At 43.2% G+C, this 144,179-nt stretch overlaps 6 protein-coding genes and 1 pseudogene across 7 annotated transcripts; all 7 read left to right on the forward strand.

Moving 5' to 3' along the window:
- The first annotated feature begins 6 nt into the window (after positions 1-6).
- On the forward strand, positions 7-25,706 carry LOC112240303 (zinc finger protein 135-like). The gene is made up of 4 exons (XM_024408615.2): positions 7-1,203; positions 2,727-3,160; positions 10,660-10,717; positions 24,963-25,706. The coding sequence occupies exons 1-4, from the start codon at positions 915-917 to the stop codon at positions 25,574-25,576; spliced, it is 1,395 nt and encodes a 464-aa protein (XP_024264383.2). The 5' UTR covers positions 7-914; the 3' UTR covers positions 25,577-25,706.
- Positions 25,707-34,968: 9,262 nt separating this feature from the next.
- LOC121845810 (gastrula zinc finger protein XlCGF17.1-like) lies at positions 34,969-42,350 on the forward strand. 2 transcript variants are annotated; one of them, XM_042317800.1, is made up of 2 exons: positions 34,969-35,487; positions 41,296-42,350. In XM_042317800.1, exons 1-2 carry the CDS (start codon positions 35,253-35,255, stop codon positions 42,078-42,080), a joined length of 1,020 nt encoding a protein of 339 aa, XP_042173734.1. In that variant the 5' UTR covers positions 34,969-35,252; the 3' UTR covers positions 42,081-42,350. The 2 variants fall into 2 exon arrangements, with proteins under 2 accessions (XP_042173734.1, XP_042173732.1); XM_042317798.1 differs by having other exon boundaries at positions 34,970-35,487; positions 41,293-42,350.
- Positions 42,351-49,137: 6,787 nt separating this feature from the next.
- On the forward strand, positions 49,138-59,826 carry LOC121845811 (annotated as a pseudogene).
- Positions 59,827-74,026: 14,200 nt separating this feature from the next.
- LOC121845809 (zinc finger protein 239-like) lies at positions 74,027-78,149 on the forward strand. The gene is made up of 2 exons (XM_042317797.1): positions 74,027-74,876; positions 77,096-78,149. Exons 1-2 carry the CDS (start codon positions 74,507-74,509, stop codon positions 77,842-77,844), a joined length of 1,119 nt encoding a protein of 372 aa, XP_042173731.1. The 5' UTR covers positions 74,027-74,506; the 3' UTR covers positions 77,845-78,149.
- A 5,501-nt stretch (positions 78,150-83,650) lies between these two features.
- Positions 83,651-88,306, forward strand: LOC112248007 (zinc finger protein OZF-like). The gene is made up of 2 exons (XM_024416828.2): positions 83,651-84,102; positions 86,953-88,306. Exons 1-2 carry the CDS (start codon positions 83,796-83,798, stop codon positions 88,197-88,199), a joined length of 1,554 nt encoding a protein of 517 aa, XP_024272596.2. The 5' UTR covers positions 83,651-83,795; the 3' UTR covers positions 88,200-88,306.
- Positions 88,307-99,897: 11,591 nt separating this feature from the next.
- LOC121845808 (zinc finger protein 501-like) lies at positions 99,898-105,801 on the forward strand. The gene is made up of 2 exons (XM_042317796.1): positions 99,898-100,541; positions 104,725-105,801. Exons 1-2 carry the CDS (start codon positions 100,157-100,159, stop codon positions 105,498-105,500), a joined length of 1,161 nt encoding a protein of 386 aa, XP_042173730.1. The 5' UTR covers positions 99,898-100,156; the 3' UTR covers positions 105,501-105,801.
- A 12,025-nt stretch (positions 105,802-117,826) lies between these two features.
- On the forward strand, positions 117,827-124,548 carry LOC121845807 (zinc finger and SCAN domain-containing protein 2-like). Its single transcript, XM_042317795.1, has 2 exons — positions 117,827-118,528; positions 123,132-124,548. The coding sequence occupies exons 1-2, from the start codon at positions 118,264-118,266 to the stop codon at positions 124,079-124,081; spliced, it is 1,215 nt and encodes a 404-aa protein (XP_042173729.1). The 5' UTR covers positions 117,827-118,263; the 3' UTR covers positions 124,082-124,548.
- The last annotated feature ends 19,631 nt before the right edge of the window (positions 124,549-144,179 follow it).

The raw sequence follows: 144,179 nt of genomic DNA on the forward strand, positions 1-144,179 counted from the left end.
TGATTGTCACTAATTTTCCTCTTCCACTCATTATGACTCACCAGTTGTTCAATCAGATTCTATATGGAGGAATGGTCTAATGTTCCTTCCAATGTGTTCTCCAATATCATAAAACACTTTGGCTCAGTGCCGTTATTCTTGCAAGGTGAGTTACTGAAGGTATTGAAAACAGGGGTGCCAATAATTTGGACTCCTATCTTTTTTTAGATCAAAAATAACAATTGTTGAAAAAAATATCTTAATCTGAGCAATTGTAGTAGTATAAAATAAAATAAATTCCCCATTATTATGAGCATACAACATAATTTTAGACCCCACTGAAAATCTAATATCCGTGTTATCAATAATTGTGGACCTGACTGTACATCTATGTATTGTTACACCATGTAGGACCTGTGTAGACCTAGTTTCTTACTGTGATATCTATTTGTTTGACTAAATATGTTTGTTGGACTATACTCCAGACGTGTAGTAGATTGGTTTGTTTTAAATTCTCACGTATAGAAACAACGCATGCTTCTGTATGTACGTTGCCATAAAATATTATTATTTAATGAAATAGATGAAGAATATGCTTTTTGTCTGGAATGAACGTTTTCCTAACTGCGCTAAGCTCTCTCGTCAGCAGTGCGTTTTCAAGCAATGCTACAAGAGTGACGTACAATCTAGTGGACGGGACGCTTCTCTAATAACAATAACAGCTAGCTAGCCAGCCAACCACCTACCTCGGTAGCTTTTTATCCAACATAGCGAAACATTGGAGCGCTTTAGACATTGTCGGTGTATATTAGTCATTGTGTTTTAAACACACGTCTGTCGCATCTACTATTTCCATATTTACGTTCTTGTTAGTCAGGTAACTTAGCTGGCTGGTTAAATTAGCAGTTGCACTAGGCTAGCTAACATCCCAGACCATGAGTTCACTAAGCTATTCCCCCCCTGCTAAAGAAGACGGGGTCGTGAAAGAGGAGAACGAAGAAGAGGCTGTCACGGTTAAACAAGAAGTCGAGGATGAGGCTGTTAGAGTGAAAGAAGAAGACGTTTCAATGAAAGAAGAGAAAGAGGATACTGCTGTTTCAGTGAAGGAGGAGATTACTGTCACATTGGAGGAAGAGGAAGACGTTTTTGGAGTGAAGGAGGAGGGGGAGATCACTGTCACATTGGAGGAGGAAGAAGAGCAGAATGGATATCTGATTAACAGCAGTGAGTAGTGTCTTTAAACAAAGGGGCACAAACTATGCAGTTGTTGAACTAATGTGTGCTTTTAAAATGTAATTCTACTGCAGTTCTACACTTAATTATGTTATGTACTGTAGGTGTTGTGCCTGGGCCTTGGGCACTACCCTCTGTAGCGTGTACCCTCCATTTAATTGTGTGAAGGCAGGATGCAAGGCTGTGTTCCAAACAAAACAACTACAAGTGTGCTTGCTTTAGTCCCTCAATGGCACAACTAGGAGAACTTTAAAAAAAAAAGTACCTTATAGTTGAATACTCTTCTTTGAGTCATAAAAGTGCATTGAAATGACTTAGGAACTGTGCACACTTCAGAGAGGTGTGTGGCCACTTGGAGACACCAGTTAGACCTCTCACTCAAACGCTGTCATTTCTTTGTTTTGTCTTGTACCTATCCCATATTCAGATTTTGTTATCAACAAAGGCAGCGAAAAGTACAGTAGATGTAAAATGCACAGTGAAAATTCCAGTCAGGTGAATTGTTGTCCTCATCTTTAGTCTAATAATTTCCCCCATAATCTCCAAACTGTTCCCTTTTAATTGCTACCATGTTTATGCATTCCATATTTCTTATGAAAGAAACTTTTCAGTTTAGCCTTGTCCATATAGGCCAATTCCCAGGAGTGTAAGGGGTTAAGCGTGACGTGGTTAAGCGTGACGTGGGTAAGGGGTTAAATGTGAGGTGGGTAAGGGGTTAAATGTGAGGTGGGTAAGGGGTTAAATGTGAGGTGGGTAAGGGGTTAAATGTGAGGTGGGTAAGGGGTTAAATGTGAGGTGGGTAAGGGGTTAAATGTGAGGTGGGTAAGGGGTTAAATGTGAGGTGGGTAAGGGGTTAAATGTGAGGTGGGTAAGGGGTTAAATGTGAGGTGGGTAAGGGGTTAAATGTGAGGTGGGTAAGGGTTTAAATGTGAGGTGGGTAAGGGGTTAAATGTGAGGTGGGTAAGGGTTTAGCGTGACGTGGGTAAGGGGTTAGGCATGAAGTGGAGAGGAGTGCCAGGAAACAGCCGTGATCCACAGGGTTGAGGACCTTGTTGCATTTGTAAAATTGTTATTATTATATTATTTCTAAAATTGCAACATTGTTGCAGAGGCCTGAGAGGCAGATCCTGTAGCAAGGTTTATATAAATCCCCTTTGTTGCAAACTAAATGTTAGACTATAGAAGCATGTGGTAATAATGTCTAGATGTTTTTGACAGTGAATATTGAGTTGTTATGTATTGTCTGGCTGAGCTGTGGGACGGTGGTTGTGCTGTCCATTACCCGCGTAGTATTGTGAATAACACCCCTTTTTAGACATGTGGAACCGCCTCTGCCATTACGTGTCGATTAACATGAGCAACCAACGGCTATCAACCAATCTGCACCCAGGATCCAAATTTACCGTTTTATAAAGAGGGATCTAGTCTGGATTAAACCTCATAGACAGTTGTATAATGTGAAGATTTTATTCGGGTCTCTCTGTTTAACCAAATACTCTGTTTGTCTTTGACAGGAGAGAGACCAGACTCTCACTTTGACAGCGGGAAGAGTCGTTCAGGGGAATCAGAGATGGCAAAACAATTAAGACCACACCACTGTTCCCAGTGCGGGAAAAGATTCACCCGGTTAGGGAACCTGAAAGAACATGAGAGGACACACACGGCAGAGAAGCCTTGTAACTGCTCTCAGTGTGGAAAGGATTTTACCCAGTCAGGGAACAAGAAAGACCATGAAAAAAAGAACACATTCAGCAGAGAAGCCTTTCCAATGCTCCCAGTGTGGAATGAGATTTACCGGATTAAAAACCTTAAACTTCATCAAAGAACACACAGAAGAGAGAAGCCTTTCCAATGCTCTCAGTGTGGAAAGAGATTTACCGAGTTAGGGTGCCTGAAAAACATGAGAGGATACACACAAGAGAAAAGCCCTACCCATGCTCTCAGTGTGGCAAGAGTTTTACCCAGGTTGGGAGCATGAAACGACATGAGAGAGCACACACAGGAGAGAAGCCTTACCACTGAGAATGTGTTTTTGTTCATGCCACATTGTACAGAATGTAATCAAAAATACAATTTGTTAATTTTTTATATTTTAAAACAAATTGAATATGTTGGTTTAAAAGCTACAATGTGTAACTTTATGGGTGACCAAATTCACATAGAAATATGAGTTATGGATCTTACATTCTCGTCAAAAGCAAGTCGAAAAAGCGGTATATCTGTTCTGTGTGCGCTATTTCTTTGCTTCCTGTTCTGAAGTTTTTAGTTTCTTTTTACTTTCGGGTTTTGTTTCAAACATCTGAAAATACAATATTTTTGGTTATGGAAGATATATTTAACAGCGGTGGTACAGATGGTACAATGATTCTCTACACCAGGGGTACTCAACTACTATTTCAGAAGGTCCAGTGGCCAAAGGGTCCGGATGGATATCGTCCTTTATCGGGCGCTGTGGTACAGCGAAGTAACAAACATATTAGTCTACGACTTAGGAAACGTGTTGTTAAATAAAATGTTACATTAAATACATTAAATGAGACTAAGAACCATGAATGAATTGCACACTTCTTTCTATTGCTAATAAGCGAGTACCTTGGTTCACTTCTTTCGAACATCACTGAAGAACGAAAGTGGTTGCATATGCAAAAAAAAAGTCCACTATGAGTTATTAGACATGGGCCGTTGAATTACGCTTGAAGCCATCAGCTTCTGGGTGAAATCTACGTGGTTGGGAACATCTTTGTCTCCCTGCGTTTGCACGAGACGATTGGGGAAGTGGACAATTGCTAATAAGCGAGTACCTTGGTTCTAACCCTCGGTACTGCTAATAGTCCTGTACCTTGGTTCTAACCCTAGGTATTGCTAATAAGCCAGTACCTTGGTTCGAACCCTAGGTATTGCTAATAAGCGAGTACCTTGGTTCTAACCCTAGGTACTGCTAATAAGCGAGTACCTTGGTTCTAACCCTAGGTATTGCTAATAAGCGAGTACCTTGGTTCTAACCCTAGGTATTGCTAATAGTCCTGTACCTTGGTTCTAACCCTAGGTATTGCTAATAAGCCAGTACCTTGGTTCGAACCCTAGGTATTGCTAATAGTCCTGTACCTTGGTTCTAACCCTAGGTATTGCTAATAATCCTGTACCTTGGTTCTAACCCTGGGTACTGCTAATAGTCCTGTACCTTGGTTCTAACCCTAGGTATTGCTAATAAGCCAGGTACCTACATATTCAATCAATCCCTATACCAGTCTGCTGTTCCCACATGCTTCAAGAGGGCCACCATTGTTCCTGTTCCCAAGAAAGCTAAGGTAACTGAGCTAAACGACTACCGCCCCGTAGCACTCACATCCGTCATCATGAAGTGCTTTGAGAGACTAGTCAAGGACCATATCACCTCCACCCTACCTGACACCCTAGACCCACTCCAATTTGCTTACCGCCCAAATAGGTCCACAGACGATGCAATCTCAACCACACTGCACACTGCCCTAACCCATCTGGACAAGAGGAATACCTATGTGAGAATGCTGTTCATCGACTACAGCTCGGCATTCAACACCATAGTACCCTCCAAGCTCGTCATCAAGCTCGAGACCCTGGGTCTCGACCCCGCCCTGTGCAACTGGGTACTGGACTTCCTGACGGGCCGCCCCCAGGTGGTGAGGGTAGGCAACAACATCTCCTCCCCGCTGATCCTCAACACTGGGGCCCCACAAGGGTGCGTTCTGAGCCCTCTCCTGTACTCCCTGTTCACCCACGACTGCGTGGCCACGCACGCCTCCAACTCAATCATCAAGTTTGCGGACGACACAACAGCGGTAGGCTTGATTACCAACAACGACGAGACGGCCTACAGGGAGGAGGTGAGGGCCCTCGGAGTGTGGTGTCAGGAAAATAACCTCACACTCAACGTCAACAAAACTAAGGAGATGATTGTGGACTTCAGGAAACAGCAGAGGGAACACCCCCATCCACATCGATGGAACAGTAGTGGAGAGGGTAGCAAGTTTTAAGTTCCTCGGCATACACATCACAGACAAACTGAATTGGTCCACTCACACAGACAGCATCGTGAGGAAGGCGCAGCAGCGCCTCTTCAACCTCAGGAGGCTGAAGAAATTTGGCTTGTCACCAAAAGCACTCACAAACTTCTACAGATGCACAATCGAGAGCATCCTGGCGGGCTGTATCACCGCCTGGTATGGCAACTGCACCGCCCTCAACCGTAAGGCTCTCCAGAGGTAGTGAGGTCTGCACAACGCATCACCGGGGGCAAACTACCTGCCCTCCAGGACACCTACACCACCCGATGCTACAGGAAGGCCATAAAGATCATCAAGGACATCAACCACCCGAGCCACTGCCTGTTCACCCCGCTGTCATCCAGAAGGCGAGGTCAGTACAGGTGCATCAAAGCTGGGACCGAGAGACTGAAAAACAGCTTCTATCTCAAGGCCATCAGACTGTTAAACAGCCACCACTAACATTGAGTGGCTACTGCCAACACACTGTCAATGACACTGACTCTACTCCAGCCACTTTAATAATGGGAATTGATGGGAAATGATGTAAATATATCACTAGCCACTTTAAACAATGCTACCTTATATAATGTTACTTACCCTACATTATTCACCTCATATGCATACGTAGATACTGTACTCTATATCATCGACTGCATCCTTATGTAATACATGTATCACTAGCCACTTTAACTATGCCACTTGGTTTACATACTCATCTCATATGTATATACTGTACTCGATATCATCTACTGTATCTTGCCTATGCTGCTCTGTACCATCACTCATTCATATATCCTTATGTACATATTCTTTATCCCCTTACACTGTGTATAAGACAGTTTTTTTGGAATTGTTAGTTAGATTACTTGTTCATTATTACTGCATTGTCGGAACTAGAAGCACAAGCATTTCGCTACACTCGCATTAACATCTGCTAACCATGTGTATGTGACAAATCAAATTTGATTTGATTTGACCTTGGTTCTAACCCTAGGTACTGCTAATAGTCCTGTACCTTGGTTCTAACCCTAGGTATTGCTAATAAGCCAGTACCTTGGTTCGAACCCTAGGTATTGCTAATAGTCCTGTCCCTTGGTTCTAACCCTAGGTATTGCTAATAAGCCAGTACCTTGGTTCTAACCCTAGGTACTGCTAATAAGCGAGTACCTTGGTTCTAACCCTAGGTATTGCTAATAAGCGAGTACCTTGGTTCGAACCCTAGGTATTGCTAATAGTCCTGTACCTTGGTTCTAACCCTGGGTACTGCTAATAGTCCTGTACCTTGGTTCTAACCCTAGGTATTGCTAATAAGCCAGTACCTTGGTTCGAACCCTAGGTATTGCTAATAGTCCTGTACCTTGGTTCTAACCCTAGGTATTGCTAATAATCCTGTACCTTGGTTCTAACCCTGGGTATTGCTAATAGTCCTGTACCTTGGTTCTAACCCTGGGTACTGCTAATAAGCCATCTTATTTCTGACAACTTTAGAACTTCTATCAAACCAAAATATGACCAGTTTATGACCTCCCAATAATAATAATGTAATAGGAGGTCCCTTTTCCTGTAACTGTGGTCTGTCTGGAGCATACTTTATCCCCAGTCTGAGGTCCCTTTTCCTGTAACTGTGGTCTGTCTGGAGCATACTTTATCACCAGTCTGAGGTCCCTTTTCCTGTAACTGTGGTCTATCTGAGATACTTTATCACCAGTCTGAGGTCCCTTTTCCTGTAACTGTGGTCTGTCTGGAGCATACTTTATCCCCAGTCTGAGGTCCCTTTTCCTGTAACTGTGGTCTGTCTGGAGCATACTTTATCACCAGTCTGAGGTCCCTTTTCCTGTAACTGTGGTCTGTCTGGAGCATACTTTATCACCAGTCTGAGGTCCCTTTTCCTGTAACTGTGGTCTGTCTGGAGCATACTTTATCACCAGTCTGAGGTCCCTCTTCCTGTAACTGTGGTCTGTCTGGAGCATACTTTAGTCTGAGGTCACTTTTCCTGTAACTGTGGTCTGTCTGGAGCATACTTTATCACCAGTCTGAGGTCCCTCTTCCTGTAACTGTGGTCTGTCTGGAGCATACTTTATCACCAGTCTGAGGTCCCTTTTCCTGTAACTGTGGTCTGTCTGGAGCATACTTTAGTCTGAGGTCCCTTTTCCTGTAACTGTGGTCTGTCTGGAGCATACTTTATCACCAGTCTGAGGTCCCTCTTCCTGTAACTGTGGTCTGTCTGGAGCATACTTTATCACCAGTCTGAGGTCCCATTTCCTGTAACTGTGGTCTGTCTGGAGCATACTTTATCATCAGTCTGAGGTCCCTTTTCCTGTAACTGTGGTCTGTCTGGAGCATACTTTAGTCTGAGGTCCCTCTTCCGGTAACTGTGGTCTGTCTGGAGCATACTTTAGTCCGAGGTCCCATTTCCTGTAATTGTGGTCTGTCTGGAGCATACTTTATCACCAGCCTGAGGTCCCTTTCATGTCACATCACTGGAGTCCAGAGCAGAAACAACTAGGGATATATCATGTCACATCACTGGAGTCCAGAGCAGAAACAACTAGGGATATATCAAATCAAATGTATTTATATAGCCCTTCGTACATCAGCTGATATCTCAAAGTGCTGTACAGAAACCCAGCCTAAAACCCCAAACAGCAAGCAATGCAGGTGTAGAAGACATATATCATGTCACATCACTGGAGTTCAGAGCAGAAACAACTTTTCTTCCTCACAAATATCTTAATAAATTCACCAGCATATGTTACATCTTCATCCCCATAATATTGAAGTCAGTGCGATGTTACAACTGTTTATCTTTAGACACATAGACCTAGTTTGGGTGGCTACTGGCTATCTGAAATATGACAATGATCCATACACTTCTCAGGTAGCCTCTTGTCCTAGCAATCATGAGTCAGTAGAAAAACTGTATTTAGTACTGAACTTTATGCTATATTGGATGATGAACGTAGGCCTACTCAGTTTTTGTCAGACAAAAAAAAGCGAAAGGAAATTTAACAAGTTCCTTCTTGTCACTAATCTGGATAATGGCGCCTTTGCGTCCCAGTGCGATTTGGATATTGACCGATAACGATTTGGATATTGACCGATAATTCAAGACGATTTGGATATTGACCGATAACGATTTGGATATTGCGCAACCGATAATCAAGACGCGCGGCGCAACCTTCCGTTTCTGAAGCATAGATGAGGATTTAATGAAGACTTGCAAGCAATGGATTCAGAACAACGACTAAACAATGTATACAGAAAGCAATTGAGGGTGAAATTATGCTACCATCAAAAAGGGCACTTTAGAGACAGGAATGGAAAAAAAGGGCATGTGCTCTACACAGGTAGAGCCCTATCTGTGCATGTGCCAAAGAAAATGCAAAATTTTAAGATTTGTTTTAAATAACGAATGCAATGAGAGCTGACGTCTGGTTTGAGTCAATTGGGAAGATGTTAGGTGAAAATACATATTTTTTGGGTCAAAATAAAGACTTATAAAACAAGATAATGTCGTGACCAGAATATACCCAGAATAAGATGTCAAAAGGACTTTGTTTGCCCGCTGGGATAGCAACTAACTGCTACACACAGTCTGCATTGTTGTCACCATATCAGCTAACGTCAAGTCAACATAGCTACTAGAACTAACGTGTTAGTAAACCCACTACAGTCATGCAGTACAGTTAGCAAGCAGTTTAGCAGTTACACCAGCTGAAATGAATGTATAAAACCACTTCGAATAGTTCCAGTGTTGGATAGCCAGCTAGGTAAGCATCACTCTCTGTCTGGCCGGGCAGGAAATGTATTGCTTCGTTCCCTATGGGAAACCAAAAACACATGTTCCCACAACTTCCAAGGAACCGAATGTGCTTGTTGGGTTCATTCTGTAAGTCGTAAATATAATTTTGACAGCAACAGTAACCTCTTATCTCATCAATGGAAAAGCATTGGAACTAAACCTGTATTTGGCACCTTGATTTGTAAATGTCCCCGTAAATAATGCCTCTTTAATAATGTTGACATATCTTGCATTACTCACCTCATACTGTATTTTATACCATCTATTGCATCTTGCCCATGCCGCTCTGTCATTGCTCATCCATATATTTATGGGCGGCAGGTAGCCTAGTGGTTAGAGCGTTGGACTAGTAACCGAAAGGTTGCAAGATCGAATACTCGAGCTGACAAGGTAAAAATGTGTCATTCTGCCCCTGAACAAAGCAGTGAACCTTAACTTGCCAAGTTAAATAAAGGTAAAATAAGTTTATATATTCTTATTCCATTCCTTTACTTAGATTTGGGTGTATTGGGTAGTTGTTGTGGAATTGTTAGATATTACTTGTTAGATGTTGCTGCACTGTCGGAACTAGAAGCACAAGCATTTTCGCTGCACTCGCAATAAATATCTGCTAAACATGTGAATGTGACCAATAAAATTAGATTAGAATTTCTTTGGCTTTTATTTTTTTAATTTAAAAAAATCTAGGAACCTTTAGCCACTACAGTACTAGTCATCAAAACTGTTGACACTAAAAACAGTCACTACCTCACGAATGTTCCATCAGTATTATTCCACCATGTCAGAGAATACAGGAGCTGATTGAAAAAAGGATCATGTAACATATGTTTATCTGAGTAAAAATTAATAATACGTTGTGTAGTAGATGTTCTGACTTCCCACTCATATTTTTTTTTTTAAACTAATCAATCAACACATGGTTTCCTTCGTAATTCTTTACGGAATATTATTCTTTAATGAATTAAATGAAGAAAAAAATAAACATTTTCCTCTACTGCTTCACCAACTCCAATCAACAGATGGCGATATGCGTATTTCATGCGCTGTTGCTAGTGTGACGTATATTCTAGTGGACGAGGCGCTTCTTCAACGAGAACAACACGGCTAGTGATTCAACCAGCTAACGAGAACAACACGGCTAGTGATTCAACCAGCTAACTGTTAGGTATCTTGCTAGCCAACATACAACCGGAACATTTACGTTTTTTTAGACCGTTTCGGGGAGTTAAAAATATGTCGTATCCACTAGTTACCCCTTAATTTTCATGTCTCCATTTTTATTAGTCAACTAGCTCTCTGGTTAAGTTAGCAGTAGCCTAGTCGCTAATGATATTTAGCTAACGCTAACAACCCTGACCATGAGCTCACTAACATACTCCCCCCCTGTTGAAGAAGAAGATGTCTGCCGGACAGAGAAAGAGAAGGAAGATGAGGCTGTTGAGGTTGAGGCTGTTACAGTGAAAGAAGAAGATGTTTTTGTGAAAGAGGAGGAGGATGTTACTGTGAAAGAAGAGGAGGAAGATAAAAATGACGATGCTGTGTTGGGCGTGAAAGAGGAAGAGGAGGAGATGACTATCACAGTGAAAGAAGAGGAAGACGTTTTGAGGTGAAGGAGGGGAGATTACTGTCACATTGGAGGAGGAGGAAGAGGAGGAGGTTGGAGATCTGATTAACACCCGTGAGTACTATCTAACAGTGACACAAACTCTGCAGTTGTTGAACTAAAGTGTGGTTTTAAAAGGGCATTCTGACGTTCTAGACTTAAATATGTTGTTCAGTACTGTAGGGATTGTTAAACTACACTGTGAGATGCGTGTAAGGTCCAGAGTAGGGCCATCACCAAAACGTTTATTAACACTGGATCAAATGCATCCAATGACATTGACTGAAATTAGGACTGTCCCTGACCAAATCAAATTTTATTTGTCACATACACATGGTTAGCAGATGTTAATGCGAGTGTAGCGAAATGCTTGTGCTTCTAGTTCCGACAATGCAGTAATAACGAACAAGTAATCTAACTAACAATTCAACAAAAAACTACTGTCTTATACACAGTGTAAGGGGATAAAGAATATGTACATAAGGATATATGAATGAGTGATGGTACAGAGCAGCATAGGCAAGATACAGTAGATGATATCGAGTACAGTATACATATGAGATGAGTATGTAAACCAAGTGGCATAGTTAAAGTGGCTAGTGATACATGTATTACATAAGGATGCAGTCGATGATATAGAGTACAGTATCTACGTATGCATATGAGATGAATAATGTAGGGTAAGTAACATTATATAAGATAGCATTGTTTAAAGTGGCTAGTGATATATTTACATCATTTCCCATCAATTCCCATTATTAAAGTGGCTGGAGTAGAGTCAGTGTCATTGACAGTGTGTTGGCAGTAGCCACTCAATGTTAGTGGTGGCTGTTTAACAGTCTGATGGCCTTGAGATAGAAGCTGTTTTTCAGTCTCTCGGTCCCAGCTTTGATGCACCTGTACTGACCTCGCCTTCTGGATGACAGCGGGGTGAACAGGCAGTGGCTCGGGTGGTTGATGTCCTTGATGATCTTTATGGCCTTCCTGTAGCATCGGGTGGTGTAGGTGTACTGGAGGGCAGGTAGTTTGCCCCGGTGATGCGTTGTGCAGACCTCACTACCCTCTGGAGAGCCTTACAGTTGAGGGCGGTGCAGTTGCCATACCAGGCGGTGATACAGCCCGCCAGGATGCTCTCGATTGTGCATCTGTAGAAGTTTGTGAGTGCTTTTGGTGACAAGCCGAATTTCTTCAGCCTCCTGAGGTTGAAGAGGCGCTGCTGCGCCTTCCTCACGATGCTGTCTGTGTGAGTGGACCAATTCAGTTTGTCTGTGATGTGTATGCCGAGGAACTTAAAACTTGCTACCCTCTCCACTACTGTTCCATCGATGTGGATGGGGGTGTTCCCTCTGCTGTTTCCTGAAGTCCACAATCATCTCCTTAGTTTTGTTGACGTTGAGTGTGAGGTTATTTTCCTGACACCACACTCCGAGGGCCCTCACCTCCTCCCTGTAGGCCGTCTAGTCGTTGTTGGTAATCAAGCCTACCACTGTTGTGTCGTCCGCAAACTTGATGATTGAGTTGGAGGCGTGCGTGGCCACGCAGTCGTGGGTGAACAGGGAGTACAGGAGAGGGCTCAGAACGCACCCTTGTGGGGCCCCAGTGTTGAGGATCAGCGGGGAGGAGATGTTGTTGCCTACCCTCACCACCTGGGGGCGGCCCGTCAGGAAGTCCAGTACCCAGTTGCACAGGGCGGGGTCGAGACCCAGGGTCTCGAGCTTGATGACGAGCTTGGAGGGTACTATGGTGTTGAATGCCGAACTGTAGTCGATGAACAGCATTCTCACATAGGTATTCCTCTTGTCCAGATGGGTTAGGGCAGTGTGCAGTGTGGTTGAGATTGCATCGTCTGTGGACCTATTTGGGCGGTAAGCAAATTGGAGTGGGTCTAGGGTGTCAGGTAGGGTGGAGGTGATGTGGTCCTTGACTAGTCTCTCAAAGCACTTCATGATGACGGATGTGAGTGCTACGGGGCGGTAGTCGTTTAGCTCAGTTACTTTAGACCAACAACAACATATTGGTCGCCTGAAAGTCCAATTGATTGGTCGAAATTTGTAAATGTGTATTTTTCCATATGTAGACAGACACACCCTATGTATGTGAGCTTGTCCGAAGCTTTAAACGTACGGTTTGATGAATTAAGACAAATGCCTCAAGAAGCCACCTGAGAACTAGATAACCTGACCCAACTTTTCTCCTCCCTCTTTCCGCTGGCTTTCACAGATTCTGCCATTACTCTCCTAAAGTTGCCGGTAATACACGAGGAGTTGGCAACCTTTCTCATGGAATGAGAAACGGCCATTTATCTTACCATTTCTACCGATCTGCGTGCCAATTATGTTTTTTTTTCATATGCACAGTTTCGTGGAACAGTTTCATTTAATTTATAATAACGTGTTCATGTCTCTAAATCATTGGCATGTGGTTAATCAAAATTCTATCCAAATATAAATGAAAATAATCAACCTAAAAGTAATTAAAATAGCCAACAAATAAAAACATTGCAGCCTGCAGGTAGAACAAATCCTGATTTTAAACAAATTAAAAAATCCTATAAATCACATTGGCTACACATGGCCTGTCTGCAACGAACTTGAAACATTGTTTAAACTATTAACTTGGGTCTGTCTGGAAGTTTGCTCTAGCACGCTTGCAACATTGTATAAAAGATTCTGAGATTCTGATTCTGAGCCCCTCAGAGTTTCCAGTGCCAGTGAGCTCAGGACAGGCACGGCTGTAAAGCTATTTGCATAAGGGATAAGAAGCAGTGCTTGACTTGGACAGGAGCTCATCGGAGCTGAGTACCGGCACCTCAAATGTTCTACTGCTTGATCTCCTGTTCCTCTCATAGAATATTAGCTCTAAAGTATTCTGGAGCTCCTGCACCTACATATAAACAGTACCGGCACCCAAAATGAGTACCAGGAACCTATTTCAGTCCAAGTCAAACACTGATGAGAAGTAATCAGGTCTATTTTATGACGTTTCTGCTGGATCAGAGCATTACATTTTTCCCTTTTCACGCTATGTGGTTATCGAAAGGGAAAGAGCTTGAAAGATTTTTTTCAAATATATTTTTTATTTATTTTATTTTATTTTACCTTTATTTAACCAGGTAGGCAAGTTGAGAACAAGTTCTCATTTACAATTGCGACCTGGCCAAGATAAAGCAAAGCAGTTCGACAGATACAACGACACAGAGTTACACATGGAGTAAAACAAACATACAGTCAATAATACAGTATAAACAAGTCTATATACAATGTGAGCAAATGAGGTGAGAAGGGAGGTAAAGGCAAAAAAGGCCATGGTGGCAAAGTAAATACAATATAGCAAGTAAAACACTGGAATGGTAGTTTTGCAATGGAAGAATGTGCAAAGTAGAAATAAAAATAATGGGGTGCAAAGGAGCAAAATAAATAAATAAATTAAAATTAAATACAGTTGGGAAAGAGGTAGTTGTTTGGGCTAAATTATAGGTGGGCTATGTACAGGTGCAGTAATCTGTGAGCTGCTCTGACAGTTGGTGCTTAAAGCTAGTGAGGGAGATAAGTGTTTCCAGTTTCAGAGATTTTTGTAGTTCGTTCCAGTCATTGGCAGCAGAGAACTGGAAGGAGAGGCGGCCAAAGAAAGAATTGGTTTTGGGGGTGACTAGAGAGATATACCTGCTGGAGCGTGTGCTACAGGTGGGAGATGCTATGGTGACCAGCGAGCTGAGATAAGGGGGACTTTACCTAGCAGGGTCTTGTAGATGACATGGAGCCAGTGGGTTTGGCGACGAGTATGAAGCGAGGGCCAGCCAACGAGAGCGTACAGGTCGCAATGGTGGGTAGTATATGGGGCTTTGGTGACAAAACGGATTGCACTGTGATAGACTGCATCCAATTTGTTGAGTAGGGTATTGGAGGCTATTTTGTAAATGACATCGCCAAAGTCGAGGATTGGTAGGATGGTCAGTTTTACAAGGGTATGTTTGGCAGCATGAGTGAAGGATGCTTTGTTGCGAAATAGGAAGCCAATTCTAGATTTAACTTTGGATTGGAGATGTTTGATATGGGTCTGGAAGGAGAGTTTACAGTCTAACCAGACACCTAAGTATTTGTAGTTGTCCACGTATTCTAAGTCAGAGCCGTCCAGAGTAGTGATGTTGGACAGGCGGTTAGGTGCAGGTAGCGATCGGTTGAAGAGCATGCATTTAGTTTTACTTGTATTTAAGAGCAATTGGAGGCCACGGAAGGAGAGTTGTATGGCATTGAAGCTTGCCTGGAGGGTTGTTAACACAGTGTCCAAAGAAGGGCCGGAAGTATACAGAATGGTGTCGTCTGCGTAGAGGTGGATCAGAGACTCACCAGCAGCAAGAGCGACCTCATTGATGTATACAGAGAAGAGAGTCGGTCCAAGAATTGAACCCTGTGGCACCCCCATAGAGACTGCCAGAGGTCCGGACAGCAGACCCTCCGATTTGACACACTGAACTCTATCAGAGAAGTAGTTGGTGAACCAGGCGAGGCAATCATTTGAGAAACCAAGGCTGTCGAGTCTGCCGATGAGGATGTGGTGATTGACAGAGTCGAAAGCCTTGGCCAGATCAATGAATACGGCTGCACAGTAATGTTTCTTATCGATGGCGGTTAAGATATCGTTTAGGACCTTGAGCGTGGCTGAGGTGCACCCATGACCAGCTCTGAAACCAGATTGCATAGCAGAGAAGGTATGGTGAGATTCGAAATGGTCAGTAATCTGTTTGTTGACTTGGCTTTCGAAGACCTTAGAAAGGCACGGTAGGATAGATATAGGTCTGTAGCAGTTTGGGTCAAGAGTGTCCCCCCCTTTGAAGAGGGGGATGACCGCAGCTGCTTTCCAATCTTTGGGAATCTCAGACGACACGAAAGAGAGGTTGAACAGGCTAGTAATAGGAGTGGCAACAATTTCGGCAGATAATTTTAGAAAGAAAGGGTCCAGATTGTCTAGCCCGGCTGATTTGTAGGGGTCCAGATTTTGCAGCTCTTTCAGAACATCAGCTGAATGGATTTGGGAGAAGGAGAAATGGGGAAGGCTTGGGCGAGTTGCTGTTGGGGGTGCAGTGCTGTTGACCGGGGTAGGAGTAGCCAGGTGGAAAGCATGGCCAGCCGTAGAAAAATGCTTATTGAAATTCTCAATTATGGTGGATTTATCAGTGGTGACAGTGTTTCCTATCTTCAGTGCAGTGGGCAGCTGGGAGGAGGTGTTCTTATTCTCCATGGACTTTACAGTGTCCCAGAACTTTTTGAGTTAGTGTTGCAGGAAGCAAATTTCTGCTTGAAAAAGCTAGCCTTGGCTTTTCTAACTGCCTGTGTATAATGGTTTCTAGCTTCCCTGAACAGCTGCATATCACGGGGCTGTTCGATGCTAATGCAGAACACCATAGGATGTTTTTGTGTTGGTTAAGGGCAGTCAGGTCTGGGGAGAACCAAGGGCTATATCTGTTCCTGGTTCTAAATTTCTTGAATGGGGCATGTTAAGATGGTTAGGAGGCATTTAAAAATAATATCCAGGCATCCTCTACTGACGGGATGAGATCAATATCCTTCCAGGATACCCCGGCCAGGTCGATTAGAAAGGCCTGCTCGCAGAAGTGTTTCAGGGAGCGTTTTACAGTGATGAGTGGAGGTCGTTTGACCGCTGACCCATTACAGATGCAGGCAATGAGGCAGTGATCGCTGAGATCTTGGTTGAAGACAGCAGAGGTGTATTTAGAGGGAAGTTGGTTAGGATGATATCTATGAGGGTGCCCGTGTTTAAGGCTTTGGGGAGGTACCTGGTAGGTTCATTGATAATTTGTGTGAGATTGAGGGCATCAAGTTTAGATTGTAGGATGGCTGGGGTGTTAAGCATGTTCCAGTTTAGGTCGCCTAGCAGCACGAACTCTGAAGATAGATGGGGGCAATCAGTTCACATATGGTGTCCAGAGCACAGCTGGGGGCAGGGTGGTCAGCAGGCGGCAACGGTGAGAGACTTGTTTTTAGAGAGGTGGATTTTTAAAAGTAGAAGTTCAAATTGTTTGGGTACAGACCTGGATAGTAGGACAGAACTCTGCAGGCTATCTTTGCAGTAGATTGCAACACCGCCCCCTTTGGCAGTTCTATCTTGTCTGAAAATGTTGTAGTTTGGAATTAAAATTTCAGAATTTTTGGTGGTCTTCCTAAGCCAGGATTCAGACACAGCTAGAACATCCGGGTTGGCAGAGTGTGCTAAAGCAGTGAATAAAACAAACTTAGGGAGGCTTCTAATGTTAACATGCATGAAACCAAGGCTATTACGGTTACAGAAGTCGTCAAAAGAGAGCGCCTGGGGAATAGGAGTGGAGCTAGGCACTGCAGGGCCTGGATTCACCTCTACATCGCCAGAGGAACATAGGAGGAGTAGAATAAGGGTATGGCTAAAAGCTATGAGAATTGGTCGTCTAGAACGTCTGGAACAGAGAGTAAAAGGAGGTTTCTGGGGGCGATAAAATAGCATCAAGGTATAATGTACAGACAAAGGTATGGTAGTATGTGAATACAGTGGAGGTAAACCTAGGTATTGAGTGATGAAGAGAGAGATATTGTCTCTAGAAACATCATTGAAACCAGGAGATGTCATTGCATGTGTGGGTGGTGGAACTAATAGGTTGGATAAGGTATAGTGAGCAGGACTAGAGGCTCTACAGTGAAATAAGCCAATAAACACTAACCAGAACAGCAATGGACAAGACATATGGACATTAAGGAGAGGCATGCTTAGTCGAGTGATCAAAAGGGTCCAGTGAGTGGAGAGGTTGGTTGGGGGTCACGGCGATTTAGACAGCTAGCCAGGCCATCGGTAGCAAGCTAGCATAGGATGGAGGTCTGTTGTTAGCCACGTCTTGCGTTCCGTCAGTAGATTAGTGGGGTTCCGTGTGGTAGAGGGGATTAATCCAAATCACACAACAACAACAAAAATAAAAACAATAGATATAGTTATAGAGGCCCAAGAAGAAAACATAATAAAAATAAATAAATTGTCCGATTGAGGAACTGAGGAACTATTGTAACTCTCAATGGATGTAAAAACAGACTTTGTTTGAGGTGAAGAAAACGTTACTTTGAGAAGCTCCACAGGTCATTCGTGGTGGTGAGTTGAGACAATCAGAAATATTATCAGATCCCCAAATGGACACATTTATACGTCTACATTTCCGCGCAAGCCAGGTAGTAGAGGTCGACTGATTAATCCGCATGGCCGATTTCAAGTTTTCATAACAATCGGTAATCAGCCTTTTTAGATGCCGATTATATTGCAATCCACGAGGAAACTGCGTGGCAGGCTGAACACCTGTTACGCGAGTGCAGCGTCAAAAGGACCTTATGGCTGCAAGGAGCCAAGGTAAGTTGCTAGCTAGCATTAAACTTATAACAAAACAATCAATCTTCACATAATCACTAGTTAACTACACATGGTTGATGATATTACTAGGTTAACTAGCTTGTCCTGCGTTACATATAATCAATGCGGTGCCTGTTAATTTGTCATCGAATCACAGCCTACTTCAACGCCAAACGGGTGATGATTTCACAAAAGCACATTCGCGAAAAAAGCACAATCATTTCACAAATGTACCTAATCATAAACATCAATGCCTTTCTTAAAATTTATACACAGAAGTATATATTTTTTTAAACCTGCATAGTTAGTTAAAATAAATTCATGTTAGCAGGCTATATTAACCAGGGAAATTGTGTCACTTCTCTTGCGTTCAATGCAAGCAGAGTCCGGGTATATGCAACAGTTTGGGTTTTCTGGCTCGTTGCGAACTGTGTGAAGAACGTAATTAGTTTGCCAGAATCTTATATAATTATTGCATATTATTGAAGGTTGTGCAATATTTAGGCGTAGGGTTGCCACCCGTTCTATAAAATACGGAACGGTTCCTTATTTCACTGAATGAATAAACGTTTAGTTTTCAAAATTATAGTTTCCTGATTTGACCATATGACCAAAGGCTCGTATTTCTACGTTGTTGTTTTTTATAATTAAGTCTATGATTTGATACAGCAGTCTAACTGAGCAGTGGTAGGCCGCAGCAGGCTCGTAAGCATTCATTCAAACATCACTTTACTGCTTTTTGCCAGCAGCTCTTAGCAATGCTGAGATGCACAGCGCTGTTTATGACTTCAAGCCTATCGACTCCCGAGGCTGGCAATACTAAAGTGCCTATAAGAACATACAAATGGTATAGAGAGAGAAGTCGACAGGTCATAATTCCTATAATAACTACATCTTAAAACTTCTTAACTGGGAATATTGAAGAACTGGGAATGTTGAACCACCCAGCTTTCATATGTTCTCATGTTCTGAGTGTAACGGATGTGAAGCGGCTAGCTCAGTTAGCGGTGCGCGCTAAATAGCGTTTCAATCGGTGACGTCACTTGCTCTGAGACCTTGAAGTAGTGGTTCCCCTTGCTCTGCAAGGGCCGCGGCTTTTGTGGAGCGATGGGTAACGATGCTTCGTGGGTGACTGTTGTTGATGTGTGCAGAGGGTCCCTTGTTCGCGCCCGGGTATGGGCGAGGGGACGGTCTAAAGTTATACTGTTGCATGAGCAAGGAACTTAACTTAACGTTAGCTTTTTTACATAGCACATATTGCACTTGAACTTTCTTCTCCAACAAATCAAATCAAATCAAATTTTATTTGTCACATACACATGATTAGCAGATGTTAATGCGAGTGTAGCGAAATGCTTGTGCTTCTAGTTCCGACAATGCAGTAATAACCAACAAGTAATCTAACGAACAATTCCAAAACTACTGTCTTATACACAGTGTAAGGGGATAAAGAATATGTACATAAGGATATATGAATGAGTGATGTTACAGAGCAGCATAGGCAAGATACAGTAGATGGTATCGAGTACAGTATATACATATGAGATGAGTATGTAAACAAAGTGGCATAGTTAAAGTGGCTAGTGATACATGTATTACATAAGGATGCAGTCGATGATATAGAGTACAGTGTATATACGTATGCATATGAGATGAATAATGTAGGGTAAGTAACATTATATAAGGTAGCATTGTTTAAAGTGGCTAGTGATATATTTACATCATTTCCCATCAATTCCCATTATTAAAGTGGCTGGAGTTGAGTCAGTGTCAGTGTGTTGGCAGCAGCCACTCAATGTTAGTGGTGGCTGTTTAACAGTCTGATGGCCTTGAGATAGAAGCTGTTTTTCAGTCTCTCGGTCCCACTTTTGATGCACCTGTACTGACCTCGCCTTCTGGATGATAGCGGGGTGAACAGGCAGTGGCTCGGGTGGTTGATGTCCTTGATGATCTTTATGGCCTTCCTGTAACATCGGGTGGTGTAGGTGTCCTGGAGGGCAGGTAGATTGCCCCCGGTGATGCGTTGTGCAGACCTCACTACCCTCTGGAGCCTTACGGTTGAGGGCGGATCAGTTGCCGTACCAGGCGGTGATACAGCCTGCCAGGATGCTCTCAATTGTGCATCTGTAGAAGTTTGTGAGTGCTTTTGGTGACAAGCTGAATTTCTTCAGCCTCCTGAGATTGAAGAGGCGCTGCTGCGCCTTCCTCACGATGCTGTCTGTGTGAGTGGACCAATTCAGTTTGTCTGTGATGTATATGCCGAGGAACTTAAAACTTGCTACCCTCTCCACTACTGTTCCATCGATGTGGATGGGGGGTGTTCCCTCTGCTGTTTCCTGAAGTCCACAATCATCTCCTTAGTTTTGTTGACGTTGAGTGTGAGGTTATTTTCCTGACACCACACTCCGGGGGGCCCTCACCTCCTCCCTGTAGGCCGTCTCGTCGTTGTTGGTAATCAAGCCTACCACTGTTGTGTTGTCCGCAAACTTGATGATTGAGTTGGAGGCGTGCGTGGCCACGCAGTCGTGGGTGAACAGGGAGTACAGGAGAGGCCTCAGAACGCACCCTTGTGGGGCCCCAGTGTTGAGGATCAGCGGGGAGGAGATGTTGTTGCCTACCCTCACCACCTGGGGGCGGCCCGTCAGGAAGTCCAGTACCCAGTTGCACAGGGCTTATTAACACTTATTTTCCACCATAATTTGCAAATAAATTCATTAAAAATCCTACAATGTGATTTTCTGGATTTTTTTCTCATTTTGTTTGTCATAGTTGAAGTGTACCTATGATGAAAATTACAGGCCTCTCTCATATTTTTAAGCCGGAGAACTTGCACAATTGGTGGCTGACTAAATACTTTTTTGCCCCACTGTATATGGGGTTGAAAAATCATAATCAGTCGACCTCTACCAGGTAGCCTATTATTATGCATGACTCAACATTGACAGGAACGCTCAAAACAAAAGTCAGTGACTAAATTGCCAAAACTCATAAATGAAATGAAATAAACCAAAATGTATCCACTCTGCAACAATGTATCCACTCTGACAAAGGTAACGGGAAGACTGGAATTATAATATTGGTTACTGTAACCAAGTGACACATTTTGTAGATTAGAAATGATAGGAATTAACAGTAGATGTTCCACTGGTCGTACTTGTAATGGGGAATTGATAGACACTAAAACTCAAACTATTCACAGAATGAATTATGAAACAATGTGCACAAATTGGCAGGAGAAGTGCGTTCTAAGTGCATTGTGCGTCTGGGATGCGTGGTCAATACGTCTGTATTGACCATGCAGCGTACGGTTGCCTCAGCAGAATCGGGGGAATTGATAGACACTCAGCAAAACTCAAACTATTCACAGAACTCGGGGCATTCATACGTCTGTATTGACCAAACAACTCAGGGCATTCAAATTGGCAGGAGCCTCAGAGCGTTCTCTGTATTGATGAGAAGTGCATTGTGCGTCTGGGCATGCAGCCTGGAACTCAGGGCATTCATACGTCTGTATTGACCATGCAGCAGGGCATTTTACGTCGGTGATACCGGCCTCAGCAGAACTCAGGGCATTCATACGTCTGTGTTGACCATGCAGCCTCAGCAGAACTCAGGGCATTCATACGTCTGTATTGACCATGCAGCCTCAGCAGAACTCAGGGCATTCATACTCCTTCGCTTCGCGGAGCAGTGCTGAGCTTTTGTGAAGGAAGTGAGTTTGTGTTTATACAGGATGTGCCGCCCCCACCTACCGTCAACCAATCATGTCAATGCAGAGCTATACAGAGCCATGGCGATGCTATTGCGTCACACCCTCCATATGGAGCCACCAACCACATTTTCGGATCAAGCATAACATTTGCTTTTAGTCTAGGCCTCCGCAATGGATTAGTTCATTGAGATGGGCGCAAATATATACATGTGTGTTACTGCTTGACTAAAACCATCTCGGTCAACAAACAGCCTAACGACCAAACACTTGACCAGTCAAATAATTGGGGTCAGCCCTAACTGAAACACTGTAGTCCTCATGATCTATTATTATAGAGCTCTGCTCAGCCTATAAACATGACATTATCTATTATTATAGAGCTCTGCTCAGCCTATAAACATGACATTATCTATTGTTATAGAGCTCTGCTCAGCCTGTAAACATGACATTATCTAGTAATTATAGAGCTCTGCTCAGCCTATAGACATGACATTATCTATTATTATAGAGCTCTGCTCAGCCTGTATACCTGACATGATCTATTATTATAGAGCTCTGCTCAGCCTATAGACATGACATTATCTATTATTATAGAGCTCTGCTCAGCCTGTATACCTGACATTCCATGAGAGCCAGATTACAGCGGTCTGCTCAACCTCTGCAGATCCTCTCAAGCTCTGTCAGGTTAGATGGGGAGCGTCGCTGCACAGCTATTTTCAGGTCTCTCCAGAGATGTTCAATCGGGTTCAAGTCCGGGCTCCGGCTGGGCCACTCAAGGACATCCAGAGACTTGTCCCGAAGCCACTTCTGCGTTGTCTTGGCTGTGTGCTTTAGGGTCGTTGTCCTGTTGGAAGGTGAAAGAGTCTGAGGTCCTTATCAAGGATCTCTCTCTGTAATTTTCTCTGCTCATCTTTCCCTCGATCCTGACTAGTCTCCCAGTCCCTGCCGCTGCACAACATCCCCACAGCCTGATGGCGCCACCACTGTGCTTCACACTAGGGATTGTTGTGGACATTCTTATATAGGACACTAGAAGTCAATCTTAAATGAATCACTCTTTATTGTCAGCCAGCTGGAGAGGTCACAGTCAAACGTAGATACGTAAATACCCGGTCTGAAGTGAGCTGTGAACGGGCCTTCCTTACGTAGAGCCTTATATACTGATATCTAAACCTACATAAACATGATTCACTGAATCGGTTCACACGTGTGACTGGCTCCGTCTCTATCTTAACTTAAAGAACATATTCTGGGTGTTCTGACAGATGCCCCTCCCCCTCCTCTCTTGACCAGACCCAGACAGAAACCAAGGATTGTTTATGACACCATATTCTGGGTGTTCTGACAGATGTTCTGACAGGAACCATTGTTTATGACACCATATTCTGGGTGTTCCCCTCCCCTCATCTCTTGACCAGACCCAGACAGGAACCAAGGATTGTTTATGACACCATATTCTGGGTGTTCTGAAAGATAAGTTTATGACACCATATTCTGGGTGTTCTGACAGATGCCCCTCCCCTCATCTCTTGACCAGACAGGAACCAAGGATTGTTTTATTGTTTATGACACCATATTCTGGGTGTTCTGACAGATTCCCCCTCATCTCTTGACCAGACCCAGACAGGAACCAAGGATTGTTTATCACTTGTGTGATCTCTTGACCAGACCCAGACAGGAACCAAGGATTGTTTATGACATAAGATGCACAGAGTAAATTTAATCCGTTTTACATTCCATTCTTTTATCACTTGTGTGATAACAATAATTACATGTTAAAGTAAAGCACAAATCGCCTTACAGCATGTTAATAACACCATTAACAAAACAAAACACCACACACTGCAGCCCACTGGGCAATCTGGGATCCCCAATTCCCAAGCAGGGATTCAAACCAAGTTGCTAAGCGTCCAATCTGGTTTTGGATAATAATTTTTTAGCAACAGTGGCAATGAATTCTGCAAGATCAGTCACATTAGAAGAGTGATCTGGGACAAAAGTACAACATTCATCACCAATGATTGCATATGTGCCCCCTTGACCTGCCAAAATATAGTCAATGACCTCTCTGTTTTGAAGAGCTAACTTATGCAATTCTTTCATTTCCCCATTTAATTCTTCCTGGGCATTTCGAGTAACATTGCCAATTTTCTCTCTGTGTGTCTAGAGATGTATCAAATCTGATTTAACGCACATGCGACTCCATACCCAGGGGGAAAAAAACACCCTTAAAAAGAACCTGGAGGCCGGTGTGAGTGATGCCAGCCAGAGATCTCTTATCTCTCCTCATTCCAGGAGTTCTGTAGTCTTTAAACGTAGCCTTCAGATCCCTCTCATTATTCTGAACGGTTCTCATAGCTGGTCACCACAAACCCTACAGTACACGTCTCTCCCCAGTTCCATGGAATGCTATAGTAAGCCATTTTTCCACACAACCAATAGGTTCCATTTGGAGCTCCTCTGAAAGAACACTATTCTGATGATAATTTCCTATTGGATTTTGACCTCCTAGGTACCCTCTCTTAGGTCGGAGGTCACCATAAAGCAGGTCTTAGTGATTGGTACATCAACCCATGGATGTCCTGAAGTGACTCAAATGTATAGTCTATTCAAACCCCTGAGTCAGCCTTGATTTAATGTTTTGACCCGGGGAAGGAGGAAACGAGATGTGCTGCCATATGGGTCAGAAGCCTGGACTAATGGATATACAACTAAAAAAACTTCAGAAGTGGGTCGCGTCTCCGGCAACTTAACCGATAGAATGAATGACCATCGGCTTGACTAGCAGCCATAGATTTGTGTCGGGATTATATCTCATGGAAGGATTAAGCAGACCCCCCCCGAGGCAGCCTTGATTTAATGTTTTAACCCAGGGAAGGATGAAACAAGGAACTGTTAAGGCCAGAGTATTTAGGTCTGCCCTCCCCTCAGGAGGGTGGCACAGTGTTACAACCTTGGAGAAGAGTCATTTCAGTCTATCTGCAGTCTTCCTGTGCACATCTTTGTTTAATAAAACGATACAGAATTTGTTCAGCTAATCTCTTGTATCCATCATAGCCTGAAGGAAGGGAGGGGCAGTTCCCCCCCCTTACTGCTCCGTAACCGATGATGATGATGCATTTTATTGAAGGGATCTAGTCTAGATTAAACCTTGTAGAAAGACAGTCGTATCATGTAGAGGTTTCATTTAGATCTCTCTGTTTAACCAAATACTCTGTTTGTCTTCAGCAGGTGAAAGACCAGACTCTCACAACAGGAAGAGTCCTTCAGACCCAGAGACAACCAAACCCTCAAAACCACATCATTGCTCCCAGTGTGGAAAGAGTTTTACCTGGTTAGGGAATCTGAAATCACATAAGCGCACACACACAGGAGATAAGCCTTTCAACTGCTCCCAGTGTGGAAAAAGTTTTACCCAGTTAGGGAACTTGAAATCACATGAGATGACACACACAGGAGAGAAACCTTTCCACTGCTCCCAGTGTGGAAAGGGGTTTAGACACGCAGGGAACCTGAAAGTGCATGAAAGACGACACACTGGAGAGAAGCCATATAAATGCTCACAGTGTGAAATAAAATGTTCCTCATCCGGGGACCTGAGAAAACATGAGAGAACACACTCTATAAAGAGGCCTTTCCAATGCTCTCAGTGTGGAAAGAGTTTTACCCAGTTAGGGAATCTACAAAAGCATGAGAGAACGCACACAGGGAAGAAGCCCTACCATTGCTCAGACTGTGGAAAGAGATTTACCCAGATTGGGGACCTGAAATCACATGAACTGACACACACAGGAGATAAGCCTTTCCAATGCTCCCAGTGTGGAAAAAGTTTCCCCGGTTAGGGAACTTGAAAATGCATGAGAGAATACACACAGGAGAGAAGCCTTTCCATTGCTTCCTGTGTGGAAATAGTTTTACAGAGTTAGGGACACTGAAAAAGCATGAGAGGACACACACAGGTGAGAAGCCTTTCCAATGTTCCCAATGTGGAAAGAGTTTTACTCAGTTAGCGAACATGAAAAGGCATGAAGGAACACACACTGTAGAGAAGCCATATCAATGTTCCCAGTGTGAAAATACATTTTCCTCATCAGGGGACCTGAAAACACATGAGATGACACACTTAGTAGAGAGGCCTTTCCAATGTTCTCAGTGTGGAAAGAGTTTTACCCTGTTAGGGAATCTACAAACGCATGAAAGAACACACACAGGAGCGAAGCACTACTGCTGCTCAGACTGTGGAAAGAGTTTTACCTGGTTAGGGAATCTGAAGTCACATGAGCGCACACACACAGGAGATAAACCTTTCCACTGCTCCCAGTGTGGAAAAGGTTTTACCCAGTTAGGGAACCTGAAGACACATGAAATGACACACACAGGAGAGAAGCCTTTCCACTGCTCCCAGTGTGGAAAGGGGTTTAGACATGCAGGGAACCTGAAAGTGCATGAAAGAATACACACTGGAGAGAAGCCATATCAATGCTCCCAGTGTGAAATGAGATTTTTCTCATCAGGGGACCTGAGAAAACATGAGAGAACACACTCGGTAGATAGGCCTTTCCAATGCTCCCATTGTGGAAAGAGTTTTACCCAGTTAAGGAATCTACAATCACATGAGAGAATGCACACAGGGGAGAAGCCCCACCACTGCTCAGACTGTGGGAAAAGATTTACCCAGATAGGGGACCTGAAATCACATGAACTGACACACACAGGAGATAAGCCTTTCCAATGCTCCCTGTGTGGAAAAAGTTTTCCCCGGTTAGGGAACTTGAAAATGCATGAGAGAATACACACAGGAGAGAAGCCTTTCCACTGCTTCCTGTGCGGGAAGAGTTTTACAGAGTTAGGGACACTGAAAAAGCATGAGAGGACACACACAGGAGAGAAGCCTTTCCAATGCTCCCAATGTGAAAAGCGTTTTACCCAGTTAGCGAACATGAAAAGGCATGAAGGAACACACACTGGAGAGAAGCCATATCAATGCCCCCAGTGTGAAAATACATATTCCTCATTAGGGGACCTGAAAGCACATGAGAGAACACACTTAGTAGAAAGGCCTTCCCAATGCTCTCAGTGTGGAAAAAGTTTTCCCCGGTTAGGGAACTTGAAAATGCATGAAAGAATGCACACAGGAGAGAAGCCTTTCCAATGCTCCCATTGTGGAATTTTTTTTGCCCGGTCAGGGACATTGAAAATGCATGAGAGATTACACACAGGAGAGAAGCCTTTCCAATGCTCCCTGTGTGGAAAGAGTTTTACAGAGTTAGGGACACTGAAAAAGCATGAGAGGACACACACAGGAGATAAGCCTTTCCAATGCTCCCAATGTGGAAAGAGTTTTACCCAGTTAGCGAACATGAAAAGGCATGAAGGGACACACACAGGATAGAAGCCTCTCCAATGTTCTCATTGTGGAAAGACATTTTCCCGGTCAGAGGACCTGAAATCACATGAGAGAATAGCGAGGCTGTGGTTCTGACTTTTTCTGATATTGTTCTGATATTTTTGACTAATAAATTGTGCTTTGGTTTATGCAACATCAAATCATATTGTATGTATGAAAGCTTCCTCTAAAATAGGCCTACCTTTTGTTTTTGTTTATTCTTCTCAAGTCATGATCACATCTAAAATCAGAATATATATTTTTGTATGTGCATTTTGATTGATTGAATACAAGTCTAGTGTTGGATATTGGTCTTTCAAAATAGATGAATAGAATGTGCATTTCTTGATTCTAACCTTGAAACCTCTCGAATTTGATATGGTTTGGATATTACTAAAGAAATTTGATTGGATATATTTTTGGGATGTTGCTAATTGAATTTGGTTGGATACGTAATTTGGATATTGCAAAATGTAAATGATTAAATTACAGTGCCTTTGAAAAGTATTCAGACCATTTGACATTTTGTTAAGTTACAGCCTTCAGAAGTCAACACACAATACCTCATAATGACAAAGCAAAAACAGGTTTTTGGAATTTGTAGTAATTTTATTAAAAATAAAAAAAACAAATACCTTTTTTACATAAGTATTCAGACCATTTGCTATGAGACTTGAAATTGAGCTCAGATGCATCCTGTTTCCATTGATCATTCTTGAGATGTTTCTAGAACATGATTGGAGTCCACCTGTGGTAGATTCTATTGATTGGACATGATTTGGAAAGGCACACACCAGTCTCTGTAAGGTCCCACAGTTGACAATGCATGTCAGAGTAAAAACAAAGCCATGGGGTCGAGGGAATTGTCCGTAGAGAGCTGAGACAGTATTGTGTCGAGGCACAGATCTGGGGAAAGGTACCAAAAACATATCTACATCATTGAAGGTCCCCAAGAACACAGTGGCCTCCATCATTCTTCAATGGAAGAAGTTTGTAACCACCAAGACTCTTCCTAGAGCTGGCTGCCCGGCCAAGTTGAGAAATCGGGGGAGAAGGGCCTTGGTCAGGGAGGTGACCAAGAACCTGATGGTCACGCTGACAGAGCTCTATAGTTCCTCTGTGGAGATGCGAGAAACTTCTAGAAGGACAACCATCTCTGCAGCACTCCACCAATCAGACTATTATGGTAGAGTGGCCAGACGTAAGCCACTCCTCCGTAAAAGGCACATTAAATCCCTCGTGGAGATTGCCTAAAGACTCTCAGACCATGAGAAACAAGTTTCTCTGGTCTGATGAAACCAAGATTGAACTCTTTGGCCTGTATGCAAAGCATCACATTTGGAGGAAACCTGGCACCATGCTTACGGTGAAGTATGGTGTTGGCAGCATCATGCTGTAGGGATGATTTTCAGCAGAAGGGAGTGGTAGAGATAGTCTGAATGATCGGCTATGAAAAGGCAACTGACATTTACTCCTGAGGTGCTGACCTGTTGCACCCTCGACAACCACTATTATTTGACCCTGCTGGTCATCTATGAACATTTGAACATCTTGGCCATGTTCTGTTATAATCTCCACCCGGCACAGCCAGAAGAGGACTGGCACCCCTCAGCCTGGTTCCTCTCTAGGTTTCTTCCTAGGTCTTGACAAGCTTGTAGCGTCCTACCCAAGCTTGTAGCGTCCTACCCAAGCTTGTAGCGTCCTACCCAAGCTTGTAGCGTCCTACCCAAGCTTGTAGCGTCCTACCCAAGCTTGTAGCGTCCTACCCAAGCTTGTAGCGTCCTACCCAAGCTTGCAGCGTCCTACCCAAGCTTGCAGCGTCCTACACAAGAAGACTCGAGGCTGTAAACACTGCTTCAACAAAAGTACTGAGTAAAGGGTCTGAATACTTATGGAAATGGGATATTTCAGTTTTTTTATTTTATAAATTAGCAAAAAAAATAATCTAAATATTTTTTGCTTTGTCATTATGGGATATTGTGTGTAGATTGTTGAGGGGAATTTTTTTTTTAAATAAATGTTAGAATAGGGCTGTAAATGTAACAAAACTTGGAAAAGGTATTGGTGTCTGAATACTCTCCGAAGGCGCTGTAGATTACTAGAAGGTGCATTTCTTAGTACTAGGTGTCTGAATACTCTCAGAAGGCGCTGTAGATTAGTAGAAGGTGCATTTCTTAGGTCTAGGTGTCTGAATACTCTCCGAAGGCGCTGTAGATTAGTAGAATGTGCATTTCTTAGGTCTAGGTGTCTGAATACTCTCCGAAGGCGCTGTAGATTAGTAGAAGGTGCATTTCTTAGGTCTAGGTGTCTGAATACTCTCAGAAGGCGCTGTAGATTAGTAGAAGGTGCATTTCTTAGGTCTAGGTGTCTGAATACTCTCCGATGGCGCTGTAGATTAGTAGAAGGTGCATTTCTTAGGTCTAGGTGTCTGAATACTCTCCGATGGCGCTGTAGATTAGTAGAATGTGCATTTCTTAGGTCTAGGTGTCTGAATACTCTCCGAAGGCGCTGTAGATTAGTAGAATGTGCATTTCTTAGGTCTAGGTGTCTGAATACTCTCCGAAGGCGCTGTAGATTAGTAGAATGTGCATTTCTTAGGTCTAGGTGTCTGAATACTCTCCGAAGGCGCTGTAGATTAGTAGAAGGTGCATTTCTTAGGTCTAGGTGTCTGAATACTCTCCGAAGGCGCTGTAGATTAGTAGAAGGTGCATTTCTTAGGTCTAGGTGTCTGAATACTCTCAGAAGGCGCTGTAGATTAGTAGAAGGTGCATTTCTTAGGTCTAGGTGTCTGAATACTCTCCGATGGCGCTGTAGATTAGTAGAATGTGCATTTCTTAGGTCTAGGTGTCTGAATACTCTCCGAAGGCGCTGTAGATTAGTAGAATGTGCATTTCTTAGGTCTAGGTCTGAATACTCTCCGAAGGCGCTGTAGATTAGTAGAAGGTGCATTTCTTAGGTCTAGGTGTCTGAATACTCTCAGAAGGCGCTGTAGATTAGTAGAAGGTGCATTTCTTAATTCTAACCTTGAAACCTCTTGAATTGTATCATTGAGTTAATTTGAGTACTAGTCTTCCAAGTTAAAGGACAAACGTAATGACGTTGTTCGGGATAACAGTGATAAGATGTTGACATGAAAAACATTGACCACCATGTGAATGTTGACATCAGTATTATTCCACCATGTCAGAGGACTAAAATAATGTTCATTAATGCAACATATTATCTGAAAATGAAATGAATTTTTGTGACAGTGTTAGCCATTATTTGTTTTAACTGTGTTCGTGGATGTTCATTATATACATCTATGTACTGTTACTGGACTCCATAAAAACACCATACAGCTACGACTGGAAGTCACTGTTTCATAGCAGGGGCCTCATTTATATTTTAATAAAAATCTTAGATTTATACATGAACTTAGTCGTAAGATTATTATTATTTTTTTTAACCTTTATTTTACTAGGAAAGTCGGTTAAGAACAAATTCTTATTTTCAATGATGGCCTAGGAACAGTGGGTTAACTGCCTGTTCAGGGGCAGAACGACAGATTTGTACCTTCTCAGCTCGGGGATTCGAACTTGCAACCTTTCGGTTACTAGTCCAACGCTCTAACCACTAGGGTACCCTGCTGCCCCTATCATTTCCCGATGCTGTGCGTATGTTCGATTCATAAAAGATACTGAGCATAAGAAAACCTTGCTTATGCAGGTTCTAAGAAGCCCATTTGTAACTTAACACACCTGTGATCTATAAATCTCAAATTAACTTAGAATTGGTGGCACCTGAACGTGCCTTACAAATCAGCGATTTCCCTGTATAGAATGCTAGTACAAATTGTGGTTTAGTCAGGAATAGCCCAAAAAGGACCAAAAGAGAAAAGCAAACTTTTTGTAAGACGAGATCACAGCGATGGTAGAAGATATTGAAGACAGGAAACACGTATTATTAGGTGGACTCAGGGGCGCCGCCAGGGATTTTGGGCCCCATGAAAAGATATCACATTGGACCCCCACCACCACAGGCCACGCCAACCCTGCGCAATAGCTGTAACCACACACCTCCAGAACCCAATCGACCCAAAGCTTTAAATATCTCTACCTGATGGTGGCGCTAGAAGAGGTCAAGTGGTCACCAAATCAATAGGTTTCTTCCACTTGGGGACTTGATTGTGCACGGAAACGGTGAAGTCTGTGCATGAAACCCCCCACGACTGGATCACAGTAAGTAACAGAACAGAACAGTAACAGAACATTTATTGGTACACGATAGCGATAAACAATGGATCATCATGCGCAAAAAAGTCATTCCGGTCTCTGAAAACTCGGTTTTCAATGTCTTCCAATAACGCAAGAACAGAAATGGTTACTTTTTTTTCTAATTTAACACATTATTTATTGAACATGGCGTCTGGCAATGAATTCTTCTCACCTTTAATTGATAATTCCTCACAAATTGTTCATAAAGCTAATGCAACGTTCACCACAGGCTTGGATGCATATGCGTCCCAAACTGCAATACCCCTACATAACCAGCAGGAAAATCATGTACGTTTAAGTCTAGACTTTGCGCAGAGATAAGATAATTTTCACGTCAAAGTAAAGTTTTATAAACAACTACTTATACGTGGTTTTCTGCGTAAGTCAGACTTAAGATCCAAATTGACCGTAAGTCCGTTTTATAAATGAGGCCCCAGGATTGGAGAACTTATGCAGGAGGTTAGGATAATTAATGTTGCAGGTTTACGAGCATTAGGTTAAAGGTTAGGAAAAGGTTTAGGGATAGCGAAAATGCTCTCTTACGGAAAAGTCACTTCAGTATGGAAGTCGTGTTTTTAAGGGAGCATTGTTACAGACCTGGCTGCTTGTGATATTTCCGTATGGAAGTCGTGTTTTTGGGAACATTGTTACAGATCTGATCTGGCTGCTTGTGATATTTCCGTATGGAAGTCGTGTTTTTAAGGGAACATTGTTACAGACCTGGCTGCTTGTGATATTTCCGTATGGAAGTCGTGTTTTTAAGGGAACATTGTTACAGATCTGGCTGCTTGGATACATTGTTACAGACCTGGCTGCTTGTGATATTTCCGTATGGAAGTCGTGTTTTTAAGGGAACATTGTTACAGATCTGGCTGCTTGTGATATTTCCGTATGGAAGTCGTGTTTTTAAGGGAACATTGTTACAGATCTGGCTGCTTGTGATATTTCCGTATGGAAGTCGTGTTTTTAAGGGAACATTGTTACAGATCTGGCTGCTTGTGATATTTCCGTATGGAAGTCGTGTTTTTAAGGGAACATTGTTACAGATCTGGCTGCTTGTGATATTTCCGTATGGAAGTCGTGTTTTTAAGGGAACATTTTACAGATCTGGCTGCTTGTGATATTTCCGTATGGAAGTCGTGTTTTTGTGTTACAGATCTGGCTGCTTGTGATATTTCCGTAGTCGTGTTTTTGGAATCTGGCTCGTGATATTTTTAAGTCGTGGGAACATTGTTACAGATCTGGCTGCTTGTGATATTTCCGTATGGAAGTCGTGTTTTTAAGGGAACATTGTTACAGATCTGGCTGCTTGTGATATTTGTTTTCTCATTTTATTAAACAGATCATTTTTATTCAATTTAGAACAAGGCTGTAGCGTAACAAAATGTGGAAAAGTTAAAGGGTCTGAATGCATTCTGAATGCCCTGTCTAAGTAATAACACCATGACTAATTGGACTCGGGTCACTTTTATTAAAATTAAACAACACTACCTCATGAATATTCCTATCAGCATTATTAAAAACATTCACTACATCATGAATATTCCTTGCAGTATTATTAAAAATATTTACGACCTCATGAATATTCCTATCAGTATTATTCCACTATGTCAGCGAAAACCTGTGCGAATTTGTAAAAAAGATTTGATTAATCCAATACATTATTGTCTGAATAGTATGTGGAACACCACTAGTGGACGCTCATTATATATACATCTACATGATGTATTGTTACACCATGTAGGAGCAGTATAGACCTAGTCTGTTCATTATATGCATCATGTATTGTTACACCATGTAGGAGCAGTATAGACCTAGTCTGTTCATTATATACATCTACATGATGTATTGTTACACATTGTATATTTTCTACATTGTAGAACAATAGTGAAGAAATCAAAACTAGGAAATAACACATATGGAAACATGTAGTAACCAAAAAAAAAACAAATCAAAATATATTTTATATTTGAGATTCTTCCAAGTAGCCACCCTTTGCCTTGATTACAGCTTTGCACACTCTTCGCATTCTCTCAACCAGCTTCATGAGGTAGTCACCTGGAATGCATTTCAATTAACAGGTGTGCCTTGGTAAAAGTTAATTTGTGGAATTTCTTTCTGTCTTAATGCATTTGAGCAAATCAGCTGTGTTGTGACAAGGTTGGTGTGGTATACAGAAGATAGCCCTATTTGGTAAAATACCAAGTCCATATTATGGCAAGAACAGCTCAAATAAGCAAAGAGAAACGACAGTCCATCATTACTTTAAGACATGAAGGTCAGTCAATCCGGAAAATGTCAAGAACATTGAAAGTTTCTTCAGGTGCAGTCGCAAAAGCCATCAAGCGCTATGATGAAACTGGCTTTCATGAGGACAGCCACAGAAAAGGACCCAGAGCTACCTCTGCTGCAGAGTATAAATTCATTAGAGTTACCAGCCTCAGAAATTGCAACAGAAATAAATGCTTCACAGAGTTCAAGTAACAGACACATCTCAACATTAACTGTTCAGAGGAGACTGCGTGAATCAGGCCTGCATGGTCATATTGCTGCAAGGAAACCACTACTAAAGGACACCAATAAGAAGAAGAGACTTGCTTGGGTGAAGAAACACAAGCAATTGGTATTGGAACAGTGGAAATCTGTACTTTGGTCTGTTGAGTCCAAATTTGAGACAGCCATGTCTTTGTGAGATGCATAGTAGGTGAACGGATGATCTCCGCATGTGTGGTTCCCACCGTGAAGCATGGAGATGGTGTGATGGTGTGGTCGTGCTTTGCAGGTGACACTGTCAGTGATTTATTTAGAATTCAAGGCACAGTTAACCAGCATTGCTACCTCAGCAGTCTGCAGCAATATGCCATCCCATCTGGTTTGAGCTTAGTGGGACTATCATTTGTTTTTCAACAGGACAATGACGCCAAACACACCTTCAGGCTGTGTAAGGGCTATTTGACCAAGAAGGAGAGTGTTGGAATGCTGCAACAGATTACCTGGCCTCCACAATCCCCCGACCTCAACCCAATTGAGATGGTTTGGGATGAGTTGGACTGTAGAGTGAAAGAAGAGCAGCCAACAAGTGCTCAGCATATGTGGGAACTCCTTCAAGACTCTTGGAAAAGCATTCCTCATGAAGCTGGTTGAGAGAATGTGAAGAGTGTGCAAAGCTATAATCAAGGCAAAGGGTGGCTACTTTTAAGAATCTCAAATATAAAATATATTTTGATTTGTTTCACACTTTTTTGGTTAATACATGTTTCCATATGTGTTATTTCATAGCTTTGATATCTTCACTATTATTCTACAATGTAGAAAATAGTAAAAAATAAAGAAAACCCCTTGAATGAGTAGGTGTGTCTGACCTGTACTGTCTAGGTAGGTGTGTCTGACCTGTAATGATTACACCATGTAGGAGAAGATGCGTATTTTGATTAGTGGAAAAAATGCAGAATTGGGCTGCATGTGTAAACGCAAATGAAATAAATGAAAAATAAACGTATTTCCTGAAAATGAAATAAATATTTACGTAAACTGTGTTACCTACTCCAGTCAGCAGATGGCGATATGAGTTTTTACAAGTGATGCTGCCGGAGTGTGACGTGACGTATAATGTAGTGGACGGGACACCTCTTCGACAACGACAGCTAATCAGTCACTTAGATAGCTTGCTATCCAACAAAGACGAAAATATTTGAGCTATTTAGACGTTTTCGGTGTATATTAATCACTGTGCTTTAAACACACGTCTGTCGTATCTACTAGTTACCCATCCCAGCTTCATATTTACGTTGTCGGGTTGCTAACTGGTTAAATTAGCTTTAGGCTAGTAGCTTATGCTAACTATCTAAGTTGGCTTTCTTAATAACATTCCGGACCATGAACTCACTAAACTACTCTCTCCCTGCAAAAGAAGAGGACGTCTGCTGGACCGAGAAACAGGGTATGTGGCTTAATATTGTCGTGAAAGAAGAGGAGGAAGAGAAGGATGTCACGGTGAAAGGCGATGAAGAAGCTTCCAGAGTGAAAGCTGAGGATCAGGAAGAGATTACTGTCACAACGAAAGAGGAGGACGAGGAAGAAGAGTATGAGACTGGAGATCTGATTAACACAAGTGAGTAACGTTATACCATCTTAAAAACAGGAGCACAAACTGCCAATTGTTGAACTGATGTGGTTTTTCGAAGTGGCAATCCGTGATTCAAACAACAACAAAATGGCCGCCATGACACTCGTTTTGGTGAACAGCTAAAGGTTGGGTGCTGGAGACACCGATATGTAACAACTGTCAAATTCCATGAAATAGCTATGAATACAAGGACTGACCATCCAAATGATAAAAATAATAGTTTAAGCAGGTTCTAAAACTATACAGTGTTTGTTTACAACTTTTTTTAAGCAAGCTATCAGCCTAACTGACGTGTGAATTACAACACACCCTTCCGTTTTCTTACATGGCATATCTACTAAGGCGACTCAGTGCATCCAATGGCAATGTCCACGATAGGTATCGGGCCCCACAGTGGAGGTGTCATAATACCCATAAAACCTAGCTGTCAAGCAGGGAAATGCTTCTATTAGTTTTTCCGCCATACATTTTTCCCATAGGGAATATTAGAAATGCTTAAAATAAGGGCCATCTATTGTGTAGCCTTACCCTGGCGTGACGTTTTGATGACATTAAACTGTCATCTCGGACAAGGTGACTTTTATTCAATATATTCATCTTTATTTTACTCTCAAATTCGAAAATGCTAATCGACATTATGCAACTATTATGCGACTAGAAATCCCTGCAAGATCCTGCACGTCCACTTACGATAAAAACATCTATTGGTCACATACACATGGTTAGCAGATGTTATTGGTCACATACACATGGTTAGCAGATGTTATTGGTCACATACACATGGTTAGCAGATGTTATTGGTCACATACACATGGTTAGCAGATGTTATTGGTCACATACACATGGTTAGCAGATGTTATTGGTCACATACACATGGTTAGCAGATGTTATTGGTCACATACACATGGTTAGCAGATGTTATTGGTCACATACACATGGTTAGCAGATGTTATTGGTCACATACACATGGTTAGCAGATGTTACTGGTCACATACACATGGTTAGCAGATGTTACTGGTCACATACACATGGTTAGCAGATGTTACTGGTCACATACACATGGTTAGCAGATGTTACTGGTCACATGGTTAGCACTGGTCACATGGTTAGCAGATGTTACTGGTCACATGGTTAGCAGATGTTACTGGTCACATGGTTAGCAGATGTTACTGGTCACATGGTTAGCAGATGTTACTGGTCACATGGTTAGCAGATGTTACTGGTCACATACACATGGTTAGCAGATGTTACTGGTCACATGGTTAGCAGATGTTATTGCAAGTGTAGCAAAATGCTTGTGCTTCTAGTTCTGACAGTGTAGCAATATCTAACAAGTAATCTAACAATTCCACAACAAATGCCTAATACACACACATCTAAGTAAAGGAATATTGGACTAAGAATATATAAATATATGGATGAGCGATGTCAGAGCTAAGATGCAATAGACAGTATAGAATACAGTATATACATATGAGATGAGTAATGCAAGATATGTAAACATTATTAAAGTGGCATTATTAAAGTGACAAGTGTTCCATATATTACAGTGGCCAATGATTTCAAGTCTGTAGATAGGCAGCAGCCTCTCTGTGCTAGTGATGGCCGTTTAACAGTCTGATGGCCTTGAGATAGAAGCTGTTTTTCAGTCTCTCGGTCCCAGCTTTGATGCACCTGTACTGACCTCGCCTTCTGGATGGTAGCGAGGACAACAGGCGGTGGCTCAGGTGGTTGTTGTGCTTGATCTTTTTTGCCTTCCTGTGACATCGGGTGGTTGTTGTGCTTGTGATCTTTATGGCCTTCCTGTGACATTGGTGGTTGTTGTTCTTGGTGATCTTTATGGCCTTCCTGTGACATCGGGTGGTTGTTGTGCTTGGTGATCTTTATGGCCTTCCTGTGACATCCTTGATGATCTTTATGGCCTTCCTGTGACATCGGGTGGTTGTTGTCCTTGATGATCTTTATGGCCTTCCTGTGACATCGGGTGGTTGTTGTCCTTGATGATCTTTATGGCCTTCCTGTGACATCGGGTGGTTGTTGTCCTTGATGATCTTTATGGCCTTCCTGTGACATCGGGTGCTGTAGGTGTCCTGGAGGGCAGGTAGTTTGACACAAACACTGCATCAAAAACACTTTTTTTTTTTTTTTTGCTGCAGTAGTTTTACAGTGTAACACTTTCAAAACTGCAATCTTTTTTTTGTAAGGGTCGTCTCTAGCTGACATCACCAATTTTGACATTTAGGTAGTTTATTCATTACATTTTTTTTTTTTCTATTTAACCAGGCAAGTCAGTTAGAACACATTCTTATTTACAATGTCCATGCCTTTAAAGACATTTCAGCTCGGGGTTTGAACTCGCAACCTTCCGGTTATTCATTACTAAATTTAGCTAAATCTATTAGCTAATCCAGAGATTTTTTACTTTTGCCTCGATTTGTCAGTCGCTTCCAGTTTAGAGTGACAATTGTAGTAGTGATGCACCGATATGACTTATTTTATTATTATTATTTTTACATTTTACCCCTTTTCTCCCAATTTCGTGGTATCCAATTGTTAGTAATTACTATCTTGTCTTATCGCTACAACTTCCGTCCGGGGGGGGAGAGACGAAGGTCGAAAGCCATGCGTCCTCCCAAACACAACCCGACCAAGCCGCACTGCCAGCCGCACCAATGTGTCGGAGGAAACACCGTGCACCTGGCGACCTTGGTTAGCGTGCACTGCGACCAGCCCGCCACAGGAATCGCTGGTGCTCGATGAGACAAGGATATCCCTACCGGCCTAACCTGGACGACGCTAGGCCAATTGTGCATCGCCCCACGGACCTCCCGGCCGCGGCCGGCTGCGATATCCTGGGCGCGAACTCAGTCTCTGGTGGCATAGCTAGCGATGCGATGCAGTGCCCTAGGCCACCCGGGAGGCCTCGATATTACATTTTTGACCGATATTCAATATTTTCCTTGCCCAAAAATACGAAAACCGATATTTAAAATTTTAGCGAACTTTTAATCATTCTAGTACAGTTAAATAGTTAACACACATGGACACAGCAGTCTAAGGCACTGCATCTCAGTGCTAGAGGAGTCACTACAGTCCCTGGTTCGAATCCAGGCTGTATCGCATCGGGCATTGATTGGGAGTCCCATAAGGCGGCACACAATTGGCTCAGCGTCGTCAGGGTTTGGTAGGCCGCCACTGTAAATGAAATGTGTTCTTAACTGACTTTCCTAGTTAAATAAAGGTTCAATTAATTAATTACAAAAATATATACACTGCTCAAAAAAATAAAGGGAGTTACATTGTGTTGTTTAAGTGTTCCAAGTCAATCACACTTCTGTGAAATCAAACTGTCAACTTAGGAAGCAACACTGATTGACAATACATTTCACATGCTGTTGTGCAAATGGAATAGACAAGTGGAAATTATAGGCAATTAGCAAGACACCCCCAATAAAGGAGTGGTTCTGCAGGTGATAACCACAGACCACTTCTCAGTTCCTATGCTTCCTGGCTGATGTTTTGGTCACTTTTGAATGCTGGCGGTGCTTTCACTCTAGTGGTAGCATGAGACGGAGTCTACAACCCACACAAGTGGCACAGGTAGTGCAGCTCATCCAGGATGGGACATCAATGCGAGCTGTGGCAAGAAGGTTTGCTGTGTCTGTCAGCGTAGTGTCCAGAGCATGGAGGCGCTACCAGGAGACAGGCCAGTACATCAGGAGATGTGGAGGAGGCTGTAGGAGGGCAACAACCCAGCAGCAGGACCGCTACCTCCGCCTTTGTGCAAGGAGGTAGCGGTCCTGCCAGAGCCCTGCAAAATGACCTCCAGCAAGCCACAAATGTGCGTGTGTCTGCCAAACGGTCAGAAACAGACTCCATGAGGGTGGTATGAGGGCCCGACGTCCACATGTGAGGGTTGTGCTTACAGCCCAACACCGTGCAGGATGTTTGGCATTTGCCAGAGAACACCAAGATTGGCAAATTCGCCACTGGTGCCCTGTGCTCTTCACAGATGAAAGCAGGTTCACACTGAGCACACGTGACAGTCTGGAGACGCCGTGGAGAACGTTCTGCTGCCTGCAACATCCTCCAGCATGACCGGTTTGGCGGTTGGTCAGTCATGGTGTGGGGTGGCATTTCTTTGGGGGGCCGCACAGCCCTCCATGTGCTCGCCAGAGGTAGCCTGACTGCCATTAGGTACCGAGATGAGATCCTCAGACCCCTTGTGAGACCATATGCTGGTGCGGTTGGCCCTGGGTTCCTCCTAATGCAAGACAATGCTAGACCTCATGTGGCTGGAGTGTGTCAGCAGTTCCTGCAAGAGGAAGGCATTGATGCTATGGACTGGCCTGCCCGTTCCCCAGACCTGAATCCAATTGAGCACATCTGGGACATCATGTCTCGCTCCATCCACCAACGCCACGTTGCACCACAGACTGTCCAGGAGTTGGCGGATGCTTTAGTCCAGGTCTGGGAGGAGATCCCTCAGGAGACCATCCGCCACCTCATCAGGAGCATGCCCAGGCGTTGTAGGGAGGTCATACAGGCACGTGGAGGCCACACACACTACTGAGCCTCATTTTGACTTGTTTTAAGGACATTACATCAAAGTTAGATCAGCCTGTAGTGTGGTTTTCCACGTTAATTTTGAGTGTGACTCCAAATCCAGACCTCCATGGGTTGATAAATTAGATTTCCATTGATAATTTTTGTGATTTTTGTTGTCAGCACATTCAACTATGTAAAGAAAAAGTATTTAATAAGAATATTTAATTCATTCAGATCTAGGATGTGTTATTTTAGTGTTCCCTTTATTTTTTTGAGCAGTGTATATATCTGACATGGAAAATATATATATCTGACATGGAAAATATATATATCTGACATGGAATATATAATAATATATATATATATATATATATATATATATATATATATATATACCCAAACAAACAAAAGGATGTGTTATTTTAGTGTTTCCTTTTATTTGTTTGAGCAGTGTATATTCATTCAACAGGTGTTTCGTGTTTGTAAATTCATCAGTTATCCTGCGCTCTGGTACAGTCAGACGAGAGTGCTCTGAAATTGGAGTAGATAGCCATAGTGAATTTGCAAACCCAAGAGATATATGCTAACTGGATAACAGTCGTTCTTAGCTAGCTAACCAAATGACACCTGCATCTCTAGCTGTGTAGCCACCAAAAAGCAATACGATGGGGAAAAGTCAGTCACTCACCCACTCCTCCAATGACATCACATCCTCCTGTCAGCTAGCTAGTGTTAAGCTCCATGTTTTTTAGCTTGCTACCTAAATAGAAACGCTAGCCTATTAGCCACATTATGACTGCCTCGTTATCATTGCCCTTGCTAGTCTGATTGTATTGACATTCCCAGCCTTAGTTACATTCGTCTGTTTTTGTCCAAAATCTTGAGTCATTGAAACTGATACAGTGCATCCTGAATGGAGGCAGTAAACAATGTACCAGGCCAGCTGTAATTTACAACCTGAGAGCAATATTTTTTTGGACTACTAAGAAATGTATTGGTGAATTATATTATTCATGCATTGAACTGTATCCATCTATTCTGCCAACAATGCCTTAGTGTTCGTCATGGGATGTTGAGTCAAATATAACCTATTTTTAAAAACCTCTTATAAAGTTGGTTTCGTAGCATAAACTGGGAATTTTATAATTTTGACTGATTTCTGATTGTCTTGTTTGTTTCATATCTGCAAGTTAGTTAAAATGCTTTCAGTTCCACTTTAAATAAACACTTTGTCTTTGACAGCAGAGAGACCAGACTCAGCAGAGGAACCGGAGACTTCCGAACCAGCAAGACGACATCACTGTTCCTACTGTGGAAAGAGCTTTAACCAGTTAGGGGACCTAAAGAAACATGAGAGGATACATACAGGAGAGAAGCCTCACAAATGCTCCCAGTGTGGACAGTGTTTTACCTGGTTACAGAATCTAAAACAACATCAAATAATACACACAGGTGAGAAGCCTTACCAATGCTCTCAGTGTGAAAAGGCTTTTACCCGGTTAGCACATCTGAAAGAACATAAAATAGTACACACGGGAGAAAAACCTTTCCACTGCTCTCAGTGTGAAAAGCGATTTACCAAGTTAGGGATCCTAAAACAGCATGAGAAGACGCACACAGAAGAAAAGCCCTACCATTGCTCCCAGTGTGGAAAAAGATTTTCCTTAGCAAAGTACCTGAAAGAGCATGAAAAAATACATACAGGAGAAAAACCTGGAGAGAAGCTTTTCCTCTGCTCCCTGTGCGGAAAGAGTTTTACCCAGTCAACCCACCTGAAATCCCACACAAGAACGCACACGGGGGAGAAGCCTTATCAATGCTCCGTTTGTGGAAAGAGTTTTTCTCAATCAAGTTGTCTCAAAAAACACAAGAGAATACACACCGGAGAGAAGCCTTACCACTGCTCCCTGTGCGGAAAGAATTTTACCCGGTTAGATTACCTGAAATCACATAACAGAACACACACAGTTGTGAAGCCTTTACACACAGTAGAGATGCCTTTAAACACAGGAGAGAAGTCATCATTGTAAATAAGATTTTTTTTTCTTAATTAACTTGCCTGGTAAAAAAAAAATTTTTTTTCAACATTAAAAAAAATATGAATATGAAGTGTATGTAGTTCAGTGATGTTCAGAATGAACCGTTTATATACTGTTTATGCCATTTGATGAAAGTGTAGTTTGTATTTTTTTAAATCTCAAGACATTGACTATGAAAAACATTGGTTTGATTGTAGACTACCAATATGTCAGTTTGAATGTGTATGCTCTCTGTGATTACATGGTCATTTTTCAACTCCGGCTCTGTGTGTTGTGTGTCATTAATCGAGCACTCTCAAGTGCCATTTACCATTTGCTCTATTGTTTACATTTGCTTTCAATATGTGTCTTACAGGCTTTAAGGGAATAATATGGTCCTGTAAAGATAACAGACCAAGAAAACAATTAGTGCCACAAACGAAGGCAGGTTGTCACTAAATGTTTGTCATTGCGGTTCTACAGTGGAAATGTACCTCTAGTTCCAACTTCTGAACAGCAACGTATGTCTCCTTTTATAAATATGGAGGAATTGAGTGAGCACATCTCATGTTCCCCCGGTCTCTGGCACAGCCTATAGGCTCTGGGACACGTGGGCCGTCCAACAACAACCCCCGACATGAGAGCAAATTCGCAGCACTTTTTGGTGGCAGTCAGAGTAGCTTTGCTAATCAAGCGATGAACTCAGATCAAATATATATATATATATTTTCTTACTCCCTGTTTCACCATCAACCCTTCCAGCATTGCAGACAGAAGTAAACCACTGTAGCAACAGGTCATAAACAGGAAGTAATAAGCTCACACTTGGAGTATGTTTGTAGATGGTTACAAATGAACTAAACCCAGCCCTTATCAGAAACTTAGTCAAATGACTTATTATTGGCTTATTATTGACTCAAATGGTTTTGTACAACATCACAGATAAGCCCAGCATTATCTTTCAACTGACCAAAGTCATGGTTCTTGTTTCTTCTTCTTCTTGCTAGCTTTAGCTCAAAGCTCGGTGGCTTTTAAAGGCTAGCTAGCTTTAGCTCAAAGCTCGGTGGCTTTTAAAGGCTAGCTAGCTTTAGCTCAAAGCTCGGTGGCTTTTAAAGGCTAGCTAGCTTTAGCTCAAAGCTCGGTGGCTTTTAAAGGCTAGCTAGCTTTAGCTCAAAGCTCGGTGGCTTTTAAAGGCTAGCTAGCTTTAGCTCAAAGCTCGGTGGCTTTTAAAGGCTAGCTAGCTTTAGCTCAAAGCTCGGTGGCTGTTAAAGGCTAGCTAGCTTTAGCTCAAAGCTCGGTGGCTTTTAAAGGCTAGCTAGCCTTAGCTCAAAGCTCATTGGCTTTTAAAGGCTAGCTAGCTTTAGCTCAAAGCTCAGTGGCTTTTAAAGGCTAGCTAGCTTTAGCTCAAAGCTCGGTGGCTTTTAAAGGCTAGCTAGCTTTAGCTCAAAGCTCAGTGGCTTTTAAAGGCTAGCTAGCTTTAGCTCAAAGCTCGGTGGCTTTTAAAGGCTAGCTAGCTTTAGCTCAAAGCTCTGAAGTGGCTTTTAAAGGCTAGCTAGCTTTAGCTCAAAGTTCGGTGGCTTTTAATGAATAAGATCCTTGCTGCTTATTACAAAGGCTACTTGTTGGTGACTTATTTTGGCCCTTAGCTCAAAGCCTTTTGGTGAAGGCTAGCTCAAAGCTGGCTAAGGCGGCCTTGGTCAGGCAACACTAGCTTAGCTCAAAGCGGTGGTTTCAAACTACTAGCTGGAGCGGTGGTCAAGGCAACACTAGCTCAAACGGTGGTCAGGCAACACTAGCTGGAATCTGGTGGTCAGGCAACACTAGCTGGAGCGGTGGTTAGGCAAGGCTAGCTGGAGCTGGTCAGGTAACAAGCTGGAGCGGTGGTCAGGTAACACTAGCTGGAGCTCGGTGGTCAGGTAACAGGCTAGCTGTTCTTTTCCAACTTTGGGATTTGCTTTTTGCCATCTATATCACTTGAATACCTTGCTTCTATATCGATCTGCATTGCTTGCTGTTTGGGGTTTTAGGCTGGGTTTCTGTTATTTTGCAGCACTTTCAACATCTGGGCTGCATGTAAAAGGGCTTTATTTACAAATACATTTGATTGTATTGGAACCTGTTAGAACCTCCCAAAGATTACAATGCTTTAATTGTTACCTCTTACTATTCTAGGAATCTGCATTGGGTAACAATGTTTCTGTTACCTCTTACCATCCTGGAATCTGTGTGGCTTTTACAATGCTTTCTGTTACCAAAACATTTACCATCCTGGAATCTGTGTGGATTACAATGCTTTCTGTTACCTCTTACCTTCCTGGAATCTGTGTGGGTTAACAATGCTTTCACATTTACGTTTGTTACTATTCTGGAATCTGTGAGGGTAACAATGCTTTCTGTTACCTCTTACTATTCTGGAATCTGTTTAAGGTAACAAATGCTTTCTGTTACCTCTTATTCCTGGAATCTGTGTGGATAACAATGGACATTTCCAAGGTAAAACAACGTTCTGAGAAGTTAAGGATTCAGGTCAAAACAGAACTTCCTCTTGCAGTTGTGAATTGGGAAGATTCTCATGCACCATGAGCCATTGTCAGATATTCTCGAGGCAAAAACATGGTTGTACACTGTATTTATTAAGAACTGGTCAAAGGGATTGTCTAATTTTTAATTGTCTAACACAATAACAAAGACAGGTGAAACAGATCAGGGTGTGACAGTCGCACAGTTTGTCTTAGTAATAAACGTGACCTCCAGGTCGAGGGATCTGATTTGTTTTCAACCTCACAGGAAGACAATTTTATCATGTGAAGATTTAAATCCGGACCATAGTGAAATGTTTTGCCACAGAAAACAAAAACGAGCTGTATTGGGGACATTTAAGATGAATGCAGTTTATATTCAGTTAAGAGTAATTAAACACTGTTGAGCTTATTTCTATGTTTTCCCCTGTCTGTAATACACACGATTTCCACTGATCTTAATTGTGACACTTTATTTGTGTATGGGTGGATGGTCACTTGACTTGATACTGAATGTTCTGGAATGTTCTTTTATCTGTTGATAGGGTCTGACGCCAGACTGAAGGTTCCAGGACTGAGGACACTGATTTGTTGATGTAATTTATTTATTTAACCTTTAGTCATAAATCACCAAGGTATATTTTATAGATGGCTCTGTAGTTACAAAAACTACACACATCAATACTTTTTTTATTTCTTTAGCATTTACAGACCAAGGCCTCTTTTTATAGGTCAGCCCTGTGGTTACAACAACAATCTATACATATCAGTACACTAAAAGCCAACCAGAGAACCCAAACACCCAATCATAGAACACAGACCCATTATCCAGGGGTCTCCCAACCTTTCTGCCCTAGAGCAGGGGTCTCCAACCTTTCTGCCCTAGAGCAGGGGTCTCCCAACCTTTCTGCCCTAGAGCAGGGGTCTCCCAACCTTTCTGCCCTAGAGCAGGGGTCTCCCAACCTTTCTGCCCTAGAGCAGGGGTCTCCAACCTTTCTGCCCTAGAGCAGGGGTCTCCCAACCTTTCTGCCCTAGAGCAGGGGTCTCCCAACCTTTCTGCCCTAGAGCAGGGGTCTCCCAACCTTTCTGCCCTAGAGCAGGGGTCTCCAACCTTTCTGACCTAGAGCGGGGGTCTCCCAACCTTTCTGCCCTAGAGCGGGGGTCTCCCAACCTTTCTGCCCTTTTCTAGCATTACGTCATGAGTTAGATGTTTTTAAGTCTTTCAAATAGGCACATTCTTCTGTTCTCCTCTACCTTGCAACTCTTCCCTGGGTCCTTAGTGTAGAAGAGATATTGTTTTCTATCAGTATACCTGGTAAAATAATGGTTGATAAACTTAGTGAATCTTCCAGTAAGACAGTATGCAGGTTTCCATTGACCAGGTTTATTCAACAAAAGCATTGTCGAAAAATATTTAAAAAATCAAGAAGTTGGCCGTCATGGAGCTCCGGGTGCTGCAGTAGGTACGAGGCTCCTCCTTCAACTCCTCATCTAAAACACAAGACAAACGTGATGTTGGAACCTTAGTGGTCAGTGGTTTAACAGTAAGGGGGTTAAGGTGACAGTAGGGGGTAATGGTATGGTGTAGGGAAACTAATGTCCTCCTCCCATACCAGACTCCTCTTCTCTGGCACAGAACACTCATACACACGAACATGGAAATAGGGGGAGCGTTCCTGCGTGTGTGTGTGTGTGTGTGTGTGTGTGTGTGTGTGTTAGGAGCAGGAGCAGCAGGAGCTTCATGTTGATGAAAGAGTCCACCGGCACTCGGCTGGCTTGGTACCTGCTGGCTTGGTACCTGAACAGGAACAAGGAAATGACTTCACACAGGGGGAAAGAGGTGGCAGCAGCAGTGGTGCTCTGTATGTCCCGGGTTTCTCTGGTGTAGACCGGGTCACTGGAAAAGCACTTTGTGACAACGACAGATGTAAATAATAATAATAATAAAAAAGGCCATATCATTTTATTGATTGGTTGGTTGGTTGGTTGGTTGGTTGTAGAAGTGATGTCCTCTTACCCATCAGGTAGGAAGTAGCAGTGTCAACACTGCCAAGTGGCGGGATGTCCTCCATCTAGTCCACAGTCCTCTCCACCACAAAAATCTCCACTCCTACCGTCAACTCCACCCCAAACACCTCCACCACCATCACTGCCACTGTCTTTTCCACCCCAAACACCTCCACTCCCACCGTCCTTTCCACTCCCACTGTCCTCTCCACCCCAAACACCTCCACCACCTCCACTCCCACCGTCCCCTCTACTCTCACCATCCTCTCCACTCCCACTGTCCTCTCCACCTCCAACCACCACCACCACCTCCACTCCCACCGTCCTACTCCCACCGTCCCCTCCACTCTCACCGTCCCTCTCCACCTCCAACCACCTCCACCTCCCTCCATCCTCTCCACTCCCACTGTCCTCTCCACCTCCAACCACCTCCACTCCCTCCATCCTCTCCACTCCCACTGTCCTCTCCACCAACCACTCCAACCACCTCCACTCCCTCCATCCTCTCCACTCCCACTGTCCTCTCCACCTCCAACCACTCCCACCGTCCTCTTCAACCTCCAACCACCTCCACTCCCACCGTCCTCTCCACCTCCTCTCACCGTCGGCACCCCAGCTCCCTCTGACCATAGATAGACCACACATGAACCACTCAACATGGTCAATACACGGACACCTTGTCCCCAGGCTCCTGAGCACAGCGCATATAACCATGGGATATCAACCACTCAAAGTTGACCTTGGGATTGACCTTGACTGGGATTGACCACATAATTCTAAGTTGACCTTACTGGGAGTGACCACATAATTCTATGGGACCTACTGAATGATAATAGAGACAGTCAGACTTTTCTATCACACATTTTTTACTGTGTTTTTTAAATTTAAATATGACACTCAGAAAACAGTGTTATTGAAATATAACATCAGGAGACATTCCAGACCAGCAATTAATCTCAGATGTAAAAAAAAAAAAAAAAAGGGTCCGCTTCAAGGGTCCATTGAAAAACTGTTGTCATAAAGTGGGTCAATTTAGAAGTGGAGCGCCTGGGCCAATCCCAAATCATCCCCCTAAAACCTATACATCCTAAACACTTATGGAGATCTGAGATGATCCACTTTGACCCCCCACAGGTTACAGTTACACCATATTGCTTATACGGATCAAGTCTCCCTCAGATGTCCACAAGGGCACAGGTTTTAGGGGATGATTTTGGGATTGGTACAGGCTCTCTACTTTTAAGATGACCCCCCCACCTCTACACAAACTGTTTTTATTTTTGTCAAGACCCTTTTTAAAATGGCCCCTCCTATGCACTTGTGGAGAGGAGGGTCTCAGCTGAAGTCTAAGAATACTGATGTGTTTCTGTCCAGTTGTACCTCAAACAGGCCTGCAGGAGCACACGGACCATCTGTGAGTGGAACTGTGAAGACTGTCGAGGTGGGAGAGTCAACTGTCAACTCGTAATTGTTTATTCCACTTTGCTTTGGCAATGTTAACATCAGTAACCTCTACATAATGTACCATCAAATACATATAGAATTATATTCCTGACTCTGACGTTGCTCATCCTAATATTTCTATATTTCTTAATTTCATTCTTTTACTTTTTAGATGTGCATGTGTTATGTATTGTTAGATATTACTGCACTGTTGAGCTAGGAACATAAGCATTTCGCTACACCAGAAAAAACATTGATAAATGTGTGATAAATAATAATAAAATAGGATTTAATTTGTTGATGCTGGAGTGTCTTGGTCAGTTTAGCACAGAAAATGCCACCCTCGTCAACCTGTCACCTAATCATGCCTAATAACCTTATTGGCTGTAAGAGAAAACATAACATCTGGTTGTTTTTAAATTACTAATTTTGAAATTGTTTGCCAGAATAAACAATGTTATGAATATTTGTCGAAACTGCGTTACGCACTCCAGTCAACAGATGGCGATGTGAGTCTTTCATGTGGTGCTTCTTGCGTGACGTCTAATCTAGTGGACGGGACTGGACGCTTCTTCAACGACCAACAAGGCTACTTATTCAACCATTTCGGTAGCTTGCTAGTCAACATAAAATCGAATCATTGAAGCTCTTTAGACCATTCTTGTGTATATTAATCAGTGTTTAAAAGACAATTATGTGTACGTATTAACGTAAAATTAATTTGCTTGTAAAATTTACCAATTTGTCAAAAAAAGGTATACCAGCACTAGGCTAGTCGCAAATGCTAACTAGCTAGCTAACATCCCCGACCATGAGTTCACTAAGCTACTCCCCCTCTGCTAAAGAACAGAAGGTCTGCTGGATGGAGAAAGAAGCTCTGGGTCTTAACATTGTTGTAAAAGAAGAGGAGGATATTACAGTGAAAGAAGAGGATATTACAGTAAAAGAAGATGAGGATATTACAGTGAAAGAAGAGGAGGATATTACAGTGAAAGAAGAGGAGGATATTACAGTGAAAGAAGAGGAGGATATTACAGTAAAAGAAGAGGAGGATATTACAGTGAAAGAAGAGGAGGATATTACAGTAAAAGAAGAGGAGGATATTACAGTGAAAGAAGAGGAGGATATTACAGTAAAAGAAGAGGAGGATATTACAGTGAAAGAAGAGGAAGAAGCTTTTAGAGTGAAAAGGGAAGAAGAAATCACATTGAAAGAAGAAAATGATGTTACAGTGAAAGACGAGAAAGAAGCTTTTAGAGTGAAAAGGGAAGAAGAAATCACATTGAAAGAAGAAAATGATGTTACAGTGAAAGACGAGAAAGAACCTTTTGGAGTGAAAGAGGAAGAGGGGATAGAGGCTGTCGCAGTGAAAGAGGTGGTGGTAGACGCTTTCAGAATTAAAAAGGAGGAAGAGGAGGCTATCACATTGAAAGAAGAGAAAGAACCCTTTGGAGTAAAAGAGGAAGAGGAGGCTATCACATTAAATGAAAAGGAGGATGTTATAATGGAAGAAGAGGAAGAACCTGTTGGAGTGGAAGAGAAGGTTATCTCAAAAGAGGAAGACGTTTTGGGAGTAAAAGAAGACGGGGATGAGGAGGACGAGTCTGAAGATCCGAATAACACAAGTGAGTACCGTCTTAAAATAGGGGCACAAGCTATGCAGTTGTTGAACTAATGTGTGGTTTTAAAGGGGCATTCTACTGATGTTCTACACATGAATATGTTGTTCAGTACTGTAGGAATTGTTGAAGGAGCTCTCTGTGATTGTTCCATACATTTGGGGATTTTTAAAGTAATGACAAAAATGCCTTGCTCGAACTTAGACCCCTTTATTCATTATTTAATTTATTAATAAGATTGGGTCTCTGGCATACCATAGCGAATGCGTTGGATTACTTACGACCAAATCTGTATCCGTGTATCAATGAATATCCATAGTCAGTATGCAGTGTTTCTTTAATAAAAGGTCGTCCCTTACATCACCGAGCGGTGCCCAGGAAATAATGACATCCAATTGTTAGACGCGACCACCTCCCGTGGTCTACGTTTGGGCAAATAAAGGAGGTCGGTATAATTTGTGGAACGTTCCAACAGGAATCTGTAACAAAAACAGGAATCCGTAACAAAGTTGTATAGAGGCAGAATAAGATACCGGGTAGAGAGTGGGTTATTTCATTTCGTTTTTTCACTCACCACGTTTATCCACTCTGGTAGCCTACGGACAAACATTAAGAATAAGTTACGTGGTGAGTTGATGCCTATTCAGCAGTTAGTTAGCTAGGTGATTTGATCATGCTACTTTGTATGCGTTGTTTGTTGGCATCCTTGTGCATGACGTTTTTGGAACAGATTCCTGTTGGAACGTTCCACAAATTATACCCACTCTAATAAAGCCATATCCATTGATTCTTGGAGACTATAATTTATTAATGCCCAATACATTTAGTTCAACTGTCGTACCCGGTCTGAGGGGTATATTACGTAGCGAGATAGAGTTAGCGAGCTAACTTTGGTCAATTTTGAATTTAACTCATTGAATTGTTTTGCCCTCTGATTGTTAGTGTCTATGGGTTATTGTGTGTAGATTGATGAGGACGATAAATAATTTAATACATTTTAGAATGAGGCTGTAACGTAACAAAATGTGGAAAAATGGAAGGGGTCTGAATACTTTCCGAATGCAGTCTGGAAATAAGACAGTATTTAGTTATATTTTCTGGGGTTTAGAGACAAAAGCACTGGTTGTCCCTTCTGTGTGGCATAGTTTATAAACAAGCACACTGGTTGTCCCTGCTGTTGACATAGTTTCTAGCAGGGCACACTGGTTGTCCCTTCTGTTTGGCATAGTTTCTAGCAGGGCACACTGGTTGTCCCTTCTGTTTGGCATAGTTTCTAGCAGGGCACACTGGTTGTCCCTTCTGTTTGGCATAGTTTCTAGCAGGGCACACTGGTTGTCCCTTCTGTTTGGCATAGTTTCTAGCAGGGCACACTGGTTGCCCCTTCTGTTTGGCATAGTTTCTAGCAGGGCACACTGGTTGCCCCTTCTGTTTGGCATAGTTTCTAGCAGGGCACACTGGTTGTCCCTTCTGTTTGGCATAGTTTCTAGCAGGGCACACTGGTTGTCCCTTCTGTTTGGCATAGTTTCTAGCAGGGCACACTGGTTGTCCCTTCTGTTTGGCATAGTTTCTAGCAGGGCACACTGGTTGTCCCTTCTGTTTGGCATAGTTTCTAGCAGGGCACACTGGTTGTCCCTTCTGTTTGGCATAGTTTCTAGCAGGGCACACTGGTTGTCCCTTCTGTTTGGCATAGTTTCTAGCAGGGCACACTGGTTGTTTGTTCTAAACAGAAATGTTTGCTATGCAGGCTGGCTAACGTGCTTCTCCCTTGCTAGCTTGTTAACACAATCACATCAAACTCTGAAGCTGGAATGACAGCAAACCAGATGCAATTTTGTTGAACTTTTTTTCTATGATGATGATGCTTGGTTTCGAGTGGCTCAGAAAAGGTTGCTCTCATCCGGTGATGTTTATTCTCTAAGGCAGGGTGTAGATCGCATTTCAAAATTGCAATATTGTTGGAGAGGCAGATAGTTTATACAAATGTTGCAAACCAAATGTTAGACTAAAAGCATGGGGTGAAAATGTCTAGATCATTTTTTTCCAGTGGAGATTAGTTTATGAATTGCCTGCCTGGGCTGTGGGACAGTGGAGATTAGTTTATGAATTGCCTGCCTGGGCTGTGGGACAGTGGAGATTAGTTTATGAATTGCCTGCCTGGGCTGTGGGACAGTGGAGATTCGTTTATGAATTGCCTGCCTGGGCTGTGGGACAGTGGAGATTCGTTTATGAATTGCCTGCCTGGGCTGTGGGACAGTGGAGATTCGTTTATGAATTGCCTGCCTGGGCTGTGGGACAGTGGAGATTTGTTTATGAATTGCCTGCCTGGGCTGTGGGACAGTGGAGATTAGTTTATGAATTGCCTGCCTGGGCTGTGGGACAGTGGAGATTAGTTTATGAATTGCCTGCCTGGGCTGTGGGACAGTGGAGATTAGTTTATGAATTGCCTGCCTGGGCTGTGGGACAGTGGAGATTAGTTTATGAATTGCCTGCCTGGGCTGTGGGACAGTGGATGCATAGAATGGAAAGATATCATAATGAACAGACTAGGTCTATACTGCTCCTACATGGTGCAACAATACCTCATGTAGATGTATATAATGAACAGACCAGGTCTATACTGCTCCTACATGGTGTAACAATACATCATGTAGATGTATATAATGAACAGACTAGGTCTATACTGCTCCTACATGTAACAATACATCATGTAGATGTATATAATGAACAGACTAGGTCTATACTGCTCCTACATGGTGTAACAATACATCATGTAGATGTATATAATGAACAGACTAGGTCTATACTGCTCCTACATGGTGTAACAATACATCATGTAGATGAATATGGATTGATGAGGAATTGAAAAACTGTATGGTTGAAAGAGATGGGGCATGTCCAGAGATACAACCTCTCTCATCATCACTTAGTGGCTGGGCTTACCTCCGCTGCACCCGCACCCGACCATACCCCTGTCTGCGCATTAAGGCCTGAATATATTCTACCATGCCCAGACATCTGCTCCTTTTATTCTCTGTCCCCAACGCTCTAGGCGACCAGTTTTGATAGCCTTTAGCCGCACCCTCATTCTACTCCTCCTCTGTTCCGCGGGTGATGTGGAGGTAAACCCAGGCCCTGCATGGCACCCTCATTTGTTGACTTCTGTGATCGAAAAAGCCTTGGTTTCATGCATGTCAACATCAGAAGCCTCCTCCCTAAGTTTGTTTAACTCACTGCTTTAGCACACTCTGCTAACCCTGATGTCCTTGCTGTGTCTGAATCCTGGCTCAGGAAGGCCACCAAAAATTCTGAGATTTCCATACCCAACTATAACATTTTCTGTCAAGATAGAACTGCCAAAGGGGGAGGAGTTGCAGTTTACTGCAGAGATAGCCTGCAAAGTAATGTCATACTCTCTCCCGAAATAAGTCTCTCACTGTTGCCGCCTGCTACCGACCCCCCTCAGCTCCCAGCTGTGCCCTGGACACCATTTGTGAATTGATCGCCCCCCATCTAGCTTCAGAGTTTGTTCTGTTAGGTGACCTAAACTGGGATATGCTTAACACCCCGGCAGTCCTACAATCTAAGCTAGATGCCCTCAATCTCACACAAATCATCAAGGAACCCACCAGGTACAACCCTAAATCTGTAAACAAGGGCACCCTCATAGACGTCATCCGGACCAACTGGCCCTCCAAATACACCTCCGCTGTCTTCAACCAGGATCTCAGCGATCACTGCCTCATTGCCTGTGTCTGCTACGGAGCTGCAGTCAAACGACCACCCCTCATCACTGTCAAACGCTCCCTAAAACACTTCTGTGAGCAGGCCTTTCTAATTGACCTGGCCCGGGTATCCTGGAAGGACATTGACCTCATCCCGTCAGTTGAGGATGCCTGGTCATTCTTTAAAAGTAACTTCCTCACCATTTTAGATAAGCATGCTCTGTTCAAAAAATGCAGAACTAAGAACAGATATAGCCCTTGGTTCACTCCAGACCTGACTGCCCTCGACCAGCACAAAAATATCCTGTGGCGGACTGCAATAGCATCGAATAGTCCCCGCGATATGCAACTGTTCAGGGAAGTCAGGAACCAATACACCCAGTCAGTCAGGAAAGCTAAGGCCAGCTTCTTCAGACAGAAGTTTGCATCCTGTAGCTCCAACTCCAAAAAGTTCTGGGACACTGTGAAGTCCATGGAGAACAAGAGCACCTCCTCCCAGCTGCCCACTGCACTGAGGCTAGGTAACACGGTCACCACCGATAAATCCATGATTATCGAAAACTTCAACAAGCATTTCTCAACAGCTGGCCATGCCTTCCGCCTGGCTACTCCAACCTCGGCCAACAACTCCCCCCCCCCGCAGCTACTCGCCCAAGCCTTTCCAGGTTCTCCTTTACCCAAATCCAGATAGCAGATGTTCTGAAAGAGCTGCAAAACCTGGACCCGTACAAATCAGCTGGGCTTGACAATCTGGACCCTCTATTTCTGAAACTATCCGCCGTCATTGTCGCAACACCTATTACCAGCCTGTTCAACCTCTCTTTCATATCGTCTGAGATCCCCAAGGATTGGAAAGCTGCTGCAGTCATCCCCCTCTTCAAAGGGGGAGACACCCTGGACCCAAACTGTTACAGACCTATATCCATCCTGCCCTGCCTATCTAAGGTCTTCGAAAGTCAAGTCAACAAACAGGTCACTGACCATCTCGAATCCCACCGTACCTTCTCCGCTGTGCAATCTGGTTTCCGAGCCGGTCACGGGTGCACCTCAGCCACGCTCAAGGTACTAAACGATATCATAACCGCCATCGATAAAAGACAGTACTGTGCAGCCGTCTTCATCGACCTTGCCAAGGCTTTCGACTCTGTCAATCACCATAATCTTATCGGCAGACTCAGTAGCCTCGGTTTATCGGATGACTGCCTTGCCTGGTTCACCAATTACTTTGCAGACAGAGTTCAGTGTGTCAAATCGGAGGGCATGCTGTCCGGTCCTCTGGCAGTCTCTATGGGGGTGCCACAGGGTTCAATCCTCGGGCCGACTCTTTTCTCTGTATATATCAATGATGTTGCTCTTGCTGCGGGCGATTCCCTGATCCACCTCTACGCAGACGACACCATTCTATATACTTCCGGCCCGTCCTTGGACACTGTGCTATCTAACCTCCAAACGAGCTTCAATGCCATACAACACTCCTTCCGTGGCCTCCAACTGCTCTTAAACGCTAGTAAAACCAAGTGCATGCTTTTCAACCGTTCGCTGCCTGCACCCACATGCCTGACCAGCATCACCACCCTGGATGGTTCCGACCTTGAATATGTGGACATCTATAAGTACCTAGGTGTCTGGCTAGACTGTAAACTCTCCTTCCAGACTCATATCAAACATCTCCAATCGAAAATCAAATCAAGAGTCGGCTTTCTATTCCGCAACAAAGCCTCCTTCACTCACGCCGCCAAACTTACCCTCGTAAAACTGACTATCCTACCGATCCTCGACTTCGGCGATGTCATCTACAAAATTGCTTCCAACACTCTACTCAGCAAACTGGATGCAGTTTATCACAGTGCCATCCGTTTTGTCACTAAAGCACCTTATACCACCCACCACTGCGACTTGTATGCTCTAGTCGACTGGCCTTCGCTACATATTCGTCGCCAGACCCACTGGCTCCAGGTCATCTACAAGTCTATGCTAGGTAAAGCTCCGCCTTATCTCAGTTCACTGGTAACGATGGCAACACCCATCCGTAGCACGCGCTCCAGCAGGTGTATCTCACTGATCATCCATAAAGCCAACACCTCATTTGGCCGCCTTTCGTTCCAGTTCTCTGCTGCCTGTGACTGGAACAGATTGCAAAAATCGCTGAAGTTGGAGACTTTTATCTCCCTCACCAACTTCAAACATCTGCTATCTGAGCAGCTAACCGATCGCTGCAGCTGTACATAGTCTATCGGTAAATAGCCCACCCATTTTTACCTACCTCATCCCCAAACTGTTTTTATTTATTTACTTTTCTGCTCTTTTGCACACCAATATCTCTACCTGTACATGACCATCTGATCATTTATCTCTCCAGTGTTAATCTGCAAAATTGTAATCATTTGCCTACCTCCTCATGCCTTTTGCACACAATGTATATCGACTCTTTTTTTTTTACTGTGTTATTGACTTGTTAATTGTTTACTCCATGTGTAACTCTGTGTTGTCTGTTCACACTGCTATGCTTTATATTGGCCAGGTCGCAGTTGCAAATGAGAACTTGTTCTCAACTAGCCTACCTGGTTAAATAAAGGTGAAATAAAAAAGGAGTGGCTAATAAGTCTGGCTGCACATCTGACTTACTGCAAATTGAGAAATTATGTGACTAAACTCGACAAGCAACATAAACTTTATTATGAAGCCAAGATCAATGATATGAAGAATGATGGAAAAAAGCTTTGGAATACTTTAAATGAAATTATGGGCAGAAAGACATTCAACTCCGTCTTTTATCGAATCAGATGGCATATTCATCTGACATGGAACTATTGGGCATTCATGTGCATTCATGTGCTCCTGGGAAGTGGGAAGTCTGACATGGAACTATTGGGCATTCATGTGCTCCTGGGAAGTGGGAAACTAGGAAGTGGGACTATTGGGCATCCATGTGCTCCTGGGAAGTGGGAAGTCTGACGTGGAACTATTGGGCATTCATGTGCTCCTGGGAAGTGGGAAACTAGGAAGTGGGAAGTCTGACGTGGAACTATTGGGCATTCATGTGCTCCTGGGAAGTGGGAAACTAGGAAGTGGGAAGTCTGACATGGAACTATTGGGCATTCATGTGCATTCATGTGCTCCTGGGAAGTGGGAAACTAGGAAGTGGGAAGTCTGACATGGAACTATTTTGCATTCATGTGCTCCTGGGAAGTGGGAAACTAGGAAGTGGGAAGTCTGACGTGGAACTATTGGGCATTCATGTGCTCCTGGGAAGTGGGAAACTAGGAAGTGGGAAGTCTGACGTGGAACTATTGGGCATTCATGTGCTCCTGCGAAGTGGGAAACTAGGAAGTGGGAAGTCTGACATGGAACTATTGGGCATTCATGTGCTCCTGGGAAGTGGGAAACTAGGAAGTGGGAAGTCTGACATGGAACTATTGGCATTCATGTGCATTCATGTGCTCCTGGGAAGTGGGAAACTAGGAACTGGGAAGTCTGACGTGGAACTATTGGGCATTCATGTGCTCCTGGGAAGTGGGAAACTAGGAAGTGGGAATGTGGAACTATTGGGCATTCATTTGCTCCTGGGAAGTGGGAAACTAGGAAGTGGAAAGTCTGACGTGGAACTATTGGGCATTCATGTGCTCCTGGGAAGTGGGAAACTAGGAAGTGGGAAGTCTGACGTGGAACTATTGGGCATTCATGTGCTCCTGGGAAGTGGGAAACTAGGAAGTGGGAAGTCTGACATGGAACTATTGGGCATTCATGTGCATTCATGTGCTCCTGGGAAGTGGGAAAAGGAAGTGGGAAGTCTGACGTGGAACTATTGGGCATTCATGTGCTCCTGGGAAGTGGGAAACTAGGAAGTGGGAAGTCTGACGTGGAAATTGGGATTCATGTGCTCCTCTGGGAAACTAGGAAGTGGGAAGTCTGACGTGGAACTATTGGGCATTCATGTGCTCTGGGAAGTGGGAAACTAGGAAGTGGGAAGCTCCTGGGATTCATGTGCTCCTGGGAAGTGGGAAACTAGGAAGTGGGAAGTCTGACGTGGAACTATGGGGCATTCATGTGCTCCTGGGAAGTGGGAAACTAGGAAGTGGGAAGTCTGACGTGGAACTATTGGGCATTCATGTGCTCCTGGGAAGTGGGAAACTAGGAAGTGGGAAGTCTGACGTGGAACTATTGGGCATTCATGTGCTCCTGGGAAGTGGGAAACTAGGAAGTGGGAAGGACGTGGAACTATTGGGCATTCATGTGCTCCTGGGAAGTGGGAAACTAGGAAGTGGGACTATTGGGCATTCATGTGCTCCTGGGAAGTGGGAAGTCTGACGTGGAACTATTGGGCATTCATGTGCTCCTGGGAAGTGGGAAACTAGGAAGTGGGACTATTGGGCATTCATGTGCTCCTGGGAAGTGGGAAGTCTGACATGGTGGAACTATTGGGCATTCATGTGCTCCTGGGAAGTGGGAAACTAGGAAGTGGGAAACGTGTTCAAGTGCTTTTGATGTCGAAACAATTCTTCAACCCAATAAGATTTAACATTTAGCTAATAATAAAGTTAGCTAGCTTGCTTAGCATTGACGTTGGTCAAACTTAGCCACATTATAAATATTGATAAGGTTGTCATTGTCAAAAATTGATTTTGGTTGAAAAGGTCAAAGGTCGGTGGTAAAACGTCACAACTCGAGTAACATTTTCTCAGAATTTCCCACCTGTAATTCCGATTTAGAGGGTCAGTCAAGTGAAGTTTACCACTGGGAACTAGGAGATTATGATAAGTCCCTGGTTCGAATCCCAAAGCCAACTAGGGGAAAAATCACTCAACCCTAATTGCTCCTGTAAGTCTCTCTGGATAAGAGCGTTGTGCTAAATTAGTCAAATGTAAATAATGAGGTATCTAGTCTGGATTTAACCTCATAAGAAGATAGTTGAATCATATGGAGGTTTCATTTTGGTCTCTCTGTTTAACCAAATACTCTGTCTTTGGCAGGAGAGAGACCAGACTCTTACTCTGACAGCGGGAGTACTTCAGCGGAACCAGACCCAGAGATGCCCAAACCAGTGAAACCACACCACTGCTCCCAATGTGGAAATACATTTTTCTCATCAGGGGACCTGAAAAAGCATAAGAGAACACACTCTGTAGAGAGGCCTTTCCAATGCTCTCAGTGTGGAAAGCAATTTATCCAGTCATCACATTTGAAAGAGCATAAGAGAATACACACAGGAGAGAAGCCTTTCCAATGCTCCCAGTGTGGAAATAGTTTTACCCGGTTAAGGTGCCTGAATAGGCATAAAGGAATACACACAGGAGAGAAGCCTTACCACTGTTGTCATTGTGGACAGAGTTTTAGGTGGTTAGTGACCCTGAAAACACATGAGAGGACACATACAGGAGAGAAGCCTTTCCAATGCTCCCAGTGTGGGAATGCTTTTACACGGTTAGAGAAGCTGAAAGAACATGAGAGAATTCACACTGGTGAAAAGCCTTTCCAATGCTTGCAGTGTGAAAAGAGATTTATCCAGTCATGGAATCTCAAAGAGCATGAGAGGATACACACAGGAGAGAAGCCTTTCCAATGCTTCCAGTGCGGAAAGAGTTTTACCCGGTTAAGGTACCTGAGTAAGCATAAAGAAATACACACGGGAGCGAAGCCTTACCACTGTTCTCATTGTGGACAGAGTTTTAGGGGGGTTAGTAAGCCTTAAAACACATGAAAGAATACACACAGGAGAGAAACCTTTCAACTGCTCTCAATGTGGAATTACTTTTACCTTGTTAGGGAGCCTGAAATCACACCAGAGGACACATGATAAAAGCCAAACCACTGCTCTCATTGTGGAAAGAGAACATGAAATCGCATGATCGAATATAGAGTCTGGGGCCATATTTGCGAACATAAGCAAGCATATGAAGTTAAATGGTTTTCATGCACAAGATCCATATCAGCCAATGAAAAGTGTTGATTCACTTACATGTGACTGACCGCTAATTTGTAGCTGCTCCCATCAGGTAACATTAGCCTTATGCTAACCTCCCCAGGTGGCAGTGATTACATCCCGGCACAACGTCTGCCTCAGCCAATCAATTATCTTAGATATTCTATACACCAACCAATGGTATTTCTTTTAAAAAATAGGTAAACCCTGGCCATGTGTTTTTATGGGGGGAAAAAGATCAATTGAGTCCTTACAAAAAAAAAACGTTTTAGCGTTGTTAAAAAACAAAGAGCCTTATGGATTTATCATCTAGTGTAGCAGTCATGTAGTCTATCGTCAGTGGTGCATCAACCCAACTGTCAAACTTAGGTAAAAGCAAAGATGACCTTTCTTAGGTTCTAATATTCAGAGTTAAAACTCAAATGAGACTCTGAAAGCTTTAAAACCAAGTTCATTCTTCCCAGAGGATCAATACAGCTGCATCGGACAAAGACGTTGTTCACACAAGCACTGATATTTAACCCCCTCCGTCATCACTCATCCATGGCTCTCTCCCCTTATCAAGCACTGATATTTAACCCTTCCTCCCAGGCTGAGTCTCCTCTTGTTCATCTGAACCTACATTGTATCTTTACTGCTAGGCAGGAAACTTAGTGATACGGGCCATAAACTTGTCTTTCTCCCTTAACGTGACCTGACCTCGTTCATCTGAACCTACATTGTATCTTTACTGCTAGGCAGGAAACTTAGTGATACGGGCCATAAACCCCTGTCATCACTCATCCATGGCTCTCTCCCCTTATCAATCCTTGCCACGTGAGATCGCTTTCCCTGCACTCAGCACATTCCAAGCTTAATTGCATCCACTATATACTTTCCTCCTACAGATAACCATTCACTTCTGGTGTAGTTTAGGAGTCCCAAGTTTAGGAGTTAGTACCCAGAATCCATCAGCATAATAGAAAATGACTCAAGTGAAAGTCACTCAGTAAAATACTACTTGAGTAAAACTCTAAAGTGTTTGGTTTTAAATGTACTTATGTATAAATAATTTCAAATTCCTTATATTTAAGCAAACCAGAAGACACCATTTTCTTGTTTTTTAAATTTATGGATAGCCAGGGGCATACTCCAACACTCATATTTACAAATGACGCATTTGTGTTTAGAGAGACAGATCAGAGGCAGTTGGGATGACCATGGATGTTCTCTTCATTAGTGTGTGAATTTGACAATTCTCCTGTCCTGCTAAGCATTCAAAATGTTCAGAGTACTTTAGGGTGTCAGGGAAATGCATTATTTTCTTTAGGAATGTAGTAAAAGTTGTCAAAAATATTAACAGTAAAATAACATACAGATACCCCCCCAAAAAACTGCTTAAGTAGTACTTTAAAGTATTTTTACTTAAGTACTTTACACCACTGGCTATCGCTATCATCATCACTTCTAGGTGGCACACACTGCTAAAGCTTTTTAACCGTGGGGTTCGAGTCCACCTCGCATCAAGCTTTTTAACCACCGTGGGTTCGAGTCCACCTCGCATCAAGCTTTTTATCTGTGGGTTTCGAGTCCACCTCGCATCAAGCTTTTTATCTGTGGGTTTCGAGTCCACCTCGCATCAAGCTTTTTATCTGTGGGTTCGAGTCCACCTCACATCAAGCTTTTTAACTGTGGGTTCGAGTCCACCTCGCATCAAGCTTTTTAACCGTGGGCTCGAGTCCACCTCGCATCAAGCTTTTTAACCGTGGGTTTGAGTCCACCTCCCATCAAGCTTTTTAACCGTGGGCTCGAGTCCACCTCGCATCAAGCTTTTTAACCGTGGGCTCGAGTCCACCTCGCATCAAGCTTTATAACCACCGTAAGTTCGAGTCCACCTCACATCAAGCTTTATAACCACCGTGGGTTTGAGTCCACCTCCCATCAAGCTTTTTAACCGTGGGCTCGAGTCCACCTCGCATCAAGCTTTTTAACCGTGGGGTTTGAGTCCACCTCCCATCAAGCTTTATAACCACCGTGGGTTCGAGTCCACCTCGCATCAAGCTTTTTAACTGTGGGTTTGAGTCCACCTCGAGTCCATCAAGCTTTTTAACTGTGGGCTCGAGTCCACCTCGCATCAAGCTTTTTAACCGTGGGTTTCGAGTCCACCTCGCATCAAGCTTTTTAACCGTGGGTTTGAGTCCACCTCCCATCAAGCTTTTTAACCGTGGGCTCGAGTCCACCTCGCATCAAGCTTTTTAACCGTGGGCTCGAGTCCACCTCGCATCAAGCTTTATAACCACCGTAAGTTCGAGTCCACCTCACATCAAGCTTTATAACCACCGTGGGTTTGAGTCCACCTCGCATCAAACTTTTTAGCCGTGGGTTATTGAGGAAAAAACTGTTCAATGTCGGTCCTTGATGCTCGACCCAAAACGCGTGTGACGAAGTGGATTATTCTAATAACGCATAAACTATCAAATATTGTAGGCCTGTGTCTAAGTGTAGCCTACATAAGAATATACTGTGGCAGACCAGGGGGGTTGGGTCAAAACAGTTACACAGATCAGACACAGACAGAGTAGGATTAGCTCAGTTTCAAAGGTGTTTATTAAAATAATAGTTCAAAAGAATAGTTTTCCCCCATGAGACCCTCTCCGAGATACCATCTTCTGGGCTCCGGGGTCTTGCTGTATCCTGTTGGGATCAAAAACTGAACTCACTCCTGCAACCGTCCCAAACTATACAGGAGTCCTTTCTTCCCCCACTCTCTCCCCTGTGTGCTGCCCTTCTGGCAGCATTATAGGACTTGTACATCTGGTGAGCAATCAGCCCTTGATTACTCACCAACTCCCAATCAGCCCAAATTAGTCCTTGCCGGAGAGCCCGTCGAGACCTGGCACGTCCAGCAGATGGAGCCAGCGCCTCGTGATGTTTACTCCGTCTGTCACCAGGCCCTCGACGAGTCTCCCCCTGGTGGCTGACCTGCAGTACGCCACAATACAAATGACAACCAAATGTTATTATAAAATGTATAGAGAACGTCAGCCTACATTTAGGTGTACTCGTCCGTGTAATATAGCCTATGCAATATAATTATTATGCAATAGCAGTGTGTTGCTGAAGAAAGAGGTAGCTCCTTATTAAATTCATTCTTCAATTTTGGGGCGGCAGGGTAGCCTAGTGGTAAGAGCGTTGGACGAATAACTGGAAGGTTGCAAGTTCAAACCCCCGAGCTGACAAGATACAAATCTGTCGTTGTGCCCCTGAACAGGCAGTTAACCCACTGTTCCTAGGCCGTCATTGAAAATAAGAATTTGTTCTTAACTGACTTGCCCAGTTAAATAAAGGTTAAATAAAAATCTTAATTTGCAAGCTGTCCCTTTTCAACACAATACACGTGATCGTTGCTTTAATGACCAGAACATGCTGTTGGACTGAGGTATGTTAGACACTTCAATCCAGGATGCAAGTGTTGAAACAGGTCTAACTACTTCTAACGATTTTAATTGGCTGATGCACTTGTGCCAGGATATAAGCAGTACTAGCTGTTGAAGTTAGCATAGGGCTGATGTGACTACAATTTAGCGTTTTGGCCATCAACGCGTTTCATTGGCTGATAAGCATTTTGTGCACAATAACCCATTTGTACTGAAACAAAAAAATATAAAACGCAACATGCAACAATTTAAAAGATTTTTACTGAGTTACAGTTCATAGAAGGAAATCAGTAAATTGATTAGGCCCTAATCTACAGATTTCTCATGCCTGGGTAGGGGCGCAGCCATGGGTGGGTTTAGGAGGGCATAGGCCCACCCACTGGGGAGCCAGGACCAGCCAAACATAATTAGTTTTTCCTCCACAAAAGGACTTTATTACAGACAGAAATACTCAGTGGGTGGGCCTATGCCTCAGAAGATCCCGCAGGTGAAGAAGCCGGATGTGGATGCCCTGGGCTGGCGTGGTTACACATGTTCTGCGGTTGTGAGGCTGTTTGACGTACAAATTCTCTAAAACAACGGAGGCGGCTCATGGTAGAGAAATTAACATCAATTCTCTGGCAACAGCTATGTTGGACATTCCTGCAGTCAGCATGCCAATTGCACGCTCCCTCAAAACTTGAGACATCTGTGGCATTGTGTGACAAAACTGCACATTTTAGAGTGGCCTTTTATTGTCCCCAGCACAAGATGCACCTGTGTAATGATGTAACCTTTATTTAACTAGGAAATTGTGGGCCAATTGTGTGCCGCCCTATGGGATTCCCATTCACAGCCAGATGTAACACAGCCTGGATTCGAACCAGGGGCTGTAGTGATGCCTCTTGCACTGAGATGCAGTGCCTAAGAAACCTGCGCTACTTGGGATCATGCTGTTTAATCAGCTTCTTGAAATGCCACATCTGTTGTCAAGTGGATGGATTGTCTTGGCAAGGAGTAATGCTCACTAATAGGGATGTAAATAAAATTGTGCACAACATTTGAGAGAAATAAGTTTTTTGTGCAAATGGAACATTTCTGGGATCTTTTATTTCAGCTCATGAAACTTTGGACCAACACTTGACATGTTGCATTTTTGTTCAAGTATAACTTTAAATGCTTATGTTCAAGTATAGCCAGCTGTTTTACAGACACATGTTTTTTGACTGAAAATGTGTGTGTTTGTTTATGCAACATGAAATCAAATTGTCTACACTGAGTCAGGGGTCTTCAACAGATCGATCACAAGCCATCTCAATCCAATTGAACGTCTGTGGGATGAGACGTAACGAGCTATTCGGGGTGGAGATTCACTACCAGCCAACTTGACACAAGTGTGGGAAGCATTGCAGTCAACATGAGCCATTATCCCTGTGGAATGTTTTTGACACCTTGTAGAGTCCATTCCCGACAAATTGAGGCTGTTCTGAGGGCAAAAGGGGGTGTAACTCAATATTAGTAATGTGTCCAATAGTGGATGTTTATTATATATATCGACATGATGTATTGTATCAAACACATGAATGGAATGGTATCAAACACATGAATGGAATGTTATCAAACACATGAATGGAATGTTATCAAACACATGAATGGAATGTTATCAAACACATGAATGGAATGTTATCAAACACATGAATGGAATGTTATCAAACACATGAATGGAATGTTATCAAACACATGAATGGAATGTTATCAAACACATGAATGGAATGTTATCAAACACATGAATGGAATGTTATGGAATGTTATCAAACACATGAATGGAATGTTATCAAACACATGAATGGAATGTTATCAAACACATGAATGGAATGTTATCAAACACATGAATGGAATGTATCAAACACATGAATGGAATGTTATCAAACACATGAATGGAATGTTATCAAACACATGAATGGAATGGTGTCAAACACATGAATGGAATGGTGTCAAACACATGAATGGAATGTTATCAAACACATGAATGGAATGTTTGATACCATTCCATTCACTCCATTCCGGCCATCATTATGAGCCGTCCTCCCCTCAGCAGCCTCCACTGATCTGTAGTAGATGTTAGGTATGTTTTAAATTCTCACTCATAAACATTCTGAACTAATCAACGCTTGGTTTCCTTTTTACGTCTCAATATAATGTTTTTCTTTAATAAAATAAATGAAAAATATACGTTTTTTCTGAATTTCTTTTACTTTCCCTCAATTTCGTTACCCACTCCAGTCAGCAGATGGCGATGTGCATCTTTCAGGTGATGCTGCTAGTGTGACATGTAAGCTTATTTACAATGACGGCCTACACCAGCCAAACCTGGACCACCCTGGGGCAATCGTGCGCCGCCCTATGGGACTCCCAATCACGGCCGGTTGTGGTACAGCCTGGAATCGAACCAGACCCTTCTGAGTATTCCCTACAATACTTTTAAAGGTAATTGTTGGGGGCATTTATTTGACCTTGGAACATGTTTTAAAAAACCCAAATTTAATACAAATGTCACTTAAATATGAATAATTGTTCATGTTTAGAAAAGTATTTTTCATGTATAATTAATGAATACAAGTTATTGACACGCTATTTAGAAAAATGTAGACATTCCAGAACTCCGGGAAGTTTTTGTGTTGCTGACGAGACTCAGAGCTAGTGCCGCTTTCAAAACATTTGGGAACTCGGAAAAATACGTGGTCAAATCATGATCTTCAGGTCGGAAAGTCGGAGCTCTAGAAAGAGGCCCGAGTTCCCAAGTTGGAATTCCGAGTTGAACGACCGTTCAAATCGACTTTTCCCAGTCGGAGCTAGTTTCCCCCCCTTATTTCCCAGTTGTGTTGAACGCACTGAATCGGAAGTCGGAGATTTCCGAATTCCCATTTGTTTTGTACGCGGCATAGAATTGTACCGCAGGAATCACAGAGGACAGATGCTGTGGTGGCGGCTGCAGAGAAGTACTTGGGTGTATGAGATTTTTACTGCAGAAAAGTTACAAGGTGTTTTGAGCGAAAGTGTCCCGTCCTCCCAGGCTGCTGTCCTGGTGTAGGATCAGATAGGGCCAAAGTAGTGGAATAGTGATGAGTTTTTAATGGGTGTAGGATTAGTTGCTAGGTCTTTTTTATTTCAGTGTAAAGAATTCATACTACAGAGTAGGCTGATACACAGCCATACAGTAGGTGGCGGCATGCACCTATAACAGTTGTTTGCAGACCGCCATAATACCAAAGAAGAAGCAGACGCTGCTCTTGTCAGCCATCTCGTTAGCTTGCTAGCCAACATAGCCGAAACATTTGAGCCGTTTAGACACTTTCAGTGACTGTTAGCCACTGTGTTTTAAACCCACTTCTGTCGTATCTACTAGTTACCCCATTTACTGTCATATGTACGCTGTTGCTGTTAGTTAGCTAGCTGGCTTGTTAAATTGGCAGTAGCACTAGGCTAGTCGCTAATTCTAACTAGGTGACATCCTCGACCACGAGTTCACTGAGTTACTTGCTAAAGAAGAGGGAGCATGCTGGGCGGAGGAAGAAGCTCTCGTGAAAGTGGAGAGGAGGCTGTTAAACAAGAAGTAGAGGATGAGGCTGTTTCAGTAGACATTTCAGTGAAAGAAGAGGAAGAAGCTTTCAGAGTGAAAGAGGAGGATGTTAATGTGAAAGAAGAGGAGGAGTATGCGGTTTTTGTAGTGAAAGGAGGAGGGGGAGGATGACTGACAAAGAAGTTTTGGAATTGAAGGCGGGGGAGATTGTCACATTAGAGGAGACTGGAGATTTAATGAACACCAGTGAGTACCGTCTTAAAAACATGGGCACAAACGCTACTGTTGTTGAACTGTGTGGCTTTAAAAGGGCATATTCGACACACATTTTATTTGATCACATATACATATTAGCAGATGTTATCCCAGGTGCGAAATGCTTATGTTTCCAGCTCCAACAGTGCAGTAATACCTAGCAAAACTTAATACCAAATAATACACACAAATCCAAAACATTTGAAGAGAGAGTGAGAGCAAAACTTAATACCAAACAATACACACAAATCCAAAACATTTGAAGAGAGAGAGAGTGCAGTAATAACTAGCAAAACTTAATACCAAACAATACACACAAATCCAAAACATTTGAAGAAAGAAATGAAGTATCAGAACGAGCAATTGCCAGAGTCCAGAACATACATATTCTGGTGTTATATGTAATATATAATGGTGTTTATGGACAGAATCTGAATTAAAAAAAGGTGGGTACAGCGTTAGTTATATAGGATGAGCCATAACTAGAATACAGTAGAATACATATACAGTATATACATATGAAGTGGGTAAAACACTATGTAAATATTGTTAAAGTGACCAATGTTCAATGACTATGTACATAGGGCAGCAATCTCTATGGTGCAGGGTAGAGTATCGGGTGGTAGCCGGCTAGTAACAGTGACTAAGTTCAGGGCAGGGTACCGGTAGGAGGCCTTCTAGTGGTGAATATTTAACTCTCTGATGGCATGGAGATAGAAGCTGTTTTTCAGTGTGTCTGTCCCAGCTTTGATGCAGCTGTACTGCCGCCGGCCTTCTAGATGGTAGAAGGGTGAACATGCTGTGGCTCGGGATCCTTGATGATCTTCTTGGCCTTCCTGTGACACCAGGTGCTGTAGATGTCCTGGAGGGCAGTGTGCCCCCTGGTAATGTGTTGGGCTGACCGCACCACCCTCTGGAGAGAACTGCGATTGCAAACGGTGCAATTGCTGTACCAGGCGGTGATACAGCCCAGCAGGATGCTCTCAATGGTGCATCTGTAGAAGTTTGTCAGGGTTTTAGGGTCTTTAGCCTCCTGAGGTTGAAGAGGTGCTTTTGCGCCTTCTTCACCACACTGTCTTTGTGAATGAACCATTTTAGGTTGTCGGTGATGTGCAAGCAGAGGAACTTAACTTTTGACTGTGGCCTGTCGATATGATAGGGGCATGTTCTCTCCGCTGTCGCCTAAAGTCCACGATCAGCTCCTTGGTTTTGTTGACGTTGAGGGAGAGGTTAAATTCCTGGCACCACTCCGCCAGGGCCCCCACCACCTCCCTTTAAGCTGTCTCATTGTTGCTGGTCATCAGGTCTACCACTGTTGTGTTGTCAGTAAACTTGATGATTGAGTTGGAGACTAGAAGCTAAGGGGTAATAAATGTCAAAATATTTTTTCAGAGTGGAGCTTAGTTTATAAATTGCCTGGCTGGGCTGATGGGACAGTGGATGTGTAGAATGGAACTGTCAACAGGCATTACTTGTGGATCATCGTGATTAACTAACAGCTATCAACCATTCAGCATTCAAGATCCAAATGTACCATTTTATGAGGGATCTAGTCTGGATTAAACCTCATAGTTTAATCATGTGGCGGTTTCAGTTAGGGCTGTTTAACCAAATACTCTGTTTGTATTTGGCAGGAGAGAGGTCAGACTCTCACTCTGACAGCGGGAAGAGTCCTTCAAGGGAACCAGACCCAGAGACGCCCAAACCAGCGGGACGACACCACACCTCCCATTGTGGAAAGAGTTGTAAGAGGTTATGGACACTAAAAGAGCATGGGAGAACACACATAGGAGAAAAGCCTAACCACCGCTCAGACTTTGGGAAGAGGTTTTGCCAGATAGACAGCCTGAAACGACATAAGAGAACACACACAGGAGAAAATCCTCACCACTGCTTCCAGTGTGGCAAAGGGTTTTACCCATTTATGTTACCTGAAAATACATGAGCGAATACACTCTGGAGTGAAGCCTCATCACTGTTCCCAATGTGGACAGAGTTTTACCCATTCAGGGAGCCTGAAAAAACACGAGAAAACACACTCAGCAAAGAAGACCTACCACTGCTCCCAGTGTAGAAAAATATTTATCAGTTTATGGCACCTGAGAATGCATGAGAGGGCACACACAGGAGGGGATAAGGCCTACCACTGCTCCCAGTGTGAAAAGAGTTTTACCCAGTTAGGGAACCTGAGGACGCATGAGAGGGCACACACAGGAGAGAAGCTTTATCATTCTTCCCACTGTGGAAAGAGTTTTACCCGGTGGGGGAGCCTGAAAAAGCATGAGTGGATACACATACGTGAAAAGCCCTACCAGTGCTCCTTGTGTGGAAAGAGTTTTACCCAGTTAGGAAACCTGAACCAGCATGAGAGGACACACACAGGAGGGGATAAGACCTACCACTGCTCTCAGTGTGGAAAGAGTTTTACCCAGTTAGGGAACCTGAGGACGCATGAGAGGGCACACACAGGAGGGGATAAGACCTACCACTGCTCTCAGTGTGGAAAGAGTTTTACCCGGTTAAGGCAGCTGAATAAGCATGAAAGAATACACACACAGGAGGAGAAGACATACCACTGCTCTCAGTGTGGAAAGACATTTTCCCAGTCAGAGGACCTGAAATCACATGAGAGAATAGAGAGGCTGTGTTCTGACTTATGTTTTTGATTGAGAATGTGTTTTTGTTTATGCCACACAAAACCAAATGGTATGTATGAAAGCTTTGAAAAAAAAAAAGAATAGGTCTACTTTTTATTTTTTTATCGAGACCATGATCATATATAAAAAATCTGATATTAACATTTTGTTTTGATTAGGAACTTTGATTGACTGGATAGTATCAATCCTTAGATGTTCATTTTATGATTTTGGGATATTTCAAAATGTAAATAATTAAGTAGATTTATTGGAAGTTGAATTTCTTTGTTTTAACCTTAATCTCTGGAATGTAGTTGTTTCATTTCATTCATTTGTGTACGATTCATCAAGCTAAAAGTTGTATGAAAATGTAATGACGTAGTTCTGATGACATTAAGTTGTTGACATGAAAAACATTCACTACCTCGTGAATATTCCCATTAGTATTATTCCACCATGTCAGAGAAAACTCAGGTGTTGATTGTAAAAAGGATTTGATGAATGCAAAATATTGTGTTTGAATTTTTTTTAAATGTGGAACACCAATAGATCATTATATACATCTACATGATGTATTGTTACACCATGCAGGAGCAGTATAGACCTAGTCTGTTCATTATATACATCTACATGATGTATTGTTACACCATGTAGGAGCAGTATAGACCTAGTCTGTTCATTATATACATCTACATGCAATCTGTTTTCCGCTCAGGTTATGAATATGTTACTGCAACTTTAAAGGTTCTAAATGATGTCACCATTGCCCTCGATTCTAAGCAATGTTGTGCTGCTATTTTTATTGACTTGGCCAAAGCTTTTGATACGGTAGACCATTCCATTCTTGAGGGCCGGCTAAGGAGTATTGGTGTCTCTGAGGGGTCTTTGGCCTGGTTTGCTAACTACTGCTCTCAAAGAGTGCAGTGTATAAAGTCAGAAGATCTACTGTCTCTGTCACTGCCTGTCACCAAGGGAGTACCCCAAGGCTCAATCCTAGGCCCCACACTCTTCTCAATTTACATCAACAACAAAGCTCAGGCAGTAGAATGCTCTCTTACCCATTTATATGCAGATGATAGTCTTATACTCAGCTGGCCCCTCCCTGGATTTTGTGTTAAACACTCTACAACAAAGCTTTCTTAATGTCCAATAAGCTTTCTCTGCCCTTAACCTTGTTCTGTACACCTCCAAAACAAAGGTCATGTGGTTTGGTAGGAAGAATTCCCCTCCCCACCGGTGTGATTACAAACTCTGAGGGTTTAGAGCTTGAGGTAGTCACCTCATACAAGTACTTGGGAGTATGGCTCGACGGTACACTTTCCTTCTCTCAGCACATATCAAAGCTGCAGGCTAAGGTTAAATCTAGACTTGGTTTCGTCTCTTGTAATCGCTCCTCTTTCACCCCAGCTGTCAAACTAACCCTGATTCAGATGACCATCCTACCCATGCTAGATCACAGAGACATAATTTATAGATCGACAGGTAAGGGCACTCAAGCGGCTATATGTTTTTTACCATTCGGCCATCAGATTTGCCACCATGCTCCTTATAGGACACATCACTGCACTCTATACTCCTCTGTAAACTGGTCATCTCTGTATTCCAGTCGCAAGACCCACTGGTTGATGCTTATTTATAAAAACCCTCTTAGGCCTCACTCACCCCTATCTGACATACCTACTGAAGCCCTCATCCTCCACATACAACACCCGTTCTGCCAGTCACATTCTGTTAAAGGGCCCCAAAGCACACACATCCCTGGGTCGCTCTTCTTTTCAGTTCGCTGCAGATAGCGATGGGAACAAGCTGTAAAAAACACTCAAACTGGACAGTTTTATCTCCATCTCTTCATTCAAGGACTCAATCATGGACACTCTTACTGACAGTTGTGGCTGCTTCGCGTGATGTATTGTTGTCTCTACCTTCTTGCCTATATGCTGTTGTCTGTGCCCAATAATGCTGCTACCATGTTGCTGTCATGTGGTGTCGCTACCATGCTGTGTTGTCATGTGCTGCTGCCTTGCTATGTTGTTCTTAGGTCTCTATGTAGTTTTGTGGTGTCTCTCTTGTCGTGATGTGTGTTTTGTCCTATATCTTTATTTAATTTATTTTTAACCCCAGCCCCTGCAGAAGGCCTTTTGGTAGGCCGTCATTGTAAATAATAATTTGTTATTAAATCTTGTTAGGGATAGGCGTCCCGTTAACGGGACAGTTGTAATCATGCAGCGCCTTGTGTCACGATCGCAGATTTTAGAGAAACAACAAATGACGGTACATATAAGTGTCTTATAACGTCTGAAAGCTTAAATTATTGTTAATATACCTGCACCTGTCCAATTTACAGTAGCTATTACTGCAAAAAAAATGCCATGTTATTGTTTGAGGAGAGCTCCTAACAACAAAACTATTTTTTTCACCTGCGATAGGTATGATAGATTCACCTCTGAAGGTGAAATGTGTTCTTACATTCTGAAATGTGTTCTTACATTCTGAAATGTGTTCTTACATTCTGAAATGTGTTCTTACATTCTGAAATGTGTTCTTACATTCTGAAATGTGTTCTTACATTCTGAAATGTGTTCTTACATTCTGAAATGTGTACTTACATTCTGAAATGTGTACTTACATTCTGAAATCTTGCTCTGATTTAACATCCAAAGGGTCGCAGGGATAACATGAAGTGTTGTTTTGTTAGATAAAATCATTTTTCATATCCTAAAAGGTCCATATATCATGCACGATCGATTTTGTATTTCCACTCGTTCAATTTGCAAAGAAAGGAATCTGAAAATCTAACCCTAAACGTTGTTTCAACCAGTCAAATCACATTTGTATGTATTCCTCAGAGATCCTAGAACGTAACCAGACTCCAGTATATCATTAGGGGTGTAGGATATCCTATAGGACACACAATTTGGTCAGAGAGCGACGCCTTCATGTCATGCCGATGATGCGGCCGGTCTTCATTTGATCAAATCAAATCAAATGTATCTATATAGCCGGTCTTACATAAGCTGATATATCAAAGTGCTGTACAGAAACACAGCCTAAATCCCCAAACAGCAAGCAATGCAGGTGTAGAAGCACGGTGGCTAGGAAAAACTCCCTAGAAAGGCCAAAACCTAGGAAGAAACCTAGAGAGGAACCAGGCTATGAGGGGTGGCCAGTCCTCTTCAGGCTGTGCCGGGTGGAGATTATAACAGAACATGGCCAAGATGTTCAAATGTTCATAAATGACCAGCATGGTCAAATAATAATAATCACAGTAGTTGTCGTAAGTAAGTCAGCACCTCAGGAGTAAATGTCCGTTGGCTTTTCATAGCCGATCATTGAGAGTATCTCTACCGCTCCTGCTGTCTCTAGAGAGTTGAAAACAGCAGGTCTGGGACAGGTAGCATGTCCCGTGAACAGGTCAGGGTTCCATAGCCGCAGGCAGAACAGTTGAAACTGGAGCAGCAGTTTTAGTGCTTTATCCGGGTAGCCGGAAAGTAGTGCATTGCAGTAGTCTAACCTGGATGAATGGATGAATTTTTCTGCAACATTTTTGGACAGAAAGTGTCTGATTTTTGCAATGTTACGTAGATGGAAAAAGCTGTCCTTGAAACAGTCTTGATATGTTTGTCAAAAGAGAGATCAGAGTCCAGAGTAACGCCGAGGTCCTTCACAGTTTTATTTGAGACGACTGTACAACCATCAAGATTAATTGTCAGATTCAACAGAAGATCTCTTTGTTTCTTGGGACCTAGAACAAGCATCTCTGTTTTGATCGACTGTATCTTTGAGCCAGCTAGATAGCCAATGATTAACCTTGTGCGACAGCATGCCTTTTCCTTTTGGACAAAAATTATACGAATATTGGCTATCTAGCTAGCTTTGTTTGACCCCGATTGGTGCTTATTTGACAAAGATACACACCCTGATCTCTCTTTTGACAAACATATCAAGACTGTTTCAAGGACAGCTTTTTTTCCACCTACGTAACATTGCAAAAATCAGAAACTTTGAAAACTGGTTGTTTTGCAAATGTTGAACTTATAAAATGGCTACTAATACTAGAAAAGCTAAATCAAAGTCCAAGTATACAGATCTGACGATGTTCTCGGCTCTAGGAAGTCTTGGTGGTTCCAAACTTCTTCCATTTTAAGAATGATGGAGGCCACTTTATTGTTAAGGACCTTTTTTTTTGTTACCCTTCCGCACATCTGTGCTTCGACACAATCCCCTCAACCTCATGGCTTGTTTTTTTTGCTGAACTGTCAACTGTGGGACCTTATATAGACAGGGTGTGTCTTTCCAAATCATGTCCAATCAATTCAATTTACCACAGGTGGAATCCAATCAAGTTGTAGAAACATCTCAAGGATGATCAATGGAAACAGGATGCACCTGAGCTCAGTTGTGAGTCTCATAGCAAAGGTTCTGAATACTTATATAAATAAGGTATTTATGTTGTTTTAAAATATGCCTAAAAACCTGTTTTTTAGGTCCTCATTATGGGGTATGACACATTACTATGGCAACACTAAGCATTAACCATTACTATGACGTCACCAAGCATGATGGATTACTATGGCAAAACCAAGCATGACAGATTACTATGGCAACACCAAGCATTACAGATTACTATGGCAACACCAAGCCTGACGGATTACTATGGCGACACCAAGCATGACAGGCTCAGGAAGAATCATAATGCTTATATGGGGAAACAGGAGTGAAAAATGTAGAGGAGAGGTGATTATGGGAGTGGGAACAGGTGTGGAGGGAAGGGGTGTGGCCTTTGGTAATTGGAGGCAATTAGAGTCATGTATGTAGGGGTGCCATAACCCTTCACAACAGTAAGTGTTGAAGATAATGGACCTATGTAATTAGTGCTGCACTCTCATGGAAGCCAATTGAGATTATATTGTCAACATTAGCTTAGCTAGGTTTTTTTAAACAATTACTATTCTAGTTTATAATGGACATACTCATATTCAGGTCTAAGTCTAGAAATATTGTCTGTACATTTTTATGACATTGTTTTCGTTTGTTTCTAAACTCCGTTACCCACTAGTCAGCAGCAGGCGATGTGAGTCTTTCAGGTGGCGCTTCTTGGGTGACGTATAATCTAGTGGACGGGACACATCTTCAACAACAACAACAACAAGGCTACCGATTCAACCCCTTCGGCAGCTTGCTAGCCAACATAAAACAGAAACACTGAAGTTCTTTTTAAACACAATCTTGTTAACGTATATACCAGTTAACTTAAAAGTAATTTGCTTGTTCAATTTGTTGAAATTGTTACTCAGCCTAGCACTAAGCTAGTCGCTAATGCTAACTAGCTAACATCCCCGACCATGAGCTCACTAAACTACTCCTCCCCTGCTAAAGAAGATGATGTCTGCTGGGCGGAGAGAGAAGCTCTGGGCCTGAACATTGTCGTGAAAGAGGAGGATATTACAGTAAAAGGAGAGGAAGAAGCTTCCAGAACGATAAAGGAGGAATATCATGTTACATTTGGAGTGGAAGAGGGGATAGAGGCCGTCACAGTGGAAGAGGAGGAGGTAGAAGATTTCAGAATAAAAAAGGAAGAGGAGGAGGATGTTGTAGTGAAAGAAGAGGAAGAACCTTCTAGCGTGGAAGAGGAGGCTATCTCAATAAAAGAGGAGGAGGAAGACGTTTTGGGAGTGAAAGAGGAGGAGACTGAAAAAAATCTGATTAACACCAGTAAGTATAGCTTCTTTTGTCCTGCACGTGCACACAAAAAAAAGTACTAACTTGTGGGGGGGACTTTTATTTTGACACGAGGTAAGCAGAGAGGAAGTGCGTCTCCAAAATACCCATGTTTGTAAAGTATGTTTAATAATATACTATCATATACAAAAGTATGTGGACACCCCTTCAAATTAGTGGATTCAGCTATTTCAGCCACACCTGTTGCTGACAGGTGTATAAAATCGAGCACACCGCCATGCAATCTCCATAGACAAACGTTGGGAGTAGAATGGCCTTATTGAAGAGCTCAGTGACATTCAACATGGCACCGTCATAGGATGGCACCTTTCCAACAAGTCAGTTCATAATATTTCTGCTCTGCCAGAGCTACCCCGGTCTACTGTAAGTGCTGTTATGTATTTTTATTTAATTGGGGATCCCAATTATCTGCTGCCCAGGCAGAAGCTACTCTTCCTGGGGTTTATTATGGATCCCCATTAGTTCCTGCCAAGGCAGCGGCTACTCTTCCTGGGGTTTATTATGGATCCCCATTAGTTATACTATAAGGTATAGGGAGACACATAGTCCTTTTAATAGGTCCTTAATATTTCAGCTATAAGGTATAGGGAGACACATAGTCCTGTGATAGGTCCTTAATATTTCAGCTATAAGGGAGACACGTAGTTCTTTAATAGGTCCTTAATATTTCAGCTATAAGGTATAGGGAGACACGTAGTCCTGTGATAGGTCCTTAATATTTCAGCTATAAGGGAGACACACAGTCCTTAATTAGGTCCTTAATATTTCAGCTATAAGGTATAGGGAGACACGTAGTCCTTTAATAGGTCCTTAATATTTCAGCTATAAGGTATAGGGAGACACGTAGTCCTGTGATAGGTCCTTAATATTTCAGCTATAAGGGAGACACACAGTCCTTAATTAGGTCCTTAATATTTCAGCTATAAGGTATAGGGAGACACGTAGTCCTTAATTAGGTCCTTAATATTTCAGCTATAAGGTATAGGGAGACACGTAGTCCTTTATTAGGTCCTTAATATTTCAGCTATAAGGTATAGGGAGACACGTAGTCCTTAATTAGGTCCTTAATATTTCAGCTTTAAGGTATAGGAAGACACGTAGTCCTTCATTAGTTCCTTAATATTTCCGCTATAAGGGAGACACATAGTCCTTTAATAGGTCCTTAATATTTCAGCTATAAGGTATAGGGAGACACGTAGTCCTTAATTAGGTCCTTAATATTTCAGCAACAAGGGAGACACAGTCCTTTTAATAGGTCCTTAATATTTCAGCAACAAGGGAGACACATAGTCCTTCATTAGGTCCTTAATATTTCCGCTATAAGGGAGACACGGAGTCCTTAATTAGGTCCTTAATATTTCAGCTATAAGGGAGACACGGAGTCCTTAATTAGGTCCTTAATATTTCAGCTATAAGGGAGACACGCAGTCCTTAATTAGGTCCTTAATATTTCAGCTATAAGGGAGACACGCAGTCCTTAATTAGGTCCTTAATATTTCAGCTATAAGGGAGACACATAGTCCTGTGATAGGTCCTTAATATTTCAGCTATAAGGTATAGGGAGACAGGGTAGTCCTTCATTAGGTCCTTAATATTTCAGCTATAAAGAGACACACAGTCCTTCATTAGTCCTTAATATTTCAGCTATAAGGTTAGGGGCAGCAGGGTAGCCCGTTGGAAGTAACCGAAAGGTTTCAGCTGACAAGGTACAAATCTGTCGTTCTGTCCCTGAACAGGCAGTTAACCCAATGTTCCTAGGCCGTCATTGAAAATAAGAATTTGTTGTTAACTGACTTGCCAAGTAAAATAAAGGTTAAAAAAAAAAAAAAAAAAAATAGGGGGCAAGTCAATCTAATGGCGCTTGTGAAAAGAAGAGCTAAATTACTAAAATGTCAGACTGTTCTGATTGAAATCTCTCCACATTTTATGTCCTTTATTATTACAACTAATGTCTGATTTTGTGACAATTGGTTAAAATCTTGACTTTCAGTTTCTTTTCAAATGATGAAGAGGACAGAATCAAGACAACCAATTATAATTTTGATTTGGATTAAACAACCTAAGATGCTGACCTCAGGTTATTGAGGGATCTTTTCTGGATTAAACCTCAGAGGAAGACAGTTTTATCATGTGCAGGTGTTATTCAGGTCCCTGTTTAGTATTTACCTAAATACACTGTTTGTCTTTGGCAGGAGAGAGACCACACTGTCAATCTGACAGCAGGAAGAGTACTTCAGGGGAACAAGACCTAGAGACGCCCAAACCAGTGAGACCACACCAGTGTCCCCACTGTGTAAAGAGTTTTAAGTGGTTATGTTACCTAAAAGAACATGAAAGAATACACACAGGAGAAAAGCCTTTCCAATGTTCCCAGTGTGATAAAAGTTTTACCCAATTAGGGAGCCTGAAAATACATGAGAGATCACACACAAGAGAGAAACCTTACCACTGTTCCCACTGTGAAAATACTTTTTTCTCATCAGGGGACCTGCTAAAGCATAAAAGAATACACACTGCAGAGAGGCCCTACCGATGTTCCCAGTGTGGAAAGAGTTTTATCCAGTTAGGGAACCTGAAAAGGCATTTGAGAACACACACAGGGGAGAAGCCCTACCACTGCTCATACTGTGAAAAGATATTTACTCAGCTAGTGAACCTAAAAAGGCATGAGAGGACACACAAAGGTGAAAAACCTTTCCAATGTTCCCAGTGTGAAAAGAGTTTTACAGAGTTTGGGAGCATGAAAAGACACGAGAGAATACATACAGGGGAGAAGCCTTACCACTGCTCCCAGTGTGAAATGAGATTTTCCTCATCATGGTGCCTAAAATCACACAAGAGGACACACTCAGGAGAGAAGCTTTTCCAATGCTCTCGGTGTGTAAAGAGTTATACCCGGTTAGGGGACCTGAAAAGACATGAGAGGACACACACAGGATGAGCCTCATCACCGCTCCCAGTGTTGCAAGGGTTTTATCTGGTTAGGGAGCCTGAATAATACACTCTGAAGAGAAACTTTACCACTGCTCCCACTGTGGATTTAAACTTACATGGTTAAAGCAACTGAAAGAGCATGTAAGTCCACACCTGAGAGAAACGTTATCAATGCTCCCAGTGTGGAAAGAGATATGAAGTCAAATTATAAAAATGACCTGAATATGGAGTATGTCAGAAAGAATGTAGATGCTCTGTGATTAAATTGCCCATTTTAAACTCACAATCTGTGTGTATCTATGTGTGTCATTCCTGGAGCCCTACAGAGGGGTATACTACGACACGAGATAGAGGAGATGGTGGAATTTTTTTATTTATTTAATTTTAATTTTACCTTTATTTAACCAGGCAAGTCAGTTAAGAACAAATTCTTATTTTCAATGACAGCCTAGGAACAGTGGGTTAACTGCCTGTTCAGGGGCAGAACGACAGATTTGTACATTGTCAGCTCAGCGGTTTGAACTTGCAACCTTCCGATTACTAGTCCAACGCTCTAACCACTAGGCTACCCTGCCGCGGAATAGAGGAGATATTGGAGATAGATGGAGGAAATATAGGAGATGGAGATAGATATTGGAGATAGATAGAGGATATAGGAGATGGAGATAGATCGAGGGGATATATGAGGTGGAGATAGATAAATAGATGGGGTAGAGGAGAGGGAGATAGATAGATAGATAGATAGATAGATAGATAGATAGATAGATAGATAGATAGATAGATAGATAGATAGATAGATAGATAGATAGATAGATAGATAGATAGATAGATAGATGGGGTAGAGGAGAGGGAGATAGAGGAGATGGATGGATGGAGAAGTAGAGGATATGGAGATAGATAAGGGGGTAAATGAGATGGAAGTAGAGGAGATGGAAGTAGAGGAGATGGAGATAGATAGGGGGTAGAGGAGATGGAGATAGATAGGGGGTAGAGGAGATGGAGATAGATAGGGGGTAGAGGAGGGGTAGAGGAGATGGATGGGTAGAGGAGATGGAGATAGGGGGGTAGAGGAGGGTGGGTAGAGAAGGTATAAGATAGAGAATATGTAGTTTGGAAGGTGTCCTTAATGTTATGTACACTCCCAACTGGTTAAAAAAAAATCTTAAGAAAAAAACATGAGTTGATCACCTGCAGTACCACCGTGGCCCACAGGTTAGTACTCTAGGTAATGCAACGAGGCTACAGTTCAATCCAAGGGAGAAGATAGGCATTTGTGACATCATACTTTTTACATCAAATTGATTAAAACAAATAAACAAGATGAAATAACATCATGTGATTGTTCTGGGGAAAAATACAAAGTTGGGTCAACCCTTTAGACGGGTGCAAATTGTCCTGTGTGGATTGGGCCAGATGTTTCTAACAGAAGAAATATAAAAAGCACATGACCATGGTAGCAATTAAAAGATAACAATTTGGAGAGCATTGGGAAATTATCAGACCAAAAGGTAGGGACTCTACGCTTCCCCTGACACAAGACTGAATCCTAACATTAGAGGTGAGTGAGGACTCAACATTTCCCCTGACACAAGACTGAATCCAAACATTAGAGGTGAGGACTCAACACTGGTGATTTTGTGTGCCTTTTACATTTACTGTAGTTTTTGCAGCATTTGTCAATAACAACCTCTGAAATACTGTGGATACCATTCAGTAGCATAAGAATATTCATGAACATTTTGGGGACTGCAAGCGTTTGAGTTTGAGTGAGAGGTCTACCTGTTGTCTCCAAGTGGCCACACACTTCTCTAAACTGTGCACAGTTCCTAAGTCATTCCATTGCACTTTTATGACTCAAGGAAAGAGCCTTCAACTATGAAATGGAGCTTTTGGAGCTCTCCTAGTTGTGCTGTTGAGGAACTGAAGGGTTGTAGTTTTCTGTTTGGAACACAGCCCTACGTCCCCACAAACACACAGTATCTGTTGTTTACGGAATCCCAACAAAAATTCCATTATGAAATCATAATCAGGTGGGCCACTATTGACAACTTATTCTATTGCCAACAAGACCAGCTAATATATAAAATAGGGTCTTACAGTGTGAGGGCTTTGATTTACAGTATGCCTCTTGATTTACAGCAGGCCTCTTGATTTACAGCAGGCCTCTTGATTTTACAGCAGGCCTCTTGATTTTACAGCAGGCCTCTTGATTTTACAGCAGGCCTCTTGATTTTACAGCAGGCCTCTTGATTTTACAGCAGGCCTCTTGATTTTACAGCAGGCCTCTTGATTTACAGCAGGCCTCTTGATTTTACAGCAGGCCTCTTGATTTTACAGCAGGCCTCTTGATTTTACAGCAGGCCTCTTGATTTACAGCAGGCCTCTTGATTTTACAGCAGGCCTCTTGATTTACAGCAGGCCTCTTGATTTACAGCAGGCCTCTTGATTTACAGCAGGCCTCTTGATTTACAGCAGGCCTCTTGATTTACAGCAGGCCTCTTGATTTACAGCAGGCCTCTTGATTTACAGCAGGCCTCTTGATTTACAGCAGGCCTCTTGATTTACAGCAGGCCTCTTGATTTACAGCAGGCCTCTTGATTTACAGCAGGCCTCTTGATTTACAGCAGGCCTCTTGATTTACAGCAGGCCTCTTGATTTACAGCAGGCCTCTTGATTTACAGCAGGCCTCTTGATTTACAGCAGGCCTCTTGATTTACAGCAGGCCTCTTGATTTACAGCAGGCCTCTTGATTTACAGCAGGCCTCTTGATTTACAGCATCCCCCTCACTCAGAAAACACATCAAATGCAAATATTTACGGGAGGGATCATGTAGTTTCCATTCAGGTCTTTCTGCCTAAACAAACCCTGTTTGTCTTTGGCAGGAGAAAGACCAGACTCAGTGAAACCCCAGCCAGAGACATCCAAACCAGCTAGACGAAACCACTACTCCCAGTGTGAAAAGAGTTTAACCATTAGGGGGCCTGAAATCACATAAGAGAATAAACTCAGGAGAGAAGACTTTCCAATGTTCCCAGAGAAATAATTTTATTATGGAGTTATGGAGCCTGAAAACACATGAGATGACACACACAGGAGAGAAGCCTTGAAAGAATCCACACAGCAGAACAATATATCTTTCTCCCAAAAGATATTTACCCAGTCAGGGAACCTGAAATATCACCAGGGAAGAGTGTGGAAAGAGATTTTGCATCTCACATACAGTGTCTTCAGAAAGTATTCACACCCCTGGACTTTTTCCACATTTTGTTGTGTTACAAAGTTGGATAATATTGTATTTAATTGTCTTTTTAGTTTTTCAACTAAATACTCTGTAATGTCAAAGTGGAAGAGAAACAAATAAATGTCTTGATTAGATAAGTATTCAACCCCTCAATCAATAAATGATAGAATCACCTTTGGCAGCGATTACATCTGTGAGTTTTCTGGGTAAGTCTCTTAATCTCTTAAGAGCTTTGCAAACCTGGATTGTACAATATTTGCACATTATAATTTTTTTAAATTCCTCAAGCTCTGTCAAGTCTTGCCATCGATTTTCAGGAACATTCGATTTAAGTCAAAACTGTAACTAGGCCACTCCAGGAACATTCAATGTTGTCTTGGTAAGTAACTCCAGTGTATCTTGGTAAGTAACTCCAGTGTGTCTTGGTAAGTAACTCCAGTGTGTCTTGGTGTAACTCCAGTGTGTCTTGGTAGGTAACTCCAGTGTGTCTTGGTAGGTAACTCCAGTGTGTCTTGGTAAGTAACTCCAGTGTGTCTTGGTAAGTAACTCCAGTGTATATTTTAAGCAACTCCAGTGTATATTTGGTAAGTAACTCCAGTGTGTCTTGGTAAGTAACTCCAGTGTATCTCTCCCAGTGTCTGTTGGAAAGCAGACTGAACAATGTTTTCCTCTAGGATTTTGCCTGTGCTTAGCTCTATTCCTATTATTTTTATCCTAAAAACTCCCTAGTCCTTGCCGATGACACGCATACCCATAACATGATGCGGCCAGCACCATGCTTGAAAATAAGAAGAGTGTTACTGAGTGATGTGTTGTGTTGGATTTGCCCCAAATATAAAATTTTAATTTATTTTCCATATTGTTTTGCAGTATTACTTTAGTGCCTTATTGCAAACAGGATGCATGTTTTGGAATATTATTTATTCTGTACAGGCTTCCTTCTTTTCACTCTGTCATTTCGGTTAGTATTGGGGAGTAACTCCAATGTTGTTGATTCATCCTCTATTTTCTCCCATCACAGCCATTAAACTCTAACTGTTTTAAAGTCACCATTGGACTCATGGTGAAATCCACGAGTGGTTTCCTTTCTCTCTGGCAGTTGAGTTAGGAAGGAGGCCTGTATTTTGGGGTGACTGGGTGTATTAATACAACATACAAAGTGTAATTGATAGCTTCACAAGGCTCAATAATAATAAGGAAAAATATATTTAAACATCCCCCCCCCCTCCATAATAATTAGGCAAGTTAGCTAAATATCTAATTGTTCTTGCTTTGTTGAATCCCTTTCAGGTCTAATCTGCATAGAGGAAAGCATATCTGTAAGAAGTAAGAGAACACATGTCACCTGGTTATTTTGAAATGACTTCTTATGACATTATTTGCCAGAATAAACAATGTCGTGAATATTTTCCTAAACTGCGTTACTCAGTCCAGTCAGCAGATGGCGATGGGGCGGCAGGGTAGCCTAGTGGTTAGAGCGTTGGACTAGTAACCGGAAGGTTGCAAGTTCAAAGTTCAAACCCCCGAGCTGAGAAGGTACAAATCTGTCGTTCTGCCCCTGAACAGGCAGTTAACCCACTGTTCCTAGGCCGTCATTGAAAATAAGAATTTGTTCTTAACTGACTTGCCTGGTAAAATAAAGGTAAAAAGAAAAGAAAAAGAAAGTGATGCTTCTTGCGTGACGTATAATCTAGTGGACCGGGTGCTTACTTTTTAAACATGGCTACTGATTCAACCACATCCGTAGCTTACTAGCAAACATAAAACTAAAACATTGGAGCTCTTTGGACCATTATATAGGTATTTACCTCAGCGTTTTAAACACACTGTCTGCGTATAACGTTGATTCATTTCATATTGACGTTGTTAGTCAGCTCTGGTTAAGATAGCACTAGCACTATAGGCTAATCGCAGTTCTGCCCCTGAGCAAGACAGTTAACCCACTGTTCCCCGGGCGCAGAAGACGTGGATGTCGATTAAATGCGGAAGACACATTTCAGTTGAAGTCATTCAGTTGTACAACTGACTAGGTATCCCCCGTTCCCTTTCAGTAATGCTTATTAGCTAGCTAACATCCCAGACTATGAGCTTAATAAGCTACTTCCCCCCTGCTAAAGAAGAGGTCTGCTGGTCGGAGAAAGAAGCTCTGGGACTGAACATTGTCGTGAAAGAGGAAGAGGAGGACATGACTGTCACAGTCAAAGAAGAAGATAAAGAAGCTTTTGGAATGACAGAAGAAGAGGAGAAAGCTATCACATTAAAAGAAGGAGAGAAAGCTATCACATTAAAAGAAGAGAAAGATATCACATTAAAAGAAGAGAAAGCTATCACATTAAAAGAAGAAGAGAAAGATATCACATTAAAAGAAGAGAAAGCTATCACATTAAAAGAAGAGAAAGCTATCACATTAAAAGAAGAGAAAGCTATCACATTAAAAGAAGAGAAAGCTATCACATTAAAAGAAGAGAAAGCTATCACATTAAAAAAAGAGAAAGCTATCACATTAAAAGAAGGAGAGAAAGCTATCACATTAAAAGAAGAGAAAGATATCACATTAAAAGAAGAGAAAGCTATCACATTAAAAGAAGAAGAGAAAGATATCACATTAAAAGAAGAGAAAGATATCACATTGAATGAAGAAGAGGAGAAGGTTATCACATTGAAAGAAGAGGAGAAAGATATCACATTGAATGAAGAGAAGAAAGAAGCTTTTGGAATGAAAGAAGAAGAGGAGAAATCTGTCACATTGAAAGAAGAAGAGAAAGATATAACATTGAATGAAGAAGAGGAGAAATATATCACATTGAATGAAGAGGAGGAGAAAGATATCACATTGAATGAAGAGGAGGAGAAAGATATCACATTGAATGAAGAAGAAGAGAAAGATATCACATTGAATGAAGAGGAGGAGAAAGATATCACATTGAAAAAAGAAGATGATGTAACAGTGAAAGATGAGGAAGAAGCTTTCAGGGCGGAGGGGAAGGATGAAGAGGAGAAGACTGGAGATCTGATTAACACCAGTGAGTATTGTCTTAAAAACAAAGGAATACATTCTGCAGTTGTGTGGTTTTAGAGGGGTATTCTACTGAAGTTATACACTTTAATAATTATATTCTGTAGGAATTGTTAAAGCTAGAAAGACTGGGGGCAACCTAGTCCAATAATGAACTAAAGCAGTCTGTTACTCCTAACAGTCCAAGGACATGATCTGTTTTACAGGCAAATTGGCTCTGGAAGCCAAAAATACTCACTCGAAACGTGAATCGATTCTCCATTGCGGTACGGTTCTAGAAACATAAATCTCTCGACTTTCATATGAACACATCAAAATAATTTCACAAATGCGAAATACACACATACTGTTTTAACCGGTTACGTTTGTGGCTTCCGTCTTCCCGTTTACACACAGGTGTTCGGGGATGCATATAGCTAATTAGCGCATGTAATCCACGCTGTCTTCCGTCTGTTTGCCGTAAACACGCGCTGTAACATGGAGATATGGCCGTGTGGGAACACAAACCCTATAAAGGTGTGTTTCTATTGAACCTTTAGTTGTTTTTAATTTATTATTTCTCGCTGATATGAAAGATATGGTCCTTATTTCTACCAAAACCATTGTGTGTTAGTGTGAGCATCGGGGCTCTTAACAAAACTCAATGAGTCTTATGTGTAATGTAATGGAACTGAGTCATGATCAAATGACTCGTATGTGTAATGTAATGGAACTGAATCATGATCAAATGACTCTTATGTGTAATGTAATGGAACTGAATCATGGTCAAATGACTCTTATGTGTAATGTAATGGAACTGAATCATGATCCAGGGCTAGGGGCCATTCACAAAACGTGAACAATGGATCTAATGCTCCTATTTTGGATATATATTTTCCCATTTAAACCAAAACATCTCTGAATATCTATGTTTGTAGTTCTTTGTTCAGTCTCAACGCAACATCCCATGAGAACATTATTATTATTATTTTTTAAACAAACATGATTTTGAAGCTCTATATTATTTGTTTTTAAAATCTCTATGGTGTTATTAGGTCCCTAATATTTGAGTCGGGCCTATAAGGTAAGACGGACTGATCTGATTGAAATCTCTATGGTGTTATTAGGTCCCTAATATTTGAGTCAGGCCTATAAGGTAAGACGGACTGATTCAATAGAAATCTGGAGCTTTGAGGGTTTATGAAATAGCCTCTCTGGTAATTTAATAGGTCGTTAATAAATAAAACGTGACAATACGGTGCGGATCGTTCCATTTGGCTGCTGGGGGGGTAAGGAGACCTCAGCTCCACTAAAACCCTTGACAACTATGTGCCGTTTCAGGGGATTGTTAAATAAATGTTGTAACTATTTGGTTTAAATATCGTCATCCTCTTTTAAGCTCATAGTCAGAACTACACATTTCTGATTATTCCACATGTATCTATATCAGAGTTATACAACAAGCAACTGCATGATTTTCATGATCAGTAAACATCGATGGATCATGTATTTTCAGATACGCGAGGGCAGCCAGAACCATTAGCTAAGCAAACAACGTGTCGTTTAGCTTGCTTCATCAGAGATTAGGCGTTTGGAAAGAGTTTGACGTCGGCAAGTCCTCCTTCTGGTAAAGTTGTCAGTCAGAACAACTGTCATCACCACTATAGATGGCAAGCAAATGTAGCCATCTAGTTTATCCCCTGAAAGTTAGCTAGTTAACTAGCCATAATGACATAATCTGTTATTACATATTGACGTGATCTGTTATTAGCTAGCTAGCAAATTTGATGTGGTCAATAAATCAATTTAAATCATGTTTTGTCAGGAGCCATCCTGATTAAACACCATTAAGATACAGTATCTAGTTTAAATATATTTTTATTGGGATTTTTTAATGCTAATTTAGTTTTCCGCTGGGCTGTGGAAATGGACTCAGGAGTGTTTTAAAGACAATGCTGAAAAGGGGGCTAATGTGAGATCATTTCGCTAGGTAGGCCTATGTGGGTTGGAGAAAAAAGTACCATAGGTCTGTCTACCCGCCACTGTTTTTAGCCGACTGAACAAAGTCTCCCCATATACATTTTTTAGCAGATGCTATTATCCAGAGCAACCTAAATCTAACGTTTGTACATCTAGATTTATAATTAATCAGAGATGTGTTGCACCACTTAATTTTAAACCTGGATTAGTTCATGTAAGGTTAAATAAACTAAACTATGGTTAGTGACATGTGTCAATGGATTCACCATAGCAACATGTTCTAATTCTTTTTCTTTGGAAACAAACCAGCATGGGTCATTGCTAGCTTACTAGATAGCTAGCAAAGTGAGCTTTCACTTCGGGCTAATGATTTAAAAAAAAAAATGTTAATGAGTTAGCTGGCTAGTTTAATTGTACATTCACGGATAAGCCACAGGAGCTAAACTTGTGTATCACACCTAAAATAAAGCACATGCATGGACATTTGATACATTTAAACTTCTTCAATCAGTAGCAGTTTAAATGAAACTTTTTTTTTTAAACAATGGAGCAACAAGATTACATTTGATCTTGGATTAAAATTCCAAATTAAAGTTAGTCTAGCAGGATTACATATATCTAGGATTACTTCAAATCTAGGTTTTAAGTTTGGTGCAAGAAGATTACATATTAAACCTTGATTTAACCCAGTTTGAGTTAACCCATGTTGTTGAAACCCACCTTAAATGTAATAGTGTTTTTATTTGCCAACAAAGCACTACAGCCACTCTGTGATGACGTGCTCTGCTCTTTTATTGAGGGATCTAGTCTAGATTAAACCTCATAGGAAGACAGTTTTATCATGTGGAGGTTTCATTCAGGTCTCATTTTAACCAAATACTATGTTTGTCTTTGACAGAAGAGAGACCAGACTCTCACAGCGGGAAGAGTCCTTCAGAAGAAGCAGCCCCAAAGACATCCAAACCAGTAAGACCACATGACTGCTCCCAGTGTGGAAAGAGATTTATCAGATTAGGGCACCTGAAAGAACATAAGAAAACACACACAGGAGAGAACCCTTTCTACTGCTCCCAGTGTGGAAAGAGTTTTAGACACTCAGGCCATCTTAAAGTGCATGCAAGAAAACATACTGGAGAGATGCCATATCAATGCTCCCAGTGCGATTTTTTCTTTTACTCATCAGGGGTCCTTAAATCACATGAGAGAACACACTTAGGAGAGAGGCCATTTCAATGCTCTCAGTGTGGAAAGAGTTTTACCCGGTCAGGGAATCTGAATATGCATTTGAGAACACACACAGGGGAGAAGCCTTTCCACTGCTCCCTGTGTGGAAAGAGTTTTACCTGGTTAGGGAACTTGAAAGTGCATGAGAGAATACACACAGGAGAGAAGCCTTTCCACTGCTCCCTGTGTGGAAAAAGGTTTACCTATTTAGTGACACTGAAGAAGCATGAGTTGACACACACAGGGGAGAAGCCTTTCCAATGCTCCAAATGTGGAAAGAGTTTTACCCAGTTAGTGAACCTGAAAAGGCATGAAGGAACACACACAGGAGAGAAGCCTTTCCACTGCTCCTTGTGTGGTAAGCGTTTTACCCAGTTAGTGAACCTGAGAAGGCATGAAAGAACACACACTGGAGAGAAGCCATATCAATGCTCCCAGTGTGGAAATATATTTTTCTCATCACGTGACCTGAAATCACATGAGAAAACTCACTTATCAGAGAGGCATTTCCAATGTTCTCAGTGTGGAAAGAGTTTTACCCGGTTAGGGAACCTGAATAGGCATTTGAGAACACACACAGGGGAGAAGCCCTACCACTGCTTAGACTGTGGAAAGAGCTTTACCCAGCAAGGGGACCTGAAATCACATGAGCGGACACACACAGGAGATAAGCCTTTCCAATGTTCCCAGTGTGGAAAAAGTTTTGCCTGCTTAGGGAACTTGAAAATGCATAAGAGAACACACACAGGAGAGAAGCCTTTCCACTGCTCCCTGTGTGGAAAGAGTTTTACCTATTTAGGGACACTGAAAAAGCATGAGATGACACACACAGGAGAGAAGCCTTTCCAATGCTCCCAATGTGGAAAGAGTTTTACCCAGTTAGTGAACCTGAAAAGGCATGAAGGCACACACACAGGATAGAAGCCTCTCCAATGTTCTCATTGTGGAAAGATATTTTCCCAGTCAGAGGACCTGAAATCACATGAGAGAATAGAGAGGCTGTGTGTTGACATACAGTACCAGTCAAACGTTTGGACACACCTACTCATTCAAGGATTTTCTTTATTTTTACTGTCAGAGCTTGAAAGGATCTGCAGTGAAGAATAGGAGAAACTCCCCAAGTACAGGTGTGCCAAACTTGTAGCGTCACACCCAAGAAGACTCGAGGCTGTAATTGCTGCCAAAGGTACTTCAACAAAGTACTGAGTAAAGGGTCTGAATATTTTTGTAAATGTAATATTTTTTGGTGTGTGTAGATCGTTGAGGGGAAAAGCTGGTTGAGAGAATGCCAAGAGTGTGCAAATCTGTCATCAAGGCAAAGGGTGACTACTTTGAAGAATCTCAAATATATCATATTTTGATTTGTTTAACACTTTTTTGGTTACTACATGATTCCATATGTGTTATTTCATAGTTTTGATGTCTTTACTATTATTCTACAATGTAGAAAATAGTAAAAAATAAAGAAAAACCCTTGAATGAGCAGGTGTGTCAACATTTTTGACTGATACTGTATACAGTTGTGGTCAAAGTTTACATACACTTAGGTTGTAGTCATTAAAACTCGTTTTTCAACCACTCCACAAATTTCTTGTTAACAAACTATAGTTTTGGCAAGTCAGTTAGGACATCTGCTTTGTGCATGACACAATTTTTTCAACAATTGTTTATAGACAGATTATTTCACTTATAATTCACTGTATCACAATTCCAGTGGGTCAGAAGTTTACACTAAGTTGACTGTGCCTTTAAACAGCTTGGAAAATTCCAGAAAATGTTGTCATGGCTTTAGAAGCTTCTGATAGGCTAGTTGACATCATTTGAGTCAATTGGAGGTACACCTGTGGATGTTTTTCAAGGCCTACCTTCAAACTCAGTGCCTCTTTACTTGACATCATGGGAAAATAAAAAAAAATCAGCCAAGACCTCAAAAAAAAAACATTGTAGACCTCCACAAGTCTGGTTCATCCTTGGGAGCAAATTTCCAAACGCCTGAAGGTACCACATTCATCTGCACAAACAATATTATGCAAGTATAAACACCATGGGACCACGCAGCCGTCATACAGCTCAGGAAGGAGACGTGTTCCATCTCCTAGAGCTGAACGTACTTTGGTGTGAAAAGTGCAAATCATTCCCAGAAAAACAGCAAAGGACCTTATGAAGATGCTGGAGGAAACAGGTACAAAAGTATCTATATCCACAGTAAAACGAGTCCTATATCGACATAACCTGAAAGGCCGCTCAGCAAGGAAGAAGCCACTGCTCCAAAACTGCCATAAAAACAGCCAGACTAGGGTTTGCAACTGCACATGGGGACAAAGATCGTAATTTTTGGAGAAACGTCCTCTGGTCTGATGAAAAAAAAATAGAAATGTTTGGCCATAATGACCAACGTAATGTTTGGAGGAAAAAGGGGGAGGCTTGCAAGCCGAAGAACACCATCCCAACCGTGAAGCACGGAGGTGGCAGCATCATGTTGTGTGGGTGCTTTGCTGTAGGAGAGACTGGTGCACAACACAAAATAGATGGCATCATGAGGATGGAAAATTATGTGGATATATTGAAGCAACATCTCAAGACATCAGTCAGGAAGTTAAAGCTTGGTCGCAAATGGGTATTCCGAATGGACAATGACCCCAAGCATACTTCCAAAGTTGTGACAAAATGGCTTAAGGACAACAAAGTCAAGGTAATGGAATGGCTATCACAAAGCCCTGACCTCAATTCTACAGAAAATCTGTGGGCTGAACTGAACAAGCATGTGTGAGCAAGGAGACCTGTACAAACCTGACTCAGTTACACCAGCTCTGTCAGGAGGAATGGGCCAAAATTTGCCAAACTTGTGGGAAGCTTGTGGAAGGCTACCCAAAACATTTGACCCAAGTTATCCAATTTAAAGGCAATGCTACCAAATACTAATTGAGTGTATGTAAACTTCTGACCCACTTGGAATGTGATGAATGAAATATGAATTAAATAAAAGCTGAAATAAATCATCCTCTCTACTATTATTCTGACATTTCACATTCTAACAATAAAGTGGTGATCCTAACTGACCTCAGACAGGCAATTTTTTTTACTAGGATTAAATGTCAGGAATTGTGGAAAAACTGAGTTTAATGCATTTGGCTAAGGTGTATGTAAACTTCTGACTTCAACTGTATATTTGATATTTTTTTACTAAGAATTTGTGTTTTTTGCTTTGTATGTATGAAACTCAAAAATATTCCTACATTTGTTGTTTTTTCTTCTCAAGACAAGTTTTTATTCATGAGTTTTGATTGATTGTGTTCATGTATAAACACTTTGATGTTTATTGTAAGATTTGGATATTTTCCAGATGAATAAAATGCGTTTCTTTAACCTTGAAAACTCGAATTTAGTTGCATTTCATTGAGTTAATTTGTGTAGCAGACATCAAGCTGAAAATGTAATGACTTTGCAACATTTATATCTGAATTTATATCTGAATAAAAGTCTAAATGAATATTTGTTTAACTGTGTTAGTCATTAGTGGACATTCATTATACATCTACATCTATTTAAATCAAATCAAATTTTATTTGTCACATACACATGGTTAGCAAATGTTAATGCGAGTGTAGCGAAATGCTTGTGCTTCTAGTTCCGACAATGCAGTAATAACCAACAAGTAATCTAACTAACAATTCCAAAACTACTGTCTTATACACAGTGTAAGGGGATAAAGAATATGTACATAAAGATATATGAATGAGTGATGGTACAGAGCGGCATAGGCAAGATACAGTAGATGGTATCGAGTACAGTATATACATATGAGATGAGCATGTAAACAAAGTGGTATAGTTAAAGTGGCTAGTGATACATGTATTACATAAAGATACAGTAGATGATATAGAGTACAGTATATACGTATACATATGAGATGAATAATGTAGGGTATGTAAACATTATATTAGGTAGCATTGTTTAAAGTGGCTAGTGATATATTTTACATAATTTCCCATCAATTCCCATTATTAAAGTGGCTGGAGTTGAGTCAGTGTGTTGGCAGCAGCCACTCAATGTTAGTGGTGGCTGTTTAACAGTCTGATGGCCTTGAGATAGAAGCTGTTTTTCAGTCTCTTGGTCCCAGCTTTGATGCACCTGTACTGACCTCGCCTTCTGGATGATAGCGGGGTGAACAGGCAGTGGCTCGGGTGGTTGTTGTCCTTGATGATTTTATGGCCTTCCTGTAACATCGGGTGGTGTAGGTGTCCTGGAGGGCAGGTAGTTTGCCCCCGGTGATGCGTTGTGCAGACCTCACTACCCTCTGGAGAGCCTTACGGTTGTGGGCGGAGCAGTTGCCGTACCAGGCGGTGATACAGCCCGCCAGGATGCTCTCGACTGTGCGTCTGTAGAAGTTTGTGAGTGCTTTTGGTGACAAGCCGAATTTCTTCAGCCTCCTGAGGTTGAAGAGGCGCTGCTGCGCCTTCTTCACGATGCTGTCTGTGTGGGTGGACCAATTCAGTTTGTCTGTGATGTGTATGCCGAGGAACTTAAAACTTGCTACCCTCTCCACTACTGTTCCATCGATGTGGATAGGGGGTGTTCCCTCTGCTGTTTCCTGAAGTCCACAATCATCTCCTTAGTTTTGTTGACGTTGAGTGTGAGGTTATTTTCCTGACACCACACTCCAAGGGCCCTCACCTCCTCCCTGTAGGCCGTCTCGTCGTTGTTGGTAATCAAGCCTACCACTGTTGTGTCGTCCGCAAACTTGATGATTGAGTTGGAGCGTGCGTGTCCACGCAGTCGTGGGTGAACAGGGAGTACAGGAGAGGGCTCAGAACGCACCCTTGTGGGGCCCCAGTGTTGAGGATCAGCGGGGTGGAGATGTTGTTGCCTACCCTCACCAACTGGGGGCGGCCCGTCAGGAAGTCCAGTACCCAGTTGCACAGGGCGGGGTCGAGACCCAGGGTCTCGAGCTTGATGACGAGCTTGGAGGGTACTATGGTGTTAAATGCCGAGCTGTAGTCGATGAACAGCATTCTCACATTCCTCACAGATGGGTTAGGGCAGTGTGCAGTGTGGTTGAGATTGCATTGTCTGTGGACCTATTTGGGTGGTAAGCAAATTGGAGTGGGTCTAGGGTGTCAGGTAGGGTGGAGGTGATATGGTCCTTGACTAGTCTCTCGAAGCACTTCATGATGACGGAAGTGAGTGCTACGGGGCGGTAGTCGTTTAGCTCAGTTAGCTTTCTTGGGAACAGGAACAATGGTGGCCCTCTTGAAGCATGTGGGAACAGCAGACTGGGATAGGGATTGATTGAATATGTCCGTAAACACACCAGCCAGCTGGTCTGCGCATTCTCTGAGGGCGCGGCTGGGGATGCTGTCTGGGCCTGCAGCCCTACGAGGGTTAACACGTTTAAATGTTTTACTCACCTCGGCTGCAGTGAAGGAGAGGCCGCATGTTTTGGTTGCAGGCCGTGCCAGTGGCACTGTTTTGTCCTCAAAGCAGGCAAAAAAGTTATTTAGTCTGCCTGGGAGCAAGACATCCTGGTCCGTGACAGGGCTGGTTTTCTTTTTGTTATCCGTGATTGACTGTAGACCCTGCCACATACCTCTTGTGTCTGAGCCGTTGAATTGAGATTCTACTTTGTCTCTATACTGACGCTTAGCTTGTTTGATTGCCTTGCGGAGGGATAGCTACACTCTTTGTATTCGGTCATGTTACCGGTCACCTTGCCCTGATTAAAAGCAGTGGTTCGCGCTTTCAGTTTCACGCGAATGCTGCCATCAATCCACGGTTTCTGGTTTGGGAATGTTTTAATCGTTGCAATGGGAACGACATCTTCAACGCACGTTCTAATGAACTCGCACACCGAATCAGCGTATTCGTCAATGTTGTTGTCTGACGCAATACGAAACATATCCCAGTCCACGTGATGGAAGCAGTCTTGGAGTGTGGAATCAGATTGGTCGGACCAGCGTTGAACAGACCTCAGCGTGCAAGCTTCTTGTTTTAGTTTCTGTCTGTAGGCAGGGATCAACAAAATGGAGTCGTGGTCAGCTTTTCCGAAAGGAGGGTGGGGCAGGGCCTTATATGCGTCGCGAAAGTTAGAATAGCAGTGATCCAAGGTTTTGCCAGCCCTGGTTGCGCAATCGATATGCTGATACAATTTAGGGAGTCTTGTTTTCAGATTAGCCTTGTTAAAATCCCCAGCTACAATGAATGCAGCCTTAGGATGTATGGATTCCAGTTTGCAAAGAGTCAAATAAAGTTCGTTCAGAGCCATCGATGTGTCTGCTTGGGGGAATATATACGGCTGTGATTATAATCGAAGAGAATTCCCTTGGTAGATAATGCGGTCGACATTTGATTGTGAGGAATTCTCAATCAGGTGAACAGAAGGACTTGAGTACCTGTATGTTGTTATGATCACACCACGTCACGTTAACCATGAAGCATACGCCCCGCCCTCTTCTTACCAGAAAGATGTTTGTTTCTGTCTGCGCGATGCGTGGAGAAACCAGCTGGCTGCACCGATTCCGATAGCGTCTCTCCAGTTAGCCATGTTTCCGTGAAGCAAAGAACGTTACAGTCTCTGATGTCCCTCTGGAATGCTACCCTTGCTCGGATTTCATCAACCTTGTTGTCAAGAGACTGGACATTGGCGAGAAGAATGCTAGGGAGTGGTGCACGATGTGCCCGTCTCCGGAGTCTGACCAGAAGACCGCTCCGTTTCCCCCTTTTACGAAGTCGTTTTTTTGGGTCGCCGGCTGGGATCCATTCTGTTGTCCTGGGTGAAAGGCAGAACACAAGATCAGTACAAGATGCATTAAAGGCCAGGAGACCATCTCAAGGTCATTAAAGGCCATCTCAAGGCCATGAGACCGTTAAACAGCCATCACTAACAGAGATTATTTGTAATTATTTCACCACTATGGCCTATTTATTGCCTTACCTACCTTATCTTACCTCATTTGCACACACTGTATATAAATGTTTCTATTGTTGTTATTAACTGTACGTTTGTTTATCCATGTGTAACTCTGTGTTGTTGTTTTCGTGGCACTGCTTTGCTTTATCTTGGCCAGTTCGCAGTTGTAAATGAGAACTTGTTCTCAACTAGCCTACCTGGTTAAATAAAGGTGAAATAAAATAAACAAATAAGAGGCTGCAGCCTACATACAGACTAAATCATTGTCAGGTTTAATAATTGGATCACTAGTCACTTTAATGTTTACATATCTTGCATTACTCATCCCATATGGACAGTTGAAGTTAGAAGTTTACATATACCTAAGCCAAATACATTTAAACTCATTTTTTCACAACTCCTGACATTTAATACTAGTTAAAATTCCCTGTCTTAGGTCAGTTAGGATCACCACTTTATTATTAGTATGTGAAATGTCAGAACAATAGTAGAGAGAATGATTTATTTCAGCTTTTATTTCTTTCATCACATTCCCAGTGGGTCAGAAGTTTTCATACCTTCAATTAGTATTTGGTAGCATTGCCTTTAAATTTGTTTAGCTTGGGTCAAACATTTCAGGTAGCCTTCCACAAGCTTCCCACAATAAGTTGGGTGGATTTTGGCCCATTCCTCCTGACAGAGCTGGTGTAACTGAGTCAGGTTTGTAGGCTTCCTTGCTCGCACATATTTTTTCAGTTCTGCCCACAAATGTTCTATAGGACTGAGGTCAGGGCTTTGTGATGGCCACTCCAATACTTTGACTTTGTTGACCTTAAGCCATTTGCCACAACTTTGGAGGTATGCTGGGGTCATTGTCCATTTGGAAGACCCATTTGTGACCAAGCTTTGATGTCTTGAGATGTTGCTTCAATATATCTACATAATTTTCCAGCCTCATGATGCCATCTATTTTGTGAAGTGCACCAGTCCCTCCTGCAGCAAAGCAACTCCACAACATGATGCTGCCACCCCTTGCTTCATGGTTGGGATGGTGTTCTTCGGCTTGCAAGCCTCCCCTTTTCCTCCAAACATAAAGTTGGTCATTATGGCCAAACAGTTCTGTTTTTGTTTCAACAGACCAGAGGACATTTTTCCAAAAAGTACGATCTTTGTCCCCATGTGCAGTTGCAAACCGTAGTCTGGCTTTTTTATGGCTGTTTTGGAGCAGTGGCTTCTTCCTTGCTGAGCGGCCTTTCAGATTATGTCAATATAGGACTCTTTTTACTGTGGATATAGATACTTTTGTACCTGTTTCCTCCAGCATCTTCATAAGGTCCTTTGCTGTTGTTCTGGGATTGATTTGCACTTTTCACACCAAAGTACGTTCATCTCTAGGAGACGGAACGCGTCTCCTTCCTGAGTGGTATGACGGCTGTGTGGTCCCATGGTGTTTATACTTGTGTACTATTGTTTGTGCAGATGAACGTGGTACCTTCAGGTGTTTAGAAATGAACCAGACTTCTAGAGGTCTACAAAAAAAATTCTGAGGCCTTGGCTGATTTCTTTTGATTTTTTTCCCATGATGTCAAGCAAAGAGGCACTGAGTTTGAAGTTAGTTCTTGAAATACATCCACAGGTTCACCTCCAATTGACTCAAATTATGTCAATTAGCCTATCAGAAGCTTCTAAAACCATGACATAATTTTCTGGAATTTCCTAAGCTGTTTAAAGGCACAGTCAACCTAGTGTATGTAAACTTCTGATCCACTGGAATTGTGATACAGTGACTTATAAGTGAAATAATCTGTCCGTAAACAATTGTTGGAAAAATTACTTGTGTCATTCACAAAGTAGATGTCCTAGCCGACTTGCAAAGACTATAGTTTGTGAACAAGAAATTTGTGGAGTGGTTGAAAAACAAGTTTTAATGACTCCAACATAAGTATGTAAACTTGAAGTCGGCTTCAACTGTATATTATACCATCTATTGCATCTTGCCTATGTCGCTCGCTCATTGCTCATCCATATATTTATATGGCTATATTCTTACTCCATCCCTTTACCTAGATTTGTGTGTATAAGGTAGTTGTTGTGGAATTGTTAGAATACTTTTTAGATATTGCTGCACTGTCGGAACTAGAAGCACAAGCATTTCACTACACATAACATCTGCTAACCATGTGTATGTGACCAAAAACATTTGATGAAACCAAGATTGAACTCTTTGTCCTGAATGCCAAGCGTCACGTCTGGAGGAGACCTGGAACCATCCCTACGGTGAAGCATGGTGGTGGCAGCATCATGTCTGGAGGAGACCTGGACCCATCCCTACGGTGAAGCATGGTGGTGGCAGCATCATGTCTGGAGGAGACCTGGAACCATCCCTACGGTGAAGCATGGTGGTGGCAGCATCACGTCTGAGGAGACCTGGAACCATCCCTACGGTGAAGCTTGGTGGTGGCAGCATCATGCGGTGGGGAGGTTTTTCAGCGACAGGGAAACTAGTCAGGATCGAGGGAAAGATGGACGGAGAAAAGTACAGAAAGCGTCTTGATGAAAACGTCAGACTGCTTAGGACAACGACCCTAAGTACACAGCCAAGACAACGCAGGATTGGCTTCGGGACAAGTCTCCGAATGTCCTTGAGTGGTCCAGCCAGAGCCCAGACTTGAACCCGATCGAACATCTCTGGAGCGACCTGAAAATAGCTGTGCAGGGATGCTCCCCATCCAACCTGACAGAGCTTGAGAGGGTCTGCAGAGAAGAATGGGAGAAACTCCACAAATACAGGTGTGTCAAGCTTGTAGCGTCATACCCAATAAAACTCTAGGCTGTAATCGCTCCCAAAGGTGCCTCAAACAAAGTATTGAGTAAAAGGTCTGAATACTTATGTAAATATGATATGTCAGGGGGTTTTATTTATACATTTGCAAAAATGTATATAAACCTGTTTTTGCTTTGTCAATATGGTGTATTGTGTGTAGATTGAGGGGAAAATAACTCTACTTTGCTGATGCTCAACACAGGGGACCCACAAGGGTGCATGCTCAGCCCTCTCCTGTACTCCCTGTTCACCCATGTGTGGCAATGCACAGTTCTAACTGTAATGACGAGACAACCTACAGGGAGGAAGTGAGAGTGGTGCAAGGAAAATAACCTCTCCCTCAACATCAACAAAACGAAGGAGCTGATCGTGGACTTCAGGAAACAGCAGAGGGAGCACGCCGCTATCTACATCGACGGGACAGTAGTGGAGAAGGTAGAAAGCTTCAAGTTCCTCGGCGTACACATCACTGACACTCTGAAATGGTCCACCCTGACAGACAGGGTGGTGAAGAAAGTGCAAAGCCCCTCTTCAACCTCAGGAGGCTGAAATAATGTGTCTTGGCCACTAAGACCCTCACAAACTATTATAGATACACTATTGAGAGCATCCTGTCGGGCTGCATCACCACCTGGTACGGCAACGGCACCGCCCGCAACTGCAGGGCTCTCCAGAGGGTGGTACAGTCTGCCCAACACATCACCGGGGGGCACACTACCTGCCCTCCAAGGTCACCTACAACACCCGATGTCACAGGAAGGACAAAAAATATCATCAAGGACATCAATCACCCGAGCCACGGCCTGTTCACCCCGCTATCATCCAGAAGGTGAGGTCAGCACAGGCGCATCAAAGCTGGACTGACTGAGACTGAAAACAGCTTCTATCTCAAGGTCATCAGACTGTTAAACAGCTTCTATCTCAAAGGTCATCAGACTGTTAAACAGCCATCACTATCTCCCAAAGGTCACTCAGACTGTTAAGGCAGCTTCTATATCATAGACAGACAGGAATCACTCAGACTGTTAAACAGCTTCTATCTCAAAGGTCATCAGACTGTTAAACAGCCATCACTAGTCAGCTCCCACCTGGCAACTCAAACCCTTAGAGGCTGTTTCCCTATATACATAGACATGGAATCACTGGCCACTTCTAATTATGGAACACGAGTCACTTCTAATAATGGAACATGAGTCATTTCTAATAATGGAACACGAGCCACTTCTAATAATGGAACACGAGTCACTTCTAATAATGGAACACGAGTCATTTCTAATAATGGAACACGAGTCACTTCTAATAATGGAACACGAGTCACTTCTAATAATGGAACACGAGTCACTTCTAATAATGGAACACGAGTCACTTCTAATAATGGAACACGAGCCATTTCTAATAATGGAACACGAGTCACTTCTTATAATGGAACACGAGCCACTTCTAATAATGGAACACAAGTCACTTCTAATAATGGAACATGAGTCACTTCTAATAATGTTTGCATGCTGCTTTACTCCAGGTCTCAGTTGTAAAGGAGAACTTGTTCTCAACTAGCCTACCTGGTTAAATAAAGGTGTTCTCAACTAGCCTACCTGGTTAAATAAAGGTGTTCTCAACTAGCCTACCTGGTGAAATAAAGGTGTTCTCAACTAGCCTACCTGGTTAAATAAAGGTGTTCTCAACTAGCCTACCTGGTGAAATAAAGGTGTTCTCAACTAGCCTACCTGGTTAAATAAAGGTGTTCTCAACTAGCCTACCTGGTTAAATAAAGGTGTTCTCAACTAGTTACCTGGTTAAATAAAGGTGTTCTCAACTAGCCTACCTGGTTAAATAAAGGTGTTCTCAACTAGCCTACCTGGTTAAATAAAGGTGTTCTCAACTAGCCTACCTGGTTAAATAAAGGTGTTCTCAACTAGCCTACCTGGTTAAATAAAGGTGTTCTCAACTAGCCTACCTGGTTAAATAAAGGTGTTCTCAACTGGCCTACCTGGTTAAATAAAGGTGTTCTCAACTAGCCTACCTGGTTAAATAAAGGTGTTCTCAACTAGCCTACCTGGTTAAATAAAGGTGTTCTCAACTAACCTACCTGGTTAAATAAAGGTGTTCTCAACTAACCTACCTGGTTAAATAAAGGTGTTCTCAACTAGCCTACCTGGTTAAATAAAGGTGAAATAAAAAAATACTCATCTCATATGTATATACTGTATTCTATTCTACTGTATTTAGTCAATGCCACTCTGACATTGCTTTTCCTAATATTTATATATTTCTTAATTCTATTATTTTACTTTTAGATGTGTGAATTGTTTAGATACAACTATACTGTTGGTTTGATGTATCTAATTATAGACAAGTTGACGAGCCTAACAAATAGCTTACCAAAATGTTGAGAATTGTAAACCGGAACATATTGTAATGACCCTATGTTTATAATCGCGGAAATCGACACTGCCGTTCGAGCAAGCTTTTGCGGCACAGTCGATAGCGCGCCGGACTTCGGGCTTGAAGGTCGAGGGTTCGAGACATGCTCCCTGCCTGTTTCATTACAATATCAATCAGGAAAACAAACAAAAATAATGTACCCCCTGTCAATTTTATTAGCGGGTTAGGGTTGTGTACGTGCCTCAGATTTTCACTTTTTCACATGGAGTCGGGCGGTTGCGGATGAGCGATTATCAATTGCGGGTGAACAATCAGCTGACCCGCGCACCACTAGCCACCATACATTCAGCTTCTACGTCCGCCTAGAGAAAATTATTATCTGTAAGAGCTAAAGAGAAAACACGTCTGGTTGTTTTTACAATTATTTGTTTTTACGTTGTTTGCAGAATTATTTTTGTTTGTTAAACTGCGTTTCCAACTCCAGTCAGCAGATGGCGATGTGATTTTTTTCAGGTGATGTTTCTCGAGTGACGTAAAATCTAGTGGACGGGACGGGAGGTTTCTTCAACAACCATCTCGGTAACTCGTTAGCAAACATGAAACATTGAAGCTCTTTGGACTAATTTAGTGTATATTAATCACAGTGTTTTAAACGCACTGTATATGTATGCACTAGTTACTCCGTTTAAGTTCATATTTACGTTATCAGCTATCTGGCTTGTTAAGTTAGCCCAGCAGTAGGCTAGTCGCTAATGCTAAATAGCCAGCTAGCTCACGTCCCTGAACATGAGCTCACTAAACTACTCTTCCTCTGCTAAAGAAAACGAGGTTTGCTGGACGGAGAAAGAAACTCCAGGGCTGAACATTTACGTGAAAGAAGAAGAATTTACTGTAAAAGAAGAAGAATTTACTGTAAAAGAAGAGGATGTGGAGGAAGCTATCACAGTGAAAGAAGAACAGGACGTTACAGTGAAGGAAGAGGAAGCTTTCAGAGTGAAAGAGGAGGATGAACAGAAAGAGGAGGGTGCCGTGTTTGAAGTGAAAGAGGAGGAGGAGATAAATGTCACATTGAACAAAGAGGAAGAACTTTTTCAAATGAAGGAAGAGGGGGAGATTACTGTCACATTGGAGGAGGAGGAAGAAGACGAGACTGGAGTTCTGATGAACACCAGTGAGTACAATCTTAATTTTTTTCTAGCTTCCAATTAGGCACATTCTTCTTCTCACGTGGGTAAAACCACTGGGGAAACTTCCCTTCTCCTGACCAGGAGCGGTGTGTGGGTAAAACCACTGAGGAAACTTCCCCTCTCCTGTCTTGGAGCAGCGTGTGGGTAAAACCACTGAGGAAACTTCCCCTCTCCTGTCTTGGAGCGGTGTGTGGGTAAAACCACTGAGGAAACTTCCCCTCTCCTGTCTTGGAGCAGCGTGTGGGTAAAACCACTGGGAAACTTGCCCTGTCTTGGAGCAGCGTGTGGGTAAAACCACTGAGGAAACTTCCCTCTCCTGTCTTGGAGCAGCGTGTGGGTAAAACCACTGAGGAAACTTCCCCTCTCCTGTCTTGGAGCAGCGTGTGGGTAAAACCACTGAGGAAACTTCCCCCTCCTGTCTTGGGCAGCGTGTGGGTAAAACCACTGAGGAAACTTCCCCTCTCCTGTCTTGGAGCAGCCACTGGGGAAACTGCAGCTCTTCCCGTGTTTTTAGTACCCTACTTTCTCTTGTACACTATGTTGCCAACTCTTCCCCCAGGTCCTTAGTGTACAAGAGATTGTAGTGCACTATGTTTTCTGTCAATATACCGACTAAAATAATCGTTAATAAACAACTATAAAATCTGTGATTTTGTTTTTTACTTTCCCAAATTATGTTTTCTCTGTTTTACTTTTCTGGTTTTAGATTTGTTTGTTTGTTTTTTCATTAAAAATTACAATTGTTTTATAGAGAAACAACGAAACTGGATGTTCTGAGAATATGTCAATGGTTAAATCACGTTAGAATAAAAAAACAAATAGGTCTGGAAGAAAACTGACATCCCCTTTAATTGTTCATCTGCCCCTTTAATTGCCTGTGGAGGGAGTGAGGAATGTTCCATCCAATGAGCCGGTCTAACGATGGTTCTGTACTGCTGCTACTCATTTCATGACAAAGTTATGCAAATAACAAATAATGGATACAAATGATACACTTCCTCATGATATACTTCTGCCAGGTACTACTATTTGCAGTTAACGTTTAACTGAGAAGATTTTGGGGAAAATATTTTCATCAACCCACAAGACGGTTATGACATCAACTTGCTTCAGGCAGAGTGATAGACAAACACGCGCACCACAGAAACAGACAGGGGCGATATTGCTGGAAATTAATTGGCAGATATTGTGTAAGGCTTGGCTTTTAAAGCCAATAGTGTCTAACCAGAGGTGGGGATAATGTTGTGTTGTTTAGATAGTAGCTGGGAGCTTGCGGTGTCTGCTACTTCAATCAATCAAATGTATTTATAAAGCCCTTCTTACATCAGCTGATGTCACAAAGTGCTGTACAGAAACCCAGCCTAAAACCCCAAACAGCAAGCAATGCAGATGTAGAAGCACGGTGGCTAGGAAAAACTCCCTAGAAAGGCCAGAACCTAGGAAGAAACCTAGAGAGGAACCAGGCTATGAGGGGTGGCCAGTCCTCTTCTGGCTGTGCTGGGTGGAGATAACAGAACATGGCCAAGATGTTCAAATGTTCATAGGTGACCAGCAGGGTCAAATAATAATAATCACAGTGGTTGTCGAGGTTGCAACAGGTCAGCACCTCAGGAGTAAATGTCAGTTGGCTTTTCATAGCTGATCATTCAGAAGATCTCTACCGCTCCTGCTGTCTCTAGAGAGTTGAAAACAGCAGGTCTGGGACAAGGTAGCACGTCCGGTGAACAGGTCAGGGTTCCATAGCCGCAGGCAGAACAGTTGAAACTGGAGCAGCAGCATGACCAGGTGGACTGGGAACAACAAGGAGTCATCAGGCCAGGTAGTCCCGAGGCATGGTCCTAGAGCTCGGGTCCTCCAAGAGAGAGAGAGAATTAGAGAGAGCATACTTAAATTCACACAGGACACCGGATAAGACAGGAGAAATACTCCAGATATGACAGACTGATCCTAGCCCCTGACACACAAACTACTGCAGCATAAATACTGGAGGCTGAAACAGGAGGGGTCAGGAGACACTGTGGCCCCATCCAACGATACCCCCAGACAGGACCAAACAGGCAGGATATAATCCCACCCACTTTGCCAAAGCACAGCCCCCACACCACTAGAGGGATATCTTCAACCACCAACTTACCATCCTGAGATAAGGCCGAGTATAGCCCACAAAGATCTCTGTCACGGCACAACCCAAGGGGGGGGCGCCAACCCGGACAGGAAGATCACGTCGGTGACTCAACCCACTCAAGCGATGCACCCCTCCTAGGAACGGCATGGAAGAGCACCAGTAAGCCAGTGACTCAGCCCCGGTAATAGGGTTAGAGGCAGAGAATCCCAGTGGAGAGAGGGGAACCGGCCAGGCAGAGACAGCAAGGGCGGTTCGTTGCTCCCGTGCCTTTCCGTTCACCTTCACACTCCTGGGCCAGACTACACTCAATCATATGACCTACTGAAGAGATGAGTCTTCAATAAAGACTTAAAAGTTGAGACCAAATCTGTGTCTCTCACATGGGTAGGCAGACCGTTCCATAAAAATGGAGCTCGATAGGAGAAAGTCCTGCCTCCAGCTGTTTGCTTAGAAATTCTAGGGACAATAAGGAGGCCTGCGTCTTGTGACCGTAGCGTACGTGTAGGTATGTACGGCAGGACCAAATCAGAGAGATAGGTAGGAGCAAGCCCATGTAATGATTTGTAGGTTAGCAGTAACACCTTGAAATCAGCCCTTGCCTTGACAGGAAGCCAGTGTAGGGAGGCTAGCACTGGAGTAATATGATCCAATTTTTTGGGTTCTAGTCAGGATTCTAGCAGCCGTATTTAGCACTAACTGAAGTTTATGTAGTGCTTTATCCGGGTAGCCGGAAACAGCCTCCAGCTGTTTGCTTAGAAATTCTAGGGACAATTAGGAGGCCTGCATCTTGTGACCGTAGCGTATGTGTAGGTATGTACGGCAGGACCAAATCCGTGTAATGCTTTTGTACTTGTGAGCTTTGTTTATGACTGTTCACAGTGGAACACGTGAAAAATTGCATTTACTTTTCGGAATTGTTTGGCGAGCTATTGATTTATCCGTTATTTTACCAGGTAAGTTGACTGACAACACATTCTCATTTGCAGCAACGACCTGGGGAATAGTTACAGAGGAGAGGAGGGGGATGAATGAGCCAATTGTAAACTGGGGATTATTAGGTGACCGTGATGGTTTGAGGGCCAGATTGGGAATTTAGCCAGGACACTGGGGTTAACACCCCATCTCTTACGATAAGTGCCATGGGATCTTTAATGACCTCAGAGAGTCAGGACACCCGTTTAACGTCTCATCCGAAAGACGGCACCCTACACAGGGCAGTGTCCCCAATCACTGCCCTTGGGGCATTGGGATATTGTTTAGACCAGAGGAAAGAGTGCCTCCTACAGGCCCTCCAACACCACTTCAAGCAGCATCTGGTCTCCCATCCAGGAACTGACCAGGACCAACCCTGCTTAGCTTCAGAAGCAAGCCAGCAGTGGTATGCTGCTGGCAAGTGACCTGCTGGAGACCCCATTAGCATTAGGTATTGGTTTGATATTTGGAGTTCGCTCCTCAATACCTCTTCAATGAAGGTCATAGGATGATGAGAGTGACACGTCTAGAATCAGATCCAAGTTGACCCTTTCTGCCAGTCATACCCCACCCTACCATGAGACAGACATATCTTGGTCATTGATCAAAAGACAAAAAGGTTTGATTTTGATCGATATTTGAAATCTTACAAACAGGATTGAAATTCTGCGTAATTTGTTTTTTTAAAATCTTAATGGTATTGTTAGATCCTTAGGTCCTTCATTTTAGCTATAAGGTAAGACAGACTGATCTGATTGAAATCTCTATGGTGTTATTAGGTCCTTCATCAGATTAAATGGATTAAATGATTAAATGGATTAAATTTTTTTTAAATGACCTCAGGTTATTGAGGAATCTAGTCTAGATTAAACCTCAGACAAGACAGTTTGATAATGTGGAGGTTTTATTCAGGGTTCGTATCCACAAAGCGTGCTGAACCATCGTCACTATTCACTTTAATATAACAATGAATGAGATTGTATGGACAGATCAGCGTTCCTACTATGAGACGCTCTTGTGAATATGGGCCCAGGTCTCTCTGTTTACTAAATACTGTCTGTCTTTGGCAGGAGAGAGACCAGACTCTCACACTGACAGCGGGAAAAGTCCTTCAGGGGAACCAGACCCAGAGACGTCTAAACCAGCAAGACGACACCACTGCTCCCAGTGTGGAAAGAGTTTTTCTAGGTTAGGAAGCCTGAAATCACACGAAAGAATACACACAGGAGAGAAGCCTTACCACTGCACTCAATGTGGAAATAGATTTACCTCTTTAGGGACCCTGAAAGATCACGTAAGAAAACATACAGGAGAGAAGCCCCACCAATGCTCCCAGTGTGAAAAGAGTTTCCCCCGGTTATGGGACCTGAAATCACACGAGAGGACACACACAGGAGAGAAGCCTTACCCCTGCTCCCAGTGTGGAAAGAGTTTTTCCACATCAGGGTCCCTGAAAAACCATGAGCAAACACATTCCGTAGAAAAGATTTTCCGCTGTTCACATTGTGAAAAGAGTTTTAGGAATTTACAGTACCTGAAAAGGCACGAGAAAAGACATACGCGGGAGAAGACGTTTCACTGCTCCCACTGTGGAATTAAATTTACCTTGTTTCAGCAACTGAAAAAGCATGAAAAAATCCACAGCGGAGAGAAACGTTATGAATGCTCCCAGTGTGGGAAGATATTTACCCAGTTAGGGCACCTGAAAGACCACGAGGTAACACACACAGGGGAGAAGCCTTACCACTGCTCACAGTGTGGAAAGGAATACAACACATCAAATGGACTTAAAGTTCATGAGAGAACACACATACTGCTCCCACACCTGTCTCATATTTTTGACTGAGAAATTGTGCTTTTGTTTATGCTACATGAAATCAAATCGTATAAAGCGCATTCCAAATTACATTTGTATGTTTTTTATTTAAACACATGAACTGAACATGGTGTCTGTCAGTTGGAACGTAGAGTTTGAATGTAGACCTGATTTAAACTTTTTTAACCTCTGGCTGCGTATGTCAGTTTAAAAGTAGAGTTTGAATGTAGACCTGATTTAAACTTTTTTAACCTCTGGCTGCGTATGTCAGTTTAAAAGTAGAGTTTGTCTGTTTGAATGTAGATGCTCTGTGATTAAATTATCATTTTCAAACTCTGGCTGTGTTTTCTTTCTGTGTGTGTTTGTATCTGTGTGCGTCATTCCTCCAGCACTACACATAATCGTGTGCTCTGTGGTATTTTCTCTGTTGTTGATATTTGCTATGGTGGCTCACTCAGATACAAATGTCAAACAGAGTGTGGCTTTAAAGGGGCAGATGGTGTTGCACCCGCTTTGCTGCTATAACAGCCTCCATCCACTCTTCAGGGAAGCTTTCCACTAGATGTTGGAACATTGCTGCTATAACAGCCTCCACTCTTCAGGGAAGGCTTTCCACTAGATGATGGAACATTGCTGCTATAACAGCCTCCATCAGGGAAGGCTTTCCACAGTTGGAACATTGTTGCTAACAGCCTCCACTCTTCAGGGAAGGCTTTCCACTAGATGTTGGAACATTGCTGCTATAACAGCCTCCACTCTTCAGGGAAGGCTTTCCACTAGATGTTGGAACATTGCTTCTATAACAGCCTCCATCCACTCTTCAGGGAAGCTTTCCACTAGATGTTGGAACATTGCTGCTATAACAGCATCCACTCTTCAGGGAAGGCTTTCCACTAGATGTTGGAACATTGCTGCTATAACAGCCTCCACTCTTCTGGGAAGGCTTTCCACTAGATGTTGGAACATTGCTGCTATAACAGCCTCCACTCTTCTGGGAAGGCTTTCCACTAGATGTTGGAACATTGCCGCTATAACAGCATCCACTATTCAGGGAAGCCTTTCCACTAGATGTTGGAACATTGCTGCTATAACAGCCTCCACTCTTCAGGGAAGCCTTTCCACTAGATGTTGGAACATTGCTGCTATAACAGCCTCTACTCTTCAGGGAAGGCTTTCCACTAGATGTTGGAACATTGCTGCTATAACAGCCTCCGCTCTTCAGGGAAGGCTTTCCACTAGATGTTGGAACATTGCTGCTATAACAGCCTCCACTCTTCAGGGAAGGCTTTCCACTAGATGATGGAACATTGCTGCTATAACAGCCTCCACTCTTCAGGGAAGGCTTTCCACTAGATGTTGGAACATTCCTCTGACACCACCTGGTATAGAGGTCCTGGATGGCAGGGAGCATGATGTACTGTGCAGTCTACACCACCCTCTGTATTGCCTTATGGTCGGATGCCAAGCAGTTGCCATACCAAGTGATGATGCAGCCAGTCAAGATGCTCTTAATGGAGCAGCTGTAGAACGTTTGGAGGATCTGAGGGCCTGTTCTAAATCTTTCCGGCTTTTCGGGTTTTTATGAAAAGATGGTGCTGCAGTGGAGAGAGGCCATTTCACGGTCTCCTGACTAATTCTGCTACTTTTTTGTGGGTTTTTACGCTGATCTTTACTTGTTTTCGTACATAATGTCTCCGCCATCATTTCCCATGACCAAAAACAGAACAGCAACATCATGTGTAACTACGTTGAGGATTTTAATTGGCTGATGCGGATTTTGAGAGGGAGAATTTTAAAAAATTCTAATGTTCACAAGTATGGACCCAGTATGTTCACATCTAGATGTGAAAAAATAACAGAGAGAAAACAATTCCTATTAAATTCCTATTATAACAGTATATATTCAAAGTCCCTGTGCCCAAGGAAGCGAAAGTAACCTGCCTAAATGATTACCGCCCCGTAGCACTCACGTCGGCAGCCATGAAGTGCTTTGAAAGGCTGGTCATGGCTCACATCAACAGCATCCTCCTGGATACCCTAGACCCACTCCACCCGCATATCGCCCAAACAGATCCACAGATGATGCAATCTCAATCGCACTCCACACTGCCCTTTCCCACCTGGACAAAAGGAACACCTATGTGAGAATGCTGTTCATTGACTACAGCTCAGCATTCAACACCATAGTGCCTATAGCATTACTAAGCTAAGGACCCTGGGGCTAAACACCTCCCTCTGCAACGGTATCCTGGACTTCCTGACAGTCCGCCCCCAGGTGGTAAGAGAAGGCAACAACACATCTGCCACGCTGATCCTCAACACTGTGGCCCCTCAGTGGTGTGTACTTAGTCCCCTCCTGTACTCCCTGTTCACGCACAACTGAGTGGCCAAATACGACTCTAACACCATCATTAAGTTTTCTGACGACACAACAGTGGTAGGCCTGATCAAATCAAATCAAATCAAATGTATTTATATAGCCCTTCGTACATCAGCTGATATCTCAAAGTGCTGAACAGAAACCCAGCCTAAAACCCCAAACAGCAAGCAATGCAGGTGTAGAAGCACGGTGGCTAGGAAAAACTCCCTAGAAAGGCCAAAACCTAGGAAGAAACCTAGAGAGGAACCAGGCTATGTGGGGTGGCCAGTCCTCTTCTGGCTGTGCCGGGTGGAGATTATAACAGAACATGGCCAAGATGTTCAAATGTTCATAAATGACCAGCATGGTCGTATAATAATAAGGCAGAACAGTTGAAACTGGAGCAGCAGCACGGCCAGGTGGACTGGGGACAGCAAGGAGTCATCATGTCAGGTAGTCCTGGGGCATGGTCCTAGGGCTCAGGTCCTCCGAGAGAGAGAGAGAGAGAGAGAAAGAGAGAATTAGAGAACGCACACTTAGATTCACACAGGACACCGAATAGGACAGGAGAGGTACTCCAGATATAACAAACTGACCCTAGCCCCCCGACACATTAACTACTGCAGCATAAATACTGGAGGCTGAGACACTGACAATGATGGACAACAACCTCTCCCTCAATGTGAGCAAGACAAAGGAGCTATTGTGGATTACAGGAAAAGGTGGGCCAAACAGGCCTGCATTAACATCGACGGGGCTGTAGTGGAGCGGGTCAAGAGTTTCAAGCTCCTTGGTGCCCACATCACCAACAAACTATCATGGTCCAAACACACCAAGACAGTCGTGAAGAGGACACGACAACACCTTTTCCCCCTCAGGAGACTGAAAAGATTTGGCATGGCTCCCCAGATCCTCAAAATGTTCTACAGCTGCACCATCGAGAGCATCCTGAGTGGTTGCATAACCGCCTGGTATGGCAACTGCTCAGCATCTGGCCGTAAGCCGATAGGTAGCCTAGTGGTTAGAGTGTTGGGCCAGTAACTGAAAGCTTGTTAGATCGAATCCCCGAGCTGATAAGGTAAAAATCTGCCATTCTGTCCCTGAACAAGGCAGTTAACCCACTGTTCTCCGGTAGGCCGTTAACCTACTGTTCCCCGGTAGGCCGTCATTGTAAATAAGAATTTGTTCTTAACTGACTTGCCTCGTTAAATAAAAAATAAAATACAGAGGGTAGTGCGTACGGCCCAGTACATCACTGAGGCCGAGCTTCCTGTCACCACATGGCAAGTGGTACCGGAGCGCCAAGTCTAGGACCAAAAGGCTCCTTAACAGCTTCTACCCATAAGACTGCTGAACAATTACTCAAATGGCCACTGGACTATTTACAGTGCCTTGCGAAAGTATTCGGCCCCCTTGAACTTTGCGACCTTTTGCCACATTTCAGGCTTCAAACATAAAGATATAAAACTGTATTTTTTGTGAAGAATCAACAACAAGTGGGACACAATCATGAAGTGGAACGACATTTATTGGATATTTAAAACTTTTTTTAACAAATCAAAAACTGAAAAATTGGGCGTGCAAAATTATTCAGCCCCCTTAAGTTAATACTTTGTAGCGCCACCTTTTGCTGCGATTACAGCTGTAAGTCACTTGGGGTATGTCTCTATCAGTTTTGCACATCGAGAGACTGAAATTTTTCCCATTCCTCCTTGCAAAACAGCTCGAGCTCAGTGAGGTTGGATGGAGAGCATTTGTGAACAGCAGTTTTCAGTTCTTTCCACAGATTCTCGATTGGATTCAGGTCTGGACTTTGACTTGGCCATTCTAACACCTGGATATGTTTATTTTTGAACCATTCCATTGTAGATTTTGCTTTATGTTTTGGATCATTGTCTTGTTGGAAGACAAATCTCCGTCCCAGTCTCAGGTCTTTTGCAGACTCCATCAGGTTTTCTTCCAGAATGGTCCTGTATTTGGCTCCATCCATCTCCCCATCAATTTTAACCATCTTCCCTGTCCCTGCTGAAGAAAAGCAGGCCCAAACCATGATGCTGCCACCACCATGTTTGACAGTGGGGATGGTGTGTTCAGGGTGATGAGCTGTGTAGCTTTTATGCCAAACATAACATTTTGCATTGTTGCCAAAAAGTTCAATTTTGGTTTCATCTGACCAGAGCACCTTCTTCCACATGTTTGGTGTGTCTCCCAGCTGGCTTGTGGCAAACTTTAAACAACACTTTTTATGGATATCTTTAAGAAATGGCTTTCTTCTTGCCACTCTTCCATAAAGGCCAGATTTGTGCAATATATGACTGATTGTTGTCCTATGGACAGAGTCTCCCACCTCAGCTGTAGATCTCTGCAGTTCATCCAGAGTGATCATGGGCCTCTTGGCTGCATCTCTGATCAGTCTTCTCCTTGTATGAGCTGAAAGTTTAGAGGGACGGCCAGGTCTTGGTAGATTTGCAGTGGTCTGATACTCCTTCCATTTCAATATTATCGCTTGCACAGTGCTCCTTGGGATGTTTAAAGCTTGGGAAATCTTTTTGTATCCAAATCCGGCTTTAAACTTCTTCACAACAGTATCTCGGACCTGCCTGGTGTGTTCCTTGTTCTTCATGATGCTCTCTGCGCTTTTAACGGACCTCTGAGACTATCACAGTGCAGGTGCATTTATACAGAGACTTGATTACACACAGGTGGATTGTATTTATCATCATTAGTCATTTAGGTCAACATTGGATCATTCAGAGATCCTCACTGAACTTCTGCAGAGAGTTTGCTGCACTGAAAGTAAAGGGGCTGAATAATTTTGCACGCCCAATTTTTCAGTTTTTGATTTGTTAAAAAGTTTGAAATATCCAATAAATGTCGTTCCACTTCATGATTGTGTCCCACTTGTTGTTGATTCTTCACAAAAAAATACAGTTTTATATCTTTATGTTTGAATCCTGAAATGTGGCAAAAGGTCGCAAAATTCAAGGGGGCCGAATACATTCGCAAGGCACTTGACCCGCTCTGTTTGGTTTGTACACTGCTGCTACTCGCTGTTGATTATCTATGCATACTCACTTCACCCCTACCTACACGTACAAATTACCTCGACTAACCTGTACCCCCGCACATTGACCCCCTGTATATAGCCTCGTTACTGTTATTTTACTGTGTTACTTTTTAATCTTTTTTTACTTTAGTTTATTTGATAAATGTTTTCTTAAATCTTCTTGAACTGCACTGTTGGTTAAGAGGTTGTAAGTTAGCATTTCATGGTAATGTCTACACTTGTAATTGGCGCAAAAAAGTTTGCAAAAATCTAATAAAATAAAGTTTGATTTGATGTGTTCAGTATATATTCAGTATAAATTCAGTATATATTCAGTATGTACATATTCATATCCAGGACTTAGAGGAATGTATTGGCCGAAACAAAAGAGAAAACATATTTGCTTATTTGGAATGATTTGTTATGTCATTCAGACATTGTTTGCCAGAATAAATAGTGTGGTGAATATTTATTCTAAAGTGTGTTACCCACTCCAGTCAACAGATGGCGATGTGAGTATTTTAGGTGGCGCTTCTTGCGTGACGTCTAATCCTGTGTGACGGCACCGGATGTTTCATCAACAACAACAACAACAACAACAACACGGCTACTGATTCAACCACCTCGGTAGCTTACTAGCCAACATAAAACTGAAACATTGAATCTCTGAATAATTGTATAACTACACGAATCCCAGTGTTTTAAACACAGCGCTGTTAATGTATGTACAAGTTGATTTAAACTTAATTCGCTTGCTAAATTTGCTACGGAGCCTAGCACCAGGGTAGTCGGTAGTGCTAGCTAACATCCCCGACCATGAACTCACAAAGTTACCCCCTGCTGAAGAAGAGGTCTGCTGGATGGAGAAAGAAGCTCTTAGGCTGAACCTTGTCGTAAAAGAGGAAGATCGTGATATTACAGTGAAAGGAGAAAGGAAGAAACATTCAGAATGAAAAAATATAAAATGGAGGCTATCACGTTGAAAGAAGAAGTGGATGTTAAAAGTGAAAGAAGAGAAAATACCGTTTGTTGTGAAAAAGGAAGAGGGGATCGAGGCTGTCACATTGAAAGAAGAGGAGACTGTGAGTACTTGTGGGTGGTGTGAGTATAGAATATAGGCTTATCCTATAAATTCATGAAAACTAACTATGTGCTTTTTGGTTGATATTTTTTTAGCCTCTGTAACTTTCTCACTCGTCATTATTCACCATTAATTCAGGATGATCCGTAATCATTGTGGCATCCACATGAATGTAGAAGTGTTTAGAAACATATTTTATACTTATTTATATTAAAAGTGACTCCAAAATGATACAATACACTATTTACCATTCATTTATATTTGGCACGAAATTATCTGAAACACTACCAAAACAGAAAATGCATCCAACAAATTTGTAGAGTCATACTCTTGATGTAATCATTGTGTGCTAGGAACAGGGGACAAAATACAACACTTTTTACTACTTTAATACACATAAAGGTGAATTTGTCCCAATACTTTTGGTCCCTTAAAATCAGGGGGACATTGTACAAAAAGTTGTGTACTTTCTAAATGGTTCGCCTGATATGGATGAAAAATGCCCTCAATGACAGTCTGCACTTTAACCTCATAGTCATTGTGTCATTTCAAATCCAAAGTGCTGGAGTACAGAGGCAAAACAACAACAGCATGTGTCACTGTCCCATTACTGTTGGAGCTCACTGTATGTAAATGTAGTTGGTAAATAGAGGTTCCTCCCCTTGGACTTCCTCCTCCATTTACAGCTTGAGGTTCCTCCCCTTGGACTTCCTCCTCCAATTACAGCAGGAGGTTCCTCCCCTTGGACTTTCTCCTCCAATTACAGCAGGAGGTTCCTCCCCTTGGACTTCCTCCTCCAATTATACAGCAGGAGGTTCCTCCCCTTGGACTTTCTCCTCCAATTACAGCAGGAGGTTCCTCCCCTTGGACTTCCTCCTCCAATTACAGCAGGAGGTTCCTCCCCTTGGACTTTCTCCTCCAATTATACAGCAGGAGGTTCCTCCCCTTGGACTTTCTCCTCCAATTACAGCAGGAGGTTCCTCCCCTTGGACTTCCTCCTCCAATTACAGCAGGAGGTTCCTCCCTTTGGACTTTATCCTCCAATTACAGCAGGAGGTTCCTCCCCTTGGACTTTATCCTCCAATTACAGCAGGAGGTTCCTCCCCTTGGACTTCCTCCTCCAATTACAAATGTAATCCTCCTCCATATGTACATGGGTCCACTTTGTTTCCCCCCACTCTTTTTACCTTTATTTAACTAGGCAAGTCAGTTAAGAACAAATTCTTATTTTCAATGACGGCCTAGGAACAGTGGGTTAACTGCCTGTTCAGGGGCAGAACGACAGATTTGTACCTTGTCAGCTCGGGGGTTTGAACTTGCAACCTTCCGGTTACTAGTCCAACGCTCTAACCACTAGGCTACCCTGCCGCCCCTACACTCTAACCACTAGGCTACCCTGCCGCCCCTCCACTCTAACCACTAGGCTACCCTGCCGCCCCTACACTCTAACCACTAGGCTACCCTGCCGCCCCTACACTCTAACCACTAGGCTACCCTGCCGCCCCTACACTCTAACCACTAGGCTACCCTGCTGCCCCTACACTCTAACCACCAGGCTACCTGCCGTCCCTACAGTCTAACCACTAGGCTACCCTGCCGCCTCTACACTCTAACCACTAGGCTACCCTGCCACCCCTACACTCTAACCACCAGGCTACCCTGCCGTCCCTACACTCTAACCACTAGGCTACCCTGCCGCCCCCACTTGACAGATCTTAAAGAATTTTATGGAAATATAAGTGTAAATAAATATAAGACTTACCAGAAAGACTCACAGCTGTAATCTCTTCCAAAGGGGATTCTAGCATGTATTGAATCAGTGGTGTGAATATTTATGTAAATTAGATATTTATATTTTGCATTTTCAATAAATTTGCAAACATATTACCCCACTTTGTCATTCTGGGGTATTGTGTTTAGATCAATGAGAATTTGTAGGTATTTAATCCATGTTGAATTCAGGTTTTAACACAACAAAATGTGGAGTAAGTCAAGGGGTATAAATACTTTCTGAAGACACTAACTCTGAGCCGGATGCTGGATGTAACTCTGAGCCGAATGCTGGGTGTAACTCTGAGCCGGATGCTGGATGTAACTCTGAGCTGAATGCTGGATGTGACTCTGAACCGAATGCTGGGTGTAACTCTGAGCCGAATGCTGGATGTAACTCTGAGCTGAATGCTGGATGTGACTCTGAACCGAATGCTGGGTGTAACTCAAATCAAATCAAATCAAATTTATTTATATAGCCCTTCGTACATCAGCTGATATCTCAAAGTGCTGTACAGAAACCCAGCCTAAAACCCCAAACAGCAAGCAATGCAGGTGTAGAAGCACGGTGGCTAGGAAAAACTCCCTAGAAAGGCCAAAACCTAGGAAGAAACCTAGAGAGGAACCAGGCTATGTGGGGTGGCCAGTCCTCTTCTGGCTGTGCCGGGTGGAGATTATAACAGAACATGGCCAAGATGTTCAAATGTTCATAAATGACCAGCTTGGTCGAATAATAATAAGGCAGAACAGTTGAAACTGGAGCAGCAGCACAGTCAGGTGGAAGTTGAAACTGGAGCAGCAGCATGGCCAGGTGGACTGGGGACAGCAAGGAGTCATCATGTCAGGTAGTCCTGGGGCATGGTCCTAGGGCTCAGGTCAGTTGAAACTGGAACAGCAGCATGGCCAGGTGGACTGGGGACAGCAAGGAGTCATCATGTCAGGTAGTCCTGGAGCTCAGGTCCTAGGGCTCAGGTCCTCCGAGAGAGAGAAAGAAAGAGAGAAGGAGAGAATTAGAGAACGCACACTTAGATTCACACAGGACACCGAATAGGACAGGAGAAGTACTCCAGATATAACAAACTGACCCCAGCCCCCGACACATAAACTACTGCAGCATAAATACTGGAGGCTGAGACAGGAGGGGTCAGGAGACACTGTGGCCCCATCCGAGGTCACCCCGGACAGGGCCAAACAGGAAGGATATAACCCCACCCACTTTGCCAAAGCACAGCCCCCACTCCACTAGAGGGATATCTTCAACCACCAACTTACCATCCTGAGACAAGGCTGAGTATAGCCCACAAAGATCTCCGCCACGGCACAACCCAAGGGGGGCGCCAACCCAGACAGGATGACCACAACAGTGAATCAACCCACTCAGGTGACGCACCCCCTCCAGGGACGGCATGAGAGAGCCCCAGTAAGCCAGTGACCCAGCCCCTGTAATAGGGTTAGAGGCAGAGAATCCCAGTGGAAAGAGGGGAACCGGCCAGGCAGAGACAGCAAGGGCGGTTCGTTGCTCCAGAGCCTTTCCGTTCACCTTCCCACTCCTGGGCCAGACTACACTCAATCATATGACCCACTGAAGAGATGAGTCTTCAGTAAAGACTTAAAGGTTGAGACCGAGTTTGCGTCTCTGACATGGGTAGGCAGACCGTTCCATAAAAATGGAGCTCTATAGGAGAAAGCCCTGCCTCCAGCTGTTTGCTTAGAAATTCTAGGGACAATTAGGAGGCCTGCGTCTTGTGACCGTAGCGTACGTGTAGGTATGTACGGCAGGACCAAATCAGAGAGATAGGTAGGAGCAAGCCCATGTAATGCTTTGTAGGTTAGCAGTAAAACCTTGAAATCAGCCCTTGCTTTGACAGGAAGCCAGTGTAGAGAGGCTAGCACTGGAGTAATATGATCAAATTTTTTGGTTCTAGTCAGGATTCTAGCAGCCGTATTTAGCACTAACTGAAGTTTATTTAGTGCTTTATCCGGGTAGCCGGAAAATAGAGCATTGCAGTAGTCTAACCTAGAAGTGACAAAAGCATGGATTAATTTTTCTGCATCATTTTTGGACAGAAAGTTTCTGATATTTGCAATGTTAATTAGATGGAAAAAAGATGTCCTTGAAATGGTCTTGATATGTTCTTCAAAAGAGAGATCAGGGTCCAGAGTAACGCGAGGTCCTTCACAGTTTTATTTGAGACGACTGTACAACCATTAAGATTAATTGTCAGATTCAACAGAATATCTCTTTGTTTCTTGGGACCTAGAACAAGCATCTCTGTTTTGTCCGAGTTTAATAGTAGAAAGTTTGCAGCCATCCACTTCCTTATGTCTGAAACACATGCTTCTAGCGAGGGCAATTTTGGGGCTTCACCATGTTTCATTGAAATGTACAGCTGTGTGTCATCCGCATAGCAGTGAAAGTTTACATTATGTTTTCGAATAACATCCCCAAGAGGTAAAATATATAGTGAGAACAATAGTGGTCCTAAAACGGAACCTTGAGGAACACCGAAATTTACAGTTGATTTGTCAGAGGACAAACCATTCACAGAGACAAACTGATATCTTTCCGACAGATAAGATCTAAACCAGGCCAGAACTTGTCCGTGTAGACCAATTTGGGTTTCCAATCTCTCCAAAAGAATGTGGTGATCGATGGTATCAAAAGCGGCACTAAGGTCTAGGAGCACGAGGACAGATGCAGAGCCTCGGTCCGATGCCATTAAAATGTCATTTACCACCTTCACAAGTGCCGTCTCAGTGCTATGATGGGGTCTAAAACCAGACTGAAGCATTTCGTATACATTGTTTGTCTTCAGGAAGGCAGTGAGTTGCTGAGCAACAGCTTTCTCTAAAATTTTTGAGAGGAATGGAAGATTCGATATAGGCCGATAGTTTTTTATATTTTCTGGGTCAAGGTTTGGCTTTTTCAAGAGAGGCTTTATTACTGCCACTTTTAGTGAGTTTGGTACACATCCAGTGGATAGAGAGCCGTTTATTATGTTCAACATAGGAGGGCCAAGCACAGGAAGCAGCTCTTTCAGTAGTTTAGTTGGAATAGGGTCCAGTATGCAGCTTGAAGGTTTAGAGGCCATGATTATTTTCATCATTGTGTCAAGAGATATAGTACTAAAACACTTGAGCGTCTCTCTTGATCCTAGGTCCTGGCAGAGTTGTGCAGACTCAGGACAACTGAGGTTTGGAGGAATACGCAGGTTTAAAGAAGAGTCCGTAATTTGCTTTCTAATAATCATAATCTTTTCCTCAAAGAAGTTCATGAATTTATCACTGCTAAAGTGAAAGTCATCCTCTCTTGGGGAATGCTGCTTTTTAGTTAGCTTTGCGACAGTATCAAAAAGGAATTTCGGATTGTTCTTATTTTCCTCAATTAAGTTAGAAAAATAGGATGATCGAGCAGCAGTAAGGGCTCTTCGGTACTGCACGGTACTGTCTTTCCAAGCTAGTCGGAAGACTTCCAGTTTGGTGTGGCGCCATTTCCGTTCCAATTTTCTGGAAGCTTGCTTCAGAGCTCGGGTATTTTCTGTGTACCAGGGAGCTAGTTTCTTATGAGAATTTTTTTTAGTTTTTAGGGGTGCAACTGCATCTAGGGTATTGCGCAAGGTTAAATTGAGATCCTCAGTTAGGTGGTTAACTGATTTTTGTCCTCTGGCGTCCTTGGGTGGGTGTAACTCTGAGCTGAATGCTGGATGTGACTCTGAACCGAATGCTGGGTGTAATTCTGAGCTGAATGCTGGGTGTAACTCTGAGCCGAATGCTGGATGTAACTCTGAGCCGAATGCTGGGTGTAACTCTGAGCCGAATGCTGGGTGTAACTCTGAGCCGAATGCTGGGTGTAACTCTGAGCCGAATGCTGGGTGTAACTCTGAGCCGAATGCTGGATGTAACTCTGGATGTTATACTAGATGAAACATCCCGTTTATAACCCTGTGTTACAGCCCCAACTGCACATTTTCCATCATCTTTTGTTGCAATAAAAAAAGTTATACAGAAGACCATTCCAGCCCTGCTTAACTGAGACTAAAATTGCATCTTTTGAAGATTTCTCCTGCCGTTTCTGTTACACAGGTCGCAATGATTTTCTTTCTGCGACATTGCTTTTCGAATTATCCTGGGTAAATGAAAACCTGCCTAGTGTTTAATTAATTGCAAGAATATTATTTTTGTTAAATTGCGTTTACCCACATGAGTCAGCAGATGGCAATACGAGTCTTTCAGCTGGTGCCTCTTGCGTGACGTATAATCTAATGGACGGTGCGGGACGCTTCTTCAACAACAGCTACAACTCTGCTACTGATTCAGCCATCTTCACAGCTAGCTAGCCAACATAACACCGAAACATTGGAGCTCATTGACCATTTATTGGTGTATATTAACCTCCGTGTTTTAAACACACTATCTGCTTATTTACTATACTTCATAAAATGTCATTTATGTTGTCGGTAAGATTACTTATTAACTTAGCCTAGTAACGTTAGTGGGCTATTCGCTAATGCTAACTAGCTAGCTAACATATTCGACCATGAGCTTGTCCCTTGCTAAAGAAGAGCAGGTCTGCTGGACAGAGAAAGAAGCTCTCGTGAAAGAGGAGGAGGGAGAGGAGGCTGTCACAGTTAAAAAAGATGAAGCTGTTACATTGAAAGAAGAAGAAGAAGCTTTCAGAGTGAAAGAGGAGGATGTTACTGTGAAGGAAGAGGCGACGACTGTCACAGTGAAAGAAGAGGAGGGGGAGATTACTGTCACATTGGAGGAGGAAGAAGAGCAGACTGGAGATCTGATTAACACCAGTGAGTAGTGTACTATCTTAAAAACATGGGCACAAGCGCCGCAGTTGTTGATCCAAACGAGTGGTTTTTAAGGGGAAATCTGCAGTTGAAACAATATCAAAGCGGGATCCCCGCCCCTGTTCCTGTAAAACTCTGAGGGATGGGGCTGATGAAACGTAACCACTCTCAAATTCATAGACAGAACTATGGATGCAAAGACTGACCATCCAAAATGATAGTTTTAACCTTGTTTTGATTGTATATAGTGGGTTCTGGTGGGGGTATGACAGTTGAACTAAGCTCATGAGGCATTAATAACTTATATTTTCAAGAATCAATGGGTACATATAATTCATGTATAAGCCCATAAAAGGTGGACGTAGTAACTGCAGGTTTCCCCTTTATTAAATGGGCATTCTACTGAAGTTCTACACTTTGAGTCATTTGTTCTGTAGTAGGAATTGTTAAAGGTATGGAATCGCCGAGACTCAGATGTCTTACTTTCAATGTATGCCAACCAACAACAACAAACATTGATTTCAAAGCTGAACAAACCTTTCCACTCTATGCACAATCACTACTTTTAACATTTGACAACAACAACAAACCACTTATACTGTCGGGAACTGTGCAGATGCAAAATTTGGTTACAGAATGTTGGTTCCATCTCCCTCAGTTTGTGTACATTCCAAAAAAACTCTGTTAAATATTCACTCCGAATTAAGAATCAACGATGTCTGCAGAAAGAATGAGGTGTCATCTATGACATCACTCAATGACTTTGATAAACATCTGTTTTGGTTCTTGAAGTACAGTAAGGGAAGTGGGTTCTCTCTTCGTGGTGATGTATCCTGAATAGGTAGAAAAAAGGTAGAAATATGCACTGTCCTACTTTGCATATTCGGGTATTGTTCTATACACTGGCTATTATTTTAATGAGCTTCTGTCCCCCCAAACAAGACCACATTTGGTTGGTCTGGACCAAATCTGAAGTTTGGACAGCACAGTTCCGAACAGATCAGTAGAGTTCAGTACATAACAGTAGAGTAGAGAACAGTACAGAGCAGTAGAGTGCAGTACAGAGCAGCAGAGTGCAGTACAGAGCAGTAGAGTGCAGTACAGAGCAGTAGAGTGCAGTACAGAGCAGTAGAGTGCAGTACAGAGCAGTAGAGTGCAGTACAGAGCAGTAGAGTGCAGTACAGAGCAGTAGAGTGCAGTACAGAGCAGTAGAGTGCAGTACATAACATAACAGTAGAGTACATAACAGTAGAGTGCAGTACAGAACATGACAGTAGAGTGCAGTACATAACATAACAGTAGAGTGCAGTACATACAGTGCCTTGCGAAAGTATTCGGCACCCTTGAACTTTGCGACCTTTTGCCACATTTCAGGCTTCAAACAGAAAGATATAAAACTGTATTTTTTTGTGAAGAATCAACAACAAGTGGGACACAATCATGAAGTGGAACGACATTTATTGGATATTTAAAACTTTTTTAACAAATCAAAAACTGAAAAATTGGGCGTGCAAAATTATTCAGCCCCTTTACTGTCAGTGCAGCAAACTCTCTCCAGAAGTTCAGTGAGGATCTCTGAATGATCCAATGTTGACCTAAATGACTAATGATGATAAATACAATCCACCTGTGTGTAATCAAGTCTCCGTATAAATGCACCTGCACTGTGATAGTCTCAGAGGTCCGTTAAAAGCGCAGAGAGCATCATGAAGAACAAGGAACACACCAGGCAGGTCCGAGATACTGTTGTGAAGAAGTTTAACCCGGATTTGGAAACAAAAAGATTTCCCAAGCTTTAAACATCCCAAGGAGCACTGTGCAAGCGATAATATTGAAATGGAAGGAGTATCAGACCACTGCAAATCTACCAAGACCTGGCCGTCCCTCTAAACTTTCAGCTCATACAAGGAGAAGACTGATCAGAGATGCAGCCAAGAGGCCCATGATCACTCTGGATGAACTGCAGAGATCTACAGCTGAGGTGGGAGACTCTGTCCATAGGACAACAATCAGTCGTATATTGCACAAATCTGGCCTTTATGGAAGAGTGGCAAGAAGAAAGCCATTTCTTAAAGATATCCATAAAAAGTGTCGTTTAAAGTTTGCCACAAGCCACCTGGGAGACACACCAAACATGTGGAAGAAGGTGTTCTGGTCAGATGAAACCAAAATGGAACTTTTTGGCAACAATGCAAAATGTTATGTTTGGCGTAAAAGCTACACAGCTCATCACCCTGAACACACCATCCCCACTGTCAAACATGGTGGTGGCAGCATCATGGTTTGGGCCTGCTTTTCTTCAGCAGGGACAGGGAAGATGGTTAAAATTGATGGGAAGATGGATGGAGCCAAATACAGGACCATTCTGGAAGAAAACCTGATGGAGTCTGCAAAAGACCTGAGACTGGGACGGAGATTTGTCTTCCAACAAGACAATGATCCAAAACATAAAGCAAAATCTACAATGGAATGGTTCAAAAATAAACATATCCAGGTGTTAGAATGGCCAAGTCAAAGTCCAGACCTGAATCCAATTGAGAATCTGTGGAAATAACTGAAAACTGCTGTTCACAAATGCTCTCCATCCAACCTCACTGAGCTCGAGCTGTTTTGCAAGGAGGAATGTGAAAAAATTTCAGTCGCTCTATGTGCAAAACTGATAGAGACATACCCCAAGTGACCTACAGCTGTAATCGCAGCAAAAGGTGGCGCTACAAAGTATTAACTTAAGGGGGCTGAATAATATTGCACGCCCAATTGTTTCAGTTTTTGATTTGTTAAAAAAGTTTGAAATATCCAATAAATGTCGTTCCACTTCATGATTGTGTCCCACTTGTTGTTGATTCTTCACAAAAAAATACACTTTTATATCTTTATGTTTGAAGCCTGAAATGTGGCAAAAGGTCGCAAAGTTCAAGGGGGCCAAATACTTTCGCAAGGCACTGAAACAGAACAATAGAGTGCAGTACAGAACATGCCAGTATAGTGCAGTACATGACATGACAGTAGAGTTCAGTACATGACATGATGGTAGAGTGCAGTACATGACATGACAGTAGAGTGCAGTACATGACATGACAGTAGAGTGCAGTACATGACATGACAGTAGAGTGCAGTACAGTACATAACAGTAGAGTGCAGTGCAGTACATAACAGAGTGCAGTGCAGTACAGTAGAGTGCAGTACAGAACACTAGAGTGCAGTACAAAACACTAGAGTGCAGAACAGAACATAAGTTGAGTGCAGTACAAAACATAACAGTAGATTTCAGTACAGAACGGAACAGTAGAGTGCAGTACAGAACATTACATAACAGAGTGCAGTACAGAACAGAACAGTGGAGTGCAGTACAGAACAGTGGAGTGCAGTACAGAACAGTAGTGTGCAGTAGAGTTCAGAACAGTGCAGCACAGAACAGAACAGTTGAGTGCAGCACAGAACAGAACAGTTGAGTGCAGCACAGAACAGAACAGTTGAGTGCAGCACAGAACAGAACAGTTGAGTGCAGTACAGAACAGAACAGTTGAGTGCAGTACAGAACATAACAGTAGAGTGCAGTACACTAGAGTGCAGTACAGAACACTAGAGTGCAGCACAGAACATAACAGTTGAGTGCAGTACAAAACATAACAGTAGATTTCAGTACAGAACGGAACAGTAGAGTGCAGTACAGAACATAACAGTAGAGTGCAGTACAGAACATAACAGTAGAGTGCAGTACAGAACATAACAGTAGAGTTCAGTACAAAACAGAACAGTAGAGTGCAGTCCAGAACTTCCTATGGCTTCCACTAAATGTCAACAGTCTTTAGAATTGGTTTCAGGCTTGTATTCTGAACAATGTGGGAGTAAGACCACTCTGAATGAGTGGACCATTCAGTGTCCCAGAGAGAGCGTGCCTTTCTTGTTTTCCTTTTATATTGACGAAGCTTTTGTCCGTTTGAAATATTATTGATTATTATGACTAAAAACAACTTGAGGATTGATTATATTTTCGTCTTCCTGTTGTGACTGCCTTTGAGCCTGTGGATTACTGAACAAAAGGAGTTTTTTTTGGAGGTTTTTGGCTATAAAGAGGGACTTTATCGAATGAAACAAACATTTATTGAGTAAATGGGAGTCTTGTGAGTGCAACCATATGAAGATCATCAAAGGTAAGTGATTAATTGTATTGTTTTTCTGACTTGTGTAACAGTTCAGTACAGAACGGAACAGTAGAGTGCAGTACAGAACATTACATAACAGATTGCAGTAACTCCTCTACTTGGCTGGTAACTGTTTGTAATGATTTGTCTGCTGGGCGCTGTTCTCAGATAATCGCATGGTATGCTTTCGCCGTAAAGCCTTTTTGAAATCTGACACCGTGGTTGGATTAACAAGAAGTTAATCTTTAAACCGATGTGTAACACTTGTATGTTTTTGAATTTGGCACTCTGCAATTTCACTGGATGTTGGCCAGGTGGGACGCTACCGTCCCACATCCCCTAGAGAGGTTAATGGCCTATAATGTTAATTTCTACGTGTACAATTGTCATTACTTCAAAGGTAACAGAGAGCCCACTCTGGAAATTCTCTGTTAAACTGAAAAATACTCTGTCTTTGGCAGGAGAGCGACCAGACTCTTACTCTGAAAGTGGGACGTGTCCCGTCGAGGAACCAGACCCAGTGATGTCCAAATCAGCAAGACCACATCACTGCTCTCAGTGCGGAAAGAGATTTATCCAGTTAGGGCACCTGAAAAAACATAAGAGAACGCACACAGGAGAGAAGCCTTATCACTGCTTTCAATGTGAAAAGAGATTTTCCTCATCAGGTTCCCTGAAATCACATGAGAGAATACACTCAGGAGTGAAGCCTTTCCAATGCTCCCAGTGTGGAAAGAGATTTTCCTCGTCAGGTTCCCTGAAATCACATGAGAGAATACACTCAGGAGAGAAGCCGTTCCAATGCTCCCTGTGTGGAAAGAGATTCTCCCGGTCATCGCATCTTAAATTGCATAAGAGTGTACACACAGGAGAAAAACCTTTCCAATGCTCCCAGTGTGGAAGTAGTTTTACCTCATCAGATTCTCTGAAAAGACATATAGGTTTACACTCTGGAGAAAAGCCTTACTACTGCTCAGACTGTGGGAAGAGATTTAGCCGGTTAAACGGCCTGAAACGACATGAGAGAATACACACTGGAGAGAAGCCCTACCAATGCTCCCAGTGTCAAAATAGTTTTTCCCAGCCCGCTTACCTGAAATACCATGAAAGAACACACACGGGAGAGAAGCCTTACCATTGCTCACAGTGCGGAAAGAATTTCACCATGTCATGTAACTTAAAAACACATGAGAGAATACACTCAGGAGAGAAGCCCTATCAATGCTCCCAGTGTGGAAAGAGTTTTAACCAGCTAGGGAGTCTGAAAATACATGAGCGAGCACACACAGCGGACAAGCCTTACCACTGCTCCCAGTGTGGAAAGAGTTTTAAGAAATTAGGCAAACTGAAACAGCATGAGAAAGTACACACAAGCGTGAAGCCTTTTGGAATTACTCCCACTGTGGAATAAAATTAACATGAGCTAACAAACTCTGTAGAGTAGCCTTTACACTGATCCTACTGTGGAATGAGATTTACCTTTGTAAGGCAACTGACAGAGCATGAAAGAATCCACACTAAAGAGAAACAATATCAATGCTCTCAGTGTGGAGAGATATTTACCCAGTTAGGGAACCTGAAGGACCATGAGGTAACAAACACATGGGAGAAGAGAAAGGGGAGAAGCCTTACCACTACTCCCAGTGTGGAAAGAGCTCTAGTACATCACACATACTTGAAAGAACAAGTGCTCCTATTATCTCATATTTGTTACAGAAAATGTGTGCTTTTTGTTATGCCATATGAAATCTAATTGGATAAAGTCTACTAAAAAATAATTGGTATGTTTTAAAACAAATCTCAAGACATGAATTCTTGAGTATAGAGCACATCAGAATCAATTTGTATGCTTTATGTGATTAAATTGTTATTTTCAAACTCTTGGCTCTCTCTCTCTCTCTGTGTGTGTGTCATTCCTCTACAGATAATCCGGTTATGTTTGCATGTGATGCACGTGCTCCATGGTCGACATCTGCATCTTCGGTCCCCCACTTGGAAGATGGTTCTTCCAGTGTGGCTTGAAAGGAATAGTATGGTCTCATCTCGAAAGGAATAGTATGGTCTCATCTAGAAAGGAATAGTATGGTCTCATCTCGAAAGGAATAGTATGGTCTCATCTCGAAAGGAATAGTATGGTCTCATCTCGATTTAAAAAAAAACTTTGGATGTAAAAAAGAGCAACAATAGAGTAGAGTACCCCAGACACTATCTGTAAGAGAAAACATGTCTGGTTATTTTGATATGATTTTTTTTATGACAGTAGATAGGTTTTCTAGCGGAGTAGAACACCTGCTTAGGAGAGGTGCTGGCTAGCAGAGTAGAACACCTGTTTAGGAGAGGTGCTGGCTAGGGGAGTAGAACACCTGTTTAGGAGAGGTGCTGGCTAGGGGAGTAGAACACCTGCTTAGGAGAGGTGCTGGCTAGCAGAGTAGAACACCTGTTTAGGAGAGGTGCTGGCTAGGGGAGTAGAACACCTGTTTAGGAGAGGTGCTGACTAGGGGAGTAGAACACCTGTTTAGGAGAGGTGCTGGCTAGCAGAGTTGAACACCTGTTTAGGAGAGGTGCTGGCTAGCAGAGTAGAACACCTGTTTAGGAGAGGTGCTGGCTAGCAGAGTAGAACACCTGTTTAGGAGAGGTGCTGGCTAGCAGAGTAGAACACCTGTTTAGGAGAGGTGCTGGCTAGCAGAGTAGAACACCTGTTTAGGAGAGGTGCTGGCTAGCAGAGTTGAACACCTGTTTAGGAGAGGTGCTGGCTAGCTAGAACACCTGTTTAGGAGAGCAGAGTAGAACACCTGTTTAGGAGAGGTGCTGGCTAGCAGAGTAGAACACCTGTTTAGGAGAGGTGCTGGCTAGCAGAGTAGAACACCTGTTTAGGAGAGGTGCTGGCTAGCAGAGTAGAACACCTGTTTAGGAGAGGTGCTGGCTAGCAGAGTAGAACACCTGTTTAGGAGAGGTGCTGGCTAGCAGAGTAGAACACCTGTTTAGGAGAGGTGCTGGCTAGCAGAGTTGAACACCTGTTTAGGAGAGGTGCTGGCTAGCAGAGTTGAACACCTGTTTAGGAGAGGTGCTGGCTAGCAGAATTGAACACCTGTTTATGAGAGGTGCTGGCTAGGGAGTAGAACACCTGTTTAGGAGAGGTGCTGGCTAGCAGAGTAGAACACCTGTTTAGGAGAGGTGCTGGCTAGCAGAGTAGAACACCTGTTTAGGAGAGGTGCTGGCTAGCAGAGTAGAACACCTGTTTAGGAGAGGTGCTGGCTAGGGGAGTAGAACACCTGTTTAGGAGAGGTGCTGGCTAGCAGAGTAGAACACCTGTTTAGGAGAGGTGCTGGCTAGGGGAGTAGAACACCTGTTTAGGAGAGGTGCTGGCTAGGGAGTAGAACACCTGTTTAGGAGAGGTGCTGGCTAGAACACCTGTTTAGGAGAGGTGCTGGCTAGCAGAGTAGAACACCTGTTTAGGAGAGGTGCTGGCTAGCAGAGTAGAACACCTGTTTAGGAGAGGTGCTGGCTAGCAGAATTGAACACCTGTTTATGAGAGGTGCTGGCTAGGGGAGTAGAACACCTGTTTAGGAGAGGTGCTGGCTAGCAGAGTAGAACACCTGTTTAGAGAGGTGCTGGCTAGCAGAGTAGAACACCTGTTTAGGAGAGGTGCTGGCTAGCAGAGTAGAACACCTGTTTAGGAGAGGTGCTGGCTAGCAGAGTAGAACACCTGTTTAGGAGAGGTGCTGGCTAGGGGAGTAGAACACCTGTTTAGAGAGGTGCTGGCTAGGGGAGTAGAACACCTGTTTAGGAGAGGTGCTAGCTAGCAGAGTAGAACACCTGTTTAGGAGAGGTGCTGGCTAGCAGAGTAGAACACCTGTTTAGGAGAGGTGCTAGCAGAGTAGAACTAGCAGAGTAGAACACCTGTTTAGGAGAGGTGCTGGCTAGCAGAGTTGAACACCTGTTTAGGAGAGGTGCTGTCTAGCAGAATAGAACACCTGTTTAGGAGAGGTGCTGGCTAGCAGAGTTGAACACCTGTTTAGGAGAGGTGCTGGCTAGCAGAGTAGAACACCTGTTTAGGAGAGGTGCTGGCTAGCAGAATAGAACACCTGTTTAGAGAGGTGCTGGCTAGGGGAGTAGAACACCTGTTTAGGAGAGGTGCTGGCTAGCAGAGTTGAACACCTGTTTAGGAGAGGTGCTGGCTAGCAGAGTAGAACACCTGTTTAGGAGAGGTGCTGGCTAGCAGAGTTGAACACCTGTTTAGGAGAGTTGTGCACCATCTGCTTTTCTAATTTATTACTTTGATTCAAATCAGATCAAGTCTTAACTGATGATAGCAGAACACCTGTTTAGGAGAGGTGCTGGCTGGTGGTGGAAGTAGAACACCTGTTTAGAGATGTGGTGGTGCTGTCTAGCAGAGTTGAACACCTGTGGTGGTTGCGTTGGAGAGATGTTGGAACTGCGTTGGAGCCCCACATACATGCGGATGTGGTGGTGGTGGAACTGCGTTGAACACCTGTTTGGTGGTGGTGGAACTGTGCTAGCGGGTGGTGGTGGTGGAACAGCCCCCTAGCGGATGGTTGGTGGAACTGCGTTGGAGCCCTACATAGCGGATGTAGAACACCTGTTTACTGCGTTGGAGAGGTGCTGGCTAGCAGTGGTGGTGAACACCTGTTTGGAAGGAGTGGTGGTGCTGAGCCCTAGCAGGATGGTAGAACACCTGTTGGTGGTGGAAGGTGCTGAGCCCCACATAGCGGATGTGGTGGTGAAACACCTGTTTGGAACTGTGCTTGGAGCCCCACATAGCGGATGAGTGGTGGTGGAACACTGGAGCTGTTTAGCGGAGGTGGTGGTGGTGGAACTTTGAGCAGCGGATGTGGTGGTGGTGGAACTGCGTTGGAGCCCCACATAGCGGTGGTGGTGGAACTGCGTTGGAGCCCCACATAGCGGATGGTGGTGGTGGAACTGTGTTGGAGCCCCACATAGCTGTTTGGAGCCCCACATAGCGGATGTAGTGGTGGTGGAACTGCGTTGGAGCCCCACATAGCGGATGTGGTGGTGGTGGAACTGCGTTGGAGCCCCACATAGCGGATGTAGTGGTGGTGGAACTGCGTTGGAGCCCCACATAGCGGATGTGGTGGTGGTGGAACTGCGTTGAGCCCCACATAGCGGATGTGGTGGTGGTGGAACTGCGTTGGAGCCCCACATAGCGGATGGTGGTGGTGGAACTGTGGAGCCCCACATAGCGGATGGTGGTGGTGGAACTGTGTTGGAGCCCCACATAGCGGATGGTGGTGGTGGAACTGAGCCCCACATAGCGGATGTAGTGGTGGTGGAACTGCGTTGGAGCCCCACATAGCGGATGTGGTGGTGGTGGAACTGCGTTGGAGCCCCACATAGCGGATGTGGTGGTGGAACTGCGTTGGAGCCCCACATAGCGGATGTGGTGGTGGTGGAACTGCGTTGGAGCCCCACATAGCGGATGTGGTGGTGGTGGAACTGCGTTGGAGCCCCACATAGCGGAGTGGTGGTGGTGGTGGAACGGATGGTGGTGGCGTTGGAGCCCCACATAGCGGATGTGGTGGTGGTGGAACTGCGTTGGAGCCCCACATAGCGGATGTGGTGGTGGTGGAACTGCGTTGGAGCCCCACATAGCGGATGTGGTGGTGGTGGAACTGCGTTGGAGCCCCACATAGCGGATGTAGTGGTGGTGGTGGAACTAGCGGATGTGGTGGTGGTGGAGCCCCACATAGCGGATGTGGTGGTGGTGGAACTGCGTTGGAGCCCCACATAGCGGATGGTGGTGGTGGAATGGAGCCCCACATAGCGGATGTGGTGGTGGTGGAACTGCGTTGGAGCCCCACATAGCGGATGTGGTGGTGGTGGAACTGCGTTGGAGCCCACATAGCGGATGTGGTGGTGGTGGAACTGCGTTGGAGCCCCACATAGCGGATGTGGTGGTGGTGGAACTGCGTTGGAGCCCACATAGCGGATGTGGTGGTGGTGGAACTGCGTTGGAGCCCCACATAGCGGATGTGGTGGTGGTGGAACTGCGTTGGAGCCCCACATAGCGGATGTGGTGGTGGTGGAACTGCGTTGGAGCCCACATAGCGGATGTGGTGGTGGTGGAACTGCGTTGGAGCCCCACATAGCGGATGTGGTGGTGGTGGTGGTGGCCCCACATAGCGGATGTGGTGGTGGTGGAACTGCGTTGGAGCCCCACATAGCGGATGGTGGTGGTGGAACTGCGTTGGAGCCCCACATAGCGGATGTGGTGGTGGTGGAACTGCGTTGGAGCCCCACATAGCGGATGTGGTGGTGGTGGAACTGCGTTGGAGCCCCACATAGCGGATGTGGTGGTGGTGGAACTGCGTTGGAACATAGCGGATGTGGTGGTGGTGGAACTGCGTTGGAGCCCCACATAGCGGATGTGGTGGTGGTGGAACTGCGTTGAGCCCCACATAGCGGATGTGGTGGTGGTGGAACTGCGTTGGAGCCCCACATAGCGGATGTGGTGGTGGTGGAACTGCGTTGGAGCCCCACATAGCGGATGGTGGTGGTGGAACTGCGTTGGAGCCCCACATAGCGGATGTGGTGGTGGTGGAACTGCGTTGGAGCCCCACATAGCGGATGTGGTGGTGGTGGAACTGCGTTGGAGCCCCACATAGCGGATGTGGTGGTGGTGGAACTGCGTTGGAGCCCCACATAGCGGATGTGGTGGTGGTGGAACTGCGTTGGAGCCCCACATAGCGGATGTGGTGGTGGTGGAACTGCGTGGAGCCCCACATAGCGGATGTGGTGGTGGTGGAACTGCGTTGGAGCCCCACATAGCGGATGTGGTGGTGGTGGAACTGCGTTGGAGCCCCACATAGCGGATGTGGTGGTGGTGGAACTGCGTTGGAGCCCCACATAGCGGATGTGGTGGTGGTGGAACTGCGTTGGAGCCCTACATAGCGGATGTGGTGGTGGTGGAACTGCGTTGGAGCCCCACATAGCGGATGTGGTGGTGGTGGTGGAACTGCGTTGGAGCCCCACATAGCGGATGGTGGTGGTGGAACTGTGTTGGAGCCCCACATAGCGGATGTGGTGGTGGTGGAACTGCGTTGGAGCCCCACATAGCGATGATGGTGGTGGAACTGGTGGAAGCTGCGTTGGAGCCCCACATAGCGGATGTGGTGGTGGTGGAACTGCGTTGGAGCCCCACATAGCGGATGTAGTGGTGGTGGAACTGCGTTGGAGCCCCACATAGCGGATGTGGTGGTGGTGGAACTGCGTGGCCCCACAACGGATGTGGTGGTGGTGGAACTGCGTTGGAGCCCCACATAGCGGATGTGGTGGTGGTGGAACTGCGTTGGAGCCCCACATAGCGGATGTGGTGGTGGTGGAACTGCGTTGGAGCCCCACATAGCGGATGTGGTGGTGGTGGAACTGCGTTGGAGCCCCACATAGCGGATGTGGTGGTGGTGGAACTGCGTTGGAGCCCCACATAGCGGATGTGGTGGTGGTGGAACTGCGTTGGAGCCCCACATAGCGGATGTGGTGGTGGTGGAACTGCGTTGGAGCCCCACATAGCGGATGTGGTGGTGGTGGAACTGCGTTGGAGCCCCACATAGCGGATGTGGTGGTGGTGGAACTGCGTTGGAGCCCCACATAGAGGATGTGGTGGTGGTGGAACTGCGTTGGAGCCCCACATAGCGGATGTGGTGGTGGTGGAACTGCGTTGGAGCCTCAAATCGGTGAGCAGCTACTCTTACGACCGTTGTCACAAAAACCACAACTCGCCCCACTTGCTTTAGAAGTTAAGAATGAGACAGTGTAGGTTATATAGAAATAACAACATGGTCTCGGAGCGTTTCGTATTATTATGTACGTAAATCCAAGACACTCCATTTAGTATGATATGTTACGTATGGTGTGGATTCATTTGTTGATGTCCAGCATCCATTTCATACAATATGTTATGAATTTGCAAAACGTATGATATGTGACGAATTCCAATTTGTTGTAGCTAACATTAGCTAGCTCTAGGAGTTGGGGGTTAGGTTAAGGTTAGAGGAAGGGTTAGCTAACATGCTAAGTGATTGCAAAATTGCTAATTAGCTACAATGCTAAAGTTGTACGTGATGCGATTCGAACGGACAACCTTTGAATTGCTAGACGTTACGCATCCTTTTGTTCTTGCCTTAGGTAACCGTCTGTCTTATGTAACCATACGAAACATAACATATACTCATTTGAGTGTTCTGAGGTTTTACGTTTACTATGTTGCATCTAATCTATGAGACCAGTCTGAGATATAATTAAGCTCAAATTGAAAAAAAAATAATAATAATTAGGATTTGTGTCATCCTAATCGAGGTGTAGATTACATCTCACATTCCAGTGCTCGATCGAACTTGTTAACGAGGCTGCATGTGATTTCTGTTAATGCGATTCTGTGCAGCCAATGAGCACCGTCAAAACCACCGGTATGCAGATGTCGGCGAAAGTGGATCTGATTGAATAGAGACCTTTATTTTCAAATGAGTTTATTAAAGCTCCTAGAAATGTGTTCATGAAACCAGAAGTTAATCACAACGGGGGAGTGGCACAGATGAAGTGCTTTATAGGGGAAATGGGCCATCTCCAGTTTCTACATTCATATAAGTGACCCACCACCTGGATTTGGTCTTATGTAGCAAAATTTGAATTATTATTATTATTTATTTATTACATCGGATAAAAGTAAAGACTCAGAGCTACAAAATGGTATATCATCCACTGCAGTTGAGGAACAATGGGAACGTCATTCTGCTTTGTAAGTTGATTTACTTCTAACCCAACTTTAGAGAAAATGGCCCTTGAATGTTTTGTTACATCTACTGGAGAGCTCTTCTTTGTCTACACCCAATCAGCATCGTTCACACCCTCTTATAAGCCTTAGCCCCACCCATCTCTCTTTAAGGATTCACATGTGAGGCCATGTGCTAAACAGAGTGAATACTGTAGTGTAGTAAACTACCAAAGATTTCAAGACTGAAAGTGTTCAAAGTAGTAGCAGAAAGTAGAAGTAAAAATACCCTTTATCTAGTCCTTGGCCTATATCCTAATCTAATTTTGGTGCAAATGATCTTGTTCTTTTCGTTACCATCTCTGGTAAACACACACTATATCAAATTAAATCTACGTTTATTTGTCACATGCATCACAATGATCTTGTTCTTCACGTTACCATCTCTGGTAAACACACACTATATCAAATTAAATGTATGTTTATTTGTCTCATGCATCACAATGATCTTGTTCTTTTCGTTACCATCTCTGGTAAACACACACTATATCAAATTAAATCTATGTTTATGTGTCACATGCACAGGATACAGAAGGTGTAAATGGTACAGTGAAATGGTTACTTGCATTGTGGAGTCTTTTTGTTTAGGCATGTAGCTAGCTAGCTAAACAATGAACCATAATCCCAACTCATAATACCATACACCATGCTTGAATCTGCAGGTAGCTAAAGCTTATCAACCAGGTTCAATGTTAGTTACCTAGTTGACATTAGGCTATACCTAGCAATACAAATGGCTTTCTGAGATACGAATAATATAACTACAAAGATCATACACCTAACGTTAGCTAGCTAAAAGTGTGCTTTAACTTGCAATGAAAACGACTTCCTGGCAAAATTAGAAACATATAATATCTGAACATGTAGCTCAGTGGAGGCTGCTGAGGGGAGCACGGCTCATAATAATGTCTGGGACGGAGCAGATGGAATGGCATCAAACACATGGAAACCATGTATTTGATACCATTCCACTAATTCTGCCACAGCCTTTAGCACGAGCCAATCCTCCCTAATTAAAGTGCCACCAACCTCCTGTGATTTAGCTAGACTCTTACCTGTATACATGGATGGACGCTTCTCCCTCTGTCATGGATGCCATGGTTGCCCTTAGTTTGAAGATGTAATCCAGAGACAGGTGTTTTTTAAAAATTTTTATGCCTAAACCAACTAGGCTTGTAATTTAACCATTTTATTTGTATTTACAGATGGAATACAAGTTTGTTATTAAGGCTCATGAAAGTTCACATGTTCCAGAAGGCATTTCTGCCAACAGAACGCATTTTTATTTAAAAAAAATACTTTTTTTAATGTTCAAATGCCACTCCTGTGAAGTAGTGACATGCGACATGTCTTGAAACGGGTCACATAAATTAATTATGTATACAAATTGATTCTTAAAGAATGTAATTTATAATTGTCTGATGATCTTAGTTTAAGTGTCACAACCTGTCATAACCGCAAAAAAAAAAAATGCTTGTTTTACTTCCATGTTTGTAAACATTGTAAATGTAAATAAACACTGCATACCCTCAAAACATGGTTAGAGAAATCATGTTGATGGCATCCATCCATATCTCTGTCTATGAATCTGAGAGTGGGTTACATTTCTCTTGGCCCATCCATCAGCGTTTGACCAAAACGGAGGCGGGGTGATCGCTTTGTTATTGTTATTGTTAATTGCATGTTTCTTTGAGAGTTATTAAAGGGATACTTTGAGATTTATTAAAGGGATACTTTGAGAGTTATTAAAGGTATACTTTGAGAGTTATTAAAGGGATACTTTGAGAGTTATTAAAGGGATACTTTGAGATTTATTAAAGGGATACTTTGAGATTTATTAAAGGGATACTTTGAGATTTATTTAAGTTACCATATTGTTAGCGCAATTGCTGGAAGTCTCTTGGTACCTTAACCAGCTCCTCTCAAAAGCAGGGAAATAGACCTATCTACATCAAAGCTGGGTGATTTGTCAATAGGAATATCCAATAAACACAATAGACTAACAGGGAAGGTGATTCACCACAGTTCAAGTTCCACAATAAGATCTACGACGCTGATATTTTTTGCAAACTCTTCATATTTGTAATCTGTGGGCGTCACTGAGTTGGCTGATACCCCATTTCATGGACCCCAGATCCATAGGTAAACCTGTACATTGTAAAATAAATAAATATATACCCCCAATGAAATTCTGAAGACTGATTGATTGTCTTGTATTGAATTGATATAACCACATTCCGATCTTGTTTAGTATTATCTAGTCAGATTTCACTATTTCACTTTAAAGGGGGACTTTTTATTTTGAAGGCGAAGCGCCGATTCCACTATTATTGCTCACTTGTTGTTCTCGACCATAGAGATAGAAGACTAATATTTATTTCTGTGCCATTATAGTGTATGTGACCGCTTGGGCAGCGCCATTGAAGACACAACCCATAGGAATCCCCACCTTGTTAACTACGTTGACTACTTTAAATGGTGGAAACCCTCTATGCTAAGATAGCCTTTTGGCCACTAGAGCCATCTATCAATCTCTATGTTCACCACACACTGGCGCAGCAGCAGATGTTGGTTGCTTGCGGGCCCGTTTAGAAGCAAAACCCGCTTCCTCAATCTACACAGCGCAAAACTAGCTGCAATTTGACTGAACACGGTGAAGGATAAACTAGGAAAAGCGACCTAACATTTGACACTCGGTTGGAAATGTTGGACGGAAAGACTGGCTTTGTCTCTTTCTACCATGGATCAGGAGAGTCAGCTAAAGCTAGCTACAGTTCAGCAAATCTAGATTTTTAGTTGTTCCTAATATAATGTATTATAACTAGAGGATATTTCTAAATAGTGGTAATATTGAACTACAGTGATAATGATGACATGATCCTAGTTTGAAAGAAAATGCATAAAGTTAGCCAGTTAGCTAACTTCAACAGGTAGTGACTGTTTTATAAACTAAACAACCTGTCTAACTAACGTTACTAGCTAGACTAGGCTAATATTAATGTAATATGAAGATAGTGGCACCCGCTAGGTAATAGTTGTCGTGTTGGCAAGTTTAGCTTTAGTTAAGATGAGCTAGTTGTTGATTTCTGTAAACAGGAATTCGACCAGATTTCTTTTTAGGATGTCATATTGCTGAGTACCTAATGTTGTTGCACTCTCACTCCCTACATTTTATAAAATGTGGCTTGTTGTGAAAACTGCGCTGTAACTCTTCATCATATTGGACTCTGAAGACCCGTCCAGCCTGTCTCCATCCTGCTCCACTAAACCCCAACCCACGGTGTCCCCGGGTCATGAAAGTAACCACGGTGACCAGGAGGACAGTAACCAGGGTGACCAGGAGGACAGTAACCACGGTAACCAGGATTGTCAGGAGATGGTTGCCTTGAGCCTCTACTACGGTGGTGAAATAATACCAGGAATGAATGTTGTTGGCAAAGAGGCTGGCATATACTGGGCATGGAATTGTACAGGTAGACACTGTAATAATAGGTCTCATTCCAAACCAGTGTTGCAACGGGGAAAAACAATTCTACACGTTAGTCATTTAGCAGACACTGATCCAGAGAGAATTACCGTAGTGAGTGCAGACATTTTCACACATGTCCCCACGTGGGAATCGAATCCACAACCTTGGTGTTGCAAGCACCGTGCTCTACCAACTGAACCATGTCCCCCTTGGGAATTAAATCCACAACCTTGGTGTAGCAAGCACCGTGCTCTACCAACTGAACCATGTCCCCCTTGGGAATCCACCCAATGCTCTACCACAACCTTGGTGTAGCAAGCACGGTGCTCTACCAACTGAACCACACGATTTATCCTTTAATCAATAGGCTAGTTGAGTCAGTTGTGTTCGTCCTGGGCAGAGCGAAAGCCTTCACACCCAGGACTAGAATAACAACATATTGAGCTTGACTCACCTGTTGATCTTTTCTGATCCACACAGGAGAGAGTTCCAATAAGACCTCTGGTAGTGAGTGGAATCCTTCTACATCGGAACAAGCGGGACATTCTACATCGGAACAAGCGGGACATTCTACCTCGGAACAAGCGGGACATTCTTCGGAACTCGGAACAAGGGACATTCTACCTCGAACAAGCGGACAACAAGCGGGACATTCTACCTCGGAACAAGCGGGACATTCTACCTCGGAACAAGCGGGACATTCTACTCGCGGGAACTACCTCGGAACAAGCGGGACATTCTCGGAACAAGCGGGACATTCATCGGAACAAGCGGGACATTCTCTCGGAACAACGGAACAAGCGGGACATTCTACATCGGAACAACCGGGACATTCTACATCGGAACAACCGGGACATTCTACATCGGAACAACCGGGACATTCTACCTCGGAACAACATTCTACCTCGGAACAACCGGGACATTCTACATCGAACAACGGGACATACCTCGGAACCGGGACATTCTACCTCGGAATCGGGACATTCTAATCGGAACAGCGGGACATTCACATCGGAACAACCGGGACATTCTACATCGGAACAACCGGGACATTCTACATCGGAACAACCGGGACATTCTACATCGGAACAACCGGGACATTCCACATCGGAACAACCGGGACATTCCACATCGGAACAACCGGGACATTCTACATCGGAAGAAAATGAAGAACCTGGATATTCAAAATTAGGAGTACTTGAACGTTCTACATCAGAACAACCTGAACATTTGACATCAGGAGAACCCGAACAACACCAGGCGAGGCACACAGCAGGTCCGACGTCCCCACTGCTGCTCAGTGTGCGGAAAAGACTAAACATTTATCAGTGCTAAAAGTCCACGAGATCCCACACAGGAGAGAAGCCCTGACTGCGGCAAGAGTTTTGCTCAAAATGGTAAGCTGAAAGTTCACCAGAGGAAGCACACTGGGGAGGAGAAGCCTTTCCTCTGCGCAGATTGTTGCAAGAACTTCCAAACCAACGGGAAGCTGATCGCGCACCAACGGAAACATCATCCAGAGAACGTGATCGACCCCTGGTGTACTGTGTGTAGACTAGCATTCAGGTCTAAGCTCAAACTGGAACGGCACCTGAAGACTCACATCGGGGAGAACCCCCTACTGCTGCCCTTTCTGTAGCAAGAGGTTCTCCACCAAATGGAGCATGATGCAACACCAGCAGGTACACAGTGGAGAGAAGCCCTACTCCTGCTCTGACTGTGGCAAACACTTCACTCATAAATCCACTGTGTCGATGCACAAGAAGAAACACTGCCTTCAGCAGTGGTTTAGGAGCAACGCTGAATCCTGTCCTGTCTAATGGCTGATGGTTCTAGACTAACGTGCGGATAAGGCCACCAACTATTTGGTGTTGAACAGGAAATGACTGTCTTGGGACAAAACCAGATACTGTTCCCTCACTGGTTGCTTTGATAAATGTAATGTTGTCCTTACACTGTACACAGTCATTTTAAAATCCACATGAATATAAAACACAAAATTGTCCGCCTTTGGTCCTGGATATTTACACGATTTCTAGACTTTTGTTCCAGCCCAACAGTAATAGACCTCATTACAATAAGAAGCATTTTACAGGTTTATTAAAGTTGTCTTCATTAGTAGCTGTACCCTAGCCGACTGTCATTCTCTTAGGTTATAAGGTCAACGGGTGAATGACGTTCCGTTCTCTTAGGTTATAAGGTCAACGGGTGAATTTTCGTTCCGTTCTCTTAGGTTATAAGGTCAACGACGTGCCGTTCTCTTAGGTTATAAGGTCAACAGGTGAATGACGTGCGGTTCTCTTTGGTTATAAGGTCAAAGGGAACGTCATTTACCCGATGTGGCCAATAGAAAAGAGGAGCTGTAACCTCTAACATTAAAAACATTATTTTAACTAGGCAAGTCAGTTAATAACAAATTGATATTTACAATGATGGTAACAGTGGGTTAACTGCCTTGTTCACTGGCAGAACGACAGTTTTTTTTTTTTACCTTGTCAGCTCAGGGATTTGATCCAGCAACCTTACTGGCCCAACGCTCTAACTACTAGGCTTTCTGCCAACCCCTACTTCACATTCCCACTATGCACATGGAATAGGAAACTATGTAAATTATATTAAATCAAATGTATTTATATAGCCCTTCTTACATCAGCTGATATATCAAATTGCTGTGCAGAAACTCAGCCTAAAACCCCAAACAGCAAGCAATTTAGGTGTAGAAGCACGGTGGCTAGGAAAAACTCCCTAGAAAGGCCGGAAGCGAGGAGGAAACCTAGAGAGGAACCAGGCTATGAGGGGTGACCAGTCCTCTTCTGGGTGGAGGGGCAGTGAGTCAAAGCAGACGTTATTGCCTCGCTAAAAAGTAAAACCTTCTCTAACGGAGGACTCAGCTCTTAAACTACAGCTCAAACTACAAAACCCAGGACAACTAACTGAACGTCGTGAATGATCTAGCTACGCACGGTAGTTATTTGATACGTGGAACGTCGGACAGAGACTTGCTCGTAGCTAAATATAGCCATGGATCAGGTGAGTTAACTAGCATGCTATTTAGCAATGTTACTCGTTTATTCTGTTGTGGGTTCTGCTCTGACGATAGATTTACTTAACTGAAAAGTTAGTGTCAAAATAATCACCCATAGTTAGGGTAGCTATCTTATCATTAAATCGCCATTTTATGCATCCGACCGATTTACTAGTTATCTCGGCATTTAGCTTATACCCCTGGAATGTGGAACAGATGCTCACTCACTATCTGGCCTAGTGGCAAAGACAGAAGCCCCATTTAGTTCAACTATTTATTTTCTTAAAATCAGAAAAAAGCCTTAACCACACTGCTAACCCTAACCTTTAATTAAAGGCGCTACACCTAATTTATCCCATATGTGGAAACTAGATGGGTTACAACAGCACGAGGCTTCATTCAAAACAAATCTCCTCCCTTTTCCCCTGTAACATGGCGGAGACTTGCTCTTGAGCCTTTTCCTTTCGGTTTTGGTCCACCAGCTTCAAACATCTGTTATTGAAAAGAGATTTCATGGTACAATGATTCCCTATGTTATTCAGTGCTTGAATTCTCGCACAAACTGAAATTGAGCAAACGGTGTTGAATTTTACCAACCAGGAAATGACTTTTTCGACATTGGGCGCTTGACCCTGATTTCCACTATATAACACAAACACAACAGCTTTCCCCATTTTGACAACAGATGCAGGACGGGTGGGAGAAATTAATAGGCGAATATCACAGCCAATCACAACGCTGGTGGGTAAGTAACATTGTGAAACACTATCATTCCACTATTACTGCAGATATACGAAGGACATTTTCAGAAATTAGAATGCATTTTTTAAATTTTTTATATATAAATATGTGTAGCACCTTTTTAAAAGACCAAAACCCAAATGTTTGTTTCCATACATTTCTATGATCTACCCTTTGACTTGGCCATCTAGTGGGAAAGGGAGAGGCTATACGTACACGCCTGCTGGCCAAATGAATGACGTATGTCGTGCAGCTGAAAGTCGTGGAGACGATTCAAATCAAATCAAATCAAATTTTATTTGTCACATACACATGGTTAGCAGATGTTAATGCGAGTGTAGCGAAATGCTTGTGCTTCTAGTTCCGACAATGCAGTAATAACGAACAAGTAATCTAACTAACAATTCCAAAAAAAAAACTACTGTCTTATACACAGTGTAAGGGGATAAAGAATATGTACATAAGGATATATGAATGAGTGATGGTACAGAGCAGCATAGGCAAGATAGTAGATGATATCGAGTACAGTATATACATATGAGATGAGTATGTAAACCAAGTGGCATAGTTAAAGTGGCTAGTGATACATGTATTACATAAGGATGCAGTCGATGATATAGAGTACAGTATCTACGTATGCATATGAGATGAATAATGTAGGGTAAGTAACATTATATAAGGTAGCATTGTTTAAAGTGGCTAGTGATATATTTACATCATTTCCCATCAATTCCCATGATTAAAGTGGCTGGAGTAGAGTCAGTGTCATTGACAGTGTGTTGGCAGTAGCCACTCAATGTTAGTGGTGGCTGTTTAACAGTCTGATGGCCTTGAGATAGAAGCTGTTTTTCAGTCTCTCGGTCCCAGCTTTGATGCACCTGTACTGACCTCGCCTTCTGGATGACAGCGGGGTGAACAGGCCGTGGCTCGGGTGGTTGATGTCCTTGATGATCTTTATGGCCTTCCTGTAGCATCGGGTGGTGTAGGTGTCCTGGAGGGCAGGTAGTTTGCCCCCGGTGATGCGTTGTGCAGACCTCACTACCCTCTGGAGAGCCTTACGGTTGAGGGCGGTGCAGTTGCCATACCAGGCGGTGATACAGCCCGCCAGGATGCTCTCGATTGTGCATCTGTAGAAGTTTGTGAGTGCTTTTGGTGACAAGCCAAAGATGGTTCTTCAGCCTCCTGAGGTTGAAGAGGCGCTGCTGCGCCTTCCTCACGATGCTGTCTGTGTGAGTGGACCAATTCAGTTTGTCTGTGATGTGTATGCCGAGGAACTTAACTTGCTACCCTCTCCACTACTGTTCCATCGATGTGGATGGGGGGGTGTTCCCTCTGCTGTTTCCTGAAGTCCACAATCATCTCCTTAGTTTTGTTGACGTTGAGTGTGAGGTTATTTTCCCGACACCACACTCCGAGGGCCCTCACCTCCTCCCTGTAGGCCGTCTCGTCGTTGTTGGTAATCAAGCCTACCACTGTTGTGTCGTCCGCAAACTTGATGATTGAGTTGGAGGCGTGCGTGGCCACGCAGTCGTGGGTGAACAGGGAGTACAGGAGAGGGCTCAGAACACACCCTTGTGGGGCCCCAGTGTTGAGGATCAGCGGGGAGGAGATGTTGTTGCCTACCCTCACCACCTGGGGGCGGCCCATCAGGAAGTCCAGTACCCAGTTGCACAGGGGGGGTCGAGACCCAGGGTCTCGAGCTTGATGATCAAGCTTGGAGGGTACTATGGTGTTGAATGCCGAGCTGTAGTCGATGAACAGCATTCTCACATAGGTATTCCTCTTGTCCAGATGGGTTAGGGCAGTGTGCAGTGTGGTTGAGATTGCATCGTCTGTGGACCTATTTGGGCGGTAAGCAAATTGGAGTGGGTCAAGGGTGTCAGGTAGGGTGGAGGTGATATGGTCCTTGACTAGTCTCTCAAAGCACTTCATGATGACGGATGTGAGTGCTACGGGCGGTAGTCGTTTAGCTCAGTTACCTTAGCTTTCTTGGGAACAGGAACAATGGTGGCCCTCTTGAAGCATGTGGGAACAGCAGACTGGTATAGGGATCCTCATTGAATATGTCCGTAAACACACCGGCCAGCTGGTCTGCGCATGCTCTGAGGGCGCGGCTTGGGATGCCGTCTGGGCCTGCAGCCTTGCGAGGGTTAACACGTTTAAATGTCTTACTCACTTCGGCTGCAGTGAAGGAGAGACCGCATGTTTTCGATTGGATTCGGGTTCAGTCAGGCGTCCTGAAGAGCCCTTCCCCACTTCCCAGCAAGCTAGTTTCTGCTCGCTAGTAACCATATGGGTGTCACCGTGACCAATTAGCGAATGTAACGACAATCCGGTGTGAATCAGTAGTGCAATGGGGCTTTTCGGAGGTGCTTGATAACAGCTTACATGAGAAATATCTTGTAATATTGGTGGTAAACCATCTGCATATCACCGTGATAGGCTACTGCTCAGTCGGGAGAGTTTGCGTTGCAAGCTGGTAACACGACAACACGTGTGGCAGTATCCTCCTGCTGACCGCAGTAAGGAGAGAGCGGATGTAGCTAGACACTAGCCAATATTAGGCCAGGGTGAAGTGCATTTATTGTACTGATTTTCACTGAAAATGTTAAACTACGGCATCAATGTCTATTAAAATAAATAAATACTAACAATTACTCCGATTTAAACACGCTTCCAAGTCCCAACTTCAACAGACAAGTTTCAAATTCTGCCTGAAGTTGCTACCCACAACTATAAACTAGCTAGCTGGGAAGGGCTCATCATGACAGCTGAATGAACAGAATCTGTTTGTCTCCACTCAAATCTCGCAATAGAAACGCGAACGTCAACTAGCCTATTGTATAACCCAGGACAACTTTAGAGCGCCATTTTGTCCCACACTGCTACAGTCAATAGAATACCCCTAAATGGCCCTTCAAAAAGTACTCCGATAAAACCAACATTTTGTTTGTCTACAGTATCATCAAAGATGGTTTAGTATGAAGATATGTAGAAACTGCTTATCCACTAGAAATCCTTGATCGTGCTTACAGACGATATCAGGGTGACGTTGGCTACCTAAGCTCATGCGCAGAAACACAATCAAAGCATTGAGATGCAGTACATTCTGTGGTGAGTGTCCATGGGGGCTGTATGGAATGTGAATTATCGTTAAACATTCCTCCCCTTCTGTGGTTTCCAGGACAACGCTAGCCCGCACCCTTCCGCCCTCCCGGAATCCCCGAGTCGTGCCTCTCCGGGTAGCGCCTTACTGCTGGGTCTGAAGAGGGTGTCTGTGCAGCTGGTCGACTGCAGGAAAACAACGGGGCTGAATGGAACTACGAGACGAGGAGACAAAGAGGAAGATTTGACTGATCAAAGTAAAAGACTGCTGGGTATGAAGAGGGTGTCTGTGCGGCTGGTCGACTGCAGGAAAACAACGGGACTGAGTGGAACTATGAGACGAGGAGGAGGAGAAGAAGAAGATGATGAGTGAGATTTGACTGATCAAAATAAGTAGGAGGGTTATGTAGGAGCAGAATGTGTTTACTTTGGACTTCAACCTACACATTAATAATATGAAGAAGCAGCTGCTATCCTAGGAGCATGAACAACGACTCATCTCCTGGTGGCACAAAACATTTAAAATAAAATGTTTTTATAATAAATATTCTGCACTAGCATTTAAACAAAATACAAATATTCTGACAAGTGATTAGGAAGTGGAATCTGGTCAAGTGGTGAGAATCCTCATTCAACATAAACGTGATTAGGAAGTGGAATCTGGTCCAACAGGTCTTACAGGAAGTACAGGTCGTAAAAACATTGTCTTGAGGCACCATGACACGTCAAGACACAAGAAAACTATATTTAGGGAAGTGTCTTCAAGACATTTTCTAGGCCAACTTTCTGGACCTCACTTCCCGACAGCTCAGTCTCTGCTCTACTCATTTGGCTAATTAGAGAACAGGCTACTCTGGGGGGGGAAAAAAGTTAAATCAAAGCTCAATCATTGTCCTCAAGATTACATAATGATAGGATTCTACATAACAGAACCGAATATAAACAGAACACAGTGTGTGTGTGTGTGTGTGTGTGAAGTCGAGATTCTCTACATCTGTAACGGATGTGAAACGGCTAGCTAGTTAGCGGTGGTGCGCGCTAAATAGCGTTTCAATCGGTGACGTCACTTGCTCTGAGACCTTGAAGTAGTCGTTCCCCTTGCTCTGCAAGGTCTGCGGCTTTTGTGGAGCAATGGGTAACGATGCTTCGAGGGTGACTGTTGTTGATGTGTGCAGAGGGTCCCTGGTTCGCGCCCGGGTATGGGTGAGGGAAGGGGACGGTCTAAAGTTATACTGTTACACATCCACATGTGCAGTAGCTTCAGGACATTTAGCTGTCAGGAAGAGGGGTCCGGAACAGTCGGATCTGTAGCCTCTCCGTTGTTTATATATTAGTGGTTTCCATAAAATGTTTTAGGGTGATGATTAGTGGTTTGAGGAAGGGGAGTCTAAAGTTATAGTTACACATCCACATGTGCAGTAGATATAAAATGTTTTCAGACACATTTGGAAGGCATGTCTTGATACATAATGGCATCTTAAAGATGTCTTTTTTTTTTTTTAAAGTATCTATGTCTTGAAGCGTCTCAAGATTTCTCAACTTGTGATGGCAACGTAGGTTTATGATGATTTGCAGTTTCACTTTGGGCTTCCATAGTCCGTTTGTGATGGCTGGGTTTAGGTTTATAAGCGATCAGAAACATATTTTCTCAGTCTTCACTTTGGGCTTCCATAGTCCGTTTGTGATGGCTGGGTTTATACGATCAGAAACATATTTTAGGTTTATAAACGTTTATCAGAAACATATTTTCTCAGTCTTCACTTTGGGCTTCCATAGTCCGTTTGTGATGGCTGGGTTTATATGAAACATAGGTCTTCACTTTTTATATTGTGATGGCTGGGTACGTAGGTTTATCAGAAACATATTTTCTCAGTCTTCACTTTGGGCTTCCATAGTCCGTTTGTGATGGCTGGTACGTAGGTTTATCAGAAACATATTTTCTCAGTTTCATAAGTCCGTTTGTGATCAGAGGTTTATAAACGATCAGAAACATATAGGTTTTACGCAGTCTTCACTTTGGGCTTCCATAGTCCGTTTGTGATGAAACATATTTACGCAGTCTTCACTTTGGGCTTCCATAGTCCGTTTGTGATGGCTGGGTACGTAGGTTTATAAGCGATCAGAAACATATTTTCTCAGTCTTCACTTTGGGCTTCCATAGTCCGATTGTGATGGCTGGGTACGTAGGTTTATAAGCGATCAGAAACATATTTTCGCAGTCTTCACTTTGGGCTTCCATAGTCCGTTTGTGATGGCTGGGTATGTAGGTTTATAAACGATCAGAAACATATTTACGCAGTCTTCACTTTGGGCTTCCATAGTCCGTTTGTGATGGCTGGGTACGTAGGTTTATAAACGATCAG

This window comes from Oncorhynchus tshawytscha, unplaced genomic scaffold, assembly GCF_018296145.1.
Source record: "Oncorhynchus tshawytscha isolate Ot180627B unplaced genomic scaffold, Otsh_v2.0 Un_contig_11018_pilon_pilon, whole genome shotgun sequence".
NCBI lineage: Eukaryota > Metazoa > Chordata > Actinopteri > Salmoniformes > Salmonidae > Oncorhynchus > Oncorhynchus tshawytscha.

Coding starts and splice junctions, on each gene's coding strand:
- LOC112240303 (XM_024408615.2), top strand. CDS start 915: ATGAGTTCACTAAGCTATTCCCCCCCTGCTAAAGAAGACGGGGTCGTG. Junction 3,161..10,659: donor CTACCCATGCTCTCAGTGTG/GCAAGAGTTTTA, acceptor GAAGGAGGGGAG/ATTACTGTCACATTGGAGGA. Junction 10,718..24,962: donor TGGAGATCTGATTAACACCC/GTGAGTACTATC, acceptor GTTTGTCTTCAG/CAGGTGAAAGACCAGACTCT.
- LOC121845810 (XM_042317798.1), top strand. CDS start 35,253: ATGAACTCACTAAACTACTCTCTCCCTGCAAAAGAAGAGGACGTCTGC. Junction 35,488..41,292: donor TGGAGATCTGATTAACACAA/GTGAGTAACGTT, acceptor TGTCTTTGACAG/CAGAGAGACCAGACTCAGCA.
- LOC121845809 (XM_042317797.1), top strand. CDS start 74,507: ATGAGCTCACTAAACTACTCCTCCCCTGCTAAAGAAGATGATGTCTGC. Junction 74,877..77,095: donor AAAAAATCTGATTAACACCA/GTAAGTATAGCT, acceptor TGTCTTTGGCAG/GAGAGAGACCACACTGTCAA.
- LOC112248007 (XM_024416828.2), top strand. CDS start 83,796: ATGAAAGAAGAAGAGGAGAAATCTGTCACATTGAAAGAAGAAGAGAAA. Junction 84,103..86,952: donor TGGAGATCTGATTAACACCA/GTGAGTATTGTC, acceptor TGTCTTTGACAG/AAGAGAGACCAGACTCTCAC.
- LOC121845808 (XM_042317796.1), top strand. CDS start 100,157: ATGAGCTCACTAAACTACTCTTCCTCTGCTAAAGAAAACGAGGTTTGC. Junction 100,542..104,724: donor TGGAGTTCTGATGAACACCA/GTGAGTACAATC, acceptor TGTCTTTGGCAG/GAGAGAGACCAGACTCTCAC.
- LOC121845807 (XM_042317795.1), top strand. CDS start 118,264: ATGAGCTTGTCCCTTGCTAAAGAAGAGCAGGTCTGCTGGACAGAGAAA. Junction 118,529..123,131: donor TGGAGATCTGATTAACACCA/GTGAGTAGTGTA, acceptor TGTCTTTGGCAG/GAGAGCGACCAGACTCTTAC.